General features: G+C 36.7%; 2 protein-coding genes and 1 pseudogene across 2 annotated transcripts; 2 read left to right on the top strand and 1 right to left on the bottom strand.

Moving 5' to 3' along the window:
* The first annotated feature begins 21,351 nt into the window (after positions 1-21,351).
* FGF7 (fibroblast growth factor 7) lies at positions 21,352-50,252 on the top strand. The gene is made up of 3 exons (XM_009486933.2): positions 21,352-21,637; positions 49,559-49,662; positions 50,058-50,252. Exons 1-3 carry the CDS (start codon positions 21,352-21,354, stop codon positions 50,250-50,252), a joined length of 585 nt encoding a protein of 194 aa, XP_009485208.1.
* Positions 50,253-77,174: 26,922 nt separating this feature from the next.
* DTWD1 (DTW motif tRNA-uridine aminocarboxypropyltransferase 1) lies at positions 77,175-90,786 on the top strand. The gene is made up of 5 exons (XM_075713816.1): positions 77,175-77,450; positions 78,508-78,651; positions 79,984-80,257; positions 85,659-85,903; positions 90,672-90,786. The coding sequence occupies exons 1-4, from the start codon at positions 77,175-77,177 to the stop codon at positions 85,886-85,888; spliced, it is 924 nt and encodes a 307-aa protein (XP_075569931.1). The 3' UTR covers positions 85,889-85,903; positions 90,672-90,786.
* A 2,919-nt stretch (positions 90,787-93,705) lies between these two features.
* On the bottom strand, positions 93,706-135,129 carry LOC104028750 (NAD(P) transhydrogenase, mitochondrial-like; annotated as a pseudogene).
* Between the last annotated feature and the right edge of the window lie 9,050 nt (positions 135,130-144,179).

Here is a 144,179-nt window from a genome sequence, read left to right as displayed (position 1 = left end):
AGCATCCTGGCTTGTGTCAGGAATAGTGTGGCCAGCAGGAGCAGGGAGGTGATCGTCCTGTACTCAGCACTGGTGAGGCCGCACCTGGAATACTGTGTCCAGTTTTGGGCCCCTCAATACAAGAAAGACATTGAGATGCTGGAGCGTGTTCAGAGAAGGGCAGCAAGGCTGGTGAAGGGTCTGGAGCACAGGCCTTATGAGGAGCAGCTGAGGGAACTGGGGTTGTTTAGTCTGGAGAAGAGGAGGCTGAGGGGAGACCTTATCGCTCTCTACAACTCCCTGAAAGGAGGGTGTAGTGAGGTGGGTGTTGGTCTCTTCTCCCAAGTAGTTAGCGATAGGACAAGAGGAAATGGGCTCAAGCTGCACCAGGGGAGGTTTAGATTGGATATTAGGAAAAATTTCTTCATGGAAAGGGTGGTCAAGCATTGGAACAGGCTGCCCAGAGAGGTGGTGGAGTCACCATCCCTGGAAGTGTTCAAAAAACGGGTAGACGTGGCACTTTGGGACATGGTTTAGTCTAGTCTGCCCTTAACTGGTTTAGTGGTGGACTTGGTAATATTAGGTTAATGGTTGGACTGGATGATCTTAAAGGTCTTTTCCAACCTAAGCGATTCTATGATTATGCCCTAACAAAATACAGCAGTAAAAGTAAGAACTTAAAACAAATCTGATTGTATGAGCTCAGATAGTGTCTTTGTCGATATCTTACCCACATCTTATCTCACCAATATCTTAATGTGCAGTGGGAAAGAATTAAATGTTGTTTTGCTAGCTGAATGACCTGAAAGTGTCTTGAGTAGTATTCAGAATAGATGAAGACAACCAGGCCACCCAGAAAGACCAAACACGATGACTGGCCTCCAGAATATTTTTCCTCCTTTGCAGTGCAAGGTAATAATTGGATCAGAGTTTGGCTTTAACATCTGCTGCTGGTTGAGATTTCTGACTGGCTTTTCCAGCTTCAATCTGAGATACATTTTGAACGTTATTAATTCCCATGACCTAGTGTCAAAGTCTGATAGAGAAAGTGATCTGGTTGTGTTATCTTCCAGTATTTAATATCAGTTCTGGGTAGAAACAGCTGGAAACAATATCACATTTGCTACAATAAATTTCCAGAGGAATTTGTTGAAAATATCTCATACAAAGACCTGATTTAGAAAATAGACTTATAAATTGAAGGTGTGTAGAGGAAAAGCCACAGGAGCAAACTGTTCAAGACAAATGCCTAATCAGGTTATACAGGGCATATTCAGAAGTAAATGGACACCTTTATAAACTCATATGGAAGCCTAGGTACAATTTTATCCCTAATGCAAATTTTCTCAATTAAAATGAAGTAGAGTCAGATTATCTCGTATTTACTATTTAGTAATCATTAAGCTGTGAATGGGTTCTGCAGTACCTCTTCATGTGCAGCTGCCACTGATTTCAGTAGACACTTAGCATGCAGAAACTTAGAATGAACTCTGAGCCTGCTCTAGTATCATGCACAAATTGTACTATATAAGCTTTTATGCTGCTGGGTTTTTTCCAGCTTAAATGAAAGCTTTTAACTCTTAAAAAAATGTTTTTGATTATTTTCATTTAAAACCCAGAGTATCTAGACTGTCATTAGTTATTGTAGCATGCCACGAAATACCCGCAAATGAAAGTAAGAAATGAAGAATTATTAACAACTGAAAGTAAGGCTTTATTAATAGTTACCTAGTCAAAAGAGTATGACACAATTGTGATGGGTCCCATCCCACCCCCACTCCTTTTACGGGATGAGGCAAATGACCATTACGTGCATATCTCGAAAATTCCACTAGTCGTGTGTGCACTCTCAGAGAGATTACATGGTGGATGAATGCTTCCAGAACCTTTCTGAGCACTATTTGCATGCTGAAGGAGAAAAATCTCTCTTTATTTTCAGCTAGGGAGATACTAGGAAAATATTTTAACAAACTAGAGCAGCAGATTTTAGGGCACAGAAGTGGACTCAGTCCACAATGAAAATAAATTTGCTCTTTTTTTTTTTTTTAAATTGGCCACCAAACAATCTATATAAAGTGTTTTGCATATTTTTTCATAATAGAAATATAAGAGCAGTAGAAAATATGTATATTCTTTCTTTCCGATTAAATACTGCATATAACCCTGTGACTAACAGCAGGAACAGTATTGGCAAAAAAAAAGCTGATGCATTTTTAACATGGTGGCAAACTTTTTTATACATGAGTCTTGAAAAATGGTTAGCAATGTCTTGGTCATTCAAATATGTATGCATGCAAAAAACCCTACCCCCAAAAACAGGTACAGAAATTCTGTTCCCCATTACTGCCATTCAGATTTTGAGATACTTTTGATTGAAAGAACAAGTTCCAAGAGGCTTTAGGATTTCAGCTTGCTTCCATTTTTTCAATAAATGATGAAACACTCCAAGGCCTTTCTATTCTCTGAGGCTATTTGAGGCTTAGAAAGAGGAAGGAACTAAGAATCTGATTCTAATTATTACGGTAATTTTGAATGAACAACGATCAGGTGATGAGGACCTGGTAGCACTTTAATACCTTCCCTGATTTTTAGAGAAGGAAGCAGAAAAGAACTGGCACTGTAGGTGGAACTCGGATCTTTCTGAGGTCTTTTTCTTAGTGAGTGTAAATACCTAAAACTACCTAAAACTGTTTCTTTCCTGAAAGTGTTTATATAAGTCTGGAAAGTTTCTTCCTATGTATCTATTTCTCTTTCACAGTAATGGAAAGCCTGGGGGTTTTTTTGCCCCTGTCTGCTTGAATGCTAGAAGATAGCTTATAATTCCTAATCCTTCAGTAATTAATTATTGCCACTTATACAGCAATCTGAGTACTTTTAGAAGATCACCATCAGAGGAAGACTATTAAAAATATGCACCCTTAGGATGCATCCAAGTTGAACACTACGAATTTATTCTTATTATTTTGAGGGTCTGACACAAGTTCATATGTAATTAATTTTTGAATACAGACATTTGAGCAAAAATAACTTGTACTTCTGTATCTATATTACTGGCTCTCATGCTTGAAAACAGCATTAGGTGTTAAATAAAACATTGATTGTACTTGTCTTTGGTGTCAAAGTAAAAGAAAAGCATTGTGATAAAGTTAATCAGCAAAGATTTACATTCCTGCAAATGATAGTATCTCTGGCTGTGGCAATTAGCAGCTTCATTAGTGCAGTTATTGCTCCTTCTAAGTTGAGTGAAAAGTTAGAACTGCAACCCTTCCAAAGATGGACAATAAACCACAGATCACCCTTTTCTTTGTGTAAAACTGCACCTTGCTTTTAATCACCGAAAATACAGAAAGCTGGTTCTGGTTAATAAAAATCAATGTCTAAAGTGCGGGTTATGAATGAGAAGTCCTTGGAGCTTTGCTCCTTATCTCTAGTACTTCTCACTAAACTGTACCGTCAATTTATATATTGGAACACCTGAATTCCCAAAACCTTTTAGTCTAAAATTGCAGCAACAGCAGCGAAGGAAAGAATCATTGGGTTTTTTGGTTGGTTGGTTTGGTTTTTGGGGTTTTTTTTTTTTGTTTTTTTTTTTTTTAATTTAATTGTGACTGGAAAAGCACCATGCTAGCTGAGTCTGTGAATACACCGGTTACTGTTGCCCAGAAGGCACTAGAAACGTATCTCCATTTAAAAGAGCAGACTAGTTGCCACACACGCAAATGTATTCTCAGAATAGCAAAAAGCTTGAACAGGTGCAGCTGGGCAGAGAATCGCATGCATACACAGACGTGTGGCAGAGGATCTAGCAGGAGTCCAGCTCTATGACATCAGGCACTCCCCTACAACTTTATCTCCAAATATTTCATTTACATGTTTATCTGTTTGCAATTAAAAAAAAAAAAAAAAGACTAGGTCAAACTCCCAAACTGACTCATCTCTTCAAGGAGGTGCCAGAATAATTTATCCCAGCGAGCAGCACAACTGACTGAATCCATACCAGCCCTAATTCATTTGTCACTCTTGTGACTAGATTAAAACAACCAGAAAAAGTGCGATGGAAAAACTGCGTTACGTGTTCATTACACTGTGAGCAAAGACAAAAGTAACATTTTAATTTAGGTTACAAAAGATTGCCCATATTACAATATATGGGATGAAAAATACAATCAATCCCGAATTAACATGAATTTCCTTGGACTAAGCATGAAAACAATACATTGATCTTAGAGACTCATTCTGTGATAGTGTTTAATTTTAAAACAAATCAGGCCTACTCCAAGAGTAGTTAATGAAAAGGGAATGATTTCTGACAGCTGTTATTGTTTGAAAAGTTAATATCTAGGCATTTTGTATTGGTTTGAAAAGGCATCTGTTTCTAGAATGTGTAAAGCTTTGATAAAGCAGAGATCATTTATCTGCTTTCATTTTGTACAATAAAGCTGCTCTTAATATTCTTATCTTATAATACTGGATGTTAAATGGAGTGACTTTATCATGCCATCAGTTTTTAAGCAAAATCATTGAAGTCAGGCAGGTTTTCTGTTCCAGAACAGAGGAATTACATGATCCAGTATCATCTTACTTGTAGTGAGAAAGTAAAAGAAAAGTAATGGTGTATAACTCTATGAAATGAAACAGAAAAGGCTGTATTATGCTACTGATTTATAAATAGTTTGCCCATTGAAAAAAATGAGAAATTTTACTTTATAAACTATACCTAAATTTGCATTTCTTTCTATCATAGTTTTAATAAAATTTATTAACTGGCTTGACTAACTACTTAGAGAAAGTGAGTTCATGCCAAAGATTTCTTTCAGCCTCTCTCCTACCCACCCTGCATCTTATCTACTCATTTATTCAGCAAAATTCCAAATTGGCACTGCGCACACAGAAAGAACAGTTTTAGCAAACCATCTGCTTCTTGAGCCAAAGGAAAAATTGAACTGGCTTCCATAAACAAGACAGTAGCATCTTCCAAAATAGAAGGTGGAGCTAATGATTTTTAGTGAGGAGAGGGGGAGAGGAAGTGTTCCGATAAAATTTGGCAAAAAGTTCATCTGTTCTAGAACTGAAGTCAAGGAGAGACTTGTGAAAAACTACATGCTTGAGCTGCCACTAGCTGAGCAATATGTTGGGGGGTGGGGGGAAGCAGTTCTCAAAAGTCACAGAGGTTCCATGACTTCTCATAATTTACTGAGCCTTTATCCCATTCTGGGAACATGTTTTAATTGACATCATACATACTGCCCCTAAATACATGTACATAGAAAACTGTGAACATGCATGTTCTTTTGCAAATAGTACAAAACAAGGAAAAATATGGCAAGAGGGGAAAACTAGGAAGTGAAACGCACACTCCAAAATACAGCGTAAGCGGTTGCTCTCCATCTGAAAGCTCCTGCAGTGAGGCCACCTGAACTTAACTCCAAGATCTATGGCTACCTCTTTTCATAGCCTTGGAAAATGTACATCTCTTCTTTATACCCGACTTTCCCCAGCTACGATCCCAAGTTACAAGGACTTTCTCTGTTACTTCTTCAGAATGACTGCTGCTTGCATGTGCCTCTTGGTATGGAGTTAGTACTTTTTTCTGAAGAAAACTGCCAGGTTTCAGAAACCATACATTCACATATTGGGAAGCTTTTTTTTTTTTTTTTTCCTTTTTAGTATTTACACATTTATGCCCAAGTATCCCGAAAGCATTTATGCAACTCACGTAGACATTAAATTGTGACACATATGAGAAAAACACTAGAGGAAAGCATTTGAAGTTAGACCACAAGAATATAGAAATGAAACCATGGATCTGGAAAGACAAATTTGGTTTGTATTCAGGGTATAATTTCAACACCAGAAACGTTAGCCAATGCACACCATCGAAGTCTTGAAAAGCATCCCAAGTTGGAAACTTGTTTCAGTACCCACAGCTTGAAACTGGCTACTAGGGAAATCTAAAAGTGCCAAACGGAGAGTAGAGTGATTCTGCCCCCCTCTCTTCAGTAGAAACAAAAATATTTTTTGACTCATGAAAGTCCTTTCAAAATGGAGCATTCTAAAGATGAGAATAATTTATAAAATACAGCTGAAATTCTGAAATTACCTGGTGTCAAAATAGGAATAAAAGTCAAATAAATAATAAAATCCAGTTCACCAAAGTAACATTTAAGAGAATCTTCCATCTTTCCATTCTTTTCAATTCTATAATTCCCCCCAAGCAAAGTATTTCTTAAAGTTTTTTATACTATCTGGCAGAGAAATATAATAGCTCCATAATATGATGAGGGTTCCAAAGTACTTTTGCGTGTAGTAGGTAGTCATATTTCCATTTATATACCACTGAAATGTGTCCATGTCTACCAGGAATGTAGCATCAGTTCAAATGAGAGCAATGAACAGCACTTGACAATCTTACAGAGACTGTCTCTTGTAAATGGGTAATTGAAAATATAACATTTCACCAGTTTAACTAACTCCATGTTTCAAGATGATGGAACAAAGCTATTCAAGACATTTCCTCTGCCAACATAGGGCTGCAGTACTATATATACCCTGCACTTGTTCCTGGTTTATTTAAAAATGCAAACCAAGAACTTTAGTGATGAGAGATATTGTGGCTCCCCTGCTTTAATGCATAGTCATTGGATACCCCTGACCTGATACTCAGACCTCAAGCACAGATTACTTACAGAAATACAGACATGGCATTTCCAAAGCTTAACTCCTCTAAAATTTTCATTGCTTTGCTTTGACATTTTGTATAATTTGCTCTTTTAGAACTGTGAGAAAAACAGCTTATTTTGCTCCAAAGAATGAAATCATGGAAGTGCTAAGATAATAATCCATTAATCAGTTGTCTCAAGATAGAAAAGTGAGCTGATAAAGCAAATTAAGAGCAGTGCTTTTTAGATAACTAGAGAAACCTACTGCTGAGTTTAATTTCTATACCTCCTTCATGCTCTCCTATCAAGAACACAGGCCTTTAGGAGAATTCCACTAACGGTGTCTGGAGTTACAGCGCTCTAAAACATAACCATTCCTGTCTAAAAACCGAATTTGCAAAATTTTAGATTTTTCTTTTTATTTCAGGCTTTAGCTTTTCCTAAAACCAGGTTAGAGCAGAAAGTAGAGGTCATGAACTCCAACTTTCACTTGGAAGTTTAGTCTCTAAAATAATTAATGTATAATACTGTCATCCTGCCAAGAATGAGATCAAATCAGGAGTGACAGTGGTATTAAATTTGACCTTCCAATTTAAAATATGCTACATCCTGCTTCAGTGAGAAACTTTGCTGAACCAGAGTCAAGGGAGAAGCAGGTATATATTAAAGTGACAGTTCCAAGAAATAATTTGAAGGCTGAATGAAAGGTTTAGACAGAGTGCTCTGTTATTAGAGCTTTCTCAATAAATGAGAATATGATCTCCCCACCTCCCAAAGTTATTTCTAAAGGAGAGCTTCTTCAGATTATTCTGCAATATTGTGGAAGCCTAGTCTGCAGATGGTGTCAGAATGGATATACTTTAAAGTGGCAACGCAAATACGAATGTAAGATGCATCCACACTTCAACAAAGCCTTGCCTTGTCACATAAGGTATTGGAGTCTGCTGCTTTGCTAGACTATTGCAAACTCATGTGAAAATTGCAGAGATATCATGTTTCGGTTTTACATAATTGCTGAAGTACGTATGCATGCATTAGTCAGAGAAATGATAGCAGTTTCTCCTCTTTGTTGCTGGCTTAAACCAAGACAAGAAATATAGAAAACAAGTCCTACCACTTGAAGGTTGTTTGGCGACCCATTTGAAATGACAGGTCTCAGTTTAACTGCTAGCGCATGGTTTTGTAATAAAATAACCACTGTCACTTTCTGGTGGTTTTACCATATAGGCCAAGTACTGAATCAGCTAACAAAGTAAAGAAAAACAAGACAAAGACCTCCAACTGTATCACCTCTAGATGCAGAACTGCATCAAATAAAAGGCAGAACAAGTTTACATGTAAGCTAGCACTATGGCTGCTTTACCCAATCTCTTTGTCAACTGATTGCTTTAGTTTCCACAGCGGTTGGATTTGCACTTTCCATAAGTACTAAAATGCTCAGACACTTCAGAAGAAACAGGAATTCCTGACAGTTCGAAGGGTTTGCCTATGTGGATGTCAGAGATTTCTCTGTTATGAGGACCTAGGGTGAGTTTAATCTAGAAAGAGATCAGTTGGCCTACATCATTAACACACTTCTACAAACAGTGGATAAAACAGTTTTAAATTACCAGAAGTTGCATCATTATGGATTATTATTTTAGCATTGTTAGCCTTCTATAATATGATGTTGCTCCCACTGGAATACTGATTAAAACAGGAACCAGATGTGCTTTTCATGACCAGATTGAAAAAGATAAACAACCAGAAAATCAATTCAAATAAAAAGGATGCCCTGGGGGTGTTTCTCAAAACTGAAGACGGAGAGCACATGTATCTTTTAGAAGGGTGGGGCAGGAACTGAAAAACACTCAAAACCAGAACTCTCCTCTTTCACAAAAAATTCCCTAAGAAAGATCAAACAATCTAGTTCTTCAGACACCTATTTTGATTATACTCCAGTGCACCATTATCTTAAAATTGGGTGCAGCAGCCAACACTAAGACAAAGAAAAAAACCCGGTATTTTCAGTTTTGCTCATAAATCCACAAGAAATAAAGCTCATAGGGGAAAAAAAAAAGAAAAACAGACTAATTTACATTTAGACCTCAGCATTTTACAGGAATACCACTTTGGTTTGCTGGCCTGTAAGTATGATATGAATGATACGAAGGTTCCAAAAAAATTATCTATCTTCAAATCCAGAGAGGCACTAAATGGAAGCCTTGTCTTCATGTCAATCCTGATGGGAGCTCTTTCTGTGCTAAATGCAGGCCAGTATCTGCAATCTTGAAGACTGAGTATGACTTAATGGTACTGTTTTGCAGAGTAGACCAGCTGTTCCTTCACATGCATTAGAAAAGAGCAACATTTCCATTCACAAAGGAACAGGGATGACAAATCACAAACAAAATTACAGGACCAATCTTAAACACCACTGCTCCTACTGCAGATATCAGTGTGGCCCTACTGAAGCCATATTTTTTTCCCCTGCACCTTTACAACTAGGCCAGGAACCAGAGACTGCTGAAGAGGGTGGCAGTCTCCTTTGACAAGCATGGAGAAGAACTGATTTCTTCACTTGGGTAGAAAAAATATTTTCTTTTTTTTTAAAAAAAGGATGTTTTTCTCACTTATCTACCTTAATTTCAGAAGAGCTGGAAGAGAGACTGGGTTGGTCCTGCTCAGCACCAACTCTAATGACTACCATCACAGTTGCACCATGTCATTTTGCTGCAGCTGAGAGTCACTTCCAGCAGGAAAAGCATAGGCAACACAATCAGGCCTGCAAAACTTGGCTTGAAATAACACACCATATAAAGGCAGAAGAGATAACTTATTTCTAGTTTTCATGAACACTTTTGGGTATCAGTATCTTATTTTTTGTGTGAACAAAGCTTTGTCACCATGTGGCACAATAATGACTCCAACCCTAGAAGTCCTTCACTGCAGATTACCAAAGCCAAAATACATTGGATATTAAATATATTGACACAAAACTTAGAAATGAAAGATTCCATGCAGTACAGCCTGTTATTTCTTAGATATGTTTTGAAAAAGCATCAGACAGAAGAGTGGATTTACATGAGAAATTACTTGATCCCTCCCTGCACCTTCTTAAAATGACCTCAGATACTAGAGTTTACCTCTGTGTCCCCCCTATTTTCTAGCCTCTATTTCTTCTGAAATACTGCATACGTTGGGACCTCATTACTTTCTTCTGTTCCTCCCCAGGCCTCGCATCTCTCTCCCTCTTTCTGGGAGTTCCCCAATTTTTTTCCATTCTTTCCTCTCTGCCACTGTTTTTAATGCTCCTAATTTTCCTCTTCCCATAACTGGTCCTCCATTCTCTTCCAAATACCAGCACCTGCTTGTATATTAACAGGCCCCTTGGGATACTTGAGGACACCCGTTACTGCCCTCATGCAAAAGTTTACCAGGCTTGTGTACTCGGACAATAACCTGCATGAGAAGCAGTGTTTGTGGATTTTGAAAGCCTGGTACTGGATCAAAGTTCCATTCTTTGAGACATCTTCTGCTAAGTTTGAGATACTGGTGCCTATAACTATTACAGAGATGGTTAGAAGAGTATTAAGTAAAATTATTTGCCCCCTGCGTTGAAGAAAGAGGCAGAAGTACCTTGACTTGACATTGCAAACACCCCTCTGGAGGCATAAGAAAATATTTCCACAGAGCAAAATATTTGTAATGGAATAAATGGCAGCTTTGGGTTTTTTGTAAAAGTTTTGTGATCCTACAACATCCTCCTACTCACACTACAAACTGTGTAAACCACAAATTACAACTATCAACTCCTCCAACATCAGATGAAAATTAAGATTGCAAAGTCAAGCACTCGAAATTTGGGGAAACACCAGAATTAACATCATTCATGTAACCTTACTTAAACTTTTGTGTGTACAAGGGTGATATTTCCTTGTATCATCACATAGTTTTTTCCACAGCTGTACACCTAGAGACTCCTATATCTTCTTCTTGCTGTTGAAGTAATGACTATCAAAATCATGCTGGTATTGGGGATTACTGATAAAACCTCACAATCCTCCTAGAAGAGTCTAAGAATTGTAACAAGCCCCCAGATTTTAGGATACTTTAAGAGAGCTGTCTTTTCTTCCACAGGCTTCTCAATCAAGAAGAGATCTAAAAAGTTTAGTCACTAACAGGAACAATTGGGAAGGGCATAGCCCATTTACTCAAGCAGAAAAACTAATCTGTAACTCAAGATTATAGAATACGTTATATTTGATAAACTATTCACCAGAGACTTTTTAGAGACCAAGAATTCATACCAGACACTGCCAATGTATTGTTCATGTCTAACAATACTACGAAACAAACAAATAAACAACGACATGATCTTCTGAGAGGAATTTTATTGAAATGTGGTTAACTAGTAAAAAATTGCTTGTCAAAATTCTTAAACAAAAAAAAGCTTTTCAGTAGCTTTTCTTAAATATTTATATCTTCTTATTCTGTGGTTTTCAGTCAACTGGATTTAAAAAAAAAAATACTTGTTCAGTAGACTGCCATGTCAAGGGACTGCCATGTTTGATACCTCAGCATGATGCAGTTCAGCACAGTAACTTCAGCACTGGAGCCAATACACCTACTCACTGCGAAAAACGTTTTCACAACACATTTCATTTCTGGGGGAAAAAAGGGTTTGGGTTTTTAGATTTTTTCGTTGTTTGTTTTTGGTTTTGTTTTGGTTTTTTTTTTCATTTAGAAAGTATCTGGAAAGATCAACCTGGTGTATGTGGTGACAAGTGGTGTCCCTCAGGGGTCCATACTGGGACCAGTGCTGTTTAATATCTTCATCAATGACATAGACAGTGGGATCAAGTGCACCCTCAGTAAATTTGCAGATGACACCAAGCTGAGTGGTGTGGTTGACATGCCAGAAGGACAAGATGTCATCCAAAGGGACCTGGACAAGCTGGAGAGGTGGGCCTGTGTGAACCTCATGAGGTTCAACAAGGCCAAGTGCAAGGTCCTGCACCTGGGACAGGGCAACCCCCGATATCAATACAGGCTGGGGGATGAAGGGAAACATTCCAGGTCAGGTTGGATGGGGCTCTGAGCAACCTGATCTGCTTAAGGATGTCCCTGCTCACTGCAGGGGGGTTGGGCTAGATGATCTCTAGAGGTCCCTTCCAACCCAAAACATTCTATGATTCTATATATATTTATGGAATAGATATGAAAAGCAATTTTCAGGGTATTGATTATTTATAAATTGTTTTATGGACTTCCTATTTGTGGTCAATAGCCTCCAAAATCACATTATTTCTACTGCTTAAGTGAATAACTAGCATTTGTAGGAACAGTTGTTCCTCAAACTTGTTTTTCACACATATGCCACAGTTTTTCACCCATGATGTACAGGGCAATGCAATCTGTACCATTTAAGTCCTTGAAGCAAAAGGATTGTATTCGTACAGCCTGCTGACAAAGTCGAGTCAAAACAAGCTTTCTATTACAGAAAAGGTCTCTGTTGCAGTAACGCACTGTCAAGTATAGCAGAGCCAACAGAGATGCAAGAGGTACAAACTAGACAGATGCTGCAGACACACTCAACCCAGTATCATAAAAAGCTGGTAAGGAGAAGTTACCACTACAATAGACAAATTCCCATCAGGGAATCAAGTTTCCCTCCTCTCTTATAGGATTATAAAGTTGTCTGCCATGGGGGAGAAGGGAATACACAGATCCCTTAGTCCTAGCTATTTTTCCCCCCCCGTCTTTCTCTCTATCACCTCCCAAATGTTCTGTATTCCAGCTTCACATAACAGTAATATTTAGGTTTGGGTGGAGAATATTTTAGTTGCAATGGACAGTCTTTGTCAAAAGTAAGTGAATAAAACTAGCAACTGGAATTAATGTTAAGAGGGTAGAAATTATTTTAGTAATGTGATAGTTATGATAAGCAGAGTAAGCCAGGAGTAGAGGGAGGTCCAATCAACATCAATTCTGATTAAGATCTGTTTCAAAGCCTGACCTTCATCAGTTGCTGACAAAATTCAATCCTTGCTGATGCCACAAGCCAGGCAAATAACCATCTAGCAGAGCAACAGCTGCAGCAGGAGACATTTAAACTCTTGGAAGTACAGCTGTTCACAGATACAAGGGATCACTCCTTCAATCTACAGAACTACATGTGCAGAGGAGCAGGATGGTGCTATTTACTTGCAATATAAACTCTGGTAATCCTCAGTCTAGGCATCTTTAAATTACAGTCAGTTTGAAACCAATAGTGTCCCATCTTGCCTAAATCTCTTGGGGGAGCTCCGAAAGAAACTCTGCAGTTTTGACATAGTCTCATTTGCCCTGCTACTTTGAATGCAAAGGTATTTTGACACTTCCTTTTCTTCATTTTATAATTAGAAAAACTGGCTTACCAGTCCATGCCCACACTAGATGCCTCAGGAATGACGCCGACATGCTTGTTCTAACTCTGTACTTGATATGGTGAACTGCACTCAGATCCCTAGCACTTTACATCCTCCTTTCACACCCTTACCAGATTATCAAATGACTATTCTGGCCTGAATTTACATAGATTTAGTAGGATATCATGGACTTGATTATCAGTAAGTGAGGGAATGGAAAAAGCGAGGAAATGTCACGGAGCTCGCTCTGTAAACCGGTTACTGACACAGAGTCTCCAGTAAAGACACCCTTTTATTAGATTCCCTCAGTTCAGCAAATGCTTATCTACCATTCAAATGGTAAACAGCTGGAAAACCTTACATTTTTGTGACTAAGTGGTGCCCTGTTTCTGACAGATGGGTAATAAATAACACAATCATTACAGAGAATTGCTCTTGTTCTGAATCTACTGGTGAGTTTTTAACTCTCTGCAAGAGCACAGCTTTGCAGGGGAACGGGGCATTTTTTTCCCTACATTATTTTGCTTTTAGAACACATGTAATAATAGGCCATATAATTAGCTGAAGTTTAGGAAAGGTCTTACTCCAGCTGTTTCCTAAAATCAAATATTAAATACCCAGTAGTAATCCAGTAGCATTTCTGCCATATACAGTGTCACGTTTTGTTATTTTGCATTTGTTTGTACTAATTATACCAACCTGCTTTATTGCATACTTTGTATAGAAAAGAGCAAGCCACTGAAAAAATGTCTAGTTAAATCTCAGGACTTACGACACTTGCAAATAACACAGAATCGTAAAGAAGGAATCCATGTTAAACCTCAGGTGAAATCCTGGGCTTGCTGAAGTATATGGAGATGCCAAGAGCTTACTTTGATAACATTGGTTTTGTTGTATCTGTGAGTATGCACTACGATACTGACTTTAATTTTTGTCGTCATTCTTTTCTTCACAAGTCCCCTCCCTGATTTAATGCACAAGATGGATAAGTAGCATTTTGTGCCTTTTGAGTATTTTACATCACAGCATTAATAATGTCTCAATGTACAGTGTGTATATGTGTGAGCCCAAGTTTTTCAAATTCCATCACAGGAGCATTTTTACACTTACAGTATTCAATAGGGGCAGTAGATGTTGGATCTATCATGCCTGTTTAATTGGAGAAACTCACAGCTGTAGAAGGTGACTGTGAGCACACAGAGGCATCTAATATTTTGGGCCATGCCAAAAGATTTGCAATGCAGGCCCATGCGCAGCTGAAGAAATTGCTTCTCTGTAAAGCTTCATTTCACTTTAGGATTTTGGAAATATTCCTGTTTTACTTTCCTTGTCTACTGACTCACAACCGCCATACCTAGGTCCCTGTCCTTTCCGCAGATTTCCCCAGTTCCCTTTCTGAACCTTCTCTCTTCAGCGCTGGCCTCTCTCTCCCTCTGCACATTCCTGGGAGTGCTCAATCTCAATTTCCTAATTAAATCCTAGTGCTCTCCCACCCAAAGCATTTTTCCCCAAATTCTGGCCAATTGCTATCGCTTCTCTTTGCATAGCCAGCTCACTTTCAGATGAGTTACAGACTATCTTACACATATGTGTAAGTTTACCTACTACTGAGTGATACTGCAAGTCCTTTCATTATGTACAGGTATATATCTATGCAAGATGTTAAGTCATGTGCCATTATACTTGCTGTACATTTTTACAAATCATTTTTGAAAATCTTTTCTTTCTGACTTTAACTGGCAGCATCTTTACATCAGAACATGCAGTTCTTAGTGCACTGCCATCTGACTAGATGCCAACAGGTAGTTACTGGAAGTCTACTAAGAATTTCAACTTTATTGTGATTTAATCAAGGAGTGCAAGTTGTGGTGCAAGTCAAAGAGACAACCATGTAATTTGCACAATCTAGTTCTTTTCCATGACTTGATTTTAATTAGAGATACAAAGAAATATGTGAATAAGAGGACAATTTTCCATTCTCAACCAAACTTTGTTCAATGAGGTATGTAGGTAGTGTTAGCAGATCAATGAAGCCACAGTTTCAAAACTATTAAAAAAAAAAGGCGGGGGGAGGGGGCTGAAAACTGTCCTCCAAAATCTGCCTTCAGATGGGCTCCAATTAGAAGGAACTAAAATTGTTTTCTAAGATTAAAAGAACAGCAGAGAGAAGGGGTAATAATGGAGATATATATATATAAAATCATGGCAACAAAGCTTTATTCTTGCTTTAGATGTTATTCATAAATTTTTTTTATATGGTCCATAAAATGTTTAAGCACTAAGTAAATGACAATAATAGTTATGCTATATATGGACGTTAGTGAAGGGTTAAAAATGGCTAGCTTGTTTGACCACTTAAAAAGAAAATAAAAAACCCCACAGAAGTTGTTTGCATAATCCAGTCTTGAATTATATGCAATAATCATACCTATGTACAGCTACAATCTAAGTTAAGAGCTAAACATGAATACCCTATTTTATATTTATTACTGCTAATGTAAAATGCAATGACTACATGTAAAGTCATAAAAACTTGCAGAAAACTAGTGTTGCTAAGAAGATACTTTAGCAAAGTTCCACAAATCTAGGTCTTAAAGCTGATTCTTATCCAAAAATCTGTGTATGTGAAAAGATGCTACACTTTTTTTTTTTTTTTTTTTTTTTTAGAATACATTTAACATCAGGCAGAAGAAATCACTACATGGTAAGTATTTTGGTAAAAGTAAAATTTGAATACAAACATATGGATGACTTCAGAAAGAGAAACCTCTGAACTTCATACCTGGTAATAAATAAGATAAACCAAATGGTTTTCCTCAGTATTTTCTCATATCAGTTCTATATTTTATGTATCTCCACCAAAAATATACTGTTACAATTCAATCCTGCGACATCTTAAGTTACGATAATGACAGTCTGAGTGTCCTGATGTCATCACAAGTAGGGTTCCCTTGAGTTGAGTGTTATCAGGCTATGAATAACAAGGAGGCCTATCATAACCATATACTGTGCAAACTCCGTTCAGAAAGGAAGGATTCACCTGACTGCCATCACATTCTTTCTTTATTCTATCTCCTTCAAAAGTCACTATCATGATACTCCATTGTCCTAGTGAAAAAAGCCTGGATGGCTTTACCTTTTAAGTTTATTACTGACTGAGCTAAGGCATTCCCAGCCTTTGTTTTCCCTAAAATAAGCTATATAAAAAACATTTGCTTTTTGTTAATTAGCTACAGCTAATTAACAAAAAAAGAAGTTGTTATATAGTTGTCAACTATTTGATAGTTTGGTTTGGGGTTTTTTTTTTGGGGGGGGGGGTTGTTTGAGGTTTTTTTGTGGGTGGGGTTTTTTTTGGGTTGGTGGGGGTTTTGTTTGTTTTGTTTTTATCTATTGCATCCTATTCCAGTTTTCCTGTAGGTTTAAATCAGCTCAATACGATCTGGATGAATAGGAGGAGGCAAAGAAATGGGTGATGTTTAAGGGATCCGTTTTGAAAATTGCTAGGAAAAAATTATTGTTGTCTTTTCAATATGATTTTAACAACCTATACCAGTTATGAAAACCAAAAAGATATATAGTCAGGCAGACAAAGGATTCATAATTATGGTTTTTAATCTTAAGCGTACACTTAAGTTTACAACCTGAAAAGATAAAGCCAAACTCAAGTGCCACATTCTTCATCTCTCTTTTGTTTTTACTGCCTTGTTAAATGAGTTTATTTTGCACGCATGTTGCAGTGTTTTTCAGATCTCAACATGGATGGAAGATTTGCACGAACAGTAGCACTTTTCTTGTATCTTTTGCATGTAGCAAAAGTCAAACTTGCTCTAATCCTAATTTCTAAGATCAGGGAACTAAGAATAAGGATTTAACCATGATTTAGGACCTTCACACCTGTGGAATTTCTTTGGTAGGACCTTCCAATCCCATTTTAGCTATTGCCGCAGGGCATTAAAACCCAACATCTTATGTTTAAAGTCTGATACAGAGATTTTTATCTTCCTACTGTCATAAATTCGGAAAGTTCTGGAAGATGTTCTAAAGCAAATTTGAAATGTATCAGGGAACAGGGAGCAGTAGAATGATAGTTCCTTAGCAGGTATGTGTTGCCCCGAGGGCAAGCTGGACAAAATGGAGTTGTTTTTTTTTAAAAAAAAAAAAAAAAAAAAAAAGTCACATTCGTGACCCAATGCCAAACCTGGGCAGTACATATTGCAACAGGCCAGCCTGGAGATTAGGAAAGCATGGATCCCTATAGTCATGTTTTCATCTAAAAGGACAAAAAGTAATTTCCTATGTGAGGGAAAAGGGAATAGACTTTATTAAGCTGTTTCTATTTGAAATGGAGGCCTATGCACAATCTTCATAATAGGAAGCAAAGTGCTTGCAATTCATTTCCACTTTTTTCTTTTCAGCATGTGCAGTGTAGCAATGTGTGGACAACTGTCTATTAACAAGGAAATGGGAACCAATGCATGGGTTAACGTAAAGGAGGCAGGTTTAAATATTAAAGGATGGCTTACAGCACATGTATTTTGTACACTTTCATGTTTCATGTGGTCCTGATACCTTAACACATTTCTTCAAGTACAATCTCGCCAAAGAAACACAAAATCACTAGCATTTTAGGTGGACAATTTCTGTATATCATTAAGGACTTGCTTGGGGTTGGATTTGCAAAGCCCTGGGCATGCACAGTTGTAAGAAGATAGAGGTAGAAGTGCCAGTCAAGCTAAATCTTCCATAAAACTAAACCAGTTCAATTTGAGTGAGATACTAGTTATGCTTGGTTTAAACAGAAGTGGGTTGGATCATTCAAGGGATCAGAAATTTATGCAAAGAATCCTGACTTGCATATGCAGATCAAGATGGCATGCTTTCATTAAAAAATATGCAGTTGTACTTGTCATATAGAAAGACATAGAATTGCGATTAAATAACACTGCAGTTAAAGTGTTGTGGGAAAAAGTTATTCTAGGATTAGGAAAAGTGAGGATATGTTATCAGCAGTAATTAAAGATTAACCGCATTGTTCACTGACTGAAAACTTACAGCTAGTGCCTTATTTAAACTGCTTTTCATTTATTCTAAACACAAATCTTCATAAAGATCTGAACTGAAGCACCACTTAAAAAACACACTTAGAGCAAATGATTTATTTTTTCAGAGCCAAGAGAAATACAGGCCTATGCCTGGACCATGACTAGCTCCAGCTTTCTCAAATTGAAACCTCAGGTATGTATTTTTTGTCCTGTTACTAACTGTCAGAAACTATAAGTTAGCAAGGAAAAATTAAAACCAGTATGGATCCAAAAGTGAAAGTTGGTATTGCACATAAAAGACCCAGAATATTTACAAAAACATTTCTACTTGCATCCTACTTTGCTAAGTAAAGCACAGATTACCTTTTATCCTTGATTGCTTTCTTTATAATACACAATAGATAAGCCTTTTGAATACCACAAATTTTTTTCATTGCTATCATTCTGAATTCAGACTGTGGAACGGATCAGAGAACATACTGATATAAATCCAGCAAGTGTGCTGGCAAAAACCACAACTGGGATAAATCCCTTCAGTCCCCACTCCTTGTCAGAATGGTGGTCATGGGCTGACAAGACACAAGTCAAACTGAAAACAGCTGTAATCACAGTGCGCAAAAGGTAACAATGAAAGCCCCTTCTTTGTGTACCTACTGCAGCCATCCAGCCTTTGAAAACCATAAGCGCCATACCTTTCGTATCATAAAGGCACATATATTGAGACTTTTGCTGAACTAGGAGAATTAGGCTGAGCCACAGAACACGGGGAACAGCCCAACATGCTGAAATGGAGATAATAACAAGAAAAGACAATAAACTTTGGACTTCCAGTGACAATGATTTAAAAAAAGGAAGACAAAGCGAGTAACAAATGGGATTAATCCAAATGAGCACTGAGGAGGAAGCTGAGGATGTTAAGGAAGGAAATTACTCATTCTCTGCATTTGTGTATAGGAAAGGCTGAGTAATACAAGGTTGCCTGGTGCCATACACCTTTATGGTCATTTTGGATCACTCCAGTGAAAAATCCCAATTTACTTATATCCCCCTCACCACAAGGTGGCACATATGTATTCCCTATGATTTTTAACTGGCTCTACAGTTTACTGCATTTTTAAGAAGTAACTGTTATCCATTTCTACAGAGAGGAAGGAGTGGGGGTGGGATAAAAGCAGGGAGTGATAAACCGCATTATATTACCAAGTACAGACAACTAAAGGTGAGTAAACAATTCTTAATATGTGCATTAATTCCAAACTTTCCTTCTTACTATTGTTCACTAAAGGGTCTGAGGTATATTCACATCAACAGTGTGGAAATTAAACAGGATAAGGAGCTATTGAAAACTTAGCTTCAGTATGTTTTACAAATACATTCACCAGAAACTCAACAGAATTGGAATGAAATGGAATATAGACTTTGGATAGCAGACTGGTGCCAAAGATAGAAATAAGCATACCGAAGCAGAAAGCCAGGCACATCTACCCATTATTTTGATTCTCTGTGTTTTAAGCCTGCTGGTCACCCATTGGTTGGTATGCAGTATAAGGGGTTTTCTTGCACTGCTCCCACTTTTCATTCTCATGCTGTGAGTTTCAAGAACTAATAACTACATACACTAAGGAAGGCTGTTCCCTAGTAGTAATTTTTTCTTCATGTTGATAAAGGTTGTGTTTGAATGTCAGACTTTGAAACATCCAAATACACATTCTCATTTTCACCTAGTGGCTGACCAAATACAAGCCACGGTGATCTTCTGTGCAGTTGTTCCTCTTTTCAAGTCCACGATACAAAAATATCCTGCATGATCTATAATGGCCACAGCACACCCTTCTCCACAGTACATAATGGACACACATGTTTCATATATATCCATCAGAAAGGCACTAAGCAGACTGTGAATCCACCAAACTGCAGAAGAGATTTGAAAGCAAACTGAGATAAGTGTGTGAGTACAAAAGACAGAAGGAGAGATTTTTTAAGGACAGAAAAATACTGACCTAAATCAAAGCATGGAAACACTATCTAGCACGCAAAGCAATTCCATCCACGCACCACGGAATATACGTTTTAGAAAGCAGATTCTTGGAGATTTAAAGCATGAACTATGTACATAGCTCCCTCTGATGACCATTGGACACGATACAATGCAAGTCTCCTTTTATTTTTGTTCGTGCATTCAACTGACAGCTGACTGGTTAAATTCTAATTGCTTCCAAGTGAGGTCAGCAAAGGTATTTATCGAAAAGGACTGAACAACAGGCTCAACACACACATGCACGCGCACGCATAAGCACATACACACCATCTCTCCAGCGTGTTGATTTATGGAAACAATTATAATTCTGGTGGAGCCTTTCTGAGCTGAGAAAGTTTGTAGCTGCAGTAGAGTGTCTCATGTTGCAAAAAGCAGACAACAGAAATGGAATACTTGGGTATCCAGCTCTTATCAACAGGAACAAGTAAGTTATCTGTCCTTTACAAGAACATTCAACAGTTTCTAATACCTAATAACTTTTATCTTCATTTGTATATGCTAGATGCTAAAAAAAGCATTAAGAAAACTATTTCTATTAATAAACTGAAAAGGGCAGGAATAAAAATACAGGGCTCAGACTATGAGGTCTGTTTTGAAATTTGAACTGGAGAAAAGTTATCTGATAGATTGTGCTAATAGTGAATATATAGCTATGAAGTAATCAGCAGAACTTTACTATGCATGAGAAAGTAGTTCAACTGAATCAATATGGGATTTTTTGGAAGGACTTAGAGCTGAAGACAGAACTATGTTTACAATCCGTTTAAATGCCTGTTTATGTAAAAAGTTGCGAGAGAGAGATCTATTGTATATACAGTTGCATATTTTTAAAAATCAGCTTAGCATGTCATGCATTTATGTATAGTACTTTTCAGTAGCATAATGTATCCTTGCACGTTTGTAACAATTGAGCATAAAGACTTATACATGCACCTTTTCTCACAGATCTTTTACTTTCAGTGCAAGCAGCAAATTCAAGTAGTACAGAAGGTCACGACAACAAAGGGGTTTATAACTTGTGTCTTTAAAGGATATTCTGACTGAAGAGATATTTAAGAAGCTCTTCTATTTCGCCATTAACTATTAAGGAGTAACGATCAGAATTCTAGAAGAGGGAGCAATCTCATTTAAATGAATCTGTAACTCGTAAAGACAGAAGGCAGGTCGGTGACCTAAGAGCAACAGTCTACTTGAGATTTAGTTTTCATTATGTTGTTCATGAACACCCAGAACACTGCACTATAATGCACAAATGGATACTGACATGGATCCTGCCAATTTTGCTCTACAGATCATACTTTTACATTATCTTTCTAATGGGCACTATATCTTTAGCTTGCAATGACATGACTCCAGAGCAAATGGCTACAAATGTGAACTGTTCCAGCCCTGAGCGACATACCAGAAGCTATGATTATATGGAAGGGGGGGATGTAAGAGTGAGAAGACTTTTCTGTCGAACTCAGTGGTATATGAGGATTGATAAGCGAGGCAAAGTAAAAGGGACAAGAGAAGCAAACAACAACTACAGTAAGTAATATTTTTGCTTTTCCTATTTTTGACTTATAGAAATTGACAAATAATTGTTTCCTATTCCTTGATTTATAGTAATTTCTAAAGAATTTTGTACAGTGTACTGACCATTGTATAAGACAAGTTCTCCAATTAATCCTACAGCAGGACATTTGTTATTGATTTTAAAATGCGTCATTTTAGATGCTACATTGTAGATCTACTAATGTATTAGTTACAGCTGGTAACTATTAGCAAACAGAGAGCCTATTTTAACAAGTGAATTAAGGTTGTAAGTATGAAAATGTATAACCACAAACTCTGCTCATAAAATACTTATGAAAGATTAAACCACATTTATGCAGTCCACAAACTACCTAAAAGTTTGGTGTGTTTGAGTTAACAATTAAAGCATATGCAATACTAGAAAGTTCAATGGAAAGAATTATGTAAACTCTCTTGCAAAATCTTTTAGATAGTTTGCCAAGCCAGGAACAAAATCTATTATAGTTTCTGCAGTTCATTATTACAATGATCATGATGCTGAAAAAAAATATTCTCTCCCCTTTCTTCCAAAAACATGACTCATCTAGAGAGAATGGACATACAATATTTTGCAAAGCTGTACCAAATACAATTTTTGAACTGGCAAAAGAATTGTTGTACTAATCTGTATTTTTCACACAAATACCTATATATCTTCTCTTTACACTCGAAGGCATCAATTTTACAGTCACTATTTTTGCCACTTTTGTGTTCATGTTATTACAAATATATCGTTTATTTAGAGAAATAGAACATCTACTTGAAAAGACATTACTTTATTAGGATACAACAGAAAAATACATAGGAATATATTGCATATTTCAAAACAAAATTATAAGGAAAAGGGGCCAGACACATGCTGGTCTAGTGTTTACAGTGAACTGAAAGGACAAATATACTTCCAAGGATGCTATTAAATACAGTTTTAATGTACATTGTACAGATTATTGTGCTTTTTATAACAGCAGCAGCAAAAGAAATCAATAAATCAAGCTTCAAGAACTGTTAGTGTGATTCAGCTTTCAGCTGAAGTTGAGTGCTTATTTTCCTATAAGAACAGCACTTTTGCATGCTAAGCATCTGGCTAGTGGGCTTCATAATTTATTTCTTTACTTCACATTAAGTGCTTGGCAACTTGCGTGGTTAAAACTTCATTCACTAATGTTACTGTTTCTTTTAAAATTTGTTTCCATATGTCTCCTTTCTTCCTACACTATTACGTAGTGAACAACCTTATTCCTCTGAAAGACAACACATGGCCAGCAGCCAAATAAATTATTTGGTCCATATTCAAGAAGACTCCCATTGAGTTTCAGGAGGGCATTGCTACAATAGAGATCCATAGGGCTAGTTGCAAAGTGAAATGTTGCTCCCATAAAAATCACTGGGGAAAAACTGTTACTGACTGTTGAAATAGTTTGCTCTAAATTGTTGAAGATAAGTGAATACCCACCGTACTCATTTTTTTCTGTTATTATTTACAAACACTGTAAAGAGATTATGACAGCATATAAAGCTGAATAATTATATAAATTCGCTTTTTTTAGTTCCACGCTGCTTAAGTAAAAACTTTGTTAGGAATTTAGCATTATTTCAAATTCAAGTAAAGGTTCTCAGTTCTCTGCAGGATCCCATGCTGCTGAAGCACACTAATGACACCCTGAAATGTTCTGTAGTGAAACCATTAGAGACTATCAGATCATCTTGTGCTAAAGGCAATCCATTTTCTTGTAGTTTTCTGAACACTTTATGAATAATTAGTGATGGTAACTATTACAAATTACAGAAAGGCAACCTTTAGTCATTTATATTGCAGTGAAAGAAAATTTTGAAGTTTTTTCTGGTAAATGCAGTGAGTGTCAGGAGAAAAAACAATCAATACTTGAATGGTTGATCTGGTAACTGATGTGCACTATGATGAACTGTCTCCACTAAATTTAACTAAAGTATGTGGGAAGTCTCCCACCATCTTACGTTTAAGCCTCTTGCTGTAATTTATCTATTGTGTATTAGGAGATAATATCCAAATGCTTTTGTTGTACAAACAGACAAGGGAAATATAGACAAAGAGGACTGGAAAAATGTGGACACTGATAGCTTTGATTTTCTGAGAAACTAAAAAAAATTAGTATTGTGAAAAACTTCTTTTTTGTCATACCCTCTATTCAATAGAATATGTAAGAAGCCTTTTTGAAGATGTGTTTATGGCTCTATACTAAAATACCCATAAAGAAAATAATATATGAAGGGAAAAAAACAAAAACAAAAACCAAGAAACCCCCCCCATCTGGACTAAAACACTTTCCCTAAGCAAAGTTTTTAACATTAGAAGTCTAACCAGGCTATTCTTATCCAGGGTGTCTGAAAAGCATCATTTTAAAAACATAACCATTACAAAGATGTATTAATCTGGGTGTTCAAGTATTCTTGTTCCATGATTTCCAGTTCTGAAAGTTAGTAAAAGGTAAATCAGACCTGTTTCTCAGGATGGCATCCCAGAACAGTTGCACTCAAATTAATCAATGTGTACAAGAATTGTTGCTCCGAGAAGTTTCTTCTTATTTTATCCTAATTTTCCACTTACATAATAAACAAAAGGAATCCCTTTCCCTTTTGAATCACTAACACGTGCGACTAAAATGAAAACAAGAAAAATTTGTAATTTTAACTATCATAACAGCTTCATAATGGAAGCTGCATTGACAAATTTGCAGACAGAGTCAACTACTTATTTTCAGCTCATGAATTGTGAAGCATGAATAATGTGAAGAGCAATCTTCACACTGAGAAATGTCTGTAGAATAACTTCATCATAACTTTGGCAAGTGCCAAAATTCACAGAGCTTCTCTCATCAGTCGAGACTATAAATGCAAGAATGGCAAGACAGTGAGGAATTAGGGTCTTCCTATTTCAAACTTCTCTAGTAAGTTACAGAATAAAATATATATACACATCCTAAGAAAGTAACAGCAAAAATAATAGAAGTGTGAAAATTTCCTAAGAGTTTAATACACAGTTTTAATTCATACATATTAAAGGTATGTGGATTGAAATTCCATGACAAAATTAAATACTGAACCAAATCCTCACTCACCAATTGTAATTAATCTGTATTTATCATTCACTCTTTTCAAAACACATTAGAAGTTAACTCCTTAGTCCAAGAAAGATGTGTGTACTGTTTCAGTGAAAGCAAATTGTTGAACCCTGTTTACAACAGCTATGACCTTGTTAGGTACCCAAAGAATATTATTCTGTGTGCATTTCAGAAAGCAGTAGAGCCTTCTGGTGGACATAAAGGTGATAACTCAAGAATAAACTAAGCAAATCAGAGGACAGTGATCTCCACTAAGCAGAGGAAATCACTTTGCACCTGACAGCTTTGCTTTCACTCTGAAAGCTAAAAGGCAGAGTGAGAACTGAGTCACATACTGAAAAACTAAAGCAAGAATTAGGAAGCAGCCAAGTGATGAGGTCACCCAGAAAAATCTGTCATTATTAATAACATTTTTTCTCTTTGATAATCACTTCTTACACCTTGTCCAAGCCTAAACTATATGCTTTTTAATAAAAATTTTGCATCTTGTTCATGTAAAATAATCTAAGTAGGCACACAAAAGAGACTTTTTGAATTTATGATTGTAAAAACTGAGAGTGACTGAACAAATCTTGGTGATAATATGGCAATTTGTAAACTCTCTATCTTTTATAGAAAATAAATCTCTCCTTATTACTGGTTCTTTACTCCTTCTTTAATTTCAGTTTGTGTTGATGAATTTTTCCAGATTTTATTTGATTTTGTTCAGAAAAAGAGGCAGCAAAAATCAGAGTTTATGTTGACTCTATCCAATAGGATTTACAACTATGACTGGATGATGCTTTAGGACTTTCCACGCTCTGTTGCCTTTGGAATCTCATTTTAAAGACTTCAAAGGGTCTCTTAGTTACTAGAAAAGCCATCCCAGAACCTCAATCCTAAGATGTCCGATCCTATCACTTTCCATGTGTGCGCTAAACCCAGAAAGTGCCTATTTCCTCTTCTTTTCAGTGGATAAAGCCAACCAAAAAAGTTTTTTTTTAAAAAAAAAAAGTCTAGTGAGATCTTGGCACAAAATGGCTGAAATCTTCATTAAAATTTTTATCTTGGAAACCTACTTCTATTTTGACCAAATTCCAACAAGTCATTGTTTTCAGCAATATTAAATGAACTCTCAGTTTTGTTCAAACCTAAACCCTAACTGGTAATAAAATACACTCTATATGCATCTTAGTGGTTAAATACTCAAACTTGCTTAGAAATCAAAATTATTTCCAATAGCACTTTATATATGCTTCTTAGGATAAAACAAATGTTGGACTATGTATGCTGGGCCACTATATAAATTTTATTTCTATTGCTTAAATACATATTATTTATTATTGGAGGAGAGGAGCAAGGAGATTCAGTATCTGAAAATCAGATATTTCAAGGCAGGTGTTGATGTACCAGATTCAGTTAAGGGTTATGCGTGTTCCAACCAAATAGAAAGTCTGTCTTTGCAACCGGGTTCTTGATTTTTCAAGAGGTCGTTGGTTCAACCAATACCTTGGTGTCAGGAGAAGACAAACCTTCACTAACATTAAACTGCTTTTGCTTCACATCAGTACTCTGCTAATCCTTTCAATTATAACAGAGATTTAATTCAAATGGCAATATATGTGTATCCTCTCAAAACTTAGCCTGCAGTGCCAAGGATGACTTTTTCTCCTACAGTGATTAATCAGATCCAAATATAACAGATTTCCCTGCTCCCTCTCTAGCTCTTTGTCTGGCACTGGTGGTAGATACCACCCCTCAAGTTTCAATCAGCAGAAGGGACTCTACACCTATACCTTACCACAAATCCCAGCTTTTCACCATCAACTGCTGATGAAGATGGGGTTTAGCAAAGATGCGGATAACAGAAGCAGCTGAGTTATGCCTGTCTTACGGCTTCTATTGACTTTTTTGATAAGAGTACCCTTTGGGGGAAGTAAGGAGAAGAAAGGAGGGAGTAGTATTGAACCATTGCAGCAAGATTCTTCAGGTCTCACATACCAATGTCCAGATCAGTGCTCAACTGACACAGTATGATGGGGGGGCCACAGAACACAATTAAAACTGTTCATCACTTCTGGATTTAGCTCCTGAATCTTCATCACCTTGTCTATTGCATGGTATTTACCAGCTGAAAAATACACATCAAGTCAGAACAGTAGCAGTTTATACTCACTTTCTTCTCACTCTGCACACAAAGTGATTGCATAATCTCTGGGAGGGGAGAATCAAACCTCTGGGCTCAGCCACAGGAAGCAGCTTCGCAAGCTAACGTACACCAACAGGGTGCTCTCTGCCTGCGTGCGCTTCAAAACTGGGGTATGAGCTGAAAATCAGTAGGAGCAGTGAAAACATCTCAGCTGAATCTATACACATTGTGCTTAAACCGATTCATTTGACCTTGATACACCTTTGTAATTCAGCTGTAACTTGGCAGTTTTGCTGAATGTCTCAATATTGAGATTTAACAGAAATGAGAAATGTTACATTTTTATGGAACCATCAACCAAGTTCAGCAGCCCACTGCAGAACCAGTTACAGGATACATTTAAAAAGATAAATTGCAGCCCCTTCTCCCCCACAGCTTTTTTCCCCAGTTGTTTACAATTTCTGAATGTACAAGAAATTCAGTATTGTACCATTAAGCATGTTATTGCTCCATCCTGAAGAAAATGTGCTGAAGTGGCCCTGACCTGAGACTCAAAAGACTTGAGGCTAATCCAAACTTTTAAGCAATTTGCTTACAGACTTTGGGAAAATTCTTCAAGCGCTCTGTGCCTCTATGAAAAAGAATTTTTCATCTCTGGGTAAAGAGCTTTACAAATTATTAGTGAAAAAGCTTCTAAACCTACAAAAGAATTTGGTGTTAATATTATAGATTATATACTTTTACTTTATAGATATACTTTTATTATAAATATTGACTAATAGAGTATTAACTAAAATAACTGAAGTCAGTAGCTAGGCAGAAAAACACAGAGCTCAGATGAATCTTAAGGAAGCAATTTTCCTTACAGGCAAACAGAATTTGGTAGAAAATTTAATTCCTTATACAGTCAGTCTTGCAAAACAAAACCAAAATCCAGATATCTCCCTTCACAGCTTCCAGCTTTCTGTATTGGTTGAGTATCTGAAAGTGATTTTTTTTAGATTTCTAGGATCCTGGAGTACAGAACAAAGCTGGTTTTCCCCTCTATCTTGCTTAAAGCTCAGAAAGACCAAGACATCCTAAAGCACATAATTATACCGTTCCACACTACAAGATGTATCAATTAGTAGTATATTTTGGAACACTTTCCTCATCAAAACAGACTAAGTTTAGGCAAATGAAGGCTGTTAGTCTTCTTGGGTGGCACACTGCTTTCATTGCATAATTGACTCTCTATGACTATATTTGGCAACTGTATTTCAATTGTCTTTCTTGACCTTTGACTTTATTTTTAATTTTTAATTCTGGATATGAGCTGACGGAAAGGTCAAGTTAGCCTTCTGGTGTATGCAATTTAGAAACATTATTAAGAAAAAGTTAACAGTGAAAATTCCTATGGCAATAACATAATAGAGGTTAACAATCATAGCACTGAATTGTCACACTTTAAAACTTTCATAACGCATGACATCATTTATGCAGATGGAAAAAATTCTTTGTAACAATTGGTGCTGAAAAGTTGGAAGTGGATATTCACAGATGCAGCCCACAACTTCGTGAAAACACACCAAAAAAGCAATAAAAATACCAATGCAATCGATACACTCTCTTGACTATTACTTAGCTTCTGAAACAAAGACAAAATTAGGATTAAATTGTAATGGGATTTGTTACAGTATTCACACGCTGCCTGCGACGTGAATCTAGTACCTGCGCAGTTTATCAACAGAAGACTACAATATTCTAAACAGGCTGAATCAGACGATCAGACAGGTAAATCCCAGTAAACATCAGCAAAGTATGTCAATTTATTCCAACTGAGCATTTGCTCTTTTAGATTTACAGTGGGAATCTGACAATTCAAAAACAGGATGAAGTGATTGAAAAATCTAGATACTCTGTTAAAAACACTGAAATTTTCCTTCAGTATGCAATCTTTCAAAATTAAGCAGGGTCAGAACATTAATAGGTCAGCGCAAAACTATAAATGAAAACACAGAAAACATGACCATTTCATAGCATTTATAACCACAATAACTTCAACAGGGAGTAACAAACACCACTCATCTCCATCACTTCAATCAAAACACTTTTTGCATACCCCCATTATCTGCGGGTCTTTCTGAAGAAGTTTCCTAGCATTAGTACTTCAACCTTTAATAGCATACATGCCTTACTTTCCATTTTTGGTAAGCTGGGTTGCTTTCTTTTAAACGTGTTAATAGACACTGGGAGGTGCTATAGACTATAAAAAGAAGCTGATCAGACTTGTCCTTGGCCATTTTGATAACTTGGAATTTTATATTTGTCTAACTAGAAGGTAATGTATTTCAAAACAGAAAAAAACCCCACCTGCTAACAAGAAACATATTTTCATTAATAACTTGTGCTAATTTTATGTTTTTATTGTGACCTTTAAATGTCAAGCGGGATCTGATATTTCAGTCAGAAGTAACTGTTTACAACCCCCCCCCCCCCCCAAGTAAATAGAGAACTTTATGATTATTGAAGACAGAAATTATCATAGATGAACATACATATTATCTACAGCTGAAGATATTGTGGAGGGGGTGGGGGGTGATCACAATCAACACCAAATTTTGAAAAGGTTGCATGTGAATCTGTGCTGAAGTCCTAGAACTGCTCAGGTGAACTGGTGCCACAGTTCTGTGGGCTGTTTGTATGCACAGCTGTAAGCAATGTGTGCCAAACGTGAAGTTTTAGATGCTCATCAGGTGTGGGGAAATGCTCACTACAAGAGCTTTCTGGCTTTTTTACATAATACACAAGGAACATTGCATTATGATGATAGATTTGCCCTTTGAGTGGTCTACGTGAGCTTTAAGGGTGGCGATATTCGGGCCCTCCAGCTAACTACTAAGCAGATGGATTTGGGAGAAAGTGGATCTCGCTAAGTCAAGGGAAGAAGGCAGCACAGAGTGGGGAATGGACCGATTCCATCCAGTGCTTGTGCAGCTTCTACAGCAAAGACCTTGTGAAAACGAGAGTTGTACTCCCTGACAGAAACTCTGAAGTAAAATAGAAAGGATAACCGAATCCTAGAGAGCGCAGCCAGTACTAGTACAATTGGAAAGTGCAACTTTCACCAGCAAAAGCAACTTCAGTTTCACCATACTGATTTATTTCCTTTAGAATAACCTATGGAGTTTAGGGACTGCACATGATGTGCAAGATGATACAAAGAAATCCAAGCAGTTCTTGAGCACTTACTGGTGAGATTTTACAAGGATGTAGGGAACTAGCTATGTAAATCGAGCACATAATGATTCAAATAATGAGACTTGCTTGTTAGGGCCACCTCACAACAAAAGGCAGATTTATGCTGTGGGAAAAGCCAGTACAAGATCTTCCTCAGGACTGGTACTTTATGTTTGCTTATGTAGGGAAACTGCGCCTGAGAAGCCTTGAAGTCATCACAGCCACACCATTTTTCAGTGCTACAGCAACAAATTGTAATACCGCCTTTACATAAAGACAGGAACAAATACCTGTGCCCAAAGTGAGATTCATCCCAATTGAATTCCCTGCCCAATGCTGTTGGTTGTATTAGCTTAGCACCATCTTACCAATACCATGCTATAACATAATACAAAAGGAAATCTCTGCCACATACTAAGGACATTTCTGACAACATACGAACTGCAAGCATGACAAATACTCAAACAGTACTCTGCCCACAAATGTTGTTACTAATCAAAAACTAAATTGGATACAACTTCAAGAGGCTATTTTCAAACTAACTGGTGACAAAAAGCCATTCTTCCCATTAAAGTAAGCTCCATTCTTCTATACTGAACCTTTTACATTTTTTACTGAGTATGGAGCTCCTGGTCAATATTTCCAACAAAGACTGAAAACCAAAACAAAACAAAAAGGTACATAATTTCCAGGGCAAGCAAGTTCTTCCTTAGAGCACTCTAAAACCCTGTATACAAGTCAGAAAAAAAAAGAAACATTCTTATACCTTATATCCAAATTATGATTCCAAAAAGGCCATTCATCCACTCAGAAAACAAATACTACCACCTACCTCATCAGGTAAGGGACGACATAAGAAACAAGGAGAAAACCACAGTGGGAAACACAAGGAGAGCCTCTTCCCTGGAAGGAACCCTCCTTTCTCGCTGCTGGCCACCTACAAGGGGCAAGTGGTACCTTCCTTCCTCCCACTTACTAATGTAATCAACTATACAGGTGTTCTGAGCCTCTTGCCCTCTTCTACATCCTGCCACCCCTACAGTACTGGGACTATGTTTTAGAGTGCTAAGCATCCTGTCTGAGCATGTTTCAGCAGTCAGGAAGGAAGTTTTCTTATTGAGGCTGTAAAAGACAAACAGTCTGGCATGTTTTCCTGCCTTACTAATAGCGTAACAGCCATATATTTGGGTGAACTGGTATTGGTATTTGTAATTAATATTTATTAGTTCAAGGGAAAGCAAATGTTACATGAGTTTTGAGAGTAGCCTTAGGAGAGCCTGCTCAAATTATACAGTAAATGGCAGGAGTCCTAGGCCACTTATACTTGTCTCTTTAAATGCCTCAAGTCGAGCAATGAAAACAATACAGCTATTAATAAAACCATTCTTTTCAATTCTTATACACCAATTTCAATCAGAATGTTCAAATTAGTAAGCTGCTGCTCAGGCTACTTGACTGTAAGTACCAAACTAAAATTACTTAATATGCCTTCATTTCTGACTGCATCTTTGTGTGACTTGGGAAATCAGTCTATATTACTGAACATAACTGTCATGCAACAGAATTAAACAAACAAACAAAAAAAAAATGATTACCACATCTTTCTAGGAAACTATTACCACATCTTTCAAGGAAATCATGCTCTGTTAATTTTTTTAGCTAAGTAATCCCGTGTTTTGAATTTGAATTCATCTATTTTAATCATATTGTTCTAGGACACGTTCTGAATGTTTTAACGAGAATTTCTGAAATGGCACTTTCATCCAGAAGGAACACTAGAAGCAAAACCGGCCTACACCAAAATCATAAAACTAGCATTAGACCAAACTAGACCAAAAGCAGAATTTTTCAGGTGATTCATAACATATGAGGCACAAGCCCCCTAATTTAGTAAGGTGGTGAACAACCTAGCTCTGATCCAACCAGATTATTTAAGAGAATGTGATGAGTTCCATGGCTATATTATTTAATCAGAAAATGATCTAGTGATAGAATATATATTTATCATAATTATTGTGAGAAATTATTGGTTTAACATTTGAAATTTAATAAATACTTATCTTTGACAAAATAAGACTAACTAATAATCCTACTTTTTCTTCTTATTTAACAAAATATTTCATAAACACGAGTAGGTATTCTGTACATTGTCCTTTTCAGATAGGATCTGTAGACATCCCAGAGACAATTTTCTAAAAGTGCTGACAAGTACTCAAGGGACATTTCAAGTTACATTTCAAAAAGCAATACTTAAGCCTAAACTCCATAGCATATACGTGGTACTTACATTTCTAAATCACTTCACATGATATTTTCAAAAATGTGCATGTAGCCACTGTTATGCAACTGTGTGAGACAAAATAAATAATAGAACCCATATTTCCTGGCTTTCTCCTAATCACTTGCAAGTGATCATCTTGTATCCATAAGATACACAATTTTTTTCCCTGCTAGGGCTAAATTAAAATGTATGACTGCCATTACAAAAAATCTTTTTTCCCTTTCTCTTTTCTCTTCACATTAGCTGTTCACTTTTTTTCTGTCTGTGATACCATTTTGTTTGGGGTATCCTTATCCATATATGAGAATATTTATCAAACATTAGTTTTGTACAAATTGCACATGAAAGTAATCATGCTTATTTCCCTGAACAATTAACTAAGTGAATTCCAAAACTAGAACGTATCCTAACCCCGCTGTAGGTGATGCAGAAAAATGCAGGATATTTCCGCCTGTATATAGCACTGTAAATAGTGAAGATTTTGGATCACAACTTATTGTCTTCTCGTTCATATTTCAGCAGTGCAGTTATGGGTACTTTCAGTTGAACTCAGCTTAGCAAAGTAGAATTGCAGTTATAGCTCCCGTTTCATGAGTTCACTTTTCTCCGGCTCCAGACCCATCATAGCGGGTTGGCTTCTTTCTTTGTTTTCCTCTTCACAGCTATGTGGCAGCTGCACCCCAAACTAGCCTCTGTTAGTGGATTGCTAAAGAATTATATACCCATCATCTGTTGTAATCACATGTGCTGCAATTTACCTCACAGGTGATACTGTACAAAAAACTCTGATTTGAGCCCTGTCACACTGTGCCGTATTCATTTCATTAACATAGATTTCTACATGAAAAAAAATATTTCCTTCTCTGCGTGCATGGTATTTGATTGAAATACATTCTCAATGACACAGAGATGTAATCAACATGAGAAAGTAATCATTGAGAAGTACAGCACTAGCTTTCTTGTCAAAATACAGTCAAAATACGGCTGTTCTATTCATATTGACTTACTGATGAACTATAGAGAACTATCACTAATAGTCTAAATAGTTGCTGTTGAAAGTAAAAAATATTGCACAGCTGTGGAGGAGTTAAGTTACTGACTAGTGGAAAAGCTATCTAACCCTGTGATTCATTAGGAAAAGTTTGCTCAAGAGCTGAAAGACCCATATTAGGAAAGAGACAAATATATGCCATATAATAAGCCTGGCTCTATGGAAATCAGTGAGAGTTTTGTTACTGATGCCTATCAATAGCTTGAGGAGTTAATTTTAAAAGATGCCAGATAATAACTATTGCTTCTGCAAATCCATGTGCTTTTACTTTAAGATATGGTTTCATAACATTGGTAATTCAGACTGGGCATAAAGAAAAATGAAATTCCTGTTCCACCATTAATCTCTTCCTGACTTCCAAGTCAGAATGATGTATCTGTATCTTACCAACAGCTATCTAGGAGTAATGTTGCTATCTCTATTTATTCTATTCGAGATACGGGCTTAGGAGTGCAATACACCAGAATATACCCAATTTAGGATATTCAACTTGAAAAATAGTTAGCTATTACTTTTCAAATATATGTGCAAATTTGTATTTCTATATGAAAGATATAAATGGAAGTTTGTTCTAAGTTTTTCTGAGCTATATTAAAACCACAGATCCACATTTCTATACTGAGCAGAAACTGATTGCATTATTTATACTGAATATATATTTAATAGTAGAAACGTAATCTATTTTTGTAAAATTTTTTCTACCATATGACATCTGCATTCACGTATGAATCAAGAATACATTGATAGTCATGGAGGAATTAAGGTGGCACAAAAAGACCAAGTTAAGAACAGCAGAAGCCCTTTGTTTTGTTTTGTGTGGTAAAAAACAATCGTCTTCTCAGTCAGCTTCAGTACTTTTTCTCCAGCTCCTTGTTGCAATACAGCTGAAGTCATGAATACTTGACGCAAAGAAAGAAAAGGTTTCTTCACCACTTTAAGTGCCTGGAATAGCCATAATTGTTTCAGTCAGAGCAAAAAGCATAGCAAATTCTTCACCAAGAACAGGTTTTTTGTATATATTTTGGAACATACCACTATGGGTACAGACAAACTCTGCGCTGTTGTAACTTCACGGTCTTCAAGGCAGTTCTAAAATTTCCTGCCCAGTTCAGTGTTACACAGTAACTTTTCTTTTACTTTTAACATTACAAACACTAGGAGGGAACAGTACCATAAAGGGCAGAAATGATCATAAATACAGTGCAGAATCAAAAAAGGCCTGCAAACTGAGTCTGCCAATCACAAAATTATACAACCTTAACACAAATCCTCCACAAAATAAAAATGTAAGAGCTGCAAACCCTTTATTTGCACATACAGCTTCTGCTACCCAGCCCATAGTCTAATATTAAAAACCCACTAACCTTTACCGGAGCCCTCTAGCTCTATGAACCTATGGAAGAAATCTCTACCATGTTGCTCTGCTTCCTTACAGAGAACATTTTACTCTTCCCTGCTTGAACAAGGTCCATGTTTAAGCCCATTAGCTAAAACGCATGTTTTCAAACATCTACAAGTCATAGACCAGCTGTTTTCCAGATTTTAAGGGGGTCCATATATTCTGCTACAGATTGCTTATGTATTACTTCTAGGGAGCTCATCAAAACTTCATGACACCAACACATATAAAAGCAAAATAAGAATTATGCGAATTGTAGCAGAGAAATTGAAAAGCGAAGCGTTCCCAAAGGCCCCTGTGTGAAGCTGTTATCAAATGCTTGAGTGGTATGAAATCTTCCATTTGTCTCAAGATCAAGAGAAAAATATGTCTTTATGCTTGTGCCAGTGCACTGCACTGTAGTCTATCAAACAGGTTGTTCGATTATTGTCAGAGATGGAAATCTGGAATTCTGCCAATATCATAATATGGCTGCCAGGATGGATCTGAATTTAAGATATTAAATCATTTAACAGACTGGTCACAGATAACTCTATTATAAACAGTCACCATATAGAGGTATTGTAGTACCTGTGTGCTCTGAGAGCCGAGAAAACTATTGCAGTGTGCAGGCACCGGAGAGCTCGTATCCTTCCTTCTGCAGTTCAGGGCCACAAGAAACTTTCTTTAGTTGGTAAAGAAAGTGAAGTAGTTTCTATCACATTTTAAATACTTTCCTCGGGTTATTTGAGAGACGGCTGTTACGGCATACCGATTTCACTAATGTTTTTAAATTTAATTTAACTGTTCTAGGGCAATTTTTGTCAAAACGTTTGAAGAATCTTTTTAAGACACTTGATCTTCTAAGTCGCTACAGGCTAGGTTTTTAAGACTGCTTCAGTAACTAAAGGTGGAGTTAAGCAGCATTAGATATATATGAAAATCCTCCTTTTAAACAAGCCTGTAGGTGGGGTTATTGGTGATAATGCAAAGGAACATTGGATAACAACCTAAGGCAGCTTCCTAACTTCACCGTTTCCCTTTTATATGTCCCCTTTATATATCTCTAGCTGATACAAACAATGATAATTTAACTGAAATAAGCATAACTGCACTGATTCACGCATGGGGTTATAAAAATTAGAACAAAAGCAATGGGAAACTGGGTTGTGTACAAACCAATAACACATAATAAAAATGTGTTAAGGTTAATAAAAAAGTTTAAAGAAACTTTTCATATAATTTGGCTAATCCTATGCTCTGTTAACTGTTCGGTACTGTTACCTTTATTCCATGACTTTTTACATTTTAGCTATGACTGATAACTTCTCTTCAGAAGACACAACATGCTGGAATGTGCGCAGCCCTTAGTTCTAGAGTCCTTCTTTCTACTTTTAGGGTACAAGTAACTTTCACCAAAAATCTAGGACAGTATTTCCACGTAACACTTGAGAAAAGCAAAGCACAGAAAGGCTGTGGACTCTAGAAAATATTTACACGACACTAGTTGCAATAATTTTCTCACTGACTTCCTGATATTATGCACACGGGCAAAACTAAGCGTGTGCATGAATATTTGTATCATCAACTCAAAACTGTGAACACCTGACTTCCTCTACATCCTAGCATTTGAAGTCAAAACTGAACACACCCCCCACACTCCCCACACCCCTGCAATTTTCAGACTGGATAATTCAGCTGAATTTAAAAAGGCAGATTAAAAATCACACAAATAAATACAAAATAAAAGGGAAATTTGGCTACAGCTCCCATAGTATATTAGCTCTGGTAACAGCAATTGGTCCTGAATCAGAGGAACAATTTTCTCCACTGCTGCTGATGCTGCTGTTTTTCTCAGTTTTGATATGGAATTGTAAAGCTAGAAGACAACTAAAGATTAACTGGATGACTAACACATTTATAAATATCTGATCATGTCAACGAAGAGAGAGGTTTCAAAGTGCCGCCTGTGTGTAACGGCAAATATTCTATTGATTTCCCTAAAGTTAGGCTTTCAACCTAGACAAAATTTTAGACTGGTAAAACCAGTGTGTAACTAGAAGTAAATTAATGACGTTAGCCAAAATTAAGACAAGGCTTAACTAAACAATTAAGCTATTGGGGGGGGGAGAAAAGTTTGTTGGATAATTGACACACATTTTGATCCATACACTGAGCTAGACAGGAGAAACATCAGGTACAAAAATCCTAATTTATTTATCAGAATTGGATTAAATTATTAGATTGGTTTTGATTTTGAGGGTTTTTTTTATTTTCTCCTTCTATTAGTTTATATTTCAGTGTTTGGTCTAATATAGATTTTGAAAGTTCAACTAAATCTAAATTATTTGTCGGCAGCAAACCAGAACAATTTGAGAGACCATATCATATAAATATATGCCCAGTAGTGTTTGGAAGGCAGAAAGAGTGAGCCAGATGGTTTCTATCAATTCCCACTCTGTGGTACAGCAAGGGGTTAGTATGATTTTCTTAGCAGCTTCTTGCATTTTGTACCTTGAAAGGAATTATGTACTGCCCGCTTGTGCTCTTGTAGATGCTGTAATTGATATATTTAGATAGCCAGACTAGATTAGTCTGGCTTCAGCTGTTCCCGCACCAAGTAGCAGATCTGATTTGGAAATCAAACTAACGTATTCAGTTGGGTAGCGCTTGCCCTACATTGTACATAACTACCTAGAGTGGGAAAAGATGTCTATCTCTTGCAATAGGGATTGCAGTGTTTATGAATGAAATGTTCTTTTAAAACTGTGTGAAACAAAATTTTACTGTCCAAAATTTCAAACCACTTAAAACTATTTGCTCCAATGCCCGAGGCACCTAAGTATACATTCAAGCTCTGGAATACTGCAGCCACCTTCTTTCTTCTGTGTCCACTTTCTGAATTTTACTTATTTTAAATAATTTGGTTATTAGCTACATCTGGGAACATTTTCACTATTAAAAATGCATTTTACTTTATATTTAAACTGATAATACAGTTTTCAACACCAAGAATGTCATTATGAGCATTTAAGAGTAGCTTTTAGTAATGTCTGTGAACAACGTATAATTCTAAATTATCCTGAAAGAACAGGAAGGCAGTTCTTAGATTCAGTTTGTCCCCAGAATACGGTTCTGCTATTCCTTCTGTCAAGCCTGTTTCAGGGACCAGAAAAGCTGCCACAGGAGCGGCTGGAGACAGTACAATATGCAGAACAAAACAGCTAGACCTTGAGGGAGAGGGAATAATTCATATAAAAAAGAACAGGTTCTGTCTTAGATGCATTTTTGCTGCCTTTAACCAAGTCAGTCCAGCACACAGGGCCATGTTATATTTATGCCACCTTTGCAACTGCCTGCAGCCAGCTTATACAGGTCATAAGCCATAATAGCACATGAAATGCACCTGGAATTGAAGTTCTTCAGAACACAATTCAGATAATGAATAATTTGATTCCTTACACACGCAAAAGGTATGTGAATATGCACTCCTGTTTTCCTTAGAAAAACAGAAGAAAACGTCTTCCATGGAAATGATGACTAATTTTATGTCAACTGTGATCACTAATTCTACCCAGGAGATGGGGAAGAAGATTTAATCGGCCATGATGCTGGGGCAAGACACCAAAACACAAGCTCTTTACTAGATGAAAACACAAAATAGCATCGTAACAAATATCAAAGAACAAATTAATATATTTTAAAACTTTTGCATTACGGAAGAATTTGTAGAGACAGGAGGCTCTGGTCCTATGTGGAAATTTCCAGGTTTCACATAATCAAAATTGCCGTAGGCAGTGACACTCTACATTTGGGAATTTTTGCACCACTAAATGGATGTATCTCATTTTGCTGTGAAAAGGTTAATTAGCAACATTTTACATTTACTTTTGCTATTTTGAAGCTAGATTCTAAAAGTCTGCAAAGCTTGAAAAGATCATTTACTCTAGTGGAATTGGCACAAAAGATTTAAATACTAGAAATACCGTTCATCTGAGCTGTAGGGAAAGTATTTGTTGTACAAGTTTAGCTCTAAACTATTAAATCATTAATTTTCTTACTGCTTGGAAACAATTATATTTTGTAAACAGACATGCCACCCTTTTTTTTCCATTTTTAATATCAGTAAATTATTAATACTGTAATAAGAGAGTACTTTTTCAGACTGAGGATTAAGACTTGGATTTTACATGACACTATTAATTCTAAAAAATAATATTATTTTTCATTATAACCATATGTTTAGCTCCAAGGCAATTTTTATTGGAGGGAAATGTAGTTTCCTGCAAAAATGAGAAATGACTACGTGCTGTATAAGAGGCTGGTCAAGAAAACATTTATATGAAATGCACGGTGGAGATCAGCAAAGTGAAGGGTTCTAATAAGTTTAATGAGAAATTCACAAGTGAATGACTGCCTGGGGCAGCACGTTATTCAGTCATTACTATATACTGCTATTCACAAGTCAGACCTCTATATTGAAAAGTTCTACAGTTTTACAATCTACTTCAGTGAAAAATGTCACACTCTTTTGGTTTCAAAGATCAAATCAAGAAAAATATTGGAAAGACAGTGGTCCAAAGTGCTAACGTTCTAGGGACATACACAGAAGGAGAGAAGGCAATTTAGTCAGAATATCCTAGACCAATTCTTATTATGCTACCATTTTCAACAAAGATCGAAGCATTTGATTTACAAACCTATCTAACTCACCAACATTAGCAGAGAGTTAATATAAAACTGAGGCCGAACAGGTTGTACAATAAGGAAAAATACTCAGAATTCTAAGCTAGTTCTCTTCAGCAATAATTCATTGCAATATGGTCACTGAAATCTTCACTACAGTAACTAGTGGAGGTAAGCTTTACTGAGTGTTGTAAACTGATGAGCACTGCTTTACACTTACTCACTTTGAAAAATAACTAGAAAAGGTATTATGGCTTTTAACATTTCCCACAGCAGATCAAACGTGGTAAGTTTGTAAGTAAAAAGGAAGGTGTATTTTCTAAACATCAATCCGGAAGTTCAAATTTCTTCAAGACTCTTCTCTTCCTGCTGTAGTACCAGTGACACATCTGGCCTTCAGAAGGCCAGATTATACATTTGATGATGCATGTGAAACTCTGTAAATACTTTGAACACTGCAGACTTAAGAGTGGAACACGGCTTATTCCTTCCTTTTCTGTCATAAAGGTAAACACCCACAAGTCCAAGTACACATGCAAAGAACAGATCTTGTAAGTAAATTAACAGCATTTCTAAACAGTCATTTTAGTTCTCTGTTGTATCTTCTCTCTTCTGTTTGGTTCTCATCTTGCATTTTTTATCCTATTTTCACAGAGCTATCAAGTTAGCAGTTTCTTTCAGAAGCCTTGACATGGCTCAAATTCCCTAACTAACTTATGTGACAACTGGTGAATACCACCAGGACAATGGTTTATTATAAAGTTGTTCTATCTAGCAATGCACGTATTAATCAGTTTATAGGACTGGCAAACAGTGGAGAAATTTATGGATAATGTAATGTCAAGTAAGGAATCTTTAAAATGATCAATAAATGAAAATCCACTGAAGTACAAAAAATACTTTGATGGACTTCTGTTTAGCAATTAGTTGATTTTTTTTTTTAATACAGTATGCCTACTGGGTTTGTGCCCAATGAATTACAAAAAGTTAATTAAACACTACCTACTTACACTTAATCAAACATGTTCTGCACACAGTCTAAACCTTATAAGCAAATTCTGCTACTTGAGGATACTTGAACAATATGCTGCATCAAATCCTCAAGGAATATCTCTTTATCGTTAATCATGTTTCCTCAGACAACCACAATTTTTCCTGCCTGGAAATTACACATGGGACAAACCCAGGAGTTTTGAGTGCTTTGAATATTTGTCCATGATATCCAGATGTCTGGCACCTCACTGAAGCTTCAACTGTTCTACTGAAAATCCTTGACAGATCCATTGTTTATATGCAGACCATTTTTACAGTCATATTCATACCTAGAGTACTTCAGATAGTCTGCACATGCACAGCAAATGCACGCACGGATACAGCACAAAGCTTCTAAATAAAAGCTTTTTTAGCCTTTCATATTGGTCCATGCTGTAAATAACAAAGTATTTTATATGTATTTATGCCATAAATCCAAATTCTGAGTATCACAAGGAGAAGCAAATATACAAGTTAAAAAAAGAAAGTGATAGTGAATGTATAGATCAGCTTGTTTTCTGTTACCATAATTAATTGTTTATTAAAATCATATCCATAGACAGAAAATTCCTGTGGTGGAGATGATCTAATCTCTGCTTTGAAAACCATTCTAACATATACTTGTATATCTATTTCTACTTACAAAGCTTCTGAACATAAGTTCTATGAGGTACCATCTGGGAAACTCTTTCACTCTCTTGCTGAGGAAAGTACAAAATACTAATGCAAATTCTACTTTCTATCAACTGTAATTTAATAATGGGGAAGCGTAAAACCAGAATTAAATCATATTACAATATCTCTTAAATTAATACCGTTATTTGCAGTAAATTTTTTGCCATTATATTTTATATTTGAGAGAGAATAAGCACCAAATTGCCCTACCTAAAAATGAACTTTAAGACGTATCCATTTAAAGATATTATTAAGAATCAAAATCACTTAAGCACAAACAAATACTTCACAATATACACACTGTTTTCTTAATAAGAGATAGAAAGGGATAATGTTTCCTGAAACCAATGACTTACAAAACTATCCAGTGAAAGTATTCACTTATTTTCAGAAAACAAATACTGATAGACTCCTCTGGAAAAACATTTCAAGTGTAATAAGGCAGATAATGAATGTATTTACTGTGCTGGCTCACCAAATGCACGCACGCACTAATAACATCATGAAAGTTTTCCAAAATACTGTATGATTGACCATTGTGATTTGTATTCGCTTGCTTTAAGAAGCACAAACATTAACTCACTAAATCCCAGAAAAAAAGAACAAATTACATTAAATACCATTAAACACTCTCTTGTAAGCAATGACGAGGACATTTTTCTTGGCCTTGAATCATCTGCAAAGGTCACTTGAATTCATAAATATGTGCTCCAAATCTAATTAATTAGAAACACAAGTTCGTGAAATTTAGAAGTTTCATTTTGTTTTGACTTATTCTCCATCCAAGTCTTTTCTGCCCCCTCTTTCCCTATTTGAGATTCCGCATACTACAGCTTAAGAGAGTTGTGCCTAGGAAAGGGTTTTTCACAAACACATTCCTCACAAGTGCTCAACTGTCAGTGCCAGCCTCTTTACTCCTAAAAATCAGCAACAGACTGTTTCAACTTCAGTGCATAGAGCGGCCACAAGAAATAAAGTGCTGTAAATACCACACAAAATTTGGTATTGTAGAGCATTTAGAATATTTTAAAAATCAGCATTAGATATATTATCTGTTAGCTGTTTTTTTAAATGAAATAATAAGAATGTAAAATAACAACTAGCTTCCAGACTTTTGCTTTTGCTTTTTTTTCCTTAAAAACCATACTTTTCTTTTTCTTCTTCTTCCCTTCTTTCCAGCATTTAGAAGACTATAAGAAGTCTTCTTAGCAGTTTCCATCTTACCCTTAAACATTTTCTCATAGCATTTGTACAAGACAGAACAGAAAACTACTGGGATGAAATTGCTGTCGGCCTTGCTGAAAAATGTAATGGATGCCAAAATTTCTCTTTGAATTAATGTCTACAGAAACTCTGATACTAACAAATCGAGGAGCCGTGACCAGCAACATTTTGTCATAGCTATTGAGGGGATATCGGCAACATACAAAATGTTTGGAAAAAGAGCCAGCTGACGAGGGACTGAACATGATGGGTACTTTAAAACCTCTTCCAAAATCTTCCTGAACAATCTTATCACCCGACACACTGGGGCAGTACCCTAGCATGTGAAAAGATGTCTAGCTCAGTGGTTCTGCTCTCTCTTCTCTTCCAAAGACCCATTGGGCAGGTTGTTCCCACCTGCTGGAGCGTCACTCGTGCTGCACTTACTGCTTTCCTTACAGCTCTCAGAAGCAAGAACTGCAATTGCTCTTTCAGCCTCTTGGCTGCAAAATGACTAAAGACAAAATGCCTCGATTTTCCTAAATCACAAGGCTCTCGCTACTTTGTTATAGATCGGATATTGTTATTTGAGGATATTACGGGCAAACACAAAGAAACTCTGCCTATTCAGCTATGGCTGCAAACAGTTAGAAATCGGTTTAATATAAACTGCAAACAGATTGTGTAGCAACAAAAGCAAAGATTTGTTAAAACAAATAAAATATCACAGTATTATAGTGTTGTAAAAGCAAAAAAAGTTTAACAAATAAAGATGAAAATGTTACTGTGAAAATATTCATTAAATCAGAAAAAGATACTTAATATCAGGTGATTAAAACCAAAATTATCAAATACCACTTGGCAGGGAAGATTATCTCACATGAGAATGCTCAGTTTTGTATCAATGATGTAACTAAATGCCAATTTTTCTACATAAATTTCCAACCTAAGGTACTGTCCTGTCTTCCAGGCCACAGTCATGGAGTAAGTCCAGACATAAAAGTGTCTACTTGTAAAGTACTAAGCAACTGTCATTCTAGACCAAAATGTCAGGAAACTCACCTCATTTATTATGTAAATTGTCTCCAAAAGCCTATATATATTTCACCCACTAAAACTGTTGTGTCAACGTAAAAGGTTGTTTTGTTTCTTTGGGTTTTTCCTACTGCATTTGATATCAACTGTCTGTTATTTAATTTGCACCAAGTGGTTAAAAAGAGTGCTGCCAGCATCTATAGTCACCTTCTTCTAAAGAGAAACTACAGCCCATCTCAGCTGAGTGTCTTTTACGTACACCGGACAGAGTTTCAGCTCTGTAGGAAACTTCATTCACTACAGGAATTTTAAGCTACATTTGATACACTGACCATGCAACCATATAAAATTGTTTGGAATTTCATGCTGATTTTATAGAAATTACAGTTGTTTTCAATTTTGTATGCCCATTTTCAGTTTTTTTTTCTCTTTCTGGCTTTAATCTGATTTCTTTCCCAGTTACTTTGTGGTATATTCAAGTCTTCTTTTAAACCCCTTCTGAACTATTATGTGGATGCTTTAGATAAAGTAACTGAAAAACATAGTTTACATTTTCATTTTTAAACTGAGGATACTTAAGACCTTGTTGAAGTTTGGCCATCTGAACTTCTCATCATCAGCATCTTATCAATTTAAACATGGCTTTAAAGTAATTTTGGTTATTAGAGTATTAAAATAGTATTTAAATGAAACAATCTATGTATAAAATTTTTCTCTTTCCCATCCTAGCTTGGTGACTTTTTCCTTTTCATGAATGGAGATTGACAGGATTAGAACTTTTTACTTCAAAAGGAAGCACGTAAGAATGGACTTGCTAATACAAGAAAAGGAATGGTATACTATTAGACTGAGGAGAGGAGGCTTTCCTTAGTAGAATTTCTGACTGTAGATTTTCGTTCTCTATCATATCTCTGAAGTATTTGGTGCTACATAAACTCACACTTAGAAACTGGCACAGACGAATCTCACATGTGTGCCTGTTCAGCATTTTTCTCTATTTCTGTGTGGGTTTTTTTCTGAGAAGATTTTAGCTTACTATACCTCTCCTGCCTCACTGAAGGAACTACCTTAGGGATGAAATCCTGGCTCTGCTGAGATAGCTGAAATCTTATTATTCACTTTAATGAAGACAGAATTTTTGCCTTTATGTATAAAATGGCCTACAAACATAACACAACATAGTAGGTTTACTGCTATTACCATTTTTCTATGAATATAGAGATTTATCTCCTTCCAATGAATCATCTAACAAGAATTAGCATGAGCACTGAAGCTCAGCTACATGTAGGTTCACAGTAGAGGAGCAATGAAACTAATACATTTCAACTCACTTCATGTCTTAAAGGCAGTCAAAAATGGTATACTAGAAAAGACACTTTTTAGCTTTGGTGAGTTTTGCTTAACTCAGGTTACCATCCTTAGAAAGCTAATCTTTAAAGTATATTACCCTTTTTTTGTTGATCAGTTACTCAGAAGCAAAGCTCTTCCTGCATTTATAGAAAAGTGAGATTTTGGGGTTACTTTCCAGTACACCAAATGTTGTTCCTGGCTAGTCTTTAATAAAAGACATTGCAATGACGCAGAAGTTCAAAACGAAAGAGAAGAAAAAAAAAGAAGAATTTTTTTAAAAAAAAACCTAACTAGCTAAAAAGATTACATTCACAGACTTGGCTGAATGTAACAGCCACAACTGTATAACAAACCATACACACTAAGAGCATAAGGATAACCATATCAGCTCAGATCCAAATTTAATTTAGCCCAACATCCTGTTGGCAAGAATCGCCAGTAGCAGATGATTACAGAAAGTATAAAAGAAACAGGAAATATCTGCAGTTGGCTAAAATTCTGGTCGAATAGTTCTATTACCTCTTGACACCTACTGATGGATTAGGTTCCTATCTGCAACAGCACAACCTAGTGTCTATTTACCATTATGTAATTTCTCCTACGGTGGTTGAGCACCAGGAACACATACAAAATAAAGACAGACCAATATGACTATAATGTCATATAGTGTAATATAATGTGATATCTTGACTTAATAGAGATACTGAAAGGAAATGAAACAAAGAGGGAAAATTACAACTTACTTTATGGATTTATTATTTTATTCTTTGGTATATCCTTTAGGAATTTCCTGCTTTGGTGCTATAATTATGTTATAATAGAAACGCTCATTTTTATATTTAAATATAAGTTATAAAATTATAAGTGGAAGAAACAGTGATTTCCATTATCCACATGTCTCTCTAACCTCAAAGTTTGTGTTGAGTGTTTATATAGCAAACTGAGTATTAAAACAAATAGAAAAGTAGTTTAGATGTATTCACAGTGAGATTATGCTATTTTTAAGTGTTAAAGATTCCATTAACTAGTTCATCAAGGAACTTGTGCTTTGAGAATTATGCAGTGCATAATAGGTGTGCAGGAAAAAGCTGGTCACCATATAAATCTTGCATGTTCAGAAGGACCTTGTAGAACAGTTAAAGTACTGAAATCTCTGTCTGTATTAAATCGAATATTACTCAAAAATCATTCTTCCCGGTCTGTGAGAGACCTCTGATATTGGATACTAAATTTAAGCATGAGATACAATTGTGATGCTGACACTGATAAACTAATAAAATCCAGTGTATGACTTCTTAACCTTATTGTCTCTTTCCATAGTTTCTGTACATAAAGGAAGAAATTTTAAATTCATGTATGTACACGACATTTTGTAATTAACAAAACAAGTGAGTTCCATACAAAGGACTATATACTGAAAGATCATAAATCAAATTCTCAGCTAAAATCAGCTATCACAGTTCTAACTACACAGTAAAGTCTTACTTTTCTCCATTTGCTAAAAATCGTGGTTCTGTTTCCTATATAATTAAAGAAGAAAATATGCAATGAATTGCAGCAGTACTACATTTCTGAAATAAACAGAAGAATTACTGAGGCACAGCCTCCAGAAGAAGAAAAGGGAGCTTACAGTATGCTGGCTTAAGGAACTTGCGTCATTCACGTAAAACCAGAAAGAGGAACTCGGTGACGAATCACTTGCACATCAGATACAAAAGTGCATGTGAGATGCTGCCTCGGAGACTAAATCACATAAATGCTTTGCTGAAAAGGGAAAAATTCATGCTTTGTCTCTCCTTCGGGAATACATTAAGACACATCAGAACAGATGAGACATGATCTAGAACTGGGAACAGAAAAACGAGCACATGCAGTTTATGATAGGCCATTTAATTCTGAGATAAACATGCTCTGAGCAAAGAATCAAGAATACACAAGCTCTATTTCCACTGAACTCTCTGTGGTCTTTTTTCTTTAACATTGCTAATATTACAACATTTTTAATGTGACATAGTTATCGGAGAATTCATGTGGTGTTCCCTCACTAAACTTTATGGAGAGATGCACAGACAGAGTATCTTTAGAAAAGTGCCTTTCGAAGACTTAAAACATTCTTTGGTTTTCGTATCACCTCTGAGTCAGGGTGCCAAATGTTATTTATGTGTGAGCTAGTCCTAATTCTGGGGGTACATAGTTGCTTAAAGTTGTGAAAAGTACATAATAATATAGCAAATAGTACTGAATATGTGTAACAATTTATGAATCGCAAATTATCTGTCTTTAATTAAAATGCATTGCTTTTTATGCATAATGGGATTTTAACAAATAAGATGAAAAATGATGTGAAGAACTGAATACAATAAATCTACCACACATAGTGCCCTTGTAAATTATAAGTAGAATATAATTTTGATAGATAACATTTTATTTTGTCATTTGATTTGCTACACAGGAGGCTTATAAAATATTTTTACATTCCCAATTTCTATCCTATACCAAATTCTATACAGACAGTGTAAAGTTTCTACATGTCTCAACTGAGAATAAAGTAGAAAAACAAGTACCTAATACCAAAATAAAGTAATTCCTACAAGTTAGTATGAATGTCACCATCTACTTCAGAAAAAAAAAAAACAAAAAAAAACCCCCCAAAAAAAAAAAACCAAAAAAAACAAAACCCAAGCTAAAAAATAATGTAAAAATTCTAATAATAATATTGCCTTGGACAAAAGCTTTGGCATTTCCTTTTTAAAAGTAGTAGTACTTCTTACTACTGTAACTTCAGCCAACATCAGCTTACTCAAGGAAATCTCAATTCTTATTAGCATAACTTGTTTTAAAAAGTAATTTTGAATCTTTCTTTTTTTTTAATTCTGCATAAATAGGAAACTCAAACATAGATTTTAAAAAACCCCCAACCTCTCCTTATGTTAATGGCCAGCACAGGCAAAAGAACAAATGGATATAAGCTGTCACTGAAAAAATGCAGATTGCAAATTACTACAGAGTCTCTAGCCATTAAAATAAATCAAACTCTGGAACAGCCTTCGGCGGAAACACTGGGGGCAAAGAAATAACAACTCCAATTTAGTATTGGCAAAGTTTATGAAAAGAGAATTATCTGATGCAATTCCCAGGCTAGCAGAGCACTGGACTTGATGACCCAGAGATCCCTTCCACTGTTATGTTCTTTGTTTGGCTAGATGCAGATGTTCATCTGTTTTTCAGCCTCACTGTGGTTTTTCTAAAGTGAAATTTAAATGAAAGTTAATACAATTTTTGTAAGTTTCAGTTAGAAATTACCCTTTGTAAGAACTGTTGCTATGCCTGCAGCAGAGTGGAACTTGTCAAAGAATTCTAAAAGCTTTACTTAAAGTTGGCTTAGCATTATAGAGCAGTACAGAAGTGTTCAGAGATGAACGCCCAGCAGGGCACGCACCATGAGAAGAGGTAACTGATCTACCGGTAGGGAAAACAGGAAGAAAAAAGGAAGCAATACAGGCTAGGACTGATCCATCAGTAATATCAAGGAAGAAAGCAAAACAGAACAGTAAAGAAAGCAAAGCACATCAGGATATTAAAAAAGTATAGGGAAGGAGAAATATCATATATATTTAATGCCTTTCTAAAAAAACTAATTAATGAAAAAGTATTATCATGTGTGGTGGCTGTCAAGAGCCAACACCAACTTGAAAGAGAAAAAAAAGGAAATGTTTTGTTCCAGAGGAAGGTCATCTTTCAGGTCACAATCTAACACAAGCCTCTCTCCCCCTCCCTCACTTCTCTCCCCCATGCTTAGCTATTGGAATTTGCCTGGAGCTGGCTGGCTTTGGAAGACCCCATTTTGGAGAACGAGTCACAGTACAGATGCTACTGCACACAGTTCTGTAGGTGACTCGATATGGAAGAGAGTGGCTCAAACCCAGAAGTATAAACTGTTGCTTAAAACAATAATATTTAAGCTTGAAAACAACCTGGTATTCCTAAATAACTTGTGCCATCCTCCTGCCTTTGCTCAGTTGGGGTTTTTTTATTAACATAAGAATATATTTTATCTTGCAGGTAACTTAAATGTATCACAGTGACTACAGAAAGCAATTGCAGATATACATCAGTGAGATGAAAATAAAGTGATTTATAGAAAACAGCTCTAAATGTTTTCTGGTTTTGAATAAATAAGTTCTTAGAGCAGCTTTTAATGATTTTCAAATACACGTATCTTTACAGCTCCAATCAGTCATAAAAGCATACAAAGGTCAAGCAAATACTTTATCTTTTTTAAGACACTATGGTCTGTTTTCTATCACTCACAGGTTCTAAGGTTTACACTCTTTCAAGGAGATGATACTGCTATACAAGTCTTCAAAATAAAGGTTTTACACAAATTCTGTGAACCTTGATGGCTATGTATTTAATTCTTCCACATGAAACCGTAGGCCTGATAAATTCTAAGATATGCTGATTCTTTGAAAATAGAAACATTATTTATACTAACATCACAACTTCAGTGTATACTTAAAAACTACGGCCATACAATCTTTTAAGTAGTTGTGTGCAGACATGATCCCGTACAGACGATTTTTAAAGTCTAGCCCTTTCTTCACATGAATAAATACATAATTTTTCTGTTTTCTAAGAATGATTGCTGCAGATTTTCAATAAACACAGAAGTATTGCAGAATATTAGTTCAACTAAACCTTCTAAGTTGACTGGAGAACGACCAACCATGCTACAGCCCTTACTGTGTGCCTTTGCAGGTATTCTAGAAATCCGAACGGTGGCAGTTGGAATAGTGGCAATCAAAGGAGTGGAAAGTGAATACTTTCTGGCAATGAACAAGTCAGGAAGACTCTATGGAAAGGTATGGATGCAAACTGCTGTGTGTACAATCATCACATAGAAGCTTAAAGATACATATTTTTAGAGGTAGCATGTGTATAGTTTGAATAAAATAGATTCCTAACAAATTAAAATGTATCCTGTACTTATCCCATACATCCCATACTAGACTTTCATGTCCACCTAATAAATTCAGTGATTAGAGCTTATATACTTTTTAAAAATGTGGAATACTAAGGGGGAATAGACAAAGCTAAAATATTCAATACTCAGATTTCAGAAGTCAAATTTATGTATTAAAAATATTAATAATATGTGGGGTTTGTAATGCATATTCTTCTCCCATCTTCCCTAATCTAAGTATTTAAAAAACCACTTGTACTCATTTTACCATATTTTATTATTTACTCTCAACAGAAAGTATGCAATGAGGACTGCAACTTCATAGAACTGATTGAAGAAAACCATTATAATACATATGCTTCTGCAAAATGGACACACAAAGGAAAGGAGATGTTTGTTACATTAAACCACAAAGGGGTCCCCATGAAAGGTAAAAAAACAAAGAAAGAACATAGAGCATCCCACTTTCTTCCTCTGGCAATATCCTAATCACAAATGATCTATAAAGAACTAGTTCCAGCAGGAAGATTATTTTTAAGACGACTCTTTGACAAGATATCAAGAGAGGCTGGAATACTACTGAGAAACTGAACAAGCTGGACTTGCGCATTTATGTTTATTTTTAAGAGACTACATGAAAAAGATTTGAAAATATACACAAAACCAGATTTACTAACTAAAAGTTGTAAAAAATTCTAAAGAGTTGTACAATCATTATCTTAGTCATTGTAACTGGGTAGTTTCTTAAATTAATTTACCCTGAAGAATAAGTCATTACTTGATTATCTGATAATATTTTATTTAAAAAAACCTATCTGCTTCTTAAATATGGCTGCTATAATAATAATAAGCAGATGATAATGTTGTGTAAAATATGTCAGACTTTAAGGCTGCTGGAATGAGTTGTCAGATTATCAAGTCAATAGTAAGTGTGGAGGCTGAGCAGTATTTTAAATACTTCCCCCAAGAAACTGATACCCTATACATAAACTATATGATCAGAAAAAAAATATATAATCTTGTAAATGTTTATTGTTGTATTCAGATAAAAGAGCTAGTTTGGAAAAATTAAGTTTACTCTACTACAAAATGTTCCTATCTATTAATGAAACAAATACCTAATGCTGCTCTAAAAGATGTTTCAAATAGTGTATGTAAAATAAGAATAGGAATAAATAATGTACTTCATCTCACTTTTCACAAATTAACATTTTATATAACGATGAAGCAAAAATTCAGACATATTAAGGTTTTTTATGTAACATATCCTATCTTTTGTATAATTCCTGTTAGGGCATACAGCTTTCAATATTGTTTTTCCATCCTTATACATGCTTTTTCTGTTGTTACAGCATTAAACTTTATTTTAAGTTGTATTTGAACTTTATTGTTCTAAGTTATTTAAATGTTATTTATAAAAAAAAATACTTATTAAGCTGCATCTGTTTCATATGCTTTTAATTCCAAAGGAATAACAAAATGGTCTGGCTGAGATGCATGAATTTTTTTCTGTGACCAGACACAAAGACTAGTACACGACCCGCTTGCCAACATACATTGGATGGCAGACAAAAATGACAGCCTGCAGCAAATCGCACAATGGACATCTCAAAAGAAACAATGCAAAAATGTAAAAAAATCTTTGCCACATACCCTTTCTAATTGAATTTAATAGCATGCTCAGAGTTACACCAGGTAAAAGAAGGTTACAGTTCCAGCAGGTACTAGACTTAATCCTCAGATGGTAGAACCTATACTTACAGATACAGAAGTATGAAAGAACCTATACGACTAGTTTGAAACTTCAGCCAAAATCAATGTGACCTGATGAAGAAAAGCCATCTTAATTTTCTAGCTATTGAAGTGTTCAACCAAGCCCTACATGACTAACACATTATATAATTTCATTCTGTTCAGTTTGCCTACAAGTTGTCTTGGTATCGTGATAATTGCGCTTAGATAAAGGTCACCAAAAAATTAGCTGAAACAGCTGCTAGATGACTGGGATGGAGTCAGGTTAATTACTAGTGGTCTTAAAAGCTCTGCTTTTCATTACAAGTGTCTAGAGTCAACTATTTTTTCCTACATGAGACACTTCCTTTATAACAGCACTCAGAAAACAGCAACAATTCTCTTCAACAAATATTCCTTTTTTAAAAAAATACTTCTAAACAAATACTATAATTTGGAAATCATTTATGATTTTTGACTTGCTAAAAAGTGTAGATATAAATGGGTCTATGCAGAAAAATTTGTCAGTACAGCTATATCAGTAAACCACTGTGCTTTTCCTAGTTTATCTATTACTTGTTCACTGAACACAATAGACTGTACTATCAAAGAAACTTTTTTTGCTGATAACTGTCTGCACTACTTTCTGTGAATATAGAAACACTGAAACAAAGTTCACACACTTGATCAACATTAACATACTAGCAAAAGTTTCTAGTTCTAAATTAGGTTAGTTGAAGCTTTGAAATAAAAATTAAAAGAAAAAATCTCATTAAGATTCTTTATGCTTAAAAGCTTTCCTGGTTTGAATTACAATGTGAATATACACATTAATATATGAAGATATATGCCAAAAAAGCTTAAAATTAAATCCAGACACAGACAAGCTCTTCTAAATATCTTCTGATTATGTAATTCAAGAATATAGGAATACAGTCAAGCAATTCCTGAACCCCAATGGTAATTAGCCCTTACTGCTATAAGCTTTATCTAATGGATCACTATATTACCATCATTATGAGGTAAGCCAAGAGTGCTTTATGTTTTACAGCTGTCATATCTGAAATGCATCCTATGAGTGAATGGTTCACAAAAAGACACCTCAGTGCCAATGATACAATCCTTCAGTAGCACAGTCATATGGCCTTACATGTTGCAACACCTTCCTTACGTTGACTTGGAGGAGGGTATTCGAGAAAAATCAGTATTTTGCCTTTCTTTCATGCTTTCATTTCTTCTGGCATTTTAATAGTCAAACAGACTTAAAGGCTAGAACGTAACCTGGGTTGTTCTATTACAGTACATAATGGAAAAGGTGAACAGAAAAGCAAGATCAGATCAACCCAGCTGAGCAATTTTCACAGCATCTTTAACTTAGAAAATATCTTTTGTAATAAAAGATATTTCTTTTCAGCTGTCTCCAAAAAAATCAATTTAGTGCTAAAAACAGAGAATAATAATCAGAAAATTTATAGTGATGATCTACACTAGCAAATTATTAAAAGATAAGGATAAAAAAAAGAATATATTACATTTTAACATGTATTATTCGAATAGATGTCAGAAATCCTCACAAAACCCTTTTACCACAATCCAGTCTTAACATCAATCATGCAATATACCATGTGGGAGGAAAACAGGTTCGTATGCAAAGAAACAGATATACCTGTCTGGATATGGCTTATTACTAAACTTTTATAATACTAAAGGTTCAATCCAAACAAAGTGGGCTATAAAAGCCACTCTTACTTGTAATTTCTTTGTTTTTCCTTCAGATGCATTGGCTTTCATCGAGCTTTTTTCTTTGTTTACCACAGATACTACAAAGCGTAAATAGACTGTGATTTAGAACTGAAATATAAGCTCTTGTGGTTTAAATAGCCGTTCTATTTCGCCACCTTCAGTAACCATTCATGTTTCCCAAAAACTGCTCCATTATGCAGGCTCTTCACATTCAATTAGCTAGGTGCTATTTACTTACTTATCTTTTGTATTAGTGCTGATAAATACTCTGTGACACAGAAATGAGCTAATCTCATCCAGGGAATCTCACACAAGACTCCAGAATCTCCATTCCTGGAGGTTTGCAAGACCTGACTGGACAAAGCCCTCAGCAGATTAGTCTAAAATCCGTGTGGGCCCTACTTTGAGCAGGAGATGGGACAAGAGACCTGCAGCACCCTGCCAACTCAACTGAGTCTATGATTCCATATGAAAGTTATTTTTTTCTTAGAACAGCCATTTAGATTGCAATTCAACCTCTTTGAACAACTACACAAAATACATTTTCCATGCTAGGGGAATAATTACACATTTGCCTCACGGTTTATCTATAATAACTTGTATGTCATTAAAGGTATGCAAAATGGTGCAGATACATTCCATAACACAATAAAAAATGACAACCGGACAATTTCCATGACCTTTAAAAGACATGATATGGTACCACATGGTCTCACTTCTAGTTCTGTTGCAAGTACTTTAAAACACCACTGTGCTTAGCATCTGTAATAATCAGATTACTAAATGATTAGCCAATTGAGTAATTATTAAAAGACACTTGTATGTGTTTTAAATGACTTTTTGAAGAAAAAATGTATATTCTTTTTGAATGAGCTGAAGGAAAACATAAGTTAATGTTAAATCAATAAAGTAATAAGAGAACAACAGTATTTCCCTGCAGTTGACAACCAGTATCTAAGTAGTCTAAATACTTCATAAGCCTGTGCAATCTAACCTTCAATACTAACTTTTTAAAAAACATAATAATTTCATAACATTCAACATATGTAGAAAATGAAAGTGACAGGTTAGATGATCTTCCCCAGGTTAGGGAAACGTCATCATCAGAGTTGAGATCCATAGTTAGAACTAATATTACACTTTTTTTAAACTAACATTCAGTAACAAAAAAAAATTCAACTGTTTACATCACTGGATGAGTTTTAAAAGGTAAGTTATTTAAATCACATGTTTACTTAAAACAGGGAAGAAGGTGAATTCATTAGCAGAAAAGTAAGCTAACTTCTCTGTGCTGTAAGTAGAATAATTTTGAATATTAGGACTGTCTTTAAAGCAGGAACTCAGATGGGAAAATATTCAAGGAGTTGCACGAGGTTTTTAACATGACATTTATATTGACTTTAATGATAGTCACACAGCAAAATTTCTAAAACCACTTTTTAACACCATACATTTAAATTCATAGTCTTACATAAAATACAACCGCAGAATATAATTATAAAAGTTTGGGGGGAAAAAAAAAATCATACAGTATTAAAACTACAAAGTGTTAAAACCTGAGCTCTGTAAATAACTTCACAATACCTGGAAAGGAAAACTAGCTTGTAAACCTCAAGCATTCCAGACACTGAAATTCTATAACTGGTTACATTCCAGACCTAAAAAGGGAGATTTTCTTCAAATCGGTTTGGAAGGCAGATCCTAGCTTACCAAGATTGGTTGTTTCATTAAGAAAACTCTTTTACTTAGAGGCCTGGCACTTGAAAAGATTGACTCTTAACACAGAGGGGAAGAAAAAGAACTCATTTCAGAGGAAATTACTTCCTCATGAGAATAAATATTTTCCTTCAGTGCTAACCAGAAAAGCAGAGGAATTCAAATGAAGATGCATAAACTTGTCACATAAAGGTTACAGTGTTTTCAGACTGAAGTCCAATATCAAATAAAAATCTTTACTTTTAACATCATTTCTAAAATAGTGTTTTAGTGAAGATGGTTAAAGATCAGAACACTGAGCATTCTTCAATGAAGTACAGATCTTAAAGGATACCAGGTACCTAAAAGGTGGATATTGGTACCTAGTGAGAACTTGAAGGTGTCAGGTTAAGTAGGCTGCCAAAGTTCAACAGATTTCAATAGGAAGTGCATATCTAATGTGCTCAGCTACATTATGAAAGTAGGTATTTGCCTTACCTAGTACCCAGATAGCTTTGGGAAACTCATTACAAGTTTACTTTACATATATCAACAGCTTCCCCGTCTTTGAGAAGTTAGGCTGGTCAATTTTACGGGCTCTGTCCTCTGCAGACTAAGCTCTTTCAGGAGCTAATAGAGTCTGTGACATTAGGAAGCACTTGTGTCACTTGCATGTTGTGGTGGGTTGACCCTGGCTGGATGCCAGGTGCCCGCCAAAGCCGCTCTGTCACTCCCCTGCTCAACTGGACAGGGGAGAGAAAATAAAAAAAAGCTCATGGGCCAAGATAAGGGCAGCGCGATCCCTCAGCAATCACCGTCACGGGCAAAACAGACTCGACTTGGGGAAAATCAGTTTATTACCAATCAAAACTGCGTAGGAGAGAGGAGTAAGAACATGTGTAGGGTAATGAGAAATAAAAATTAAATCTTAAAATTACTTTCCCCCACCCCTCCCTTCTTCCCGGGCTCAACTTCACTCCTGATTTTCTCTACCTCCTCCCCCCGAGTGGCGCAGGGGGATGGGGAATGGGGGTTGGGGTCAGTGCATCACGCGTGGTCTCTGCCGCTCCTTCCTCCTCAGGGGAGGACTCCTCACACTCTGCCCCTGCTCCAGCGTGGGTCCCCCGCGGGGTCCCCAGCCCTGCCAGCAAACCTGCTCCAGCCTGGGCTCCTCTCCCCACGGGCCCACAGGTCCTGCCAGGAGCCTGCTCCAGCACAGGCTTCCCCCGGGCTCACAGCCTCCTTGGGGCACATCCCCCTGCTCCGGCATGAGGTCCTCCCCGGGTGCAGGGGGATCTCTGCTCCCCCGTGGGCCTCCATGGGTGCAGGGGCACAGCTGCCTCACCAGGGGCTGCACCAGGGGCTGCAGGGGAATCCCTGCTCCGTGCCTGGAGCACCTCCTGCCCTCCTTCACTGACCTTGGTGTCTGCAGAGTCCTTCCTCTCACATGTTCTCACTCCTCTCTCCAACTACACTTTTGTGTTCCTTTGGGTTTTTTCCCTTCTTAAATACATTATCCCAGAGGCGCTACCTCTGTCGCTGATGGGCTCAGCCTTGGCCAGCGGCAGGTCCGTCTTGGAGCCGGCTGGCATTGGCACTGTCGGACATAGGGGAAGCTTCTAGCAGCTTCTCACAGAAGCCACCCCTGGATCCCTCCCACTACCAAAACCTTGCCCCACAAACCCAATACAGATGTTCAGAATTTTGTAAGACTAAAATACTAAGAAATCTTTTTCTAGCTTTGCAAAGTAAACACTGAAAACAACTCATTCTACAGACCAGTCTTCATTGGCTCGTGCCTGTTTTCTGACCATGTGCCAACGATGGACTGACATATCTATGGTGTGCTGTTAACTGAACCACTCATGCAAATCCTTATGTAATGCCTTATTTATATATTTCCAGTCTTATACAGCAGCAGAGGCACTACTTCTAGCCTATATCCCTCCTCCCAAAGGGAAGAACCCCAATTGAAGAGGTTTCATTGTCCCTCTTTATTTAAAAGAATCTCTGTCTCACTTTATTCACAGAATCACAGAATGGTTGAGGTTGGAAGGAACCTCTGGCGGTCATCTGGTCCAATCCCCCTGCTCAAGCAGGGCCACCTAGAGCCAGTTGCCCAAGACCACGTCCAGACATTTTTATAATATCTCCAAGGAGAGAGGCTCCACAACCTCTCTGCACACCCTGTGCCAGTGCTCAGTCACCCTCACAGTAAAAAAGTGTTTCCTGATGTTCAGATGGAACCTCCTGTCTTTCAGTTTGTGCCCATTGCCTCTTGTCCTGTCACTGGGCACCACTGGAAAGAGCCTGGCTCGCTCCTCTTTGCACCCTCCCTTTGGGTTCATATATATTGATAAGATCCCCCCGAGCCTTCTCTTCTCCAAGCTAAACAGTCACAGCTCTCAGCCTTTCCTCACAGGAGAGACGCACCAGTCCCTTAATCATCTTCGTGGCCCTTCACTGGACTCTCTCCAGTATGTCTATGTCTCTCTTGCACTAAGGAGCCCAGACCTGAACACAGTACTCCCGGTGTGTCGTCACCAGTGCTGAGTAGAGGGGAAGAATCACCCCCCTATTCTTCCAAATAATTCAGTAATATCTTTATTACCACTAGGAAAGTTTTTTTAATAATACTGTTATGTGGTATAATTTTAGTCAGAATTCAAGACCAACTCCCTTTACAATTACAACTGGCTGTCTAAGCACAAACACAATTTACTATTACCTTGGACAGCACCAGTTGTGATGGACAAAAATCAAGTCATCGGCTAGTGACTGCTGACTTTTCATGGTTCATCTGCTGGCCTTTGAAACCTGATTCTCCTATAGATTTCTTATATAACTTTAAGCAAGCCACCTTCAATGTCCCATTCGATAAAGTAAGAAAAAGAAGTTTGAGTCTGGTACATGCTGCTAAAATATTAAACATACACCCACACTGGCTTTAAATTGCTAGACTAATCACAACAGGGCACAGGTCAGCAGAGGAGATGTAGCTGTTTCTACCAACACTCACAGTGACTTCTGCTGCTGCACAGGACACTCTACTATCATAGTTAGATTATTATCTCTCTTCAAGTTAGCTAACAAAGTTAGCTTGTTTACGTCTATGAGTTGCTGTGATATTATTGCACAGGACAGGAACACTAGATGAGACCTTTAGAGGGAAGTGTACATTTGGAAACCATGGACGCTCAATTCCTGTGTAAGACACAACATGTTGGTATGGCAGCTAACTTGCTTATACGCCCTATTCCTATTGATTTCACTGAAAACTAGGCACCAAAGTGGACCTGGACAAGCAACTAACTTCTCAGTGGTCATAAAAGAGAACAAGTGATTATTGAACAAAACTGTGAGTGTCCTGCAAGCCTAAAGCAATAAGGTAGATCACAGAATAGGATATTAACAGGAAGAGCTAAAATAGTAAGGCTTCTCCCTTTTCTTTTATTGTCATAGGAAAAACCAAATCATTATGTCTTGGAGAAAAACATCAAGATAGCAATAGCTTCAATGACTTCAGAAATTACTGTCAGTAAAACAGATTCAGTTAGGTCAGAAGTGTTATTACAATCAACAGCTGAGTTGATTTACTGAACCTGCTTCACAAATAATCACTTCCCACTCGGTTTCATATTCTTGTTTTCATTTACTAGTGAAGTACTGCAATGACCAAGATCCAAAAGGAAATATGATTATACCAGAACAAAACTGTTGGAATTTATAAAAATCATGCAAACGTTTCCACTGGTTTTAGGTTTTGTAAAAGCATCTTATTTTTTAAACCCAAATGTTCCTCTGTTCAAAAACATAGACACGTTTCTGTTTCTAAAAACTGCACTGCAAACAGAGCAACACACAAAAAATGGATTCTGTAAACAAGAATTTCCTTTCAAGACTGTAACTTGATAAGAGTAACACTGACTTTCAACTTTAAAGAAACCACATTTCATTTTTTTAATTGTACTTGAAAAGAAATACTCAAGTAAAAAAAGGAAAATTACTCAGGAAAGCTAACAGGCAATACATAATGACAGTAAGATAGTTCACTTTATTAAGCCACAGATGTGCATAGCCAATCCATACAAAGATTCTACAAAGCTGTATTCATTTGTAGAGACCAAATCCTTCAGCTAGGTCTCAAGAGCAACTCTCCTCTTTGCTTACATAGCCTGTTCCACTGGGAAAAACCCACGCAGTTCTCTTACATCTACATTACAAGAGAAAGGTTTGTGGGAATCACGGCACACGCCAGAACACTTCCCTTCCTCTGACATGTCTGCAGTACTTCACTAATTCAGGATTTCCTGAGTATAGCATGTTCCAAACCTTCTCTCCTTAACATTAACAGACACAAGAGTCAACCCTCTATCTTTTCCTAAGTATTTAACGCAACTGTAGAGAAAACGTGTCAGAGTGATACCATTGAAAATGGTAGGGGCTGGGGACTGGGAAGACTGTTATCAACAGAGCGGGGTGAGTAGCCTTGAAAATTTGCACAGAGATATCTTTTCCCATTCAGGTAGATTCCATCACTAAAGAATTTCTAAAATCATTCTTCAGCTTATCTTTAAGACTGGCAATGAATATCTCTATTTTATAAAGCCAGTTATACACTAGAAAATGGAAATTTGAAGAATCACAGACTTCACTGCCTTAAATGACACCTATGATGCAAATTTATGAGTTGTCTCCCAGATATTTTCCTTTGAATTATTTTGCAACAAAAATAAGGCTTTCCTACCTTGGTGACTGGGGAATAATCTAAATGCAGAAAAAGCATATGAGCCCACAGAAAAACGAACGGGGGAAAAAAAAAAGGCAAAGATGGAAAGAGTTGTTTGGTTATGGTTGGGGCAGAATGAAGATAAAAAGGAGTAAGAGAAGACTGGTAGCATAAAATTATGGCTGTAGCTGTTGGAAGGAGAACAGTCATTTCAGGCAGGGGGAAGAGAGAAGCAGCTGGCTAGCTTGAAGAAACAAAACAGAAAACACTCAGAAAGGGAGCAAGGTAGAAGCAACTTCAGTACAAAAAGCTTGAAAAAAGATGTTAAAATAGCAGCAATGACAAAGAACAGCAGGCTAGTATAAAAGAATAAAAGTCAAAGATCTGATTCATCAGGACAGGGAAGACAAAGGGGTAGAAGTTAAAGGCTAGAATGCAAGACATACTGAAAATGGGAGCCAGGTGCCAGAGAAAAGAGTAGAAAAAAGAGTAGTTGTCATTAGTATTAGAGGAACTGACAAATCAAAACCATCATATTCTACTAGATGGAGTATCAGCAGCTTCTTTAAATACCTTGTATTATTGTTTACGGCTTAATTAAATTGAAGTATCAGTATATTGGGAGGACATATGTTTAGAGTCGATCAAAATCCGCAATTCATTTTTAACGGCTATAAAATTTTGATTTTGTGCAAAACAAACTGAAAATATTACTAATAACTTATGTTGACAATTAGATTTTGCAATGCACTAAAAGTTTCATTCCAAAATGCATAAAGTAAGGTGCATTATGTGTTTAAAAATATCTACAAGGCTTACTGGCTGCTGTAGCAACTGGCAGATGCACTAGCTTATATGCTAGCAGTAGCTTCTTTACTGGTATGATTTACTGTGGCAGCCTTAAAGCTTTTGAGATTCCATTTCTTCCATACACATTTCCTTGGGTTTAGACCAGAAAATCAAAAATTTAATTTAGAAAAATGTTTATGCTAATTTTGAAAATCACCCTATGAAACTTCCCAAATGAAATTAAAATTGCTTTCTTTCCTGTTTCCAATGTGCAAACTTTTATGTCCATGGTCAACTTCAGGCTTGTGATCCAAGGCTGTTAACTGAAATAATTATATTCATATACTTAAAGTCAAGCAGGACAGTTTTTGCTATCTCCCTTCTGCTTGGTTTTGCACATGGGTGAATATCCTTACTTTGTGGTTGTTCCAATTCTGGTAATTTAATATATTTGCATATGTTTTGTTGAGGTTGTGAATTATTCTGGCAGCAATACATAATTTACTTTATTCAGTGGTTTTCAATATTCATTCCAGTAGACTTTTGCACAGCTCCCACACCATAAGTTTCATGCAGATACAGAATCTATGCCATAGCAGTGGTCTCCTAGTTTCTTGGGATTTTTTTCTGGTCTGACTAAATTTCAGTTAATTCTATCCATTATCTACTTATAGTGGTTACACATTACAGAATATACTGTGGGTTTACCCAGCTCTTCCAAGTTAAAGGCCCATTTGGAGTTTGGTGCATATATAACTTTGAAGTATGTAAACCTTCTCTAAATTAAATTTTTCACAGGGTGATCTTTTTCTACATACAATTTTCTCTGCCTGTAACTAAAAAGAAAATTCTGCCCAACAAACAGGGACTGATACAGAGAAAGGTTTTGAGAAAATATTTCTGTATTTTATATCTGCTTCAAAAAACATATTTCTATTGCATTTGTCAATCGGCTTCAACATACAAGATAATGAAATACACATTGTCATGAAATCTAAATAAATGAGCACTAAAGATAGAAATCTGCTCTAAATCTAAGTTTTGGAATGGATATTAAATGACATATACAATCTAAAAATCATAAACTGTTACTGTTAAAACATGCAGATATTTAATAGCAATATAATACTACTTCCAATAGAAACTTCTAAGTCTGAATCCTCTAAGAATATTTATACAAACTGACCATTTTTTATAGAGAGATACCTTCAAGGCCACCTACAAATAGTTACTGGGGAAGATCTCCTGGTCTTTTGTTTTAACCAAACCAAACCAAACCAAAACAGAAAAACAACAACAACAAAATCCTCACTATGTTCAGCAGCTTTTCCAGGAATTAGTACAGTTTTGCTTAGGGCTTGAATTTTAAGGCTTCCTTCCTGACTGCATTTATGTGCTTACCACAGATTCTTCCAGAACACTTCTCCTACACACTATCACAAAGAAAGCAGTGAAATGAAATCTGCATTCATCAGTTCAATTATAAGTTATATCTCTGGGTATGATTATATCCTTGCTGGTTAAGTACTTTTACAGGTAAAAGAGCTACTACCGAACAGTCACTGCAATAAAGCAATGATCGGACTGGATTAGAGCCTATATATACCTGTAAAAATACAATACTTTCTTTTCAGTATCATCCTGATAGCAATTCTAAAGAGATTATCAGTTCCCATCCACTCAAACTCTGAGGCATAGAAGCTTTTAAACACGGAGTGACATCAGAGCTTAATTTAATGGGGAAAATATATATAATTAAATCCAACTGAAAAATGCCAATCTAGCTTCATCCTCAGTCATCTGACACAGGAACAGTTCCAAAACTGGATCTAACATGTATCATGACAGAAAGATAGAAACTCAAACAGGTTGTCAGAAATGTCTCATATTTGCAGTAAGACTTTATCATTATTGAACACTAGGAGGTCCATTCCAGCTAACCTTGCTACACACATAAATGCTTAGAATGCAGTATGCCTCCACTGTGTCAGCGGTGGGATACTAAGCAAGTTTGTCAGGCCAGATCTAGACAGCACAGTTTAACAATTAAAGCAGGTTACATTGTTTGACATGCTTTTGCAAAAAAAATTTTGAAATGTCAGATCCAGTTTTATTCTTCCTTAAAGAGAAATAATGCCAGGGATAGTCAGCTCAGATTCTTTGTTTCCTTTCCAGGCTAGTGTTTTAAACTATTTACCCATATTTTTATACCAACAATCAGAATTAAGATACCATCATCATCATTATTATTGAGCAGAGAAAGCCAGCTTTGACAATAGTATACCTAGTACTGAAATTTCTATGTATGTATATATACTTATATAATTACTAGAGGAAAAAGCAATAGACTCTCACTGAAATGCGCACTTGGTGGTGTGGACAAAAGAAGCCTCAGGGAGAAGGAAAAAAAACCTACCAGTACCTGATATCCACTGAAAAATTAAGCCTACCAATCCATCCTTAAAATCATCATCAAAACATTTAACAGATTCAGGAAATGCTTCATAGAAAGTGACATAAATGACTTGTGACAAACAATCAGGATATACCTGCCAAAATAACACTGTATCTAAAAAGGCTACGAATGAGATTTCGTAGTACTTTTTTTTTTTTAGTTAATTAAAAATATTCAAGTGAAATGTAGTAATTGCAAAGCCATTCTGCTAAAAAAAGATAATACAACCTTTTACTATTTGTGTGAAATATCAGGCAACTGTATCAACCTTAGGGGAATTAACTCCTCAAAAATTTGCTTAATCAATGTATAAGTCAAAGGTCCCAGTTAAGCCTGAACTGGAGGATACTGATTTCAATAAATTACATACTTTGAACAAGTCACTTAGGGTTAAAATTAGGATGCAGAAAAAAGTATTATTTGTTAATATTTAACTCATCATTATATTTAATGAAAAACAAGACATTTTTAAAAAATCACATCTTTTATCATTAAATTTTACTATTCACACATTATATGAGCCAAAAAAATTCACTTCTGGTTGCCCATGATAATTTCTAGCTTTTCCTCACCATTTCTGCTTGTTTTCTCTCTGGTACTTACATGCATGTGCTTCCAGCTCTCTTTTGGAGCCAAATGCTGCCAATATGGATACGTGTAAATTGGTTTATGTGACATGTTAATACTTTTATGAGCTGAAATACAGCATTTACCCATATATCACTGAAAATGCTAATTGTACTGTTACCTGAAAGAAAGCATCTTTAGCATACCTGGGAACAAGAAGAAAATGTGCCACATAATCTGCAAGTCTGTCAAACAAATGGTATTAATCTTCTTGGTTAGGCTTCAAAGGGGAGAAAAATCAGGAAAAAGGTATCAGCATAAATTCAGATATAGTTGTGTGCTAATACACTGATGCATGACATTATTAAAGCTCATGTTTGTCTTATTATGTGAGGCATTGACAACACAAAGGAATACCACTGAAACACATATTCTTAAATTAGTTCCACCTCTTACTCCAATATGTTGTTCTTCTAAATGTATTAACAGATTTTTCTTTAGTATATTGCAGTAGTTCCTGGTTCAGAATAGCACTTAAGAACATGCATTATTTGAAGCATATGTTAAGTGTATCAGCCAACAATTAAGATGGAATCTAAGTGCTGTACTGAATCAAAGCCAGTGTACATAATCACAGCCTCCTGCCACATGAATATTTTCCTTCTCTTCTTAGTAAAGAACATAGTGATCACCTGAGGTAACAGAATCCATACAGTTTTGATTCATATTCTTAACCTAAATATTCCAAACTCATGCCATTTATAAATCCTAGCACCATTACACAAAGTAAGCAGAGTAAAATAAAATAAACAGTCAATTTGATCTAAAAGTTTATTTTAAGCTTCACGGTATAAACCTGCTAACTAAATTAGTTCTTCATATGTTCAACTACTGCTCTTTTAAGTTACATGAAAAGTTAGTCTTGGGCCTAGACTTGATGCAGTTGAGCTTAACCAGCAAAGCACTCGCACTTTTGTACTTGCAGAACGTGCAGATCTAAGAATGCTTGAAATTAATTTATACCTTAAACTTTTGGAGAAAGCACTACCAAAAAGAATCCTGAAACACAGCAAATAGATGATTTTGAGAGAAACAAACTTCTCCAAATTTTGAGAACATTTCTCTGTCAAAACAATAAAATATTCGTTACACTGAATGCAGAGATTTTAAAAAATCCTAAAACCACAAAACAAACCAAAACTAGACAAAGGTAAAAAGTACAAGGATTTTAATTTGAAACACAGTCCACAAGCAAATAGGAACTTCTTTCAGTTTGCGGAAATACTGAAGGGAAAAAAACTTGCAGGGGAAATGCTTAGCTTTTGCTGAGAAGAACAAAAGCAGCTTCTTTGGGTACCTCAACATTAAGTCATCAAAATATAGGGACTGATCTGGATTTGCCAGATACCTGCAACTCTGTCAACTTTTTACTTTTTTTTTTAAATTTTCTGTAAGCCTGAAAGTCTAAATATCTAAAGTCTAAAACACAAAAGTGAAGGTACATAAAATCAGTAAGACAGCAAGTCACACTTGTTGCATTTATTACATAATTTAAAAGTATGTAGGAACAGAAATATTGTAAATAACCACAAAAACAAAGCCTATGAAAACACTGGATTAATTTATTTCCTTTTACATTAGGAGGCAAGCATTGATTCTAAACTGTGCCAGAACTGTGTGCAGAAGTGCTAATAGGATTTCCATATTCCTTGCATCTTGCTTTTCTGGGTACATTTGCACATATTTAAGCAGAAATAAACATAATTTTAAAATCAGTCCTCCAAAGTTGTTTGGTTTTTTTTAAACACAGATGTGGCATTTCAGAAAGCTACATCAGGTTCTGGCAGTGTATTACAAATGCCTCTGATAGGAATAACTGTAGATTATAAACTCACATAAGATTTTTATCCAGTGCAAGTAGTAAGGTCTACAGCCATTCTTTGAGTGCCAAGACACCAGGTTTTATGCAAAAAAATATGACATTTTATATTTTGTAGGACTAGTGATTACTTCTGTATATTGATATTTCACTATCAACTTCAACAAGCATGCTTCTGTTTGTATTTAAACACTTTTTCTCAAAAAAGTTACATTCATGCAGACATATGTTTTGCAGCAAGTACTATCAACAGGACTGTTTAGACCTAGAGTTTATCAATGCTGCTCAACAATCTGAATTTTAAATCTATCGTTCACTCTGCACAACTTGTTTTTGTCAACTTGACAGTATTTGGACTTGGACAAATGACAGAATTAACAGTTTCCTTCATTTACAAATCTGAAGCAGTCAAAATTCATTCAGAAAAATGCAGTAGGTAAGTGATGTAACATTTACAATATTCTTTAGTCTTATCTTAACATAGATTGTGAAATTCAGTCTGTGTAATACTATTTAATCATAGGTTAATTTGCAAAAGTCATAAAAATAATTTTTGTTTTGATTAATAACAACAACGTAATATGCAAAATGGATCAAAAGTCAGGATTTCAGAGTATCTGATACCAATAATAAATTAGTGATTGTTTTATGTTGGTGACAAATATGATCACATGACTATTAGGAATCTGTTCCTCTTGTTTATATATATTTCTGTACTAATACAATCCTACTGATCCTACAGCATAAAGGAAGTAATTCTGGATAGCTACTTATCAATTTTTTAAAATGTTTCTATAGTGAGAATTCAAATTTGCTCGTGAAATAAATTACTTTTTTCCTTATGGTCTAATTTATACTCTAAGTATGTATGCTTATCTAATCTGTATCTTATTAGATTAAGCATTTACATTTTAAAGATAAATATTAATGAAAGTTTACACATTTCCACTTCTAGTGGAAGTTATAAAAAAATCTAACGTACTGTATCTTGGCCTTTCACAGTGCCATGAATTCTGACTCTGCCCCAAACTGACTTTCCCAAGGAGAAAGCTACCCTGACCTACCAGTCAACTAACTGGCCACAGGAACAGGGATCACTGCCTGAAGTAAATGACAAAGACAAGAGAGACATAGCTCTAAATCAGCCCTGGTTTTTCAACTGTTACTTAAAATACTGAATTCACAGGTGAAGGCTATGACTTCTCATTTGTCTGCTAGTGAAGTAACTGAAGTATTTAGAGCCATAGCTAATTCCCACCGAAGTGAGTAAAAAATCAAACCAGAAAGGTTAGGGTTGCAGTAATACTCTAAATTGTCGTTTGCAATTTTTGTGGCTAATTCAGTCAATGGGCAGGAGCAAAAGCTTTATATTTACATATAATTAGTACCCTACATCAGTCATGTAAAAGACGGGCGCATGCATACTGGGAGAATTAGCACATTATCAAATAAATCTTGCCTTGGCTGACAAAAAAGAGCTGTGAGCTAGCATTAACTAACAGTGCACGCTGAAGCCCTTACAGTGTCCAGCTGCTTCTTTTTGCTGCTGTTGGTCATATGAAGGAAATAAGGAACGTCTTCACTTTTTACACCCTCAAGTAGGAGGCATGAGTATGTACTTCAGCATGTTTTGAGGCCCTGTCTGACACTGCTGTTACAAGATCAGTTTCACAACCTTGAGGTTCATGCCCACCAGCTGTGGAGTAAAAGTGAATGATCACCCACAGAAGAAATTAATTTGAAATTCATTTGCATAATAGCATTGCAGTGGTTTACATACTTGCTGCAAACTCCTACTTTACGGATCCTACAATTCCTGCAGCAAATCAGACGTAGGTGTTACAATCATTTCACTGCGTAATCTTAAATCACGCCCTGAGCATTGTCAGATCTGTATACTCAATGATACATTAAAAAAAAAAATTACCATGTAATTTAAGATGATGTGTAACATATATGCCAAAGGGGGCTGCAATAAGATTATATATTTTACATTCTAATTCTGGGTTTACCTTACTTTTGAAATTCTTTTCAAGTTTAATACTAGTTTAAAATTATTTATTTCAGTACTTTAATTACTGGTCAACTCTGGGACATAAGGACAGGGAATCAAGAAGAATCCTTCAACAATAATGGCTCCTAATAATAAATGATCACTAGATTTGTCAACTTTGTAGCTTCAAGAAATCCTAATAGTGATACTAAAAGGATGTATCACGCTTGCGTGGCAAGGTTTTGGTAGTGGGAGGGATCCAGGGGTGGCTTCTGTGAGAAGCTGCTAGAAGCTTCCCCTATGTCCAACAGTGCCAATGCCAGCCGGCTCCAAGACGGACCTGCCGCTGGCCAAGGCTGAGCCCATCAGCGACAGAGGTAGCGCCTCTGGGATAATGTATTTAAGAAGGGAAAAAACCCAAAGGAACACAAAAGTGTAGTTGGAGAGAGGAGTGAGAACATGTGAGAGGAAGGACTCTGCAGACACCAAGGTCAGTGAAGGAGGGGCAGGAGGTGCTCCAGGCACGGAGCAGGGATTCCCCTGCAGCCCCTGGTGCAGCCCCTGGTGAGGCAGCTGTGCCCCTGCACCCATGGAGGCCCACGGGGGAGCAGAGATCCCCCTGCACCCGGGGAGGACCTCATGCCGGAGCAGGGGGATGTGCCCCAAGGAGGCTGTGAGCCCGGGGGAAGCCTGTGCTGGAGCAGGCTCCTGGCAGGACCTGTGGGCCCGTGGGGAGAGGAGCCCAGGCTGGAGCAGGTTTGCTGGCAGGGCTGGGGACCCCGCGGGGGACCCACGCTGGAGCAGGGGCAGAGTGTGAGGAGTCCTCCCCTGAGGAGGAAGGAGCGGCAGAGACCACGCGTGATGCACTGACCCCAACCCCCATTCCCCATCCCCCTGCGCCACTCGGGGGGAGGAGGTAGAGAAAATCAGGAGTGAAGTTGAGCCCGGGAAGAAGGGAGGGGTGGGGGAAAGTAATTTTAAGATTTAATTTTTATTTCTCATTTTCCTACTCTGATTTGACTGGTAATAAATTAAACTGATTTTCCCCAAGTCGAGTCTGTTTGGCCCATGACGGTGATTGCTGAGGGATCTCCCTGTCCTTATCTCAACCCACAAGCTTTTCGTTATATTTTCTCTCCTCTGTCCAGTTCAGAAGGGGAGTGACACAGCAGCTTTGGTGGGCACCTGGTATTCAGCCAGGATCAACCCACCAGAAAAGAGTATGAAAATGGAACATAAAGATGAATGTGTCCAAATATTTTCAATACTCTTTATAAGCAGCTTCTGTTCAGGATACTGAAAGAAAGAGTAGGTACTTGGAAATGCTGAGCTTTTATAACTGAGTCCCAAAGTTTTGGAGCTTCCAAATGTCTTGGTAATTCTGAAAGTTGGTTTACCTCAAAACCAGGGTAGTTATAGCTCTAAAAAGAAAAGAAAATAATTTAGCAATTAAAGCTAATTATTATGTTCCCTTTGTGTTAAACAGCTGCTCCTGTGAGAAAATACTATTTCAAACATATAACCAATTTTTTTCTAAAGTAAAATTTAAAAAATATTCTACAGTAGAGGTGTTCACTTGCTGGTGACCTCATTTTCTAAAAATACTGTCTTTAGCAGTTGCTTTCTTTTATTACCTTTAAGAGTCTGTCGAACTACACGAAATGACCACTTCAATCTTTGATGAGGTTTATTTCTTGTGAGTTTCTTCTTTCTCAAAAATTCCTTTTCTATCATAAGATGACTAAACCCCTGCCAAATTTGAGAAGTCTCAGAAGAATCTAACAAAGGATTTGCTATTTTTACATATCTCAATATTTTCTTCAACAGAAACTTGAATTGAGCTTTAATAAACCAAACTACAAATACGATATGGCCTTATGTTAAAAATTTTGAATCACTTAACATATTAACTCAATGGGCTATTAATAATTTAGGGCCCAGTTTTTTCAGTATTCACATTAATATTTCAAATAAAGAACCTCTTCATGCCTGGTTATGCCTGAAGTCTAACCAACATCTAAGAAATACCAGGATCAAGACATTCCAAACTACCAGAGAAACATTTGTTCTGCTTCAAGTCCCTCATCTAGTACACTGGAAATTCCCAGACACTGGGGTCCAAAGATTTGACCATAATATGCCAAATGAATAAAAGTAATCATGGTATTTACACTGTATTTGGAATTTCCATTACCCAATATATTTTAATTCATGTAGTCTTAGAAAAATTGACTGCTTCTTGAACGAGTGAATCTCAAAACTTTTCTTTCCCTTCGTTTGGTATCAGAGGTATTTCTTTGACTTCCAATTCACAGCATATTCATAAGATAGAATGCTGTGTACTTTTTTACATGTAGCATACAATGGCTCACCTCTACATTTCTACCCTTGGACTCCTCAACAATATATTTGGCAGCCTGAAAAATGTTTAAATACTTAATTCATAATTAATGCTATTTCACACAATTATATAAACAATATTTTCTGCTAAGATAATTCATACTATGAACTGTAAATATACTTCAGATAAGGAGCAATGGTCTAAAATCGAAACTTTAGGTAACTACAAAATACCTTTGCAGATATAAAGAAAAAAAAGTACCTTTTTCAATTTTGTTCCCCCCTGCCCCCTGCAACAAACATACAGAGATAGGTGTAATCCCACCTCTGGATCCAAGGAAAAAAACTGAAAATTTGATCTTTCTTGTCTAATCTATAAAAAAAATTAAAAATATGTAGTATACCTTTGCTTTCCCCATCTCACTTGTCTGAGTCAGAACTTCCTCGGCACCAATTTGCTCAGTAGCAATGTCTTAAAAATATTAGCAAGGTTTAGCTAGAAATAAAGCCTGGATTGATGATTTTATTGATTAAAAGCTCTAATCAGGCAAAGACCTTTTATATAACTCGCTCTACATCTAAATGTGTATGTGCACAAAACTTAACATACTGTATAGTCTTACTGTCTCACTGGAACAATTGGAAGGCTTAAAAATCACCATTTTGGTCTTTCTGTATGTCTCATCTTTCCTTTATAACACCAAGTTCTGTGGAGAACAACACGTTTTCATAGACTTTTGCCTGCACTTTGTTTAGGCCTGAAACAAAATGTTCCTAATTGTCATTTACTTCCAGGCAGAACTGGGACTTTAGATTATCAGAATTTTTTAAATTATAAACTTGACACTTCACACTTGCAAACTGAAGAAAAGCTGTAAACATTTTTCTGGGCCAATGTCTGTCAGTTACTCTGTTCAAGGGCAGCAAGATGTTCCTCTAGATACACTGGTCCACATTGTAATGAAAATATTTTTTCAGCGTGCTTCTCTAGTTCAGTGATACATGCGTGTTTTCTCTTCTCCAGATCTGAGTGAGAGTGGACTGACATTCAATGGAACATGTTCATACAGATATTTAGATATAGCATTAAGGAATAATCTTTTTCTAACTTATCCACCAAAGAATAAGGCTCATCGAGAGAGATACAACTTGGCCACTTCTGCAATCAGTACCCAGTAAAAATAGTTATTTCTGAAAATTATACAAATGCAAAGATTAAATTAGGTAAGCTGTGAACTTTATTTTGCATAAAGAATTGTAACACCAGAATAAATGCATTTTACATATACCTTCTAAGAATCTCTTATTTTTGGCAACATTGTTAATACAGACTGCGATTTACTCCTCTCCTAGGTACTGCATTCAGAGATGATTACATCATCTCAAAAAGACAGAAAAGCAGAAATAGGTGAGGGAGGCCCATTATAGCAAACACAGAGTAATTAAAAAGACTATATTTTTTTAGTTAGAAAAGGAGATAACTCAAGAAAAAAAGGGTTACTATGTTTCTACAGAGACAAATAAAATCATGCGCAATTTAAGTTCTCGGAAAGGACAGTAATGCCTTCCATCTGTTGAGAACAGCCTTGGAAGCATAGGAAGAAACTCTGTTTCTTGATCTAGCAAAGAAATTAAACTAGCAGCTTAAATATTTGAGCAAATTGTTGAAACCAATGGTAGTCATTTGAAGTTAATCATCAAACTGGTCACTTAGTAAGTGTTAATACAGAGTAATCAATGTGTTTCTAAACTCTCTAGCCTTGCTGAAAGAAAATGACATGTTCTATCTTAATAGGAGGACAGCAAGACAAATAATTTCTTTTTAAAAAAAAAATCAATTTAAATGCAAACTATTAATACACATATGTTCATTTTAGGGTAAAAAGGGGAAAAGGTGAGTAAAACCAATTAGAAAATTAAAACATATTAATATTTTGTTTTGACATTATCCCAAATTCAAATGTTTCCACTTTTATGTCAGATTGCTCCTCTTAAAAATATACCTTTTAAAGAAAAAATTAAATTTTATAATGAAATGTTCTGCCCATCAAAATACTTTTAAACATTTTTTGTTTCTTTGTTCCTGTGAGAGGAAAAAGTTCTGGTTCAAAGCAAAAGAGCAATTTTTCTCGTAGCTCTGTAGTTAAAGGCTTTGAGTGAATCAATACTTGCAAATAATGTAGGCAGGTCAAAAGGCATGTTCGGTTTCCTCCAGAAAGAATGTAATTTCAACGAATCACTGGTAACCACACTGTATTAAATTCTTTAACAAAATACAAAAACATATTCAAAGATTTCCCTAGCGGTCTTATCAGCACAAGAAAAGAAAGCAAGCTCATTAAAAAGCAAAGCTAGCTATTCCCCTTTTCATACTCATCAGAACTTTTCACCTCAGGGTTTAGGACTTTCTGTCACGTCAGTAATGCTGTGGACTGATCAAATATTTTAAACAAAGCTTGATTCATTGTCATCACTCAAGCATGCTTCCAACAATAGCAAATTGCTGTACAGTAGACAGAAATTTTCCTCCATGGTTTAGCTTTGAGAAAAAGGGAAGTTAACAACAGAGAAGTTGCTCTCTTAAAGGTTTGCTATTTCTATGAACCTCTTAGTTTCCACTGCCTGAGGGTCTTGGAAATACAATCTATGCTCAAACTCAGTTCTCAATATTTACATTCACATAGCTTTGCTCCTGCATGTTCACTTCACCATACACGTGGGTAGTTAAAATAGTAAGTAGTCGGACTCACCAAATCTTGAGACTGTAAGAGTTCCTCAAAAGTAAAAGGAGGCTTTTGCATTTCCTGCTGATATATAGTAAGAATTGTTCTCACCAGAATGCCTTAAAAAAACCCTAACATATATTAGCAAATATTTAAACTTCAGGTAACTAAAAGTGACAAAGCTATCACTATAGCATATATAGAGCACGTTCATTGTAATTTCTTCCAATAAACAGAAGACTACTACACATTCTTAGATGTCAAGAAGCATGCTGAAAATATGAAAGATATGTTAAGGACATTTAATCATAAAGGCAGAACTTCCATTTTCTTCTCAGTACCTCCACACAAAATATTTATACTATTATTATTTATGTACTTCTAAAATGCATACTGAAGAAAAAGTGAATGTCCAACCACCTGGCAAATCTGTTCTTACATATTCTGCTTTTGTTTAGAAGTCAGAAGAAATGTGAGGGTTGCAGATTAGCAGAAATCTTACTGAAATAAATCAACTGGTATCTTCTGAGTTCAGTATAAGTAAAAACTCAAACTTTACACTGTTACACCTGAGCAGAAACCAAATGTGAGAAATACCGGTTTGAAAAAAATTAGCTTTTTATTAAATTGTGAAATTAAGAACCCCAAACAAAAATTATATAGCAACCATTACTAAAAATGGTTTTCTTAATATCACAGCTTTTGCGCAAGTAATTGTATAGAATAGAAGTATACAAAGGAGTAATTCAGATTTCAGAGCCTGCTTTTAAATGATGAGCAGGCTCTGTTTGTTCCCAAACAACCAGTTCTGGGTTAAGCACCCAAAGAAATCATTCAAACAAAGTAAGAGAAAGTACACTTGTGTCTACACTTAGTAAAACCTACTATAGTTAAGTCTGGCAAGAAAGTACTTTAGAAACTATTGTAAAAGTCTCGTGTCCAATAAGCACTTGGTTATTTCAACATAATTAACTACTGCACATCAAGATGTATTGTCACAGCATAAGGAGATAAAAAAATATGGATGGTGAAATGTAGCCCTTTTTTCTTACTACTGCCATGTATTACATACCGCTAGCATGAAAAACAGATCAAGTCAAAACAAAACAAATAACAGAATGCTGGTAGAAATCCTCTGCCACTGAACGTGATACCACTGAAGTCAGTGAGGTTTTTGGGGTGTAACTGAGATCAAAGTTTGGCATAAAATCTGCCTACAATGTCAACTTTTTCCCCTAAGGCTGTTACAGCTAATATATCACAGACTTTATTTCATTGAGTCAAGAGAAATATTCTCTATACCAAAATTACTGTTCTGGTTTAGTCACTTCAACCTAAAAATGCAGTTACTGAACGCTGAACATTGGGCAAATCCTACTGTAGAGCAGCATCCTCAACCAGGCCAAGGAATTCCACAGGAAAGATCCCATGTCCTATTTAGAGAGAGATGCAAAACAGCAAGAAAGGAATACAGCAACACAATTCTTCCAGCCCTTGGTGTCAACTGTAACTATGCCGTAAGTATACTACTAGGTGCGGAAAAAAAAAAAATACAGGTAAAAAAATCTAAGTGGTCTAGCTTTCCTGGAGTTAACGAGGGAGTGAAACAAGACCCTCAGCCTCCCATCACAATGGTTTCCAGGTACTTCTACCGAGCAGACCGAGCCCGCCGGGCAGTTCCACCCGCCATGGAGGAAATGCCTCACGGAGAGGAAAGCCTAGCGGACATTTCACACGGGCTGGGAGAACCTGGAACGCAAACCAGCGGAAAAGGGCGGATTTCTCCCCTGCAGGTAACAGCATGTGGTTTCTGTTCAGGTTTTTGTCACACAAAACGTGGAAAAGCCGGTTCGGGGCGGGAGGCCCTCAAATAAACACAAACCCCAGCGTTAGCGACGACGCGTTAGGAGCCGCTCTCTGCTTGGGCTGCTCCGAGCCGTCCTCCGCTACCGGGGGTAACCCCGAGGCGCGGCCGGAGGCGTGCGGAGAGGAGGATACCTCGCCGCGGAGAAGGGCCCTCAGGCCCCCCCGTCAGTCAGCCAGCCGTCAGTCAGTCCGTCCGTCAGTCACCCTGTCGCGCGGGGCTGCCACACGGCCCTTCGGCGTCACTAAGGGTCCCTAGCAACCGTTCCCCGCCGAAAAGCACCCTCCCCGGCACACTCTTCCGGCCCCCTCCTCCCTGCGGCGGCCGAGCCCGACACTTTCGTTCCGGGGCCCGTGAGAGCCGCAGAAGAGCCGGGCGGCCCTGTGCGGCAAGCGCCGGCCCGCGGAGGGGCCGGCGCCGAGGGAGCGGGTGAGGCGCGGCGCGGCGCGGGGCGATGCGGAGCTCCCCGCCACACCGCGAGGGCGTCGAGGCCACGGGGTGGGGGAAGGAGAGAGGAGGGAGCACGGCGCCGAGGCAGCGCGCTCCTGGCAGCCCCGCGGCCCGCACGGGGCAGGCGGCCGCGACGGGGGTGGCGGGGCCTGTGGGGCGGCCTGGCGGCTCTCCCCGCGGCGAGGGCGGCCCCAGACGGCCGCCGTGGCCGCCGGCTAGGCCGGCCCGCGGTAGGAGGCGGCTTTCCGCCCTCAGGGGCCGTGGCGTCCCTGCGGAGGCAGGGGCCTTTCCGTCGTGCCTGGACGGGACAACTGCTCTGCTGTTTTCCGTGAGGCACCACAACAGCCAAGGTCTGTGCCCCTCAGAGCTCCGGTGCGTTTCCTACAGCCCGCCTTATGCCGCCCTAGGCCCTCGTTGCCGCAGAAGGGCCCAGGCCTGGAAGCGGCGGGCCCGGCGCTGCCCCTCGCCGGCGGTTGGGGTGGCCGCGGCCGCCCCTCTCGCTGCCCCCAGGGCAGGCACTCGTGAGCCAAGGCGAGCTAGCACACGGCGGTGACGGAGAGGAGCGCGCTTTCCGGCACTTCGTGAGCTTGACACAAAACCCCGGTGTCCCGGCTGAGGTTTTAAGTTGCCTTAGAATTGCGGTTGGAATGTGGAGGGTACCATCCAGCGGCAGTGACATATCTGGGCTTTGCAGATTAGGTGTAGATGGAGTTGTTATTTACAGTCTTAAAGTTCTCTGTCTGAATCGAGATTCGGATCTTGCGAGTTGCAAAAACTCCATTGCTGTCTTTTTTTGAAAAGTATACTGCATGTATACTGCTGAAACTTTGTGAACAGCTATTATTTTGAGACCACAAAGGTTTTCCTGTGCCGTTAGAGCAGCATATCTCTTGTCAGGATCAATAATAAAAAGGCTTCGGGGCGTCATAGTTGAACACCACAGTGCCATAAGACATTATACTGAAAAGAATCAGTTTGCAGGCTGGGAATGCATGTCAAATTACAGGGCCTCTTGCCCTCTTTGCTCCTTGAGGAAACTTCATAATCGTACGGGTTAGTCTGAGATGTAGGGTATATATGCTTTATCTCAGAGATATTTAAAAGCACATTGCACTATAAAATTTGTATGCATATTAGATTTTGTGTTTATTTGAATGGACATCCCTGACCTTTCAAAAGTTAGAGCTTGTTGGCAGGGGAGGGGAAGGTATCGTAGCATGCATGAGTATTGCATTTTACCAGAAAACAAAACCTAATTTTTCTGGGGTTAATTTTAATTTTTTATTGGAAAGTACTTTGGTTTTGTTATGTTTCAATTAAATTACAGGTAGTTTTATTTAAACACTTTGAATCTCATCTCAAGAATTATTGTGTGTTTGTTTTTGTTAAACATGACTCTTTTCTTCCATCATTTCACAAGTGTGATCCCTGACATGAAAAAGTAAACCTAAATTAGCTGAAACTAAATACGGAGAATGACTTCTGTCATTTTAAGCAATGCAGCACAGAGTGCAAAAGGCAGTTTATAACCACTACAGGCTTTGCGGGCTCCTGACTGTGGGCTGCTTTGAAGACCAAAGAGGACCCTGAGTGATCCAGGCAGAAGGGTTTCACTAAAACTGTGACTATGAGCCTCTGCGCACAGCAATACTAATTCTGTCTGGATCAGGTATGGGCATACAGTCACATTTCCGATACATTACTTGGAGTACACAGTGAAGACTTTATGCCAGCTGCAGAGGGTGAGACAACATCTGTCCTGAAGAAAGCCTGAAAAAACTCCATCAATGTTATTAAATAAATACAAACTTGCAGAATGAGTCTAGACTGGGTCAGCGCTTACTATCTGGTATATGGAGCACAAAGTTCTGTCAACAGGCATTTCATTCAGGTACTTTGGTTTACCCACACACAATAAATTTCAGGACAGAGATCTAAATTTGTACAATTAACTTTTTTCTTACGGATTTCTGTCCTGTAGACATTTAATTCATTGTCAGTAGTCATGTTGAAGAGTAATGGGACTGCTTATCCAGGTAAATAGTGTCTACCAGTGTTTTCACAAGCTTTTAGACATTGATCCTACCAGTAGGAAAAAAAAAAAATATACATATATATAGAAAAAAAATATATATATTAAAAAAAGAAAAAATGCACAACTTGAGTGGTATAAGTTATCTCAGTAAAACAGTGAATGTGCATATATGTGCATTGAGGATGCAGATCTCAAATTCTTTCTAGCTGTTTATCTCATGCTTTTCTGAAACTTGTTTAGAGTTCTTGGTGCTATAACAACTGAATCAGATTATTTTTTTTTCTCTTGTAGAAAATACCTTCTTTGATGAGTATTTTTTGGTAAATAGGATCATAAAGAATCGTTTCCAATAAATTAGTTCATAGTATATTGGATTTATATTTAACGGCTACAACATATTGTCTTGTTTCAGCTAACCATGTCTTTAAATTCATCTACACTTTTCAATGAAGAAAACTCTGAAGGACCAAAAAGAAATACTGAATGTTTGGAAAGTCTAGAATTGCAGACTCCATCATCGTTTCAAGATAACCCACTTCAACAATTACAGTTAGCATCGCAGGAAGTACTTGAAAAGGCAAAAAAGAGTGGGAGATCAAAATGCCCCCGATGCAGTAGTTCAAGAATGTTTTATTGTTATACGTGCTTTGTTCCTGTTGAAACTGTCCCTACCAAAGAAATTCCAACTGTAAAGGTTAATATTTCTTACGGATTTTTTATAATATTCTTGTGCCTTTTAGTTATTGGAGACAGAGAACAGTCAGTCTGTCACCATTTCTTTTCTGATTCATTCTTTAACACAGCTGTAAGTATGAATAAACTACAGTTAGATAAAATTATTGTTCTTATTTGAGGAATTACACGTACAAACACTGACAACGTTAAGTCCTCACATAAACATTTATGCATCTATTAGATGAGAAGATAAGCTGAAATCACACAGCTTCTCATGCAAACGACAACATTTTCACTTAGTTCTTAAAAGTTTTTTTACAGTCCTCTTACCTTCATTCTTCAGTTTCTAAGAACTCTGGCCAGAACAGAGTGTATTGTGAACAAAAAAGTATGATTTGTCCATAACCAAGAGTGAATTTTACATAACATGTGAGCTAAAAGGCATTCCTAAATGTCATGGTTGTATAATTCAGATAACCACTCTTCAAATGTAAATAAAGAATTAAAAGTGTAATGCCCTTCAGCTAAAATACTTGGAGAAACCATCAAAGAGGACTGAGAGACATTTTGCAAAATCACCTGGGAACTAAAACGCATTTTGAAGACACTCTACTTTGAAAGCATTGTGAAAACACTAGAAGTGCTTTGGAACTTTGACCTAGTGGATTTAGGTGTTTTTTCATTGAAATGTCCATTTTTGCACTAGGGTGAATACCTAATACAGATAACTATTCATATTTACGACCATTATATTGCTCAAATTAAGACCACATCTTATTTACCTTATTCATACTATTTCTAGAGGTTTTGCCACGCTACTACTGCAGCATTCCAAATTGCATTCATTGCATACTTAGGTATTTACATGAGCTGAGAGAATGTAACAGGTGCTTCTTGTCACTTGTCTCTAGTTTTGTTCTAAACCTATTGAAACAAAAACATTGTCAAAAATTGTCAAATATGTCTTAATTACACACCCATAGGGATTTTGCATAAATTTTTGTACAAATTTTTGTACCTGTATATATGATATATGACCTGCTTATTTCTTTTTTTTTTTTTCTTTCTTACTGTAGTTACCTTTGAAGATTGACATTATTAAACACCCAAATGAAACAGATGGCAAAAGCACTGCTGTGCATGCTAAGCTCCTGGCACCTGATGATGTTACAATTTATAAATACCCTTGCATTCCAGAATATGAAGAAAAAAGACATGAAGTAAGACATTCTATATAGGTAGCAGGGCTTTGTACTGGGGAGATGCAGAGGTATCTTCTGTATTTCCTCCTGCAGTGGTACTGCACTCTTCCAGGAGGGAGCAGGAGGAAAGCACTGTTCCATTAACCCAGTCCACTCCATCTTGAGCTAGCACTGTTCCATTAACCCAGTCCACTCCATCTTGAGCTCTCTCAAAGCCTGGGCCTACAAGTGTACAGCGGTTATGAACTGTCCTCCAAAGCTCAAAAAAACTGTAGCATTACCTAGCCACCTTGAATTTCCTATGTTCACCACCTTAGATAATGGATAATTTGATTCATTGTGTACCATAAGTATTTTGCCCAAACATATGAAAGTATTCAACTTACAGCAAGTTAGACAGCAGTTAGCTGTTGTGCTCATCATATTCAGCAGCTGCAGTGTTTAAACTTCCTTAAAATTTTTAACATTCACTATTGCAGAGAAAACCTACTGAAATGGAACTATAGTCTATCACAGTCAGCACAAGAGTCTGAAAAAAGTGAGCTGTGAACTTGGATTATATGCTTGTTTAAATGGCATGATTAATCCGAAATCTACACATTTGATTTACACATTTGATGTCAGAATTAACACTTTCATTACTGTTTTGACTACATGGAGAAGAGAGTAAGAGACATATCTCATAGAGATGTTATTTTCTTCAAGGAATGAGCCATCAAGGAGAGCACAGGTGGCAAAGAGGCAGGAAGCTGAAAAAAAGCAGAAAGAGCAATGGGGAAGGCTGGCAAAAGTGGGAAGAGATTGCAGTGACTTCGTATTGTCCAGGCTTTCCAAGTCATAAATCCTGAGTGCTGCAATAAGCTGCTGAAAAAGTACTAAGTAAGGCCATCACTGGTCATCTTCATGTAAGATAGTTGTGGGACCTGCAATAGACACAAGGGCAGAAGAGATTATTTCTTCCAATCTAAAATTTCTGAATGAAATTTGGAACTATTCTTTATGGCCTTCCTGCCCCATATACTGCAGCAACAAGTGAAATTTGAACTTCCTCAGGGCTCACACCATTGTCTTGGCTGAAAAAAACTTTTTTTATACAGAAGCATTAGCGTTGGTAGTAGAGGCATAGAGGTGACATTTAATTAAAGATCTCTAATAAGTACCTTTATTCATTATTTTAATGTAGTCTTTTATCCTTTTAAACAATAGACTATTTTTTAAGTGATACTCTCTCATCTTCTCCTAACTTAAATGTTGGTGGGTGGGGACAGAAAATTTCTGTTCTTTAATGAAACAGTTCCTGGTGTTTTATTAGATTGTTGAATTTCGGATTTTTTTCTTTTCTTCATTTAGATAGCACTTATATTTCCTGGCCCCAATTCAGTTTCAGTAAAAGATATTGCTTTCCATCTCCAAAAATACACTAAGAATAGTGTTTATGATAATGATGACGACTGTTCCAGAGAGCCATTTCTTAAGCAAGCAAAAAGAGAACCTAAAGAAGAAAAAAATCTAAATGAATGCATCTCAAGCAACAGGAGTGAAGGCACTAGACTGAAGAAAATAATATTTATTGACAGTACCTGGAATCAAACTAACAAAATAATAACTGATGAACGACTTCAAGGTAAAAAAAAAAAAGTTGATATTGAGATGTTATTGCTACAGCAATGATTAAGGGAAATATATGTCTATATAGCAGACCTGAGCATAAGTGTATGCCTAACCCTATATCTGAGTATACATGAGAGACTCAAAGGCCTATTTCAGTGCTGTAGAAAACTTCCTGAGCCAAAGACTCCATTACTTTTCATGTCATAATTTGTTTTGCAAAATAAGACTAGTATTAAGAAAGCATTTATGTTTATTTCTCCCACTTCTGTATTAGAACAAATTTCCTCAATCTCACAGAATGGAAGCTGTTATGTTAGACAATAGAAGAACAGTAGTTTGAATGACCTCTGAAGGAAGCCAGAAAGATTTCCTTTGCGGGTGGCCATCTGCTTTTTCAGGAGACCCAGGGGAGAATTTTTGTACATGCTCATGGCAGACAGGCCACTAGAAGGTGAAAGAGGGATCTAGGAGATGCAACGCAAGTATATCGTGGCTTGGTTTCTTTTTCTAGTAAAATTCTTTGTTTCATGGTCATTTCAATGACCTCACTCCTTTCCGGTCAAATGGGGAATGCCTGTTTGCCCTCCACACCCTCCCATCTCTGAAAGCAAAAACTTTAATTCTACAAAGGATTTTGTCTCAGGTTCTTAGAAATAGCATCCTGTTTCTTTTGAGATAAATAGGAGTTTGAAAATACTTTCATTAGTGAAAAAAGTGCACTTACCTGGGAGGCAGGCTATCGAGTTTATGTGTAATATATGTAACTGCTTACTAGTGCTTGCTTTGCACTGGATCCTACAAGAAATTTCACAGACTTCTTACACGTGAGATTAATGTTACCTTGCTGTCTAGTCAGTTCATTAAAGAATCCCACATCTTAGTATAATGTATTGGCTAAATAAAATCCTGTTACTAAGTATTTAGTTTAACACAAAAGATACTCTATCAAATAAATTGAAGTATTACTGTAAAGGTTAGAGTAATTGTATGTTGCAAGTTCTGTAAAGCATTTGGAACTTATTTTAAAAGGATGAATTTAAGAAAAGTAACAGGCGGCCAGGGGAACTGAAGAGTTCCGTGGAAGCTTATGCAGTATATCAGTCAAAAATTCATGACTGTTGTTACTTTGGAGCTCTTAAAGAATGGTTTCCGGTTACCCCATGTGAATGCTGATCTAGTGGACTCTTCCCTCCTTTCTAGAACTTCAGCTCTGTTGCAGCTGTATTCCAGTCCTCTGTTTCCCTGAGCACCTTTCAGGATTGTTGTAAGGTGTGACTAGTGTCACCAAGTCAGTCTCTTTTATCCATACACAGGGGAGAATTTTACCCTCCATAGAGCAGGTATAACAGTGTGCACAACCCATGCATTCATTGCTTTCCCTAGTGCCTGTCATAAAGGACGTAAGTTGCATTAATACTCCTTTTCAAGATTGCAGTTTTGCCTTCCAAGATGAATGGGGCGGAGTTTCTTTAGGCATAAACTGATGAAATGTTTATGTTTTACACTGTCCTGGTTTCAGCTGGGATAGAGTTAATTTTATTCCTAGTAGCTGTTATAGTGCTGTGTTTTGGATTTAGGATGAGAATAATGTTGATAACACACTGATGGTTTAGTTGTTGCTGAGCAGTGCTTACACTAGTCAAGGACCTGCCCTGCCAGCAAGGAGGCTGGAGGTGCACAAGAAGTTGGGGGGGACACAGCCAGGACAGCTGACCCAAAACTGGCCAAAGGGATATTCCGTACCATATGATGTCATGCTGAACAAAAAATAGGGGAGGTTGGCTGAGGCTGCTGCTGCTGGGGAACTGCTGCGCATTGGTGTTGAGCAATTGCATTGTGCCTCACTTGTATATTCTTTTACCATTCTTCTTGTTTTCCCTTCCTTTTCTGTCCTATTAAATTGTCTTTATCTCAACCCACAAGTTTTAACTTTTTTCCCCACACTTCTCTCCCCCATCCCACTGGGGGTGGACTGAGCGAATGGCTCTGTGGTGTTTAGCTGTCTGCCAGGTTAAACCATGACATACACACATGAAAAATAGAGAACTGTTGTCATTTTTCAGTTCAACTACAAATGAAGTCATCATCCAATAAAATATTCCTCGTATATTAAAGTTCAAAAAGGAGTGTTCATAATTCCAAATAAAAAGTAATTGCCGTACTTATTCAGAAATATAAAGTTAGAAGAAATACTGGATGGAAACATTAACAAAGCCAAGAAAATGTAAAGAAAAGCCTTGTGTTCTGTAAGCCTGCATTTATATAGAGAGTAAAACTAGCTAATTGTACTGCAAGAGAAAGCAAATGAGTACATCAATCTTAAAAAAAGAGCCTAGAAAACTTGGATAAAAAATACTTCTGTATCTTGGAAAAGTGGTGTAATGTATCTTTAGAAAGCAAAACTAAATCAGTTGTCTTAAAGACAGGAAATATTTGAAAGTCGGTAATGTCTAGGATTGATTACTTCATTAAGTGATCACTAGATCAGAAACAGTTGCATCTAATGTTAACAATTACTTTCTCATATGAGTGATGAAGCTTATTGGCAATATCAACATGGTTGTTAAAGAAACAGATTGCTTTGGTATTTTTTCCTGTAAGTTTGATCCACTTTGTGTTAGCCAAATGTCTTATTTTATTAGCCTATACATTCTCTTGTACAAGGCTGAATGATACGTCTGCTTTAGTAGTTTGGGGTTTTTTAAGTTTCTGTGCTTGGTTTCATTTCCACAAGAAAATGGTAGCCTTTGCCTATGCACAGCTAGGGTATTTGAGAGCAGGAAGTTGATGTTCTCAGAGGCAATCTCCCCTCATCTTTTTCTGACAAATCTCTTGTCCTCTTCTCACATTTTCATCTTTCTTCTTCCCTCAAAATCATACACAGGGGTGTGATGCAAAGAAAAAGTGGGAGTTCTGTCATGAGTTTCCACATTGTTTCTAAAATAAGATAACGCTGACATGATTCAGGGGGCCATAGCAGAGGGAAGGTGAATGCAAGGTATGTAAACACCTTCTTCCTCAGCCTAAATCCTTAAGTTACTCATAAACCTCAGGAAGATTAAGCAAGGAGCAGAATTCCTGCCTGAAATAGCATTTTCAAGCTGTTATCTCTTTAGGAAATTAACAGTATAATTAAAACAACAACAGGCACATTAGTAAGAGCTTAGGCTCTTACTAGCTACCATAGGTACAAACCACAATTATTCATTACTTAAAATTTTCAGCACTGGTATTTCTTGAACTAGTGAATCTCCCAGTTCACTATACAAACTTTAGGGACAAAGAGGTAATGGAAGGCTCAGAGTAAGCAACGGGCTTCAGCATGTGTGTAAACTTTACAGCTTACATACATGTTTTTGATAAGAGCTTAGAATCTCTCTTAGATGTAACATCAGTGACCAAACATGATTAATATAGGATCCTACAGGTATGAGCATTCGATTGTTGTAGTGGAGGGAGCACAGGAACTACGCTGTGATAATAGGACGTAGCATATCAGGAAAACATGGAACCTTAAGGAAAGGTAGGAGATCTCTCTGAAAGGTATTGTCTGCCATAAGACATATGTACAGGAGAATAACTTTTGTAAGGGAAATTTGGTTACATTACCTAAGCAGATTTCAAGGTATCTGTATTTCCATTTTGCTCGATCTCGGATTCATAGAAACATTTATTTCTAATGAGCTCAAAGTGTGTGCATGCTAAAAAAAGCAAACACAACATGTTGATTTCCTTAGTATTGTAAACTTTCATATGAACAACCAGCATTTGTAATAAAACACTACCTTTGGTTGTATAGATACAAATACAGTACAGATGACAGAAACATGCTCAGTAAGCTGTAACCCTTAACCCCCTCCAATTTCTTTTTGTTACAAAACTCCTAAAATTCTATGTTTGAAATTAACTGATCCTGCATTTGTGGTAAGCTCAGTAGCATCAGTGGTCTTGCCTTCAGTGAACTTCTATTTGTATTCAAACCACAAATAGGTGAGAGTTTACATTGGAGGAATCATCCCCTAAATGTAGTTCACTGCTATTAAGGTGGAAACATGGCTGAATTTGATGAAAGTTTTCACTTTGGTTAGGGCTAAGAATTCGAGTATTGAAACCTTCTGAGGGAAACAAGCTTAATGCAGTTTCCTATTACTATTTTGAATACACATGTATAGGATTATTAGAGGTAAGAATTGAACTACACTATTTTGAACTTTTAGTTCTGAAATGCCAACAATAACATTTAAATTCAGTGATGGAATTTCCTGGTTTTAATTTTGGTTTGAAACGCTGTAGGCGAGATTTCTTTTACTACGCAAGGTATCATACATCACTAACTGCAAAGCAAACAACTAAATGCATCTTGCAATTACACTAGAAAGAATTAAACATAGTTTGAAGGTAAAAAGTGTAGAATTATAGGTGCTGGGCTATAGGCCAGTTGGTGCTCCTGAATTTGGACCTTACGGAACTCCTCTGTCCATAACTTCCAAGCAATTCTTAAACCATATTGTTATTTATACTATTACTTGTACAAAACCATTCCATGACACACACTTAGTATCCAATTTTAACATTTAGAAAAAGATAATTTTACAACCTGATCCTGGTATTGACAGGTGTATACACTATTCTTTATAATCCAACTGTCTATCTTGTTTACAAAGTGATTACACAGCAAGGTGTTTTTAATTTTGAGTAGCTTATGCATCTTAACAAAAATCAAGATACATGTTTAAAATTCATCTGAATAATAAAACAGTTAGAGACTATAGTAGATAAAAGATTTTCATATGCCATGTAGAGACCAGATTTCTTTCTTTCATCTCAAGTCGGAATGCTTTTAGTTTCTAATAAAGTTAATGACCAGATTCTGCTATACTTACTCCTGAGTAATCCCAGTGAAATTTCAGTTACTTAACAAGCATAAATGAAAAGTGTCTGGCTCTTAGCAAACACTCCTCATTCAGCAAAACTAACAGTCTGAGGGATTCTGTTTTACACTTGAAAGGTATTAGCTTTGCAAATGATGAAGTTTGATTAATCATTTTATGAACATTGATGAGTCTTTGTAGGTGTAGGTTTCAGTCTTCCCATCTGAAGAGACCCTACAGTTTACTGAGGACGCTGTGAGGCTGTATGAATGAAGGGATAACCTTTAAGTTTTAGTTGCAAATAGGAGGATTGTAACCTAGAACTTACAGCACTTTTTCATCAAATTTCAAAGTGGTCCACAAAGGAGGATAAAATTATTGCCTCCATTTGACAGATGAAAAATGGAGGTACAGGAAGAGAAATGATTTGCATGCAGGCATCTAGCAGGCTAGCAGCAAAGTCAGAAAACAAAACTAAAGACGTGTTTGGCATCCCATCCACCAATCCACATTGCCTAATCTATCAGCTTTTTTTCTTGACAGGGTTGCTGCAAATTGAGTTGAAGACAAGGAAAACTTGCTTTTGGCGTCATCAGAAGGGAAAGCCAGATACATACCTTTCCACAATAGAAGCAATTTATTATTTCCTTGTGGACTATCATCAGGAGATTTTGAAAGAGAACTACAAAGGACAATATGATAATCTGCTTTTTTTCTTTTCATTTATGTACACATTGATTAAAAATGCCAAGTGTTGTGCAGGAAAAGATTAAGATGTCTCTCTATAGGTAAGTAACACTACCTTTAATTTTGTTTCTTTTGTAATGATAAACTGCACAAATGTAACTATTTTTATCTAACAAATCTGGAAATAGATTGTACTCTTTAATAATGGCTAGAGTGTCTAAAAGTAAGCTGCAGACCTCATGTCCTGCAGACTTGAGGTCGTAGAACTACTCAGATGAGCAGTCTGATTAGAATTACTTATTTGAACACAGTTATGCTTTGCTAAATATTGCTGGGTTTGAACCTGTAGACCTGATATGCTCATCACAGTGAGATTCTTTCCTGAGGTGGGGATAGGACAACATGGCCCCTCTTGCCATTAAGGAGTGATCTCTCTAACTGTAAAAAGGAATTAGCAGGCTAACTTATTATTATTAATACTTTGTTTCAGGTGTTTTCTTTATGTTTTACCTAGTAATACTGATTTCACTTTCATGACATCAAAAACTTACTGAAATTATTAAGACAGTATTTAATGTGGGGGAGGGGGCACCAATACAAAATGAAAGACCACATTAAGTGAATAGAATATAAATTATGTACTTTCAAGATTAATTCTGGAAAATTGTCCTAGTAATTGAAAAGAGCGATCTCTTTAAACATCATTATACAGTGCGTGATTTCTATAATACCATTCACATACTGTTATATTAAGATTATTCTCAACTTCTTGGATAGTTTTAGACTTCTTCAAACAAATTAATTTAGGTAAGTGTTTATTATTATTATATAATATCATTATTATTTCTGGCAACACTAACTTAAATGTCACTACGGCATATCATAGACAGTAACATTTTGTAGATGCCACATACTTGTATTCTAAGCAGCAGAAAGGGCTCCTTGCACTGTAGGAGGTGTCTGAAAATGTCGAACTTTTTGCAGGACCTAAGACAAAGTAATTTCAGAGACAAGAAATAGGGAAGATGGTGGTTCCGACCACAACATTTCTGACAAGAGTTCCTTAAATTAGGCAGACTATGAATCTGCTGTGTTTTTTCTTTTGCAGTGATAGTGCAAATTTGAACAGCATAAATAAGACTTTGTCTATGCTGATGAAATTTTTGCTGGTATATGTAGCACTGCTGGTAGAGTCATCACAAATGAATGTAATTATACAAGTGTCTTTGCCAAGCTATACCATACAGCTAATGCTGGCAGAGGTAATAGAGCTAAGCTATATCTTTTTACAAGCAGAGCTATACAAATGTATTTTTATCATCCTAGGATGTTCTGCCAGAAAAATTCATATTGGTAAAAATTACAGTCTTAAGGTAGAAAAAAAATGTTTCATTAGAGGTACAAGATAAGATGGATAAATATTTCTGAATACTCTCAGAAGGGTGTTACTTAAGAAAAAACTAAATCTTGGAGTGATACAAATTGAAAAATAAAATAGATTATTTTTTAAACAAGAATTCTGAAGTTTGTGTTGTATATTTTCCTCAACAAATCTGGCTAAATTATGACCTGTAGCATACTCTCCAGGAGGGCACCCTCACACCCTGGTGAACACAGAAACAGTGCCTTGAAAAATACTCCCAAGAAAATCTTTTTACGCTTACACAGCAATCCATACAGGCTCAAACAACTATTTTGTACTATGTTTTTTAATGCTTCAAGATATTGAGAGCAAAGTTAATATTGCTTAAGACACAAAATACAAATACACTCTCTGCAAGTCATACTTATCTTCAGATTTGTACACTTATCTGCACAAGTGAACACATATAAAAATGCATTTCAGTGGACAACCAAAACACATCTCCTCCATTTGCAAAAAGAAATGCTAGTTGAGTCACATAACTGTACATGAAATGTGCATGAACTGTAACAGCACCACAAGAAGCACAGGCTTGAAGTCAGAATGAGAAAGGTTGTTTTTAAATATACATATATAATGGCACAGCTGTTAAGTATATTGTGAGTTCATGTGCCAGGCAATGAGAAAAATCAGCAGTCATGTCTCAGGGCTGTTGAAACAACACATTTCTTATTCATTTGGTTCTTATTCCTGTTGAGAGGTTAATTTTGGCTTTTTGCAATGATTAATGCTATTTCCTTTGGTATGAATTTTGATAGTCTTTTGACATTTCCATCTGTTCTCGTATTGCTTAAAGATTGCTGTAATATTTAAAAAAAAATCACACAAGTATAATAGCTAGAGAAGGAAACTTTCACCCACTTTAAACAAACAAAAATAAAATGAACCCACTGACCTAATGTTTTACAAGAACCAGAGAGAAAAATCAGGGCGGGGGGGTGGGGTGGGGAGTTACTTCCAAGACACATTTCCCTGAAAACATGTTTTTTTATTTAAGAAGCAGAGGTCAGATAAAAGCTTATATAAGCTGTTCTTTGTTACTTTTGGAAAATAGTTTCATAAGGTTAAAAATTGTTTCCAAAATTAAGTTTTGTGTACCTCACTTTATTTGAACCACGGGAATTACGAATCTATTCCAAAAGTAAATTAATTTTAATTCTCAGGTGAAATCAATGTACAGAAAAGATTTTAAATCTGGAACACTGTGTCCAGGAATTGAGTTCAGATTCTTTGTGTTCCAGTGCAACCTCAGTGTAATGCAAGAGTCATTTTTATACCAAGTGACAGAGGCACATCTAATATCCGTAATTAATCATGGTCTGTTGATATTCCTGTGATAACCTTTTATGAGGGCAGGAGGGAGGTTATTGTCACTTCTGCTGCAAATCTGTTCTATTGGATGTAGTTCCCCCTTCTCTCCCATCTCCTGCTCTCCCCTCTGTAAAGATTTAAACCCTCTATTTAATTTCAGTACTGGTATAAAAAGCCAGACCAACCAAGTCATCAACCTCACACTGAAAATGTCTCAATATCGCTGCTAGATTTATCCATGTTTGAGACTAAAGAATAGTTTTATTCCACCAAATGAAAGCAATCAAGTGGTTAATCTTTCAAGTGCAATTAGCAGCACTGACCTCCCTGTTCTTTAAAATGGGGGTCATGGGGAGGTAAGGACCAGTTCTGGGCCTTTTCTTTCATATCAGAATACCCCTTCACTATCTCTTCTGTTTCCAAAAACATCAGAGAGTGAGGGGGAAAACAGGCTTCTACTTCCATTAGCAGTAACTTAAACAGCCATAAGTTAAAGGGGGAGGAAAAGGAAGAGCATCTCTATCTATCTCCTTTCACAACAGAAGACATCTGGCCTCCTGTAGGGAGGCCCCAGATAACAAAGAACCTGTCATGACAAACCTCCAGGATGTGTTCAGAGAACCATTTTACCTGCAGTCTGGCTCATTCATTTCCTGCCACTGAAGCCATCTGCTTTTGCTTATTGTGGGTATTTTTGTTCTTTGTTTGGCCAGGAGCATGAAGTGGCTTCACTTTAGCATGCCTGTATGCTTGGTCAGAGGGAGGATTTAATCCTTTTCTCAAAATGAATAAGAGAGAGCTGCTAAAAACAATTCCTTTTCTGGAAGGTAGCACAGAAGTCATCCAAGCCTAGGTTGAATAAAGGGTCATGTCAGTGCATGGGGTAAAGATACATTGAGACTGAAGAGAGATGGCAACTTGGAATCTACAGCAGAACCTTCCAAAGCACTTGTAATCTCACCTGATTTAAATCCTTTGCTACTGCTTCTTGAAATTTCTTTTTCAGTTCGAGTCCATCTGGTTTTCCACATAGGCTTCTTCAGCCCCAGTTGCAGAGTAATGTAGTGATCTGTTATTGCTTCTCTTGCACTGAGTTTCAGTATTTTGCTTTAAAAATCGGTCTATCTTCATAAATGATGGTCTTGACATACTTACATAAAATGTAATGTGATGTGGAGATCCATTCCACCTATCCCTATCCTGTTCAAGTGTTCAAAAAACAGGTAGATGTGGCACTTTGGGACATGGTTTAGTCTAGTCTACCTTTGATTGGCTTAGAGTAGACTTGGTAGTGTAGGTTAATGGTTGGACTGGATGATCTTAAAGGTCTTTTCCAACTGAAACGATTCTATGATTCTATGATCTTTGAAAATACTAAAATAAGGAGGGTGGAAAACTTCCTACTGGTTTCCCATCATTTACTGGAATGAAGTTACAGCACTCCCAGGTACCACTGACTTGTGTCTCAAAGTATTCCAAAAACCTGTGCATGAGCTGAATTCAAACTTGTTTTGCGACACACAACTTAAAACGGTGACTGCAGCAATGTTAAAACAGGAAAGCTTTCCCACTAAGATGAAAAGGTCGTGTGGCGGTAAGACGCTGATCTATTGATACCAGAATATGAGGTCACCCATTGAAGTACTGAATGACTCAGCATAATTCCTGAACTGTTATCCCTTGTCTTGAGAGACATTATTTTAGTAAAATTCCAATGCTGTCATTACTAAGAATGTTGATTTTGGCTGGTGACACTTTAGTAATACCAACATTCAAAGTAAGTGTTTATTTGAAAAATTTACAGCATTCTTCATGTTCACTTGCTGGGAAAGGTAACATATTGCTGCCATTTTATGGATTCTGAAGAGAAATCAGATACTGTTAGAATTTTGAAAGTAGCGTATCACATTAAACTTTAAGAACACTTATAGTTGTGTGGTTTCTTTACCACTACCTGCCAGAAAAAAATTCAAATAGTTCTTGAGTCCCACTGCAAGAGGTGGGAACTACTTCTCTAATGCAAAACATACTTTGTATTTTCACCTCACCAAAAATGGAAATTTTTGTCTAACTTGAGCAATACTGGTGCTGTTACCACATTCAAATCAACTATGATTTTACTGCTGACTTTTCAGACCACTGGTGTTGCAATAAGATGTTTAGAAACATACCACAGAAGACTGAACAGAAGAGAATGCTCCACACCAGTATACCCAAGATTGAGTCCTGCTCGACCTATGATCCTGTGCACTTCACTTCCCTTACCTGTTATTTTCTGCCTCTGAATAACATGTCTCTACATATGAAGCTGCACCCATAAGCCAGTTGAACTCAGCATGAAACCTAAAGGTTATTATTACTTCAGAGGTTCTGATTGTAAAATTTCAGCTTTTCCAACAACAGGGATAGAAGAGCTATACAAAATTATGTGTACATGTGTAATTACAAATATATACCTCCCTCCTAGCGATAAATGCATTAGGACACAAGCCAAAGATTTTCTCCCTTGCTGTTTCTGTCTTAGGGAACACAAAGACAAAGAAAATCTAAGTGTGGTATCAAAGTTTACAAAATTGAAGAACAAGCTGTTATGTGTACAGAGCAAATGTATACTTTAGATATAGAGCTGAGTCTTTTAATGTACACAGATGAGTAGTTTCACTAGGAATTCTTTTCTTAAGTTTGGATGCACTATCCAGCGCAAGTGCTGTATTATCCCTCCGAACAATACACTGGAAAAACAAATATTTCTTACCTTTTCACTATTCTGAGTGTAGTGTAGTTCCCTACACTTGTCTTATAAAGTATCACTTTTTCTTTGTATCTCTAAGCAGCACTAAAGTGTTAGATTTGATAAAAAAAAAAATAAAAGTTAAGCACATCCATCCAGGGTTAACAGGGCATGCCAGAAGAGGCCAAAGGAGTAAACAGGTTATTCCGAAACAATTAAAAGAGTAAAACTGCAAAGAAAAATTTAGAGAGTGTTGGAACTACACAGAAATTCTGACTCACCTGGCAGAGAGGAAATACCATGGATCGTGCTCCGCCATTTGTTTAGCAGAGAAGAGGACAAAGGAGCAAGAGCGCACCCACCCTGGTACTAAGGGAAACGCGTTTGCCTCAAGTAGTTGCGTGCATGAACACCTACAGTGAACATGCACATATATGACCCTTAATGGAAAATTCATATTATATATAATGCAGTGTGATGCTTTCTTTGCTGTCTTTTGATTACTTACTGGACACTAAAATAATCAAACCAGCGTTAATGTTTCTCTGATGTTTCGGGTTTTTATTAATAATATACAACTAGTTTACAAATTCCTCAGTTTATGCTAGTATTTACTCTGTTTCAGTGTAATTTTATTACAAACAACAGCATGTAAAACTATTAACATAACTGTAAATTTTATAATATACCTTCGGTCCTACCAAACTGAGATAGGACTACTCTGTGAGAATACATTTTTGTGCATATGATCTGGAATAACATGTAACTTTAATAAAACAAGTTGTCTATGAGGAAAATAACATGGACTCTTAATTTTTTGCGACATTTTATGTCTCAGTATCATCTTCAACAGACATGCTATCAACAGTGATTGGATATAATCTCCAGTCATATTAATGTCTATATCTGTTAACATCTGCAAGTCCTGGTTTTAAACATACTTCAGGACTCTCGAGGCTTTCGTCGTAATGAGTTAGGCTGGTTTCTGTATGGAAAACCTAACTTCTACTCAATTAAAAATTAAATTATAAAAAACATTCCTAGGATGCACTCCATTTTGAAGTGTCTCATATAATCAGTGAGTCTTTTTTTTAACCATACTTGAATGCCTCAACTGCCTAAAGGCGTGCTTTAGTATAATTTCTGAAACTATTTTCTTTGGAGACAGCTGCTAATGAATTGAACAGAATCAGACTCTTTGTAATAAAAAAGTATCCTTAGCGTCTTTTCTGCAGAAGAACAATACTTTGGGGTCCAGCAAAAAAGTTTGCTCAAGCTGAAACTACAGACTTAATTTCAAATGTGGCTGCTAAAGCTAAACAAAAAATCTCTATTTCAAGAACATCGTATAATCATAATTTTTTCTTTCAAAAACTATTTTGGGGGCTTCAGTTTCATGACTAAATTGTTTGCCAAATGCAGCATGAATTCCAGCTGACCTGAACCTGTATTTTCTAGTGACTAGTCTGCGCAACTGAAATGTTCTATCTGGCTTTCTCTGTTCACAGGCTTCCTTTGGGCCAAATCAATGCTGCAGAAGCAATTCTTTTCATATTTACAGCAGACAAGGAAGCAACTTGATACAGCTTCAATTTTCAGAAACATCATGCAAAGCACCTCAGTCTACTTGAAGCAGTTAGACATGTCTGAGGTTGAAAGAGGAAGTAGCGTGATCCAAGTGTGTTTAGAATATTGGTGTCGATTTACGTACCTATGTCAGTTAAGGGTACAAAAACACTTGCATTCTTTTCTGTCATGACTGTGTTAGTGAAAAATATAACATAGAAACCTTTACATTGCCAAAAGCTTCCTCTTTTCCTTGAATAAGGCTTACTTTATCTGGGGAACTGGTTTTAAAAAACAAACAAACAAAAAACCCCACGCAAAACAATGCCTGAAGCAGCTGCCAGGGAATTTGCCAACAAAACTACACTGCCAAACTCTTAAATGCAGAGTAATTTCTAACATAGGCATAGCCTAACTGATTTTGCTCATTTTAAAAGGAGAATCCATTGAAAAAATATAATGGGGTAAGAAACAAGTAATCTTGAATTTTTTTAAGTCCATGAAAACTAATACAGTAGATTCAAGCAAGCAAGGTAACGTGCAATACTGTAGCTGTTCCAACATATGGATGGACCTATGGAAATGGCCAGGATTTCTTTTTCTAGGCCCCTGCAAAGTTCAGCCCTTTCTGTATAGGCAGTGGCCATTTTCAGTTAAACATGTACCTGTATATATTCATCTTGTGAGGCATCAATTTAGAAAAGACATTTCTTGTTTATCTCTCTGGATGTTGGCACTTCTCTTGTGAGGAATTAACGTATTATAACTAACACTGTATGGGACTCTGTCATTACTTTTAGTACCTTTTTTGCTTTCCAGAGTTCCAGTACCAGCATGTCAGTGATGATAGAACTGGGATCTTCCTGGGCTGCTCAGTTTACTCTGTCATTTGCACCAATGATCAGAGCCAAGTCTGTATCTGAGACAAAAAGGAAATATATTACAAAATGTGTTATTATGAAAGGAAAAGCCACTGCTTCAAGTTATCAAGACAACACCAAAGCACATTAATCAAGTATACAATAAACGATGACAGTTTGTTGTTTCATCTGAATGAAAAAATTAGGTCCATCTGTTGGTGTTCAAACCTAGAATCCAATCTTGGCAGTTGCATATGCTAATGAAAACTATTAAAAAATTTTTGTGCATTCTCTGTGTAAGTTATCATAAAAATAAATACTACTAAGATTTAAGAGGCAGCCTTACACAAGGCCCTTGTGAGGTCACAAAATAAAGTGCATATGTGGAATCTGAGGATGATGTCCATTATGTTATACCATGTAGTTTATTTCAAGACTACTCACTTATGGTCCGAATCTACAATCTCTTTTCTGTTCAGTTCCTCAGTTCCATGGCTCTGCATGCAAGAAGCACTCCATTTACACACAATCCATCGTAGGTCCAGGAATTAACATTTTAGTAGTCCAAGAGATTCCACAGCTTGGGTTAAGGTGGTAGCACAGAGCTCTAAAAATTGCTAATAATTCCCAAAACCTCTAGCCACAGTGCTCATGAATGGTATATTTCTGAAGTAACTCTACTGATAGAGAAATGGGGCTTAGTTGAGAGCTGTAGCATCAGCAGTACCAACTAGATCACCCTTATTCTCATGCTCATTGAATCTTTCAAGGAACTCTTAATGGGTTGGTGAAATGTGACATCTGCAAAAGCAGCAGTGATTCCTCTGCCAAACACACTTACTCATGTGCCTACCAATTCTTTTTTTTGTTTTTTCTTTTTTTGTTTTTTAAAAAGTTGTTCACAGTTTGCCCAGTAAAGTCAAGCTTAATGGTCTGTACATCTGCTCAGTCTCCTAGAGTCCTTATTAAAATCAGCATGATGTTCCAGCTTCCATTCCTCTTAACCTTTTTAACCACAGGGCTGGCTATGCCTCCCGGGAGCCTGGCAGCCAGAGAAGGCAAGGATGTTCTGGCTGTACCATTTTTATATCCTCTGCAACAGCCCTCCAAATGACTGAGATGCATGAGCCAAAGGAATTTAGTGTACTGTTACATGGAGAACAGCCTCCAGGTGTAAGACAACCATAGGTCTACTTTGAGCAAAGAGGGGAATAAAAGCAGTCTAATGCAGAAATGCCCGTTTCCCCTGCTGTTTCTAAGTTCCTAAAATGCATGCAAATATAATGTCGACAAACTTACAACATCAGATATAACAATGCAAGTAGATTAACCTCATTTACAGCAATGAAACTACACCTATTTCAGACATTTATGAAAAGTAGATACATCATCTTGCCTTTCCAGACTGAGTTTATAGGATGGACAGCAACTCAGAAACATTTTAAGATTGTCAGCTGAAAAGATTTGACATGGAGTCTTCTCGGAGGCAGTAAATTCAAGATTCCATGGTACTGAATTTAGTTCATAAAGGAAGGTTTATGAGCTATCACCTGCATATTTGCTTGGAACAAAATTATATAGTTTGACTCCCATCCATTAAGCTGGGTCCAGGGATGCAAAGCAGCCCTAAAACAGGTAAAGCAGTGAAGAATTCTTATGTGAAGGAAATATGGCCAGTGCAAGGTGATACAAAGATCTGAAAAGGTGCTGTTGAAATTACCAGATCCCACCTGTCACCCACCAGTGGCCTACGTAGTCTCTGGTTTAATAGTTGGCAGCCTCAGAAGGAGGGGGCAGGCCTAGAGGCACTATAGAGTCATTTTTGCCTTTCTTCCTGATGCTACAGGTCATATGCATCTCCAGAGAAATGGTCACAGCTGTTACGGCCTTCCTTATTTATGCAGCGTGGAATATATTAGGAAAGATTTGCCATTCTCACAAACTTAGGACTTCTACAGAAAAAAAAAAAAAAAAAAACAAACCCAAAACCAAGAGACAATTGAGTGAAAATTAAAACCGCAAATCATTAACACCCTGAATATTGGGTTTTTGTGTATGTGTGTGTGTTTTTAACACTGCAGCATTCTATTTGGAATTCACTATTTTATTGCAACTAAAGCCTCTGACCCTTTTAAAAATAATTTCTTTAATCTTCAGGGGAAGAGTATATAAACATCTTGACTAATAACAAATTTCTAGGACTTTGAGTGTTTTCTGTTGGATTTTTTAATGTGACTACACAAAACCAACAGCACTTAACATTGCTCTCTACAGCAGCCTGCTTTGCTGGGGGAGGCACTTTGGCAGTTCTCTTCCTTTTTTTCCATATCCCTCTCCTTTCAGAGGCCCCTCATCACGATGACCCATCCATTTGGCTAAGGGCTGCATGCAGCTGCATCTGAAAGAAGCCAACTGTATTCTTGGGTCAGCTGGAGAAGTCTGCTTGATTGCAACTGTAGGTATATACAGTGCTTCTAACGCCCGTAACTTAGGGCAGAGAAGACCTACGCCTCACCTCAGGTTTCAGCGGAGGTGCAAAACAGATCAGCTGGCTATATAGCAAGTGCTCAATAGCTTCAGGCAATCCAGTGCATAAAAACTATTTTATTTAAGGATTTTCTCCTACATATTTGGAACCGCAGTCTTTTGTTCACGTGCATTCATAAAATGCTACAACTTTTTGTGATTTGTTATCATGAAAGAAGAATGATTAGCTGGCACATTTCAACTCAGCGGCTATGCTGTCCTGTAGATGAGATGTGTGAAAACTGAATGTTTCCTGATGTCCATTTATATTTTCCATGTATAGTTATCCTACATAAATTGAACTCTCCTAAAATATGATGACACAAACTTTTTTGTTATTGTTGCAAATTGAAAATGAATGTTGGCCAAAGCTTGCCATTCTTGGAGAAATCTCAGACTGAATAGCTGATTACCCTGCATAAATCTTGGCAGTGCCACGTTACCCATTTTTAGGAAAAGCAAAAGATTTTTTTATTTTATGAGAATTAACATGAAGAGGGAGGCCCAGTGAAGTAACTTCAGTAACTTCATCTCATATTTCTTTGCTATAAACCAGTACCATTCAAAGGTTAAAAAGAAAAAAACTCGCTTTAAGGTTTGTGCCCGAGTTCTTTGTATTTCCACTATACCCAGCTCTACACTAGAGGCCTTTATTATTTTTTAAGATGAGGAAAAACTCCCAGCAAAGTTCACAGATGTAAAGTGAGGTATTGTTCGTTAACATCTAATCATAAAGAGCAGGTCTGATTTACATTGTAGCTGGAATATACATCAACAGTAAAACTTCAGAATTCCGGAATATGACAAACGGCATAAACCTGATGAAATTAAGATTAATGTAGTCCTAGATCTAGGTCCTCGATGAACCCTTTTGCCCTATGCTGTATCATAACAAAAGGATTAAGACTGCAGTACTGCCAAGATGTATGCTGTATTATCAAGTGTGATAATTCTAGTTAACCAATGTTTTTCATTAGAACCATAACACTAATTATGGTTGTAATTCATTACATCAGAACGCATTCAGCTTCCATTAATGTCACATACATCCAGGACACTGTATTAAATGGGTTTACTCATGACAAGTAGGCACCAAGTCCTAAAAATGTTGTACTTTTTAAATACATCTGAACAAAAGGTTTCACTGCAAACATAGGAAAGAAGAAATACAGCCTTGTGGTTTGTGACCAAACATTTGTTGTAACTCCCTCCTTGGCTTATGTTGTATTTTTAACAGCTATAATGCAAATTTTCAAGTCTCTTGCATATTTGTACATCATTAAAACATCAGTTAATACTTAACACTAGTCTGCAACAGACAAGCAAGCTAAATCTGTGCCCTGAAACACTTAAAATCAAAGATAAAACTTAGCAAAGACAGAAGAGTAGACTTAAGGTGAAGCTGGGCAATGCTTTAATAGTGTGCACTCAGGTAGTCTGCAAATAAATGACTCGGCAGGCTTAGTCTTTCAAGGTAGCATATAAGGAGAGAAGAGGTATTTAACAATTTTAATATTTGGATAACAAGGATAAATCGGATAGATTTAAAGGAAGTGGAAACAAGAGTTTGACATGATTAAAGCCACAGTGAACAGTGAAATATGCAGAATGTTATGCAAGACCTAACGTAGCTTGAAAAGCCTACTATTGAGTAATTGAACAAATATCTGAACTCTCACCCGAGGTAACAACAGAATTAGACTCCTTTATCATTTCAATAGCTTGGTCTAATCCAGTGCGAGTGCAGATTCCAGCAATTTCCATAGGTTTCCTTCCTGCTGTAGATGCTGTGCCATATCCACCCAAATATGGACATTTGGCAAAGATCCGATCATGGCCTAAATGTGAATGTATTAAATGAGCATATTGGTCAGAACAACAGTTCCCAATCCATTAAAAGAATCCCAAAATAAATAGTTCATTTGCTGTAAATTCCCATGTAGTTTGTTTGGGAAGGCAGGCTGCATTATTCTTCAGCTCATTAAAGTTTACTTTAACAAGCTGTGAAGCTGATACACCAATAGTTCAACAGTTCAGTATTGCATTGCCTTTTTTTTTTTTTTTTAAAAAAAAAAAGCTCCAGCATTCCACTTGGCATAAAAATCATACATTTTAAACAGATTTTCAGATATGCCTTTAAGAAAACTTTGTTTTTCAGCCACTTTTAAACAATTTTTCTTTTCCTCCCTAAACTACCTCAACATTTTTCCCTAGCAAAACAAAGATGTTCTTTGTTTAAATAACATCTCCCCTCTTACTTGTTATGAAACAGCACATTTCCTCAAAGACAGTTGCTGGGTGAGATCCTTCAGTGAAGGCCATTCAGCATTTTATAAAATATTAACTTACAGTGTTGGTTTTATGAGTAAATCACATTGCTGTTATTGCTTTTCCTAGTCGTTTTTTAATTTCAATTGCCAGATTTAGTGTACTAGGAACTGCTTACATACAGAATGGCTAGAACTCGGGCAAAACTATGCAAGTTCTCTTATGGTGTAAGACCACCAACTCTGATCTGAAGGAATCAACTCTCTCAAGGCCAGTAGTTTAACCTCCATGCTGATGTGTGAGTGCCAGTCAATGCCAAGTCCACCATGCCTGTGACCAGCAGGAATGAACTGTTAGCATGTTTACACTGTTCAGTGAAGTGCTACGTGGAAGTGCTTGAGCTATGGGTAAAGGAGCTACTAAAAAGCAGGGTAAAAATGAGGAAGGGGTCTCCTAGCACATATATACTGCTTGCAATCCTTGAGTTGGCTGGATATCTCTATACAGCTCCTTATCATGCAACCCAGACATATTCTGATTTCTTTGCTGTCCTTGGCATTTAAGGAGTTCATTTGCCAAATCCTAGTTCTAGAAAACCTGCCAGACATCTATCCAGTTGTCGTAACTTTTCATTATTTACTACCATTATGAGCAAAATTCTGTCAGGGAGCCAGTCCAGTCATCCAATCTCCTGCAACATCTTATTTCTAAAAGTTTCCAAAGTAGATGCCCTAGTCTTCTTTCACACAGAAAAGGGGACAAACTACTGGTGTTTCCTTACCACACACACAACGCATGACAGGATAGCTCCATCCAGAGGAAACAATCAAGGCAGCCACAATCATCAAGACTGTTGTCCAGAAGAAATCCTTCTGCACACAAGGCTCAGCCAGAGTAACTGTTTAGTATTTTAGTAACAGGCATATCTGCTCCACCTACAGCTGTCAGTGTCAGTCCCTGCAATTTAGTAAACACCACATAAGGGCAAGAAAAATTAAATTCATATTTCAAGAAATAATTCCTAAAATATTAAATAAGTGAAACAAAAGCAAATAAAAGTTCATTCAAGCACCCAGTTAGCAGAAGATCGTTACCTACAATCGTTATTGGGTTTGGTCATAGTAAGCAGACACACCTTTAGAATTTTTGCTGAAAGATTATACAGGCATAATAGGAGCTGAGGTAATTTGTTATTTTGCAGGACAAGACCCTTACTCTCTTATTTCTTTCCAAAACTGGTCCACAGTTACAGCAATGGCTAGGATTACATATACATCTCACTAGATAAACATTCACAGCTTATTTTACAGCACTGCTGCTGGCTAAAAAGTTTCGGATCTCTGCAGTGTGGTTTGTGGGATCCTGCAGGGTATTGCCGACTTGTTATGGAATTTCTATAGGGGTACATAAACATTCTGCAGAGTGCTTTGTTGATTCCTCATAATTTATGCCAAATTTCAGCTAACGTGCAAGACTGCATTGTGGCTAGCATTCAGCAAGTGCTGGATGTGCGTGCAAAAACCTTACATTTATTTGCAATGAAGAGGTTCAAGAATTGCTCTCTTGATATTATTACCATAATTGTGGAGAGTCCTGTAGCACCAAGACTGCACACTAATCCAGGGATGTAGCTTGGATCCAATGTAAAAATTACCATACTAGCTATGGATGCTGTCAGCAAGCCAGCATCCAACTAGTGGTGCCCACATAGAAATGGTGCCGAGTTCAGCAAACCTGGAAGCAAGCGTAGACCTCTATGGAATTTAAGTCAGACTCTTAGTTAAACACTCTCTAGCAAGTCCAGCAAAAGAAATCCTTGAGACAAACACCAATATCTCTCCTAATCAACACAAAAGCCAAAGTCACTAACCTCTCCCTCCTTGTGTTCCAGTCCTACCAAATTTGTTCAGCTAAGTTGTATAAGGCTACTTCCTTCCCCTCACAAAGGAGCTAGGATAATTAGCCCCCAAACCCTCCTAGGATTCAATTGTATTTGGGGGGGAAGGTCCTCTAGTGAACTTCATCCTGAATTTTGTATGACAGACTAAAGTAAAGAGTACCCAGCAGTTTTCCGTAAGCCGCTAAAGAAGCGGTGAAAGCTACGCCCCAATATAGTGCCCAGATATGCCACAATTTTGAGAAACTTGGCAGAAGGGTGAACATCAAGGTGTGGATATTCAATCGCATACTTAGAAATACATGTAAGAGCTGCTGCTGCCAAACCAACCAGACTGAAATGCAGCTACAAGCTGAGGAAGGTCAGAGATTTCAATTCCTTTTGCAATGGTAAGACCTGCAAAATTAAATTATTTAGATCCAAAATAAAATATTACATTGTGTTTCATACTCAAACCATAAACAGACCATTGAGCAAGAAAGGACTGTTTACTTTTTATGTTGTTTTCCTATTCGTACAATGAAATAGAAATATAATAGTTATAGGAAATTTTAACCTAATTTAAGTCTTTTCCAAAAATACATTGCTAGAACATTTTGGGATGACAGCTTGTAAGAAACAGAGCCCGAACAGCTCTTCTGAAGCCAGTGTTTCTTATGTACGGGGGAGAGTTGTGTGAATGCACTGCCAGTTTCCAAACACATTTTGCCTACAGAGAATCAAGGCAGGCCAAATGCCTCTGTACGCATTAGAAGAGTGCCACAATCTAAGTGACAAACTGGCAAAGAAGTAACACCTTCCCCTCTTCTCTCTTACCAAGTTTCAACCTCAATCTTTGAGAATTTCTATTAGCCTCCATAGCATCAGATACAAAATCCTCCTTAGAGAATCAGCATTAAAACTAAATGAAATTTTTCAAATATTTCTTTTCCCACAAATTAATAAATTCTAATTCAGATCAACTGAGGCAGTTGGTAGATTCATAACAAGAAAACTGTTTCAGTTGAGAAAATAAATGTAAAGTTCAAAAAACATCTAATGATTTCAGTGCTTTTTGGAACATAATTTTTTTCATTTCAGAACAACATTCGACTTCAACAAAACTTGAGCTTTTCATCAGCAATTAAGATCTTTCACCCCAACTTACACTCTCTCCTTAGTTAAGAGTGCCACCTTTAGGAATTCATATACTTTCATAATATATTTTCCTATCCTCTCAAAGAATAGTAGATTAATTAATAGCACTTAAAAAGGATACTGTGAATTGAGCACATATACTGTGTAGAAGTGTACATACCCATTGTGCCACCCAGAGCCATGGCTATAGACATCTGTGCAAGCACTTCTGATGAGGATTTTGGTGCTCCTACTGGTGCTTGCTCCTAAATCTCTGACACCCCAATCATACCAAGGGCATTCCCAAATCCAGAAGTGTTCTGACTCCTGCACAGCACACAAGTGAGCCAAAATACATCATCTGAAAAACAACAACAAAAAAAAATGAACATGTAGCATTGCTGTACTTCAAGCTTACTTTGTAAAGGAATATAAAGGCATTGGAAGGCTTTTAAAATCCCCAGGAGGACTGAGAACGAATAGTTTACCTTTAAAGATGAGAAAGATTTCTTCTTTGTTTATTAATGCAGGTGAATATCCATTTCTGATTATAAGACTTCTGCACATTCCTCCATTCACATTTTCTGGTTTCTGTATTTCTTTAGGACATGAATCCACCGAGCAACCATGAAACTCATTAGCATCCCAGCAACTCAATTCCAAGATCCATTGACATATATTTGAGTACATGTTTTCAATTATCATAAACACTGACGTATTGTTTTCTAATATTAGTCTACAATGCCTCAATTACTGCCTTATTCTTTATTGTTTTCAGGCTTATTTCTTAATACTCTGTCCCAAGAGAAAAATAATTATTGCATTAGTTCAAACTGAAAGATGTTATACCTTTGCTAGGTTTGCCCTGCACTAGACAAATTTAAAACTGTTTGTATTATATTCTTTATGGGTAAAAGGAGTGCATTTTATCACACTAAAGTTCTGATGCTCTCACATTTTGATTTTAGATGTTTTGGTATAAAAAATGCTCTGAAATACCTACATGACCTCATTTAGTAAACATGTGGTCTTCCTTCTGACATTTAAAGAGCACATGGTGACTTAATTCTAAATAATAAATTGTCTTTTTAACCTGCATCACCGAATGAGTTGAAATTATGATCCAAAATAATATAGTCAGAAAAATCTATGATGCTCAAATCATAGCTAGCAGGCAAGGATAGCCATTCGACAACATTGTTAGAACGTTCATAAAGGCCAAACACCATGTGTCGGCTGGTACCTTCAAGAAATATTTATGGGCTTTTCAGAAGTGTAAGCCTGACAGGAGGGAAACTGTTATATAAGGATATTAACAATGCTGAGATGGAGCAAGTTTATAGATACTGTATCCTGAGGAGATCTGCCGTTAAACAGAATAGCTGTATGACTGTACTGGTGTGGCTTGTACTATGGCCTGCAGAAAAGATGCAACATAACAAGAAGCAAGAAGCAACATAAACTTCCCAGAACACATCCCATTGTAAAACAACTGGAAAAAAATATTAGCTTCAGTGATTTTACACCTCATCTTTAAGAAGCAACAATGCAGCATATAATTTTGATCCAGTGTTTATTTAAATTAACCTCAGCCTCACAATGAATCAGGTCAAAAATCTAAGTGTAAGAATTAGAGTCTCCTTTATTTGTATGCAGAATATAAATTGAAAATATCTGCTACTCCTTCCAGTTCAGTCTGAGCTCTCTCAGTCTTTGAGGCATTTATTACTTTTAAGATTTTATTGATCTATTCCTCCTGTGTATTATAGCACAGAGGGAAATGTTTTACTTTATTCTCTTAATAGACATGTGAGCTATTCTAGTATGGTAATACAATATCATTTCAAAGAACGTGGTTCCAGTGTAAAACTAACTGTGAAACAACCATTTGTGACCTTATAAGTTCCAGGACATCCATCAGATTTCTCTCCAGTGATGGCATTGGTTAAAAAAACAAAACAAAACAAAACAAAACCAAGCCCCAAACCCAAACAAACCAAAATACCCCACCAAACCACCACAAACCAAAACTTTCAAGAATTGATGAAATCCGACACCTCATTTCTTCCAGATTTAGTGCTGAACACTTCTATGATGTAGGAAGCCTTAAGGGCAGGTAAGAGAACCAGTTCAGGTCTGATTACTATCAGATTTTTTCTTCCCAAAATACTTCCTTTCTCTGTCTTCAGTAAAGATAATTGCCAATTAGATTCTACCTCTAATAAGAAATAGCTTAGTTTTGAACAACACATGCATCTGGAGGTGGATTAAAAAATAGCAAATAAAAATAAATACTGTATGTCTCCTGATGTACTTAGACTCTAAACTAGATACAGATTGGTACTTCTGCAAATTAAGTTCTTTGATGAATGTGTTGCTGCTTTGTAACTGACTGAATGTTATGGAACTGGAAATGTAAAGCTGTTTTCTCTTGAATGAAACATAGCACAGTCAAAGGAATATGCTCAAATAAGGACAGTAGAAAACAAAAAGGCTCTAAAATTGTTTCCCTGGCCCTAGGGATAACAGATTCCATGATCTAATGAAGAGGCATGGCAAATATTTGCCCATATAAGTGAATAGTTTTCCTGGAGGGCCTGATTCTGCACATACCCCTCATTCCTCGCTGCTTGTAGCATTAATATTTCAGGCAGAATCAGGCTCTTCGCTTGCTCATATGACTAGCTTTTCTAGCCAAGACCACCCTCCTAGTTTTGGATTACTTAACTGTTGAACAGAAGAAAACTCAACGTTGAGTAACCTGTTGAACGTGATGTCCAATGGCATAGAGAGGTACTATATCCTCCTATGAACACTGCTTTAGGGAGAAGGCCACAATAATCATATTCTGGAGTAGGTCATTTGAACATATCCAGCATTCTGTGTAATTAAGAAACCACCTGTTCAGAAATATAAATTTTACCTGTAAGAATTAGCAAGTAAACACTTCCACGGGTACTATTTCTTTCTCTGCACATCCCTTCATGTTAAAACTGCTGTAACTGTCATTCTGTATTCTGCAGCTTATTCTAGTTGCAAATTTAATTCCCATATGGCGTTGGACTTTACCTTGTTTTCCTTTTAGTAGGAGTATTTTCAACTTTATTAACTATTTGTGCTCTTTTTAAATGGATTCCTTTGTCTCTTTCAAAGTCAGGCCTTCCTTATCCATTTTATTTCCTAAACTTCTAGCATGGCTATGGTACTATTTATGGTATGTTTGCTTAGTTTTTTTAATTTTCTACTTAGAAGGGACTTTGTGTTGACTGTTTATACTATTTTTTAATAATATATAACATATATAATATATAATATATATTTTATATATATAATAATATATATATAAATAAAAAAACCCCTTTGTTTTTCCTTGAGAATTACAGAACTTCATTCTAGATTATGTTACCTAATTTATCTGGTTTTCCCAGCCTTGAGTTTTAAAAACTACCCTATAATAAGTGCCAATAGCTTTTCATCTTCCATTACCCATCCTTCTGTTGTAAGCTTTATCTATGCCATAGGTTTTCTAGTTCCTAAAAAAAAAAAAAAAAAAAAAAAAAAAAAAATCTAAACACATCTTTCTTATTGATGCAGACTTTGTCTCTCTATGTGGCTTTGGGGAGTATTTTAGAAAAACGCTAGCATGAAGGTTCTTGTCTTTAATCACTGAAGAAATTGAATTGTGCTTCTAGTGTCTCTTTTCCACCTTTATCACATCACTAGCTGACCACAGATTACTTCTCAGAACTTGGAAACTGGCTAGATAGCTTATGAGATCTGCCACATCTGCACCCACAGAAAAATTACCGAGGTTCTAATTAGCATGACAAACCCACGATTGAAACAACTGATAAACAAATGCCCCAGCACAAGGTCCTGCACCTGGGTCAGGGCAACCCCCAAGTATCAATACAGGCTGGGGCATGAAGGGATTGAGAGCAGCCCTGCAGAGAAGACCTGGGGGTACTGGTGGATGAAGAGCTGGACATGAGCCAGCAATGTGCGCTCGTAGCCCAGAAAGCCAACCATATCCTGGGCTGCATCAAAAGCAGCATGGCCAGCAGGTCGAGGGAGGTGATTCTGCCCCTCTGCTCTGCTCTGGTGAGACCTCACCTGGAGTGCTGCGTCCAGCTCTGGAGCCCTCAGCACAAGAAGGACATGGACCTGCTGGAGCGGGTCCAGAGGAGACATCTTCCTTTTTGGACAAGACCAGGCAGAAAGAAGCTGGTCCTATACAGATGAAAAACCAAAGGATATAGACACACATACCTGAGGTGACATCAAAGTTTTCTCATCATGTCTTCTCACTATTCCCATGAATTCTGTTAAACATTTTCTTCTCTGGTCATCTTATCACTCGCAGAAATATTTGTATTTACTGTAGAGACAATAGGCATAAACATAAAGCCAATGCTTATATCAGCATTCCTATATTTACAAGCAATGATCATTATACAATCTTTTTGTTGCCAGTAAAATTTTTGTACATGAGTATGCATCATGGAACTAAGTAAAGATGAAAACTGCATTGTTTAGTGCCTGGAGTAAAAGTTTTGAGGCAGGAACTCATAAATTCTAATCTCATTTGTAATTCACTTTCGGTAAGTCATTAACCTTGTTTTGACTTCCTGTAATGTATTGGCTTCCTCCTAATGAAATTGAACTCAAATCTGTCATAACGAAGCATACAAGAGAACAAAGCAGCAGACAGTACACTTAGCAATAATAAATACAGTTTCTGGTATGAGAGGCAAATGGAGGCTAAGCGTGACTCCATGGGTAGTGTGATAACCACTATTCCAGGCCAGAACAAATCTGGTCACCATTTGAGTAAAAGAAGGATTAGGAGAAACAAGTGTCAGTCCTAAAATACCTGCCAAACCTATAAAGAAAAAAGTACACACTCAGAAGAATAAAGCAAGCACTTCTCTATTAATCATAAAATAAAAACAGGCATAGAACCCAAACCCTACTTCCACTGCAGTTGTGTCGCTGACACCCATGGCAGCAGAAGGCATTTCCTGCACATGTTTTTACATGCATAACTTGTATACGTTGTTTTTGCCAGAAAACTAATTTTGGAATAATAGAATCTTTGTCAACCTGAGGATGAAGTGGGGACCCCAGGATCCAGCACATGCATATGGGACTGCCAAACTAAATCTCTTAAAAAATATTCCACTTGGGCAAACATGGAGAAATAGTTCATCAAAAAAACAAAATTAAATATGTCATAAATTCCCCAGTGACTTCTCACAACCTTTACTGCTTTAGTGGGAATACAGACCACAGTGTAGCATCTGAACATTGTTAAAAGATGCAGACCACACAGAGAGTTCAACAATACTTCCATGGGAGAAAATATTATTGCTCCCAGTACTAGTCTCTTTGACCATATGTGTTGGTGGTTTAAGGAAATGTTTTTCCCTCTTTAGGAAAAGACTAGATCATTTCATTTATCCGATAATATGATATTTTACTTAGAGACATATTTTGTCATCACTTGCACAATGTTTTATTAAATATACCCAAGTAAGCTCTGAGCAAATCAATGTACAGTACGAATTTCTCCAATCAAGACAAACCCCAATGTAGAAAGATACCACAATCTCGCTCTTGGACATCACAGGAGTTTAATTTTCAGTTGGATTATCATTTTAGGAAGCTTTTAATAAAAACTTCAAAACTTGTATACAAATTGACCAACATATATCAAAGAAAAGAGATCTTCAAACATAGATGATACTTTGGACAAAACATTTGAAGTCAATGACCCTGGGAGGAGGCAGTAAGGCAGGTCTTTCAGATGCTGTACAAAGCTTGGTTATGAAATGGTTCACTAAGTGAAACAGACTTTCTTCTCTTTCTTCTTCCTTTAAAATCAACTTGATGTACCACCAAAAATTGCTTTCCTTGAACTAATATCTATTTCTGCTGTTACTCATTTACCTTGAACAGGAGCTTTGAAGGTAGTGAGCACTTGAAATGGTGTGCTATATGTATCCTTTTCTGTTAATCATTTGCATTATTCTTTTCTTATTTTTAAAGGCAGTTAATGCAAAGAGCATAACAATCTTGTTTATGAGGAAAATATTATTCAACATAATGAAAACCTTGCTATATGATTCATTTTCCATTTCATACATATATTTCAACTCAGATAATGACATCTGGAGTTATGCAGTATATACAGGCCCTGATCCAAAAGCTTTTGAGAACAGTCTATGTTAATTTCAATTGGCCCTGGACTGGGTCCCTAACCTATACCATATTGGCTCTTTATTTCCTACATAATTAATATCAGAAGAAGTTTCTTGGTAACAAAAGGTATACAGTGATTCACCAAGGATCCTGAAAAGTTAAATTTTCAGCCTTTCATTCAGTTGGAAAGCAACATGATATGTTAGCAACCTTGACTTACCGCTGCCTGCTGCTTTTCAATATTAATCCACACTACTTTTCAGGAGTTCATTTTATTTTTATATAATTATTCCTAGCATGGCTCATCATCTAAAAGCCAAACTGGCAACAAGAAATATAGGTAAATTAATTCCCTTGTACCTTTTATATAAATTCCAGCTGTGGTCATAATTTTCCTAGATTGGAAGAGTACGGCTCTTCCTGTCTTGTGCTTTTTTTTTTTTTTTTTTAAATACAAAGGGGTGCTGTTCTTGGGAAAGTATATTGAAATAACACTTTACACCTTCCTGTTGCAGAAGAAACAATCATTATGATGGATTCCTATTGTATCTTGCCTTTCATTATGTTATGGAGTGACCCTTCAGGCAAAGTTTTGTCATGGTTACTCATTTATCCTTCTGAAATTAGTGGGATTACTCACATGAGTAAATAGAATGGAATTTGGCCTTTACCTTATATTGATCATGATAACCCTTGGTCTGTAAAATAGCACTGACCATTGAATTCAGTCAGTTGTAAAAACCATCTTTGTGTTCTTACTGTACCAAATTTGGCATGATATATTTCAGATGTAAGACACTTGACACTGGAGGGGGGAAAAAAAAAAACCCAACCAACAAACAACTCAAAACACACACACACCCAGAAAACAAACATTAAACAAGAAAACCTACCTAAATCCTAGACTACATTCCTTAGAAACTGAACATGAATATGCTTCTCTTCACAAACACTTTCTTAGCCAAACAGTAATTCCAGTCTGCCAATATTTAAATGTTTAGGATGACTGTACTTTGGTTTAATGCTACCTGCAGGCAAATATGGATTTCTGTCAATCTTAATTCATCATGACTACAGAAGTTAAGCCTTCCTCTTTATTATATCCAAAATGAACTTAGCTGAAAAAGAATCAGTCTATCTCAAGAAATATCTTGCATACAGAAAATTGCAGCCAATATACAAGTAATATCAGTTTTCACAGATCTTAAGGCTGCTTCCTGATTTAATTGTATATTTAGTTTCTTTTCTTCTCCCAGAATAAGAGGCCAAAGGATGTAGGAAGTTATGAGGGCTACTGCTATTACAACAGAGACTACGCAGGATATAGCCTAATGATATCATATCAGGGTTGAAATAAATTTCATATTCTGAGGCTAACCCCCTGCTTGTTTCAATAGAAAACCACTGTATCTTTAAAAGCAACAATGCTCTACCTCTCCTGACCTTGGCACAAAGACATGGTGTCATCAAACCATTTGGCCTTTGAAGTACTTGCAATTCTTGAAGTCCTTTTGAGTATCACGCACAGCTCACCTATTCTTACCTGTCAGCACCTTAGTTTATGGACCCAAATCAGCAGGTATTGAACAATCTCACACTTGAAGTCATATTGCTTAAGGCACAGTTCAGTAGCTCAAGAGATGGGCCAATTCTCAGTAACACATTCTTTAAAAATGCAAGTTTAAAGTACAACAGTAATTTTACAGTATTAAACCTTTTATAAAACTCTTTTTGCCCCATATTTTAGGTCTTGAAACATGCAAGAAATTCCCTTTACCACATTATCATGTAGACATTGAATGATAATGTTTCCTTGGAATGACTGAACTCACTAACAAAATCACTGCTTTCATACAACATATTTTATATGTTTTTATCAAAAATGTTTAAGCAGCATTGAAACTCACCTTCATTACCAAAATTCCTCTAATGACATGATCATTAGCCCCATAATCTAAATCATCTTTTGTTCAAAGTGAAAATATTCTTTCTCAGGAGAAACAGCTTTAATAATTTCAAGATGTTATAGGAATAAAGGCTACTGGCTTGAGTAGCCATTCTACTTGGCAAGTCCTTGTAACCAGTGTTTACCACACCCTGATGAGAAAGAAAAATAAATAGTTGTCAAAGCTTTCATGTATTGGAAACTTTTCACACGTTCTCCACAGATCTGATGCCTGTTTTATACATGCTAGTAAATCAAATTTGCATATTACTGTAGACATGAGTTACTAAAGCTTTCTTTTACAAGTTAAGGATTCTGTTTAAAACTAATAGCTTACTCTGATGCATGACCAAAGCAAGCCAGCAATTTTGTCAGGAAGCCAGAGACTAAATGAGCTGGGAGGCCAGTCAGGGAACTGGTTACAAAACCATATGGTGCTTATTTTTGAGAGTAAGAAATCAACTACTTCTTCAAATTCGAAAACACCTCATGATTGTCTGATAAGAATCACATTGCACAATGTGTTTCACAGATTAATTGCACTCCAGTCAATCCCAAGGAAGAAGATAGAGATACCTTCAAAACTTAAATTCTTTGCAAGTATGTCTGGATTAAGATAGTGTTTCTTTAACATCCTTTCCTATTATTATGAATGCAGAACATTCAAAAAAACCACAAAAGAATTCTAATGCCATGCTCTAAAAACAACTTATATTGAGTTCTGATCTTGAACACTGTACCCTAAATTATTGTTTCTTTCTTTCATTGCATCATTCCAGGATAGCCATCTGGACATTGCAGTTGCCAGTTCATCCCATGTGCAGCCACACATGTTAGCTTCAATACGCATCCTGGAGTAGGTCATGACATGATAGTCAAGTATGGCAGCCACAGAAGTAGTCAATACAAGGTAAAACTGAAATACTTTTAGCTGGACTGTTCTCTTCACCTAGCTTTCCAGAACAGGACAATGCATGTATCTACTACCTGGAAGACAGTGAAGGCTGCAAGTATTCTGCTGTTGCTTTATAGTCTGCTTTCCAAGTTGGTTCCTGATGAGAGACTTTTCCTCCTCGGGTAAATTCCCACATACTGAAATTATAGCATTTTTAATTGCTTCAAATAACGGGTCTTTACAAAGGAAAACAAATGACAGTACTAGAAGGAGGGGAAAAACTCAGCATTATAGTTTTAATGAAGAGACTAAGGTAGAGGATAGTAGGTGCATAGAGGATTTGTCTTACGCACAATAGTATTTGAAGCGTTTTCACACTACAGGACTCTCACAACTTGGGTAAGTTTTCCACTGTGTAAGCTGGGCATTTAAATTAATAGATTGAACAAACCTCTGAGCCCCATGGCATACATGCAGGCCTTCTGTGTGCCTAAAGCCCACCACTACACCAACACAAACATAGTGCAACACAGGATGTGCAGTCTAGGTAGCACACATGTGGAGGAGAGGCAACCAATATCCAAACTGTTGATTATATGTGACATTAGATCATCTCAGGCACATACAACCTGACCCAGAACAAAATACTTGGAAATGGTTCAATAACAGAAGTATTTAAATTTGCAAGATCTATATAAAATTTAAGTATTTTAATTCAAATTTTCAACAGAAAATTAGCAGAAATATTTCTTCCCTCTAGAGAAAAAGGCGTAACTGGATTTTTCCTGATAGGAAAAGATGACAATAGCAGATTTCTTCTGAACTCTGTTAAACGTAGAATTGGGAATTATGCAAACTTGACTATCTTTAATCAGGCCCCAACATTACAAATTTAAAATAGTTTTGACAACCAATTTAGCACAAAGCTGCAGATGGGGGGAAAAAAAAAAAAGACAAAAACCCCCAACCAAACAAAAACAAACAACCAAACAAAAACCTAAGAGGCAAAGCTAGGCTCTCCTAGAAGAACATCAGTGTAGGCCAGCAAGTCTATGAACACTTGACATCATCAGTTTTACGATGTTTGTCATTTTTCCAGTTTTAACTGCTAGAACCAGATCATTACAGAAAAATAATCTTCCATTCAAAAAGAAAAATATCCTTGTAACTAAAGAAATAACCTGGAAATGTGACCCATGAAGAGATAATGAAAGAAAAAGTTTAAGGTCGATTACGTCTTCACACATTTTGAAAATGGTGTTCCATCTTAGGTATATCACCACTTAGGACTGCACTGTTCAGGGGGTGGAGGGGTGGGGAACACCACACAAACAAAAAACAAACCACAAAACTGGTAAAACTTGAACTGTTTAGACAATACTCAAACATATGCTCTGGCAGCAGACAAATAATTGCACCTTTATATCATCTTACCTTACACTGCATGACTTTTCCAGATCACACCTAAATTTAGTCTTCATCTAAAAATAGCAATCCTCTGAATAGTAATCTGTTAAAATCTACCATTCATATTGTAAAATAGTGACACAACACTTTTAACACTGAAATTAAACAAGACTCTAAACTGATTTTTCTCTTTTTCTATATTTGGAATTGGACACTCAAAATTCTTGTTAATAAAGCTCTAGGGATGAATTTAAGGGCATTTATGGATATCATTGTTAAAAATGATGTTACCATGCTTATAAAAGTCACCACACATAAAGCATTCAAAGATGGAATGGTGTCTGGATAATATTCCAACTTGTGGTTTCATTACTTATGAAAGACTGCTTCATTACCCCACAACACATTGGTAAGAATTCCATGACAGACTTGCAGTGGCTTCAAGTGAAGACAGTCTTTATTACTATAACATCTATTACTTTTTCATTTGTTAGAACAACACTGACATTATTGGTATTTTCTCTGCACATCAGTTATTTCTAAATGCTGATGTATAATCTACACACCTTACAGATGTAAAGTTCTGAAGGATGAGACATTTCTACTTTACCTCCAGCCTCAGCTCCGTAATTACTGATCATTTTTTCATTGACTCCATCATACTCTTAGTGATTAGAATTGGAGCTTTCTTCCCCAATTTCATGTTTAAGAAAGCAAATTAAACAAGTTTAATAATTCTTACTAGAAATAAAGAGGATAAATGGGGAGATATGTAATACACAGGAGTGTTTTCAGAAGGAAATACAAAATATTATCACGTTGAGTCTGAATTGAAAATTACTAGGAAATCAGAAAAAAGAAGGAAATACTCTAAACCATTGAATAAAAATGAAATAAAACCTACCTAATCCTGAAGCCTTTACTCTTTAATAGTTTTTACTACATATCTGGATACGTGCATATTTCACTGGGCATGTTATACTAATAGGAACAAATGTTTAGGTTCTGCAATAGTTATAAGCAGTATCTTATGTGGAATAAGAGTTGCACTAACATCAATATCCACTTCTTTACACTGTTTGGCAAACAATACCAGGTTTCCTTCAATATATTCTTGGGACATTTCTTTTGTGTAGCCTCCAATACCCTTTCCTGTTTCAGCAGTTATCACCTTCTAGAGATTCTGCTCCAAAGAATTTAAGCTGTTCCAGTGCTGGAGGCCCAAGCAAAAATAATGGAGATGGCAGATACAGGAATTTTTTTTTTTTCCCTATTTTTATAAAAATAATCATTGCTGTGTTAACAGAAACAAGAAAATAGTAGTTAACAGACACAATCATCATAACTAGATGTTAAAAGAAAAGGGACAAGAGTCAGCTTTCAATAAGCACTAGGCAAATCAGGCTGTGCCAACTTATTTATTAGCTTTACCTTAGCAGCTTCTAAACTTTATTTCAAACAAAAATTTCAAAATAAACCGATCGCTAAAATTAGTTTCATACATGCGAAAATACTTAGCTGGGTGTTTATTTTACTAAAGAAAAACTGAAGTTAGTTTGTCCAAACTAAAAATAGGCTGGTTTTGCTAAGTAGTCACTGCTCAAAGAGCCTGTGCCTAACACACATTTAAGCATACAACTGAATAACTTCATTAGAAAAACCTACCTACCTTCTTAAGTAATGAGAGTTGCTGTTCCCTTGGATAAACCACTTACAATAAGTTCTGCAGCACTTAAATGGCACATTTTTTTCTGTTTTGGGTTAAAGTATATTATAATATATATGGATTACTAGATAGGTTTTGTAGTGCTTTCATTTTTTTGTTGTAGAAACTGCAGTAGTTAGTCCATAGTAATTCTATTATATTCATTAACAATGTATGTTTAGAATTGCAGTACTACTCATCACTGCTACAATACCAAGGTTCCAACTCAATCTTATGTATGCAGAGGAACAGATGTTCTTGTGCAGATTCCCATTTTATTTTGATGGGGGCCAGGTGAACTGTCCCCAGACTTCAATATAGAATTGGAGTCCAATCACATCTACATAACTGTCTGAATAAAATGGAGGGGGGGGGGGGGGGGGGCGGAATGTATTTCCTGACTAAAAGTAAATAGATTCCCAAAGGATGTGAGAGGAACCACAGAAGTTCAGTTGCTTGAGACACAAACTTGACTATTCAAATAAAAATGGACTGTAGTTAATGGATTACACTGGCAGAGAAATAGACTGAATGACATAACAGGGTTTTTTATCCAAAATTATTATTATTTGTTTTCCAGTTTTTGAAAGTTTGAATATGAAGCCATTTGATTGGCAGGAATACAGAATCTATAGCAGAATGGTAGCTAGAAACCTGGGGAGGAATAACACCATGTACCAATACAGGCTTGGGTCAATGACTGGAAAGCAGCTTTGCAGAAAATGACCTGGGGTCTTTGTGCATACCACATTGCCCATGAACTAGCAATGTGCCCTTGTGGCAAAGGAGGCCACCGGCAACCTGGACATAAATTGTAGTATTGACACATGAGCCCACAATTAATTTACTCATGAACACCCAATTATTACATGCATGAGTGCCTAATCAGTTCATGTGTGAGCGCTGTAGCGCGCATAAATTGCAAGGTTTGGTGGCAGGGGCTGTGGAGGTGACCTGAGCAGGAGAAGGCCATGAACTGCCCTGTACTATCCAGTTCCATGGGCTCTGAAACCCACGTAAACACCCTCTCACACACTAAAAGCTGCCAGAGCAGCACATGGCATCCCTGCTCACACATGTGAGCAGAAGCTGGTAGTGTAGGAGATGTGAAGAAATAAAGACACATGGAGTGCTAAGGCACCTGATGAGACACTCTTGGAAGCAGGCATTCCAAAGCAAAGGGAATTCCATACCTGAGGGATCACAGTCCAGGGATGACCCATGCTGGGGCAGGGGCAGCCGTGAGGGGTGGGTCAGAAACAGTTGCACACAACCCCACACTCAAAGGAATTGGGATGGACTGAATGTAACATGCAGGGAAAATGAGGAAAATTGAGACCAGGAAGAGGAGAGGAAGATGATGATGTTTGGCTTAAGTTGGGCCAGGGAAGTAGGGAAGCAGCATATTTAATTTTTTTTTTAATTATGTTCTCTTTTTCTGAATACTCAAATCAGTAGTTTGAAGTTTGTGTTAATTAGCAGTTAAGTAAAAATTCTGCAAGTTAAGACTCTTTTGACTGTGACACAGAGAAACCTGGCAGATTGTTTTCAAAGAACATCCTTCAGTGCAAAGGAGAGCAGAACTTTGAGCAGAATATTTTATAAAGTGTTAAGCAGTGTTCTAGATTGTAAGCCATAGTTTCTTACTTTACCTGGTATCAAATCCCCTGACAGTAATTCCCATTGCTTTGGCAGCTGCTTCTGCAGCCAGCCCAGCAACGCCACCACCAATTATCAGCATCTAGAGAGATCAAACAGATAGTAAAGTGCATTCTATGTTCACTTATTCCATCACATGCTGTGGCTGCAGTATGCCTTATCTTCAAAAGCACTTGAACTTTAAAGAGCATCAGAGGCTAAAAACTATAAGTACTTCAGGGAAGTAAGTAAAAAAAAAAGAAAAAAGCCAACTTATCTCAACAATGCAATATAGTTAAACAGCTGGTTTAGGCTACAAGAGCAGGTGGTCATCTGTACAAAAGGTGCCATATGTAGAAAATAAGATAGAAATAAGTTCAAAAAACATTAAGCTAAACAAAACATGACTAGAGCCACTACTTCTGTTCCACAGGACATAGACCTTAACTCAAACTTCAATAACAAAGGATGCTAACCCTATTTGTCCAGCTATACAAATGTTTTCCTTTACTATAGCTCTTCTCAGATATGAATTCTGACAGGTATGCCAAAATGGGTATCAGAAGGCAGAGTTGAGTCTCAGAATGAAAAAAATAGACTGTTTTAAGATCCTTAAAAAAAAAAACAACAGTGAGTGTCTTTCTGAAGTATGATGTGATTTAAGGTATTTTTACACTGAAAATAATTGCAGTCGATTGAGCATTTGCCAAAACTAAATTAAAAACCCAAGGCAGAACTAAAACATACATAATACATTCACCTACAAACTTCAGTTGCCCTTGGCTATGCTGCATTAATGCAACAGAACAGACGGGAAGAAGTCCTTGATAGCAGAAGCAGATCTAGTACAACACCCTTTTTGGGACCACCCTGTGAACAATCCAATCCCGAGCCCTGGGAAAGTCTTAAAAGGTTCTGATCAAGAAAATTCTGCATTCAGAAATGCTCAAATATAGTTAAACCAGCTTTTACAGGCTAGCTTAAATGTCTAAAGCCAGTACCATCCAGCAAAACCAAACAAACCCACAAGAAATCAAACGCTATTAGTTATCTCTTAGAAGGGTCACATGGGAGAGTTGAACTGCCTTGTTATGCCAGTAGTCTAGCTTTCCAGTGCAAAATTTTACTCTGTAAATATCAGTACTGTACCTTCACAGGAAAAACTTGTCCTGCTGCCATTATCTGACCAGTAAAACTCCTGCCAAAAGGATTAGATGCCAGCACTACTGATTTGTACCTATAATATGTAAACAGATAACATCGTAGGTAAGTAGCGGCACCCTTAGATGAGAAAACATTGAGGTATCCAGGCAAAAAATGTGTCATGAAATATTACACTCCCTAGAGTTCAGATGTCAGTATATGAATTACAGAACCTCTTGAGACAAATCAATTAGATAATTAATAGAAGCCTCATAACAACAATAGCATAATAGACACCTTAAAGCAATAAATTTTGAAAAAATAGATTCAAATGTCATTCCAATTTATACCAGTGGCTTGGAAATTAAATAAATGTGTGAGGGAAGGCAAATGCTGGGAAAAGAATGCATACCAAAGGTGGTGACTCATAGCATAAAATGCTTCTTGCAACTGCAATATTTGAATTATTTATTTTTAATTCTGTGGATCAGCTGACATGCCTATACTTGACTGTCATCCCACTTGCACAGAATGTGGGCAGTACAGAGGGCTGCTCACAGCTAGTCTAGGAATTTACAGCACAGATTCCCTTGCTAAAGTAATGAGTTGATGATTATATAAACGTTGCACGAACTGGAAAATAGGGCAAACCTTTCAGTTAACCTTCAAAAGGAAGTATGTTTGAAACATAAGCTGCATTCATAATTATGTGCTGCTTAAGCGTTCCTGTACGACTTATCTCTCCCAATAAGCTATTGCTCAAAAATCTTTTCAATTTGTTGTTCTTTGTTCATAGAACAGGAGGTGGCGCAGAATATATTCACTAAAATGGTGTCTTCTGTCAACATTTTGTAGCTATATGGACCACACTAGAATAAAGAATATATCTTTGTTACAGCAGGCTTTTTTGTTAGCAACATGTAATACTTGTGGAGTTTTTGGTGGGTGGGGTTTGGGGGTTTTGTTTGGTTGGGTTTTTTTTACTTGTTGGGGAACTAAGGAAAGAATCACTCATTTCTTCAAAAGTGCTGCAGGTATGCCATAATTTGAAGGGGGGTTGCTGTTGTTTTGGGCTTATTTTATTAAAGAAAGATTTTCAAGCCACTTAACTATGGGTTTCTTCGTGCTTTATAGTATTTTGCCGAAAGGCCAAGAAACTTCAAGATTTTGCTTAGAAAAATTGAACACTTGGAAAACCCTTTTTCCATCTTTATAGTTTTCTTAAAATGGTTTTCTCCTTCTTTCAAAGTTTAAAATAAAACTAATCTGGGCATGGAATAAAATCCCCTTTATCCTAAAAGGCTGACAGATATAAAATCAGTTTAACATCAGTGATCTAAATGCTGAAGCAGGGTGCATCCAGTGCAACTCTCCTGATTCCTTGAATACAGATGGCAGAGAAGTTGGTCCACTGTCAGTACTTCAGGGTAAGATAGGCAGTCATTCTGGGAATTCCTATACAGCACTACAAAATTAGCATTTTGTAGCTAACGGTGACTGATAATTTTTTCCTACTGAAGTTAATGGCAAAATTTCTACTGGCTTCACTGAAGTGAAATTTCACCCAGTGGAAGGAAATGAAAGACTGGCAAAAATGAGAATTGCTAATGCCAAAGGTGAGCCAGGGCAAGACAGTCATTGTATACACATGCTTTCTGTATTAGTCAAAAAACCCTCTTTTTCTTCTGTGGGTATCATCTGCTTCATTGTCATAGCCATATGATCCTGAGGTAATAATTTATTTTGGTCTACAGGCAAATAAAAGGATAAATGTTAAAACCAAATATTTTAAGAAAAGTTGGTATAAAAAAAATAATCAACATTTAGGGCCCTGTGTTAGAACATTGGAGGGAAATCAGAGAGTTTGACACTAGGTTAATTAGATTTAAATAGCTTCAGAGAGACATAATGTGCAACAGGAAAATACCATTCATCTTTGTAGGCAGATTGCCTGAGTTTACCAGCGCTGTCATCAAGACCTTTTAGAGACTAGTTTCATGATTTTGTTTATTGTTCTGTAAAGACAAACAATATTGACTGCTGACGTTATCATGGCTTGTAATTTTTTCCCCCTTAACTTCATTGTGGCTGACTACATGAAAAGTGATTTGTTTAGCTTCATATCCTTCTGCAACAAAAGAGAAAAATACCCCTTTTAGTAAGGTAAGAAGATGCAACTGAAGGGCCCAGTCTAAGTCATGAGGTCCAGTCTCCTTCAATTGCAAACACCACACAATCCCCATCATAAACATAATTTGGCTTTGGAAATAGGTAAGTAGGAAATGTTTCCTCTTAAAGGTAATTTGAAGTGTGAGGTCAGTCATAATTTCCTTAGAGATACAAATGAAGGAGCAAATCTACCAAGCCAAACTGCTACCCTGTGGATGAAGGCCTTTCTTCCTATCTGATCCAATTCAAACGTTACTGAAGTCAGATGAAAAACTGCACCAAGTTGGAAAAAAAAGTACTTTTTTTTTTTTTTTTTTTGACAGGTACAGGACAAGGTCTTGTTTTCTGTCTCTAGAGATGTGGGAAGGCACTCTCTATATATATTCATCACAAGAAAGCTTGTCATTTAGGTTATTGTCTGCACAGAGATGCATCAGACATCTGTTAGATCTCTAGAAGTTTTACTTTGTTCTTCAGGCCAGATGTGATACAGTTAAAGGATTTTTCTAACTCTCCAATACTGTTACTCCTGATGGCACTGAACTAACATCACTTTCCTCCAGGGAAAAAAATTTCTAATCCCCACTTGCTGTCAGCTAACTCCCAGCTTGTCTTCATCAACACACCTTACTGCTCACCAACTTATCTCACCTTGCTTTTTTCATTCTCAAATATGACAGAAAGTGAAAAGATAATTTCTGGCTTGTATAATATGCTTCAGCTTAATCTGACTACAAAAGTCCAGTCTGAAAACACCAGGGAATGAAAATGCCACATCAAAGCTCACCAAATACCAGCATATATGAGTTTTGAGTTCTCTCTTTTCCTTCTTTAGTAATCATTACTGAATCCTATTCTGTGGCTTCTTTGCTATTGAGAGAGTAACAGGGCCACAAGCTTACCCCTTTCCTATGCTATAATGTTTGTTAATGGATAGTTTACTCATCTCTGACTATCTCAGTTTAGATAGCCAGACACTAATTCAGATCATACTGAAATTAACTGCTTACTTCTGCACAGTTTTAGTTTTGTTCATTAGCCACTTCTTTATGTTTTCTCTCAAAAACATAAAAGACCATGAAAATTTATATTATGCAAGTAAGAATAATAAAAAAGATTTAGTCCAAGGGATCTGGAAGGACTAAAGCAGCAGCAGAATCTCCCCCACCCCCCCTTTTTTTTTTTAAATCATAAACATTGGTTTCTCACTTATTTAGCTTTCACTTGTTCCCACCATCTGGTTAGTTAATTCATCCTAGACACATTCACTGCCAGAAGGGAAGACATGGAAAAAATTGAGCACTGGTATTTTATAAAGTATTTAATAGGTGTATTGAATGGCCCATAGACTGTATGGATTCAGAAGGTATGGAAATAAGAAATACTAGGAGATTGACCTCTCCACTTGGTCAATCTTATTCCAAGAGGGAAAAATTACTGACAGATGATTTCCTATGATTTCCTAAAAGCGTGGAAGGCCAAACCAGATAGGGCACATAATAAAGCAAACTCTTTCCATCCACCTGCAAGTAGACAGGGGTCACAGAAAACAACTGCTTTGCATCATTGTGCTGAGCCTGCCAACCAGAGTCAGGGTTGGTACTTGCACAAAGGTGTCACTGTCACCATCTGTCTAGAGCTAGTTCCATCAGAAACAGAGTGAGGTTTCTCATTGGGATGATGTGAGAAACCTTGACATCAGAAAACTTAAAACACAAGATATTAACCGTGTCTCTTCTTAGCTACCACATTTGTAAAACAGCATCCCAACATAGTTCCAGCTCCCTCAGTGTAGGATGCAAGGCTGAGGGTCAAGAGAAACACCGGCAACTGAACTTCATTGGAAACAAGTGGTGACAGCACTGTGACAGTAAAGCGGGAAATAGGAGAATATGGTGAAGAGGATTGAATTTCTCTTAGCTCCTTTCTCCTTGGCAAATCTAAGGCTGCATATACATGGCACAAAGCATAAACATGCACATGGTGTCACAGAGTTATAATGGAATTAAGGCAGGGTTTGGGTGAAAGCTGATGTGACCTCAAGCACTTACAAGGCACTCCAAGGAGCAACAGCATGAGAATATAGGTATCCGAGAAATCATACCAGTTCTCTCCCTTCAATAGCAGCTTAATGTCCACCTCTAGTGGGGAAAAGGGAGGACAAGTTGCTGCTCTGCAGACTGCAGTAAGCACCAAGTCTTTTTGCTAAACAGGTCTCCTGTAAAGCAACATGAGATTTTGGTTCGAATTGTTCTTCAGATTTAAAGAAAGCAGACTACTTATGGTTTGATTCAGCTTAACTCCCTACATGTCCCATTGCTGTTTTGTTAGACATACTACAATAAAGGCATTAACCTCCGAGTACATCAGGCCAGCTGTACCTTATTCTTAAAATTAGTCAAGATTTAAAGAAAGTCTTGCATAAAAATACAGTTGGTTTTTTTTTTTTCTTCAGTTTAATACTAAAAGTTAAGCTTTTTTTTTACTGATTCTTAAGACACCTAGATATCCGAGTCCTGGACAGGTTTTGCAGAAATAACAATCCCAGGAAAGAGTTTCTCTTTTGCATATAGGATGTTAACAGCTAAGCAGGAGTGGCCCAGGGATGGACCCAAACATTCTTCTTGCTACAAAAGAGCACTTAACTGTTTTGGATATACATAGACCAGAAAAGAAACACATAAAATTACTTTGCTACAGCATGTTAAGCATAATGTGGAAAACAGAGGACTATATTCGCTCTGTACCTCCACAGTGGAATGCAATGATATCATAAGCAGTGATATGAAAAACTGTTTTCATGATTTCTGAATAAAACCTCAGTGCAAGGCAGCAAGTGGCAGGGAAAATGCCTTGTTCAATGAAGCACTTATGTGTTTGATATCTTTACCAAATTGATTCTGCTTGAGATGAACTCGTTCAAATTTTAAACTATTTCAATATGTAGCCTATGTACATAAATAATTGGTTCAGTATTTAAACTAGTTTTTTGTGGTTTGGTTTTTTGGGTTTTTTGGTTGGTGTTGTTTTTTTTTTTAAAACGAGTTCCTTATAGAAATCTAAATGGCTTTGAAATCAGTTCCAAACCTGAATTGTTTCAAAATGTGTCTTATACTGAATGATGGCTGGTCTTGACAGTTTGTCCAGTAATGCAATGTGATACTACATGGGGAATCAGGGCTCAAAACTAGCAGGGAGAATTTTGCACCTTTAGTTGTCAGAGGCTGCAAGTTTAGGAAGGGTAACAGATTCTTTTAACCAGTTCATACTGTTCCCAGGGCCAGGCCTCAAAATAAACACAGCAATTTCAAAGACAGTATTATAGGTTCCACTCCAAGCTGAAAACAATCCTGTTTGCATGTTGCGATCAGTTCACACTTTCCTTTGCAAACAATCTTATATTACACTCCTACTTATGCGAGAGATTATCATGGAAAAATAATAAAAAGTGGTATGTTAAAGCTATGCCAAATATAAGACACATTTATCATGCTGTCAATGGAATTTCTTACCATATGTCTCAATGGGTTTACTAAAATGAGTTTTGTTTTATACCTATAATAGCTATCGTTCTTAGAAAGGGCATGTATAGTGTATTTTACAAAAAGAGTGATGCTTAAGCAGCAGGAAAAAACAAAACAAAACAAAACATGATACATGAGCCCTAAAAAAGTTCAACCTTTTGGTAAAGCAGTCAAAACCATTTCTTTAGGACTACTTGTGTAAAGCAGAAGCCAGAAAACAGAGGAGTATTCCTAAAGCTCAAATTACTGTAGTTTCTAAATTGACGATCACATTTAGCTGACACAGATTAGGTTAATTCAGTTCTTTTTTCACTCCCTCCTTTGGGTTGTGCTGTGTACCCTGACTGGTGAGGACAACCAGTTCTTTACTAGCTCTGGTTTTGCTTCATGTAGACAGTGTTTCAGCTGGCTCCTCCGCTCCCACTGCTCGTCTGGAAAGTAGATTCTAGAAACTGCCAGCATTGCTCAAGTCTCCCTTCTGAGATAATTCTACCTGTGTGGTAAAGCCCACAGCAGGACAAACAATAACCCAGTATGATCTGGCATGCAAAAATAACAGTAGTGCACTAATATTATTGTCTGATGGTACTCTGCAAATGTTGGCCATCATGCTAAGGTCATCATATCTTTGAGCCACTTAAGTCCATTGTAGAACTGTAGTTTTGCATTCAGTCAGTTTGTCAGGCGGACTGCGTTCTGAGCTGGATAGATAAAGCTGACAAGTGTTGGATTTTTCTTAAGCAAAGTTGCTTCATGCACTCCTAGACCCTCATTTAAGCTTGGACACAAAACATATCATGCTTGTTTAATTAAACACAATAATAATAATTTAAGCTAGTACTAAGTCTAATTTAAGATTCAGCTTTAAATAATCTTATAGAATCTTCTCCTGTTGGGCTGCCCTCTACTATGCTGACAATATGTTCACTATACTAATTAGAGATGGAACAGATCCTGACACAGGATTGAGGCTCTAGGACCAGCAATAGTAAACAAAAGTAGACTAAATTAATTTGCATTAAGTGACCAGAATTCCACCAGTCAGGCAGGTGACTTATCTGGCTAAAGGTTACACAAGCTAAGGAATCACTAATAGAATGGTCTGGGACATGCATAAAAGATCCCTAAAGTGAAAGAAATTTAATAGACGTCTACATTGCTGGCATACAAAATATCCATTCATTTACTGCAAATATATGAAGCTACATCTGCTTGCTGAATGATTTCATACTATAGGTAATTCAACTAATTTTGTACAAATATGAAAAGAAACTTTGGGTCTTCAGAATAAATATGGTTTCATTACTCACATCAAATGACAAACTTACCTTTAAAACAATATCTGAACCAAATACAGTTTTCACAACATGAATTACCGCTCCAGCTTCTCTGTGTTGTTCAGCAGAGAACTTTGCTTCTTTCTCAGCTTTATGTTCCCCTTACACTTTTAGTCCTTGTTTTACTAAGGACTGGACACCAGTAGGAGAGTCTGCAACCTGCTTCTCACCTTTACATTTCTTTGGTAACTCCCACAACCAGGTCCTTACAGTGAACACCTGCAAAATAAAAGATACAACTAAATGCAAAGACTTTTCCTCCCTAGTTCATAATCAACTTAGTTTTTATTTCATTCCAAAGGCACAGATTGCACTTCAACATCCAGTGGATGTCAGCAGACACAGTTTATCTAATTCCCTTATGAAGTTTGAAAATTCCATCCATATATCAAATCCAGTAAATTTTTATGCACATAAGTCATCCATAAAGAAGTATAATCACTGCCTGACCTTAGTGGGATGGTTAGTGTGAGAGAAGGTGGCAGGACCGGGCCCCAAGTTTTCATAAAAAACACAGAACATCCCCAGATGAACATTCCACTGTTAGTTTTTATAGTGCATCTTCCACAGCCAGCCCACATGGTCTCACACACACACATTCATAGATGCCAAAAAAATAACAAATTAATGTTTGGTTTATGAAAGGGCCTTAGCTCAGATGCTGCTTACACAAGTTTGCATGCTGTTTACCCTGAAAAAGGTGTGGAACTCACCACAATGAGGTGACCACCTCAATTCCACTCACACATGAGGTGGGAAAACCAATAACAAAACTGCAGAATTAGAAAAGGACACGTTGTTTTTCCTGGCTTGTGTGTGAATAAACTGTGTTTTGTTAATAAAGAAATGAAGTCATTTTGTGAAGCAGACTAAGGAACATCTCTCTTCCCCCTTAGCACATGTATGCATACAACCATTTTTATAGAAGAAATATATATATGCCTGACTGTACACACATATCCATGCTAAATATGATGATCCACAGAAGGATGAAGTCAGAGATTATTACTCTCCTTTCTCAGTATCTCTTGCAGGCAGTAGAAGATTTTCATTGACTTCAGGAAAGCTGGATTTCTAAGCGTTATACTACTCTTGTGCTGAGCACTGGTTCGAGGGCTACATATCACCCAAATCCTGCCTGTGCTTTCAAAACAGAGTTTAAGTGATAGAAAGGCTACATACTGCTTCCCTGAACTATTTAGATTTACCTTTATGGCTTGATCCTCCAGAATACTGTCAAAACCCAATGCAGTCTGTTAAAGTAGTATGCACAGAGAACCAGGTACATGCCTTGAAAGGTGAAGCAGTTTCATCCAAGTACTGTTCCTGTCCAATTCAAAAGGAATGTTCTCACAAACCTTGGGTAGACCTGATATTTAACCCCAAAATAGACCAATTAAAAAAGGGAATCAAATGTTTCACCACACCCATGCCCACATCATTTCACAAAAGTTTTTTTCTGCAAATAACGTTTTTCTTTAACATTACACACAATCAAATGCCTGATTGCATACATCTCATTAAAACTTGGTTATCCCCATAATTAACTGGGGATACCCCAAGCTGTACATTAATTACTAGCACAGATGCAAAAACTAAAGCATGCTTGCTTAAACATACACTGTCATTTCAATGCCAGAAAACATTCTATAAGAGATTACACAGACCAAGCAGATACATATGGCAGGGACATTTCTATTAGAAACACTCTAAACAAAGCCATTTAGTACAGAGCACGTTTTGCTTAAAAGATATACACATGGCATTAGAGAGAAGCTGGGAACAACTATAAGAACTTTAATTGACACTAAGGAAATAACTGCCAGTATTTGTAATTCTACAAAGAAAAGTGTCATAACAAGTTCACTGGAAATATCTCAGTTCCATCTGCACATGTGTGCATGATATTTTCAGGCCATTAAGATAAAACTAAAAGAAAATACTGGTTTTTATTAGAAAGGAAAACCTTTATACATGAAGCGCTACAGAAAATAGAAGCTTTTTGTTACAATCCTGGGAAGATACGCAACCAACTGTTAAAGAAAGAAAATATGCTTCAGATACACTGCTCAAATTAATAGTTCTTCCTGTCCTTTGGGAGGAAGACAGTAATTCATCCCTATCAGCAATTACTATACACAATGCACTTGCAGTATCTCAGTTGCTTGGTTAATGGGTAGCAGGTAAAGTAAAGCAAAATCTCCCTCTAATCCCTGCCCATTTATGCTAGGAAGGAAATAAGCACAGAATACCGCTGATGCAAGATCTAAGTAATCCAAAGGAGAAGCAAAAATGGGTTCTGGAAATGCTTAACCTATATCCTGTTCTACCCCATATGGCTAACGGAATTATACAAATATGAGAAACAAAAGATTTAACCCACGGTAATTTTTGCATCCTAGATTCTTCTAAGGTCAAACAGAAAAACACCATTCTCGTTTGGGTTTTTTTTTTTTTTTATCCATAAGAACATTCCAATACTTTGCAAAATGGTGGCACAATAGAGGAGAAATTGGTTTTCAACACTAGCCTTCAATCTGTAGTCAATTCTATAGGTCATACATATCAACTTCCATTCTTTGATGTTATGACAGCACTGCAGACCAGCATCTGGTCTTCGAGATTTAAATCTGAGTTTTATATTGGAAATGGTATTTTCCTTTATATACCAAATTTGAAAAGGCTGAATCCTCAAATCTCTTGCATGACCTATCACTGCTTCAGTGTCATGCAAGCAACTATGACTATTACCTTAGAGTGAAATACAAACCTAAAAGTCTGTGCAGTATAGACCACATTGATAAAAAGCATTCTAAACCTGCTATTTCTGTCAATACAATTCTTCCCGTAGCCACTTCTAGGGGAAAGAAAAAGTCATCCTTTTATTATCTCTATATATGCAAAAGCAGTAAAAGTTCTGGCAGCCCTAGAATCAACAGGATCAAAACCTCCATAAGATTTTTCTGAAAATTGGCAGAGTTTAGCTTGAGAGCAAGCCTGTGAAGCAGATACATTCAGGCTCATATTCCTCCCCTCTGATAAACTGGTCATTGGAACACCTGTATTCTCAGCCTAAATTTGTATACATTTCAAAGCTTACTACTGTAACTGTCCCCCAAACAAAAAAAAAAAATTTCTTCAGCACCAAGAACCAACAACAAAAAAACCAGACAACATAGTTCTAATCCTAAGGACAGGCTGTAATCAAGCTAGAATGGGATCTGTAGCTGAGTGTTACTCCTTTCCCTTATACACCTCGATTTCATTTGCCAAACTGGTGATTCATTTCAAATTTGTGCTAATGAAACACAGCACTGTCATAAATCTGGAGCTGCACGAGCTTCCATGAATAATGTCTTCACTTGCAAACCATACCTATTTCAGGCCTGACCCTCCTTTGAGCACATTTTACCCAATGGTCCAAGGTACATTGTGTGTTACTATGTACAGTGCAAAGGACTACAGACAGGAAATCAGTGAATGAGCTTATAGAAAATAACACACTCAAATGCAGAATGCTTGCCTAAGAATAATTAACATCAGCATAGGGTAAACTTTAAGTCCTCTGCTTGTACAGCAGAAAGAATAATTACAGGAAACTTTACCACTGCATTTGAAGAATTCAGATAATTTCCTTTATTTTATGGTTTTAACTAGTATGCATATCAAGTAAGTTAATTAATTTCTAGTAATGTAAATAGTTTTGAATAATCATGCCCTAAAGCAAATTTACAGCCTCATTAAGACTTTGAGCCAGTGTACACGTACAAGATTAGTTACAATCATGCTCCTTTCTGCAGATCAGTAAATTCATTAGTTACGTATCTTTGCTGTACACACAAGTGTTATGTCCTTCCATTAGGAAAGAAAAGACAGATAGCTGTAAATTAGTGAAAATCATTTGTACAATTCTTTTGTTTTAAAATCTTCGTTAGCTGTCTTATATTTAGTAGGCCTCCTATATAATTCAACACATTGTTGAACTTGGACATTTGTTTTTAGTAGATTTTGCTTTCTACATTTACATGCATTCTCCTAGTAATAAGATCACTAGTTTTACTAGTTTTATTATTTCATTCCACACAGATTGCAGATCATGCATTCATTCTAATAATTTATAGTTCTTCCTTTCTTACATAATTCATCTGTCAGAAACTTAAAGGTTTAAAATCCCTTTGCAACAAGCATTTGGTGCATCCAAGTCAAACCTCCTCCAGAAAATTAAAATTTTCCACAGCTCTTCTCAGTCTGGATGTAGTTGGCAGCAACCTAAACCACATCCTTATGTCATCTTATATTCTAAAGAAATTCCAACAGCTTAGTTGGGGGGGGAGGAGTGGGAGGGGGAGTAATACACACATACCCCACTCCAGGCCCAAGCTCATTGGGTAAAGCAATATTTTTTGCAATCAATATGCCTTAAGATCTATTGAAAAAATAGTGGCTATTCGGGGTTAGCCACTTATTGCGTTATTTGTCCATAGCTGTTCACAGAATATACTAATGGTTTTCTATGAATTCAAGAAAAGGTAGCCCTTCATTGAGAAGTTCATAGCCAAAAAAAAGGGAAAGTCAATTAGATTTATGAAGGAAAAGAAAAAAAATAGGCATTTAAAACATATTTTCATTCTAGCTTAACAGTGACATCCAACAATTTGCGAAGACAGTCTTTGGGTTTTGCTATTGCTTTCAGTGGGAAGACAAATATATTTGAGGTATATATAGTGATGCACAGAATATTTATAACTCATTTACATACAGGTAGAGTATCCGGCAAGAGAAAGCACCATCTTTTCAACCATGACTTAATCATTGAAGTCTATTCTAAACACAGAAACAATAGTATGAAATGCTTTTTGCAGTCTGCTTTAGAGAAGGGTTAGCATGTCTCTTGCTGTTGGTGTTTTTTTAATTTAGTTTGAGGGGAAGTTGTCATTATTTGTATGGTGAGAGACTTAAAAGCCTCATTTAGGAACAGAAATTAATGCAATAGACATTATAAAAAAATGTTTAGAAATGTAATTTCAGTTACTCAGGCAATTAGCTTTAAAGTGGGTAGCTCAAGATCAGCTAGTAGCATGTATCTGTCCATGGCAGTGAGCTTTATTGCAGCCGTATTGTTTGTATATTTACTCTGCCTTTCAAAACTCTACCACTGATTACAGTAAAAAATGCTGCTGTTACACTGTTTGCAGTACATTTGCTATGTTAATCTAGTTTAACTATGTCTACAGTAGACTGAGTAAAAAAGTTGTGCACACACGTATGTACACAAAAGCACACTTTAATACCACAATTTTGTGAAGATCTAGATCATTTCATTTTAAGAACAGGAACTGCACTTGAGCAATACTCCTCACATGATTAGTTACTCTTTTGCCTTAAAGGCTTTCTGCCATAGGAAATCTTTTAGTTTTTACATTTGATTTAATTCTTTAACAATTTCTAAGCCTTTTGAATGAAATATACTGTTCAAATGCTCCTTTATGTCAATATGATTTCCATATTCTATTGATTTTTCTTTATGTTTTCTTAACTTTTTCGTTGAAGTGTTCGAAGAATGACCCTAAGGAAACAATGGTGTAGTAATTATTTTTTTTTGTTTATTCTTACAAGAACAGTAGTTTAGATTATTTTATTATGTGCCAGACAATGATTGCCTAACCAGGTAACGTAAGCAAACTATACTGGGAACAGAGTTTAATTACAAAAAACATTGCTTGGAACTTTGTAGTGATGCATTTGTAGTTGAGAAATACCCAGTAATGCAGCTCACAGTACAGGGAAGATTACTGCAATATCACAGTGATAACCAAGTAATACAGGAAAAAGCTTTAGCCAAGGAGTAAATAATGCAATTGAAGAAAGGATGTGAAACAGTTGTGTAATATCACTGTAGAGGACTCCTAACCTTAGTCTTATAACGCACAAGATTGTTTCCCAGATATAACTATTACAGTGGCCAAATTGCTGTTTTAACTTATACCACATACATTATTCCTCAGGAGGTAGCGTGACATTTGGGAGACAGACAGACATACATGCACTTCTCTCATTATTGGCATCACAGCAATAAAACGGTGTCAGAATCATTATTTCAGCCCAACATACCTTAAGATGATCTTCTGGAAGCACATACACAAGCCTTAAAGGCAGCCTGCATGACTATAAGTTTACAAAGCAGGCTCTAGTCACTTCAGAATTCAGAGAATTAGATACAGATATTCAGTCTCACATGACTGGAAAAAAGCAGCCCAGGAGCTATAAATTGTTCAGCATCACAAAGTAAATCCTTGCTATCACAGGTAGATTTGGGGGAAAGATTGTAGGGGTTTTGTTTCCTTAAAAAATTTTAAGAACAGTACATCTATTAGCATTCCTATTTATAGATACTGAAAGACTCCACATGAAACCAAAAGGAAGACAAGAAGATGGGACTGATAAAGACGGGCTGAGAAGGGATATCCTCTAAAATTTTTGTTCTGTATAGAACTGCATGAATGACCATGCATATCCATTCATTCAAGTGACAGTTTCATTACATAAACAAGTCTATCAGACCTGATGAGATGCATCCCAGGGTCCTGAGGAAATTGGCTGATGTAGTTGCCAAGCCATTCTCCATCGTATTTGAAAAGTCATGGCAGTCAGGCAAAGGCCCTAATGACTGAAAAAAATAGGAATATCACATCTGTTTTTAAAAATGGATAATGAGGATGCTAAGAACTACTAACCAGTTGGCCTCACCTCAGTACCCAGTAAGATCATGGAACAGATCCTGCTGGAAGTTATGTCAAAGCATATGCAAGCTTATTAGAGACAGCCAACGTGGCTTCACTAAGGGCAAATCATGCCTGACTAATCAAGTGGCCTTCTACAATGGAGTGACTGCATCAGTGGACAAGGGAAGAGCAACTGACATCATCTCCCTGGACCTCTTTGACAGTTCCCCATAACATTCTTGCCTCTAAATTGGAGATATGGACTTGATGGATGGACTGTTAGATAAGGAGTTGGCTCAATGGCCACATCCAAAGAGTTACATGCAACATGTCAATGTCCAAATGGAAACCAGTAATGAGTGGTGTCCCTCAAGGGTCCATGCTGGGACCAATACGATTTAATATCTTCATCAATCCCAGCCAACAGGATTGAGTGCACCCTCAGCAAGTTTGCACATGACACCAAGTTGAATGGTGTAGTTGATACCTTGAAAGAAGGGATGCCATCCAGAGGGACCTTGACAGGCTTGAGGAGTGGGCCCATGTGAACCTCATGAAGTTCAACAAGGCCAAGCACAAGGTCCCGCACCAGGTTGGTGCAAGCCCCAATATCAGTACAGGCTGGGGGATGAATTGATTGAGAGCACCCCTGTGGAAAAGGACTTGGGGATACTGGTGGATTGAAAATTGGATATGAGCTGGCAATGCGTGCTTGCAGCCTGGAAAGCCAATTGTATCCTGGGTTGTATAAGGAGAAGTGTGGCCAGCAGCCCAAGGGAGGTAATTCTACCCACTCTACTCTGCTCTTGTGAGAACTGTATCCAGCTCTGGGGTCTGCAGCACAAGACAGACATGGACCTGTTAGAGCAGGTTCAGAGGAGGGCCACAAAAATGATCAGAGGAATGGAACACCTCTCCTGTGAAGACAGACAGAGACTTAGGGTTAAGCCTGGAGAACAGAAGGCCCTGAGGAGACTTTTCAATACTTAAAGGGGCTTCTGAGAAAGTCAGAGAGAGAGTTTTTACCAGGGCCTGTAGTGACAGAAAAAGGGGCAACAGTTTTAAACTGAAAGAGAGTAGATTTAGATTGTATATAAGGAAGAATTTTTTTTTTTACCATGAGGGTGGTGAGTCACATGGACAGGTTGCCCAGAGAAGCTGCAGATGCCCCAGCATTGGAAATGTTCAAGGCCAAGCTGGACAGGGCTTTGAGTAACCTGATCTATTGAAAGATGTCCCTGCCCATGGCAAGGGGTTGGACTAGATGATCTTGAAAGATCCCTTCCAATCCAAACCATTCTATGATTCATTAGCCAAGAAAAAAGGCTCTGTAGAGCAGCAGTGTTCCTCAAAGCATATATATACTCATGTTTATCAGGGAGATTCATGACCTCATCTTGTCCTTATTAGGAGATGAAATACAATAAGCATCCAATCCAAGTGGCTTTAAGTAAAGAAGCAAGCTCTTATAAATGCTTACAGAATAGCACACAATGTATTCATCTTACGTTTGTCACAAAACACCAACTCCACTGTGACACCAAGTTCCTACAGCTCTGCCTGCTGTCTACATTTCCTTGGAGATTTAGTAAAATTTAGTCTGAAATTTCATATTTCTGTTCCTTCAGGTAATTTCCTTAACCACCACCAGTATATTAAATGATAGTGGAAAAAATTGAGCACAAATTTCCTATACTCTTATTAAGTTTTCCTTTGATGTCAGTTTTGCAATTTATTTCGTGTGTTCCATTGCACACCATGCCATCTGAATAAGCTTCAGGGCTGACAACCTACAGAAATCATGAGCGGCCTCTCTCAAAGATAGAGCTAACTCTTTTCCTTTGGATTGAGCTCCCTAGTACTAAAAGCCTTTAACTCATTCTCTGAATATACAGTTCTATTCAAATTTTTAAATAAGCTTATGTAACCCCTTTTTTTCTGAAGACTGTGATCATGTTATCAGCCAAGTTCTCTTTTAACTAGTCTAGTGAAACAAGCAGCAGCTTTCATCTAAACCCTACCCACATTTTCCTTCTGAAGAGATGCACAAATAGCCTGAGTTCTTTCAAATAGCCTGAGTTCTTTCAGCACACTTGTTTAATTTGCTTTGTAGCACAGCCAGACACTACCACATTTTTATATAGGCAGCATCCTTCAAATAAAGTTAAAGAGCAAAGAAAGACCTTTACAGGCTGATTACAAAACCTATAAGACCAATTTCCTCCTTCAGTGTAAAGCATTCAGATTTTAGGCAACAAATAAGACAACCTAGGCAAACAAGCTTCAGCCAGTATCATGAACTACTTACCCCAAGACTTGGTTGGGTCCTCATACTGGAAGAATTATTTTTACACTGTTATTGTAAGTTACATGAACGTTATAGACAAAGTTAAGCAAAGAAAATAAAACTTCTTTTGCATTGCTGGTTCTATTTCCTTCCTAACATTGGTGCTATCCTTGCCCTTTCACACATGCTCCAAGTGTCCTATTTCTGGGTAGGAGTGTCCTGTCAAATTGTCTTCCCATCATGTTACTACTATTGCTGTGGCTCTTGGGCCTGTTTGTAAGTCTGCGTCATTAGTAAGGAGGCAAATTATTTCCCCATTTTATTACTATTAAATCATTTCTTTTCATTAAAGACTGAAAAGGATTACCTTCTCACAGTGTAAAAGTTGCTCATTTTCTAGGTGCCCAGCCTGAGGCACTCATGAGTGGGATTCATTTTAACTACTTCTAGACATCTAACTTTTAGATGTGTAGCCTGAACTAGTTCAATTCCTTCCTTCAGAGTCAGAAAGAAACATTTTCACAAGGTGTTTCAGCTGCCCTGTCTCAGACTTTTTTTTAGTCAATTATCATCTGGAGGCACACAGTGAGAATAAGTGTCTGCAAAAAAGGGAACTGCACACTGAACAATAACAGGAGAAAAAACAGTATTCTATGAGCATTATTCATTTGAAAGAATGAATAATATACAAATACAATACTGTTATAATACAAATATCCAGACATTAAAGATGTAATATAACTCTTCAAAACGTTAACATGGCATCCTTAATGAACCTTTGCTTCGCCCCCCCCCCAAAAAAAAACCCTGAGCACATCAACAGTATAGTGAAAACAATTCCTTTACAGAACAATCTCTCTTCAGAAGGACTAACAAAAAATACATGAATGGAATGATTCCAAGGGGAAAGTCTTAAGCATTCATCCTTACAAAACATTACTCAGCCAGTTAAAAATGAAATCTACTGAAATCAATCCGCATTGCAGCAAAAAAATTTAACTCTTGACCTATGAAGTAAAAGACAGTGCTGTGTTTTGGGTTTGGGATTTTTTTGGTTGTTTGGGTTTTTTTAAAAATTATTACATTAAGTAAGACTTGTTCTCAGACTTTCCAAGACAAGTGAATAATACCTTATTACAACATCACCACATCCTGTATATTATTGTACAATCTAACTTCTGAGTTGTCATTGATGTATTTCATGAAAGTTAACTGTAGAAAGGTTTTTTTTTGTTTATTCCACAAATAATTTAGCCTTTCAAAATATTCTACGTATTCAGATTATGTATACAAATTAAGTATACAGATTTCATAGCAAATGGTAAAGTTAGCGTCACCTTTCCTGTTGGTATTGGGATGAAACAGCTATGTGAAACCCAAAAATATTAACTTTCTTTCTTACCCATTACAAATTCAATGGAGAACTTTAATATAAATCAAAATGACAGAGTAGTGCATGGGATTATCTTCCAATGTATTATTTAATCCAGTGTACAAATGACACAGATTACATAATTATTTTTAAAGTAATTTACCCTGATTTATAAACAGCTTTTGGCTAAAGATGTTATCTTGACACCCAGAAGCAGTTTGAGATAAAGCAAGATTACAGGATTATGAATGGTAACACGTCAAGAAGTTCTACTTCCTCTCCATCTTTTTATAAGTAACATCTTTTTCCTTATTCTCAATTTATTTGCAGTACTTCCATCTTTTGATGTAAATAGTTTACTTTCTGGAAGTAGTGAACAACATGACAGTTCATCTTTATTTCATTTAGCAGGCACCCCAGATCTTATCCAGGTATATACTGATACATCATACAGCTATATGTGTATACCACTCCAATTTAAATGTACTTTCACTGACCTGGTGAACTAAATTGCTTTTAAGTCATCATCACCACTACAGGTGTTTCTTGACTGAGATGTGCAAGAATCAAACATTTCCATATGAAACAGCTTTTCCGACAAAATCACACTCAAGACTGAAACCAAATGTTAACCAATAAAATTAATAAGTAAATAATTAAACTGTTTTCATGGAGTCTTAGGACTTGAAAGGACTCAAGACATCATCTAGACCACCTGCTGCCCCAAAATAGTATGAAGTCTACCTAAGAAACTGCTGGAAATGTCAAGAATTATGGATATTCCACCATTTCAGGAAATGTATTCTGTTCCCCACTATCTTAATTTACTAAGTCTCTAATTTAATTTAGCTGCATTTATACATCTTATTCACAAGATACCTAAATCAATTTTGGTTTTGCAACAGTCTTTTACATATCCAAGGACTGATATAAAAGCTTGCCTTTCTAAGGGAAGAAAGCCCAATTCCACTTCTCTTTCCTTGTAAGTCATGTTTCCGAAACAATCATTCTTATTCTTCACCTTGGTATTCTCTTTATCTGGTCCACATCTTCCCTTAAACGTGACAACCAAAACTGATCACACTAAAGTTGAGGCCATACCAGTCCTAAATAGACCAGACTGATGACTTCACATGTCATGCAGGCTGTCATCCTCATTATGCACCCTGTAAGATAGCTGCCTTTCTTATAACTTTGTAGCACTGTCAACTCACATTGAATCTTAGTGCAGTATAACACCAAGATCTCTTTCTACAAAACTGTTACTTACCCAATTGTTGCCATCATGGTATTCAGACAACAGATGTCTCCTAAATTCTAAGTGCAGGAGTTTGCTGTCATCCCTGTTACTTGTATCCTACTTTTTTCCTCAGAGTGCCTCCCAGCTTGCAAAAATAATTTTCGATTTAAATCCTGTCCTAGAATAAAACCTCAGTGCCCTCCAGCTTCATCTTAAATGCAAATTCAATAAGTCTTCTATTCCATCATCCAGATCATTAATGAAAATATTAAATAGCATTTGACCCAAGGCTGATTCCTGCCAAACCCTACTCAATATTTAACTTTCCATTTTGAGAGAAAAGCATTGATACCTAACTCCAAATACTTCTACAAAACAGACCAGTACCTATCTTACAGTGGATGCATCAAGACAAAATTTTATCAGCCTGCTTATAAGAATGCAACAAGAACCTCAAGGTCAAGATACATGTGAAACTGCTTCTCCTCTATCCACAAGGTCTGCTAGCACTCTGGCAGACAGAAATTAAACTAGTTTGGTACAAATTCCCCATGACAAGTTTGTTCTGACTGTTAATCATTTCATTTATCAGGTTTTTACAAATGCTTTGATCATTTATGATAACATTTCTTTTTATGAGAACTGAACCAAAGTTGACTTATCTATAATATTGTACCTGCTTTCTCTCCCTTCTCAAAGACAGGCACTGATTTTTCCTTCCTCCATTCTTTTATGCTTTAACTAGCCTTCCAAAAATATTCCAATGGGTAATGTGGAAGTCCTGAATAATTCATTAACAGGCAGTAATATAAAACTTCAGTACAGATATATTAGGTGTGTTCTTTCACTGTCAAATGGATTGCTTGCATGTGGCAGCTAGAGTAAGAAAATTGACCTTCAATGAGCCAGATTAAGTGTTAGAAAAAGGTGCTCAGCATATAATGCAGATAATGATCAATTCTTGCTATTGCAATCAATTGCAAGTACTTCCTATTCATCATAATGACACATTAACATTAACTAAGATAGTTATATTTAAAAAGAAGCAGCCACTACTAAACCACTGTGGTATTCAAGTAATTTATTTTCTTTCTTCATCTAACCTGACAGAGCTGTTTCAATCATTTACAAGAGATTTCTGCTGTAAAAACAAAGAGCTCACTGACATTTGAGTTTGAGATTTACTCATCTGTGCTTTTCCTGGCACCTGAGACACTGATGTGACATTAGTCCCGAGCAGCTGCCTTATACAACAAAAGTAATTTGTTATGGAGAGCTATTTTAAAAGTGCAAATAGCCAATTAATAAGCAAATGTATAATCTAACAAAAACTTTACCAAATGCTCTGCAGAGACTGCCAAATTATTTATTTGACTTCATTTCTCATGAAACATGGACAACTGAAGCTGTACAGCATGAAGTCTGAAAAGTGCACGAGGAACCTAAATTGTGAGCTATACAGGATAAGGCTATTAATACATATTTATGACAGCTATGGAGGATAGCTGTATCGTCCGTATAACCCTATTTAGGAATTATTAGCTATTATTTAATCTTGGAAAGTCAAACTGAAATTCTGATTTTATTAGAAAGCATGTTCAGAAAATATGCTAAATATGGGAGTAGGACATCCAACTTAGAACTTTAGGGAAAGAATACAGCCACTAAAAAGCAGCTGCTAGATGAACCAATTTTAGAACTTTAGGGAAAGAATACAGCCACTAAAAAGCAGCTGCTAGATGAACCAATGTATCCTGTTCAGCACAGAGTCATTACATTGGATGTATTAGTCCTTACCATGAAAGATAACACAATATTACGTTTTACAAATAATGTCCTGAAAATGAGCTGCAAAGCTTAAAGTTGTGAATTTAGAAACTTCCAAACAGCATGTCAGCAGAAAAGATTATCTGAGATGTTGCTTATGTAAGTCTCATATTGCAAAGATCAATAGTATTGCAATGTAATCATTCAAAAAACAGATTAATAGATCCAAAACAGATTAATAAATCACTTAATTGAATCAAATAATGTATCAAACACATTACTGCCTGTCTTCTTAAAGGCCGCTATTTAAGGCAGTGCATTAGAAAACAAACTCATGTCAATGAAGCAGATATGAAACAGTCTTTGAGGGCTATGAGAAATCGAACTGCAAAGGCACAACGGCACACATCCGTGGAACAGAATGGGAAAAATGTTCAGAGGCACAACTGAACATTATCAAGGGCACTTTTTGGTCTCCCTTAAATGAAGATATCTCTGTTAATAACCAAGAAACAGGAATTTATTAGATCAAAAGAATACATGTCACAAAAAAGGCTATCAATGAATGGTCTTTGGTGAAAAAATTGACACTGAGATGTTTAGTTCAGAAGCACCTCACAAAATAAAGTTGCAGCTTGCTCTGCAAAACTATTGGTATGTACTTGCACGTGCAGCTTGGATTGCACTTTCTCTCCAATACACCTCAGCTTTGAAAAATATTTTTAAAGTCTAAATGAGAACTGATGTATGAAAGATCAGCTTCGCAGGAATATTATGTTGTTATTCACGTCTATTTAACATGGAAAAGTGCTTTAGATGAGCCATTGATAATAGATGATTACTGAATTACATGCAGAGATTATCTGATAGAGTTTGGGGAGAAAAAAAACTTTCAGGATGCAAATTCAGATCCTGAGAAAGGGTTTGTATGCCCTAAAATTCACTTTGCAGCTACACTAATTTGATTTAACGAAAGATATCACCAGTACCTATAAATTTCAACCTTAAAAAGGCAGTACCTTTTGAAAACAGTTGACCTGAAAATTTTGAAACATGTTGAAGTCTTTTTAATCTATGTCTGTCCATTTTCTAATAACGCAAAATAATAATTAAATTTCAATTTGTCCTAACAATGCATTTGAATGCAAATTAATAATGTCTCTATTGAATGTAAGTATAAAACAATGATCTCAGGTTGGATAGCTAATACAAATATGAATACTGCATTCATCTTTTAATATGGAAAATTATCCATTCAATGCTTTACCTCTTTAATGAGCAATGTATGTTATTTTTCTGAGGTAAATTGTTTTCAGAGAAATAAAATAAAAAGGAATAGCCTCTGGAATAACCATGTTCACAGTACTACTGAACATGACCCAAAAATTCAGATGGTTAATGACCTGATCCCAGTCTTCTGCAGACAGTAATGCTGAGCTCAGTGCTGTCAAAATAGCAAACAGTGTGAAGATACGGCAACAACTTTAGTAAATAAAGAGTTGAAATGTCAAAAAAATGTTTTTCCTATTAGACTCAAAGTTTCCAATTTCTGTCACTCCTAAAGCTACTTGCTGTCTCTGTTGTCCCCTTAAGTAAATTATCAATCCACTGGTGTTATTATGCATGGTCCTCAATAACTGTAATGACAAATGTGAGTTACTGATGTACATATTCCTTCCAGATGGTATGTTTCCCATAGCCCTCTTAAGATCTGCTTATGCTTTGTCTTATTGAGCTTGATATTATTAGTCTATGTCTTTAAATATGAGCAAAGAGAAAAACACCTTTAACTACTGTCTTCTTTGCACTTGATTGTGTTTAGCACTAGCAGATGAGATAGTCCTTCACCCTCTACATCTCATACAGATTGTTCTGCCAAAAAAATCCCCAGTAGTTTTTGTACTATATCCACTCATCACATCCTCAGGACAGGAGGAATCAGGACAAGAAACTTATAGGGTCAGCAAAAAACATTATCCATAAATCCCCAGCTCTTAGATAATTCCTTGCTTAAGCTATGGATAATATAGTCAAAGCAATCAAAACACAGGAATCCTGAAGTAGCCTCTGCAAAGGCTTGTCACCTGACACTGGGACCACTTTGCACATGTTGCAATGTTGTTATTGTCAAATTACTACTTGTATTTTAAACACCAAATAGAAGTGTACCTGGTCAAATAACCCCATATCTAGTACAGGCAGTGAAATATAGACAATATTGAAGAGGGTGATAAATCGTGGACCATAAACAGCCTAAAAGGATGACAGCTTATGCAAAAAAAAAAAAAAAATTAGTATCAACAAAACCATTTTAAAGATTTCTATTGATAGTTTCTTGGAATAAGAGAAGGCAATATCCTCTAACAGCATACATTAATTTCCATAACAGACACAGTAAAAGATATATAATGATACACCACTAAATCATTAGATAGTACTGGTAACATAAGATAGAATAATTAGTACAAGTAAAATATTCAATAAGCATTTCTCTATACAAGAAAAAGGCTTTAAGTATACATGCAGTCTGAAAGTGACAGTGACAAAAGATTATTTACTAAGAGTTTTACTATCCCAAAGAGTTGTATTGCTTGTTAGGGTTCAGGTACGTGATCTAGCCGCCCTCCACTCAATTCATTCTCTTACATCCATTGGGCAAAATGGTTACACCTTAAGCAATGAAGCAAGAAGGATACCTGGATCCACTAGAGAAAAACTGGCCACAACTGAATTAAGTGTAGAAGTAAGATCCTCAACAAGCAGCGGTTTTACCTTTTGCCCAGACCTTCAGAGCAATTTGAAGCTACAACCATTTCCAAGCAATATAACTCGCAAAATTCTCAGTGTATTCAGTGACCCCATTTAAGTAGACATTCATGGAGGCCTCTCTGTCTCACTCCACTGGATATTGAGGGAGCCTTGTCTAGGACAATTATCTGTAAGTCTCCAAAATGGGTCCTAGCCTAGGCTGTGTGACGTGAAACTGTGAATCAAAGAATTAACCCCACAAGTCCCCGAAGTTGATGTAGCAACATACCTACTGGCATCAAATACTCACAATGTACAAACATAAGTTGCAGGTTGTCATGGATTCAAAGTCCAGAAATGTTTTAATATGCAACAGTTTCTCAAAACGTGAGTTTGCATTTTGTAGGAATTCTGGAAACTTACCCTAGTTTTTGTTCATGTAATGCATGAAAGCTGATAGAGATCTGCTTACAACCAAGCTGGAAAGTTTTGTGAATAATAATGCCTTATTTTACAGGATGCTTGCTTCTTTATAGACCCTGCAGTCAGGCTTGTTTTTCAAAACAGGCAGATCAGAGCAGAGCAAAGAATACTGTACTGCACTATTCTCATATGCAAGTCATGCAAGGAGATTTTATGCTTACTATACAAATTATTCTTACCATACTTAGTATTAAAGGAGAATTTATACTTGTTATATAGGATAATTTATACTATATACTCCTAAAGCAGGAACTAAAATAATTAAAATAATCACAGTTGAAATTAGATCAGGCAAAAAAAAGCATAAGGAACTTTCTATCAGTAAATGCCAGATAAATGACACTGCTGCATTATTAGCCTCAGTTGCCCCATCATCAGTATTTAGTATCACACAACCACACAAGAGAACAGCTTTCAGATGCGTGTATCACCAGAAGATTACATTCCAGAAAATTTTCAGAGAATGTCATCTGGTATATACAGCCCACCTACCAAGGAATTGTGGTTGGGACAGAATGAAGCACATAATCAGAGACCAACAGTAATCAAAGTCTACTGTGCCAACAATGTGAAGTAGTGCAAAGTAGCAATTACCCAAGCACAACACATACATGCCAACCTCCTGAATACAAAAGCTTAAGTGCTAGATATTTTGTAACAATACTGAAGGATTTTTAGTATGCTGGCAGTTGATTATATGCTAAACATTTTCTTGAATTATTTTACAGACTTCCATTTTCTGAATGAGCACATAGGAACCCTAAAGTCTACATCTAAATCTATATCCTTTAGCCTATAATCAAAGCCCTTTCATTTTCAACAAACACTGTCTTTTTTATATCACAGTAAGTACAGTTCATGGATAAGAATACAAAAGATTAATAAAAAGGTGGGTAGTCAAAACAAAACTGAAAATCTCTTCAAATTTGAATCAAAACAAAACTCTGTAAAAAAGCCCTAACATCTAATCATATAGATATAAAATTTAAGTGTGGTGGTTGTTTTTTTAACCCTTCTGAGAAGAAACAAACAAAAAACCCAAAAACTTGTGTACTACATTTACTAAGGTGAACCAAAACAGCAAAAACTCATGTGAAGCATACTGGTTGTTCTAGTGTTCACTAAAAGCTTTGCAATACTCTGTAATTCTAGAAATTGTAATCAAATGCTTAATTGCTGCAATTATGTAAAAACATCCCATTCTACAGACATAGAAAGGTTATTTCCCGAGGCTCAGAATACTAACATATTTTCACAATTACTCATGCTTTCACACAACCTTTGATTCTCTCTTTTCTGGAACCATGCCAGTAGCATTAGGAGTGGTTTCCTCTTCTAAAGTTACCTCTGTATAACTTTTGGAACATGCATTGCAGCTGCAGTTCAGAGTTTTCCCCAATTCCTCTACTGGTTTCAGGAGTTACACATGAACAGGAAAAAAAAGCTATGCTTCAAGGTATTCAAGCAAGACTCAGTTCTTTTTTTCTTTTTTTCTCCCTGCTAGATCAACCCACCTACTTGTTTCCTAATTACTTTTCAGTATCTCACGAGAGGCTATTCCAATCATCATTTGATTTATCAGACACTAAATAAGTAGACTAGGACTTCTCAGCTGGGAAAGAGATGAGCAAGTATAGAGGAAAGAAGTCTATAAAATCATGATGAATTCAGTGGCAAGGACTAAGGGGCATTAAATGAAAGCAGTAAACAGCAGGTGCAACAAGGAAAAGAGTCTTAAGTTGTAGAACTTACTGCTGTATGTTGTAAACGGTCAAAGACAAAACCTTCAACACTTAAATAAACCATCACCTTTGGTTCAGAAAGTCCTTCAGCTACACATTGTTGAAGCTAGGAAAATAACATGAGAAAGTATCATTACATATTTGCCGCAGTTTTATACTCTTCTATAATTGTTTGCTGTTGGACACTTGAAAAGAGGCTTCTGACAAGACAAGAAGGTCACTGGTCTTACTAGTATGGCCATTTTTAAGGTCTAGTAAAAGCTCCTAAACAGAAGATTCTAAACAGCAAAGAATTTACAAGAGACAGATCAAAAACCCTGTTTGCTTAGAGTTTGGGAAATCTAGCATACAAAATTTTAATAATTAAGTTTTTCATAATCTATTAAATATTGGGTTTAAAAGATTTTTTATATATATATATATATAATGTCACTAAGAAATTTGGAAAAAGGGAGGTTAAGTCTTCATTCTCATAAAACATGTTTCAAATGCTCAGGAGACAAAATTTAGGACTCTGATTAAACATCTCCAAATATAGTCTCCCATAAAACTCTCGGTCCAACATATTAATAATTTTTAAAACATGACGTTTGGCTTGCAAGGACTCCACTCTTGGTCCCCTTCAATATTTCTTAAATCACCAACTTAATGTTTTCTGAAAAAAATCATGCCCACAGAGCAAGCATTAGGGAAAAAAAAAAAAAAAAAAAGAGGTAAGAAATCTAGGCTGTGTCTAAAAAAAGCATGAAATTCCAAGACAGCTCTTTACCTTAGTATAATTGCCTACTGGACATCTTCTGTAGTGGATGTAGTTTAGTTAGGGGCAGTCATTTCGTCATGGCTTATCTACACACTCCTTACAACCATACAGACAATCCCTGGGATTTACCATTGAAGCAGAACATATGGTTCTCTTTTCCTTCTAAATATAAGGCAGAAGTGTATAACATATGAAAAGGGTATGTCTTAAACTTGGAAAATGAAGGAGATCATTAAATGTAATAACTGCAGTTAAATACATTTGTGTTTTCAAAACAGAAAAAGAAATAATCATTATTTTATTTAACTTCCAAAACAATTGTGCTCAAACATTTAGATTGCCTAACTCATTCTGACTTCTAGTACTTGTACTTCTAGGTATCTAAAGTGTACAGATGACTGTTTTGTTCGTTTATAAACTTAGAGAACAGAAACAAACCTGAGCAGAGAAGCAACAGAGGGCAAAACAGAAACGCAGCAGTGTGAAAGCAAAGTTTTTGTAGAAGAAATTGTGCAGTTCTTGTGTTTTCTCAAACAAGAATGCCTGCCATGAATCTTGCAAGAGCCTCTGAAGGTATTTGAACTGGGCAGTCACTGGCCAAGACTGCTTCCATTCCTTCCTGGCCACTGATGCCAATTTGTACGTGTGCACCTGCAAGCAAAGAGAGGGGAAACTTACTTCTACTAAATAGCTGAAAAAGAGATGTCAGTTTATTAAGCTACCACATAGACAGTTACAGGCAATAAATATAATTACTGTCAATGTAAAACACTGTCCTAGACTAAATAAATTTGAAATAAGAGCCAAAAGTGTTTATCAAAGAGGGAATGGTCTCACATCAACGCATGACTCACTTATACAGTCCCTCCCATTCCAGGAGCAAACTAATCTTTTTTGTTGCGATTATTTTTTATCTAATCCACAGTTTGTCTTCTTTCTCCTTCCACATCCTCTTTAATTCTTCCCCTTTCCATTGTTGCCCCTGGAAGACCATTTCCCAATTCTTCACACCAAAATAAATGAACGAATACAACTTAACTTTATACTAAATATAACCTTTTTCAGGTTTAGATGACAACAGCAAAACTTAAAATAAAACTGTTACAGAACAATCCATTTAGTCAATATTCTGTGGAGTCCTAGTCTGCTATTTTTCCTGCTTCAACAGTATGCCATTGGAATTTGAGGTTCTGCCAAATTTACAGGGCAAGGCTAGTAAGAGCAAGATGAAACAATGTAAGCAAGCAACTCAGGCCATTATTCATCATGGAGTCATCTTACATCATTTTATGACTGCCCATCAATTAAAGTTATATATTTACTGTACAGTCTCACATAGCTATTATACTGTAAAAAGAAACTTCCAAGTATCTGATAGTAAAATAAACAGAGCAGTTACTAATATTAACTTAAGCATAAAGCATTTTCTATGCTTAATGTCTGATGTTCTGATCCTGCCACACTGCATTCTGAGTAGGAACACCAGTCAGGTGGGAAATTTTACAGGATATCAAAACATAATGTTTAATAAAATAGAATTAATGTTTCAAGAAAGTAGAATACCAACCAAGATGTCTGCATGCAATTAAATGAG

The sequence above is a fragment of the Pelecanus crispus genome, chromosome 7, assembly GCF_030463565.1.
Source record: "Pelecanus crispus isolate bPelCri1 chromosome 7, bPelCri1.pri, whole genome shotgun sequence".
NCBI lineage: Eukaryota > Metazoa > Chordata > Aves > Pelecaniformes > Pelecanidae > Pelecanus > Pelecanus crispus.
Note: the sequence above shows the minus strand (reverse complement) of the source record. Positions and strands in the feature narration are given on the sequence as shown.

Coding starts and splice junctions, on each gene's coding strand:
- DTWD1 (XM_075713816.1), top strand. CDS start 77,175: ATGTCTTTAAATTCATCTACACTTTTCAATGAAGAAAACTCTGAAGGA. Junction 78,652..79,983: donor ATGAAGAAAAAAGACATGAA/GTAAGACATTCT, acceptor TTCTTCATTTAG/ATAGCACTTATATTTCCTGG. Junction 80,258..85,658: donor AACTGATGAACGACTTCAAG/GTAAAAAAAAAA, acceptor TTTTCTTGACAG/GGTTGCTGCAAATTGAGTTG.
- FGF7 (XM_009486933.2), top strand. CDS start 21,352: ATGCACAAATGGATACTGACATGGATCCTGCCAATTTTGCTCTACAGA. Junction 21,638..49,558: donor AGAAGCAAACAACAACTACA/GTAAGTAATATT, acceptor GTGCCTTTGCAG/GTATTCTAGAAATCCGAACG. Junction 49,663..50,057: donor CAGGAAGACTCTATGGAAAG/GTATGGATGCAA, acceptor TACTCTCAACAG/AAAGTATGCAATGAGGACTG.